Source organism: Dreissena polymorpha, chromosome 1, assembly GCF_020536995.1.
Source record: "Dreissena polymorpha isolate Duluth1 chromosome 1, UMN_Dpol_1.0, whole genome shotgun sequence".
Lineage (NCBI taxonomy): Eukaryota > Metazoa > Mollusca > Bivalvia > Myida > Dreissenidae > Dreissena > Dreissena polymorpha.
The window spans coordinates 209,406,095-209,529,580 of record NC_068355.1 but is presented as its reverse complement, the minus strand read 5'-3'; the positions used below and the strand labels follow the sequence as shown (position 1 = coordinate 209,529,580).

Here is a 123,486-nt window from a genome sequence, read left to right as displayed (position 1 = left end):
AAAGAGATCGTTTGCTTTATTGCCAGTCAGAAATGTTGGCTATTGGGTTCAATCAAGGACGATTGATCGGAGTCATAAACTCGTTTTCATAATTAAAACGTTGGCTTCGTAGAAATAAATCGATTTTAAGAAAACGCTTACGCCATTCGTATATATGCAGGTTTGACTGTAGTCATGGCCATCCACACAAACTTTTAAAATGTAATATTACATGTATTTTTAATAAGAGGACAAAGAAGGAACTAAAGCGCTGACCTGAGTTCAAGCCACAAATTGTCTTAGACTTGACGTGTTGACCTAGTTTTTTTTATTCCACTTTACCCGGATTCAAAAGTGGTATTGATACTGTCCTAATTACCAAATTGACACACATGATATAAAGTCAAACTTCGCAAAACCACTTATAAAATACGACAATATTTTCTAAAGGTTGAGTCATACATGTGCTTTAAGAATCGAAACAATCGTGTTCTGAGATTGGACATTTTAGAGATAATCTAGATTTGACCTGGTAACCTAGTTTTTGGTCGCACATGACCCAGATTAAAACTCGAACTTGATATTGGCAAGATAAGCATTCTAAATGTAATATAAAGTTTTGCATAGTTTTGTTTTAAATATGGCCTTTAAAAAGATAACAAACTAAACGTTGACAACACAGACAGAAAATACCGTACATTTTCCCGCATTACGTTATATTTTTATCAATACAAACTAATTGTATCTATATTTGGTCAATTGTTTATGATTTATCTTTCAAAATGCAAATTTAGTTAACTATCACAACTTAAGAGGACCAAACATTACAATCAACATCATAACCTTTTATCAATCAGGATAATATATAATATTGTCCACGAGCACAATTGTGAGGATTGGTCTTATTTTCAAAGCCGTTGGAAATACTATGTCCAATTATAATTATAATTATAATGAGCAAAAGGCAACACTCATCGACAACTAGCGAGAGCAACGCTAGTTTATGTGAAATACCAGTCTTCGAAACACCAATCACAAATAAACAAAACAAGCAAAACAAAAAGAGCAGTAAAAAGTCAAAAACAGAACAGGACAAAATAAACCAAAAAAGCATGACTGACTTTGTGCAAAGCGGTGCGGCTGAATCCGTGAAAGAGCACACGGAAACGTCCATTGAAAAGCGCCTCGATGAAATTAGCTCTAAGTTATCCAACGTGCTGACAAAAAATGACACTTCCTTCATTAGAACGATCATTAAAGATACTCTCGAGGAAATAAAGGAAACGTTTCTAGGAAGTGTACTGAAAAAACTCGAAATATTGGAAGGTAGACTTTTTGAAAATAAAAACGAAATAGATTCATTGAAAATAAAAATTTAGCAACAAAGATGTGAAATAGATGCCCTGAAAAAAAACGCAATATATGGTTTGTAAATGTTTCGTAAAATGTGGAATCATCTATGTTAGGACCGTAGATGTTGATTAATGTTAGTTGTGTTTTATGTATTTTGATATACATACTTGCTAGTCTGCCAATTATTATTTCGTTAAAGTTATCGACTGTGATCCCTATATTATTTTTTATCAGAAAGGCAATGCCTTGTTTATTAGAATGATGTCCACTAAGATAGATGTCTCCGTCCCATTCATCTTTTAAGGTTTGTGCTAAAGTATGTGTCAAGTGACTTTCTTGTAATAGGCATATACTTTTTTTCGTCTAACCATTTGAAGATTTTTATGCGTTTGTCATTATTGTTTAGCCCTTTTACATTTAAAGTACATAGTTTAATCATTTAAAAAGGTGGAGGGTGATATAAATGGTAATGTGTGTGTGCTTGTCCAGTTAGTTTCTATTTTAAAACATGTCCAGTTGGTTTCGGTTTCTATTATAATACATAAGATGTCCACACAAACAAACAAAAATAGAAAACAAAAATTAGGGACACAAAAAGATGAATATTCCATAGAAAGAAGAAGTAAAAAGAAATAATCACAAAAGTAAGAAGAAAAAAAAAATAAACGACTTGTCCCCAATAGAGACATAAAAAAGCGCACCAACGTACACTGGAAATACACAAATTGAAATAGTGATCTGAAAAATTATATATATATATATATATATATTTATATATATATATATATATATATATATAAAGTAAAAACACGTGTCTGGGATTTTAAATATATATTGATTTAGCCAACGCGTTTCGCATAGCTCATCAGGGCATAATACAATATACTACAACGTCAAAATGTCATGGAGATAACGTCATATCAATTATGACGTCATAAAGTCAATAAATATTAAATGAAATTTAATTTGGGTTTAATACGCCAAACAGTTCTTTATTTTTTGGATTTTGTGTTGAAATAAATGGAATTATATAATTGTTTGGCGTATTAAAAAACAACATTAACATTTTACAAACAGACCCGGTTATGAATAAAATAATTTCAAATCAGAAGATAATAAAATGTAAACGACAGCCACCTAATTTAAAACGTCTGTTTACCAAATCTTACTTTTCATCTCAAGAACCAAGAGTATCCAAATGTAATGACCCTAGATGCGCCCTGTGTGGTTATATTATTGAAGGGAATTCTTTTGATTTTAATGGCAAAATGTTCAAAATAAAAACTAATATGTCATGTGATATACAAAATGTGATTTATGTATTAGTATGCAATGGATGCAAACAATATTATATAGGCCAAACTGGCGATAAACTTAGAAATAGGCGATCTGTCCATGAACAACAAATGCGAGACCCCTCAACAAGACAGATGCCTTTAAGTAAACATTTAGATGAATGTTCACATAATGAACCAAAATTTAAAATATTTCCATTTTATAAGCTATTTTCGAACAATATTTCAGCTAGGTTAGCAAAAGAACAACATTTTATACATGTATTTAAACCCAAATTAAATTTCATTTAATATTTATTGACGTTATGACGTCAATATTGATATGACGTTATCTCCATGACATTTTGACGTTGTAATATATTGTATTATGCCCTGATGAGCTATGCGAAACGCGTTGGCTAAATTAATATATATTTAAAATCCCAGACACGTGTTTTTACTTTTATTATATAATATTCACAATCTGGATTATAACATTTTACTTATATAACTATAACTATTAACTATATATATATATACATATATATATATATATATATATATATATATATATATATATATATATATATATATATATATATATATATATATATATATATATATATATATATATATACATATAAATACATATAACACCGTAGATTGTATGGTAACTTATAATAATAATAATAATAATAATATAACAATTAGAACTACTAACTTGTGTGTGGAGGGTGGTTCGGTGCGTGTGTGTTTGTGTTTGTGCGTGCGGGTGTGTGCGCGCGTGTTGCAAGCGTGTGAAATGCGCGTGTGTTGTGCATGTTCGTGCACAGGAGCGTGCGTGCGGGTTCGTGTATGTGTGTGAATGAGCATTTGTGTTTGAATGTGTGTGCGCGCGTGTGTGCGTGTGTGTGTGTGTGTACCGTTTGTATGTGCGCGAGCACCATACAATCCTTTACAAGATAAGTATTGATGCAAAGCATCAAAGGGCGTCGGGAATTTCAGTGTAAAAGGCACTCAATGAAGTTACATGGAACGATTTTTTTCTACTGTAAATATTAATATATTGGCCGATTATTTAAACAAAATAGAAAAAGATACTGGTATAACCATTATCTATGATTTTGTGTTATAACCCCAAATAACCATTATCTATGATGTTGTGTTATAACCCCCAAATAACCATTATCTATTATTTTGTGTTGTAACCCCCAACTATTTCATAGTTCATTTTATTTACATGTGTTTACTTTTTTACTGGCATCCCTGTGCAGCTTTCATTAATGGAACAGAACTGTGTAGGTTTTAAAAAATCTGCTTCATCTTGTAAGCGCAATTTAATATTTTTCTCAACTTCAAGGGGAGATGATTCTGAACTTATTCTTACGTTGTTCATTTTTTCTTTACACTCGGATGACGGTTAGTAACGCTGACAGATGAATGTTAGACGTAAGTGGACCGTTACGCTTGCTTCATTTGGGTAAATAGGCATGTTTAGTGTATACAGGGAATGATTCACGCTGATAGCTGTAAGAAGGTATACGTAGTTGAAATGATCTTCATAAGCAAACAAAAACATCTGCTAAATGAATTAACACAGTTTTTGCAGTGTTATTGACATTATCTTTGAACAGATCAAAGAATTAAATTGAATAGGAGTTACGATTGATGAGCATCTTACATGGCAATCGCACATAAACAGTGTATGTCGTAAACTTAACTTTAAACTTGCCTTATTAAAACGAATTAACTTTTTTATTAACTATAAAACAAACAAACAATTTTACAAATCATATATATTAACGACTTTGGTTTATTGTTGCGCAATTATGGTGTTCAGCAACAACGTCACACTTACGTAAAATACATTCAATACAAAAACGAGCTGCTAAAATAATTCTGAATAAACCACATTCAACTCCTTCAGCTCCCTTATTCAAAGAACTTGGTTGGTTGACATTTAATAACAGATGTACTTTCCTATTTGATACTATTGTTCATATTAAGTGTGTAATAGGCGCAATTCCCTGTTATTTTACTAATGTTATTCATATCTCAAATAACAATGTGTAGGCTCTTAGATCCACCACCCACACTGATATATCATCGTTTAGAACAAATTATGGAAAACGAGCGTTTTCGTTTCGTGCACGAACCGTATGGAATATCACTCCAATAAGCATCCGACAAGTGTCTTCGAATCCTACATTCAACATAAATTTAAAGAATACCTACAAACAAATAATTGATATACATGTATGCTCACGTTTTTACTTTATTATTATTAAAAAATAAAAGTGGACGAGATTTTGTTGTGTTTAGTATTGACGTATGTGTGTACAGACGAACACGTATATTGCTTAATTACTAGCCCAAATTGCTACGGTAAGGTTGTGCTAATATATTTATTATATAGACAACAATGTTACTCTGTGTGTATACTTAATTTAACGGTAAGAATGCAATTCCGTGTATGGGCCATTTAATTCACTTAATGGGAGTCATTCTTGATTTCGCATCTTGTACTTGATGCTGTATCATAATTCATATTTGCGTACCTATTAACGTTGCTGTATATTTAAATTTCCTTCCGTGTCCTTAATGCGCGGGTCCATAGTATAGATCTGAGAATAAAGCCACGAAGTAATTCGTGTAGCTGTAAGTGCCTGCTTGTGTGTGGTATATTTTAAGCAACCTTCATTAAAGGGAAAACGAAATGCTGTTCAAAGTACTTATTCATAGATGTTCGTATTAATGATGAATGTAATTGAATGTATTCACTAAAGAACTATTTAATTGCATACAAGTTTGTAAATTTTAGTGCTCTTTGATGCCAACCAGCGACGTTTTATTTTATCGCTTTTCATTAATGATCGTGCATAAACACAACGATATGAGACGCGTTCTGAGAAAACTGAGTGAAATGTATGTGCGTAAAGTGTCGTCCCAAATTAGCCTGTGCAGTCCGCACAGGCTAATCAGGGACAACACTTTCCGCCTTTACTGGATTTTCGTGCAGAAGAGACTTCTTTTAAACGAAAAATACCATACCAGCGGAAAGTGTCGTTTCTGATTAGCTTGTGCGGACTGCACAGGCTAATCTGGGGCGAAACTTAACGCACGTGCATTAAGCCCAGTTTCTCAGACCACGTCTCATATGTCTGATATTCGTAGTCTGGGGTCTTACTTCGCTTTCATTGAAGAGTATATTTTTTATCTTACCTAATACAACTTGTTTGAACTTTGTCATTTTGAAACTCTGTGAACAGTCCCCTGTACAACTTTGTTTGCTTTATAATTATATCACACTGACGTCATATCCGTTTTCCATCACTTTTGTTGCAAATAGATTTCACTTTGTACCTGCGTTAGAATATTGTTTTAGCCCCAAGTATGTTTACTTTCAATCTTATTATAAATGTTATTTTTATGGCGTCGCCAATTTAAGAAAATTAAAATACCACGCGTCAGTACTAGGTTCGCTAAAACACAATATTGTAACGTTTTGTAAATTGAAAATGTATTGTTTTAAATAAAAATAATATGAAAACACACACCAAGAACTGTTTAATAAATAAAGGTTTTCTATTAATACATGTATATCGCACATAGACCCACGACAAGTTCAATACACCTCAGTTCATTTCATCCAAATTGTAATTAAATGTTTTTCCGAGCAGCGCCCCGAGTTGTTCATTGTGCGGCCAGTAGAAGTTCTGCAAGAGACGCCTGGTTTCCGGAAGCATGGGACCGATTGTGGAATCGTTCGTCCGTCTCGAGTTTGCGGGCTTCTTCGATTGTGTTAAATTGCTCAGTTTCTCTGGTGGAAACGCAGCTAAAATGCACAAATGGTTGTGTGATAAATATGCGATTTTATACGTAGATTTATTAAATGAATTATGTATAATACGTTTAGCGCTTTTTATCCCCCGCCATAGGCGGAGGGATATTGTTTTGGCGTTGTCCGTCTTTCCGTCCGTCCGTCTTTCCGTCCGTCCGGAGCCATATCTTGGAAGTGCTTTGGCGGATTTCATTGATACTTGGTATGAGTATATATATATATATATATATATATATATATATATATATATATATATATATATATGGATAAAAGGATGATGCACGCCAAATGGCATTGTACACCATCTGTTAATAACAGAGGTATAGCCCTTGTATCTTGAACAAAAATGCTTTTTTGAGCGTCAAATATAACACTTTTGTGTCCAGAAGCATATTGGCGGGGGATATCAATTCAACGAATTTGCTTGTTAATCATTTATTGTGTACGATGAAAAAACACCAGAAACATAATATGTATTTTTGTAGCCTCAAAATTTATTAAAGGCACGAAATTAATTAAATTTATATTTGATACAATTCATATATGCATATCATCTCAAGGTATAATAAATTGCAGATGTCGCCCACAGTTAAGTCATTTTATTTAAGAGGAAACGTTAAGAAAACTGATAGGAAATTTAAAGTTTCCGTACAAGTTGAATTTGTTTCTATTTGGCAAATCAGTATTACCCTATCACAGTTGATTATGAAGCTTTTCATTTATCAACTCTGCCATTTTGCGATACACACAGGTCGACGTCGTCTTAACCCATTTATGCCAAGTGGACTCTCTCATCATTCTAAATTGGATCAATTTATTTTCAAAAGTAGGGATGGGAGTATATTTATTTTTATATTTAGAATATTTCTAAGAAAAATTCGTTTAAGCAAACAGCGCAGACCCAGATGAGACGCCGCATCATGCGGCGTCTCATCTGGGTCTACGCTGTTTGCCAAGGCCTTTTTTCTAGACGCTAGGAATAAATGGATTAAACACCTGCACCGAAGAACTTACACAATTCAAGGAATTCGAATATTTTTCTGATGATCTCCGCTGGCTCCTTCGAGTAATCCTCCAGTTTGAGCACCAGTATCTGGGAGGCGGGGAACACGCGGAAGTATTCCTTCAGATACTGATGGTACACTCCGATTCGAGCCCGGATCTGCAAACATGATTGAAGAGAGGCGAATTTTGAACAATGATAGTCGGGATAAATTGAAAAATGTATCAACGGTTTTAATTGAATGTCCAACTACATCTAAGTGAATAAAAATGCACATAATAATATTTAATTGATTGAGCATGGCCAGGGCCGTATTTAAACGCTCGACCGATAATATCATGAAAACCTTTTTTTTTCCAATTTCAAGTATTTATGGTTGTAATTTAGAGCACTTGAATATTGAAATTATGAGGGAAATATGTTTCTTATTTAGTTATTAAGATGAAATTGTCTAAATACTGAACTAAAGATTGTTTTTTATTATAAAATTTATTTCCTGCTTGTGCAGTTGAAGTTTCAATCTGTGTATATTTGAACACAAAAACGTATGTCTTCATACCGAACAGATATTGTTTTGCCTTAACCACGTGCAATGCTTTGGTAATGATCAATCCTTGTGTTGTCGACAACACACAGAACAAAAGAGGTCGATTGTGCCAAACAATCAAATCAATATGTCCACCATAAGCGTTGAGATCTTATGAAATGCAAGCCGACGTACAGTATGTAAACATGTACGCTTGACCAACCCAATCAAATACCGCCATCCCAAAACCAACACACGTTGCCGAACCAAATTCAAACCCAGTTATAAAAAAACAATCCAAATAACCAAATCTAATCAATAACATCAAACCTTAACCAATTTTAACACCCTAATTCAAATTCACAATATCCAGCCAATCTAATCAATCAAATCCAATCTAACCATCCATGAGGACTTTCATCCATCCGCATGTGTCTTCCACGCACGAGATCAATATATATCATACACAATTAAAGCGAATAACATAGATTTTTTTTATCCCTACCAGTTAAATATAACAAAAACTGAACATACATGGACCTTGTGCTCGCTGACAAACTTATGTTGTCCAAACCAATTCTATCCTGTCTATTTCAATCCAATCTATCCGCCCACGAGGCCATCCATGCATCCGCATGTGTCTTACACGCACGAGATCAATGGATGGTATATACAGTAAAAGAGAATAAACACACAGTCCCTTCCAGTTAAAAATATACCAAAACTGACCAGACATGGATCTGGTGTGGGCACACTCATGTTATTCCAACCAATTCAATCCAATCCAATACTATTCAATCCATCCCCACGAGGCCATCCATGCGTCCGCGTATGTCTTAAGCGGCCTATCCACACACAATATCATTGTCAATTTTATTGTCAATAATGAAAATTGACAATTAAATTGATAGTGAATTGATGATATTGAAGACACCGTCAATGTTTTGATGCAAATCAGAGATCTCAAATATTTATTGACGCATTATCAATTTTCTTTTTTGTTTGAATGATGACCGAAGTACAAATGAACAACATATTGATAATATTTGTGTACACTTGAGGGCAAAACATGTTCTGTCAATATAATTGAGTCAATAAAATTGACAATCATATTATGTGTGGATGGGCCGCTTTACACGCGCGAGATCAATGGATGGTAGATAAAATAAAAGCGCATGCCGTTGAATAAACACTCGGGCCCTACAAGTTGACAATATAACAATATTGAACATACTAGGAACTCGGGCTCGCTGCTCGGGGGCTTATAGAGGCAATGTCTCAGTGAGTTGATTGCGAGACACGTCTTCAGACTCTCCAGCACCACGGAGACACCTTTGTGGAATAACTCTGGACCTTTGTCACCTTGATTGAAGAACAGATAATCTGAGTAGAGTCTGCAACGAAACACCAAAATACATAACATTGAAGAGGTAAATTGCCTACGTAAAGTTGGTAAGTGTGGTTACGTTTTCTGCCATCAAAGGTGTGATGCATTCTGGCATTTAAGATCTAATCTGATAACACCTATCTACATGTATATGTTGTTTTTGAAATTCGTCATAGGTGTTCAGATGTATGCATTTTATGTCATTTCATGAACTAGATGTAAGTTTATGTAAGATGTAGACCAATTGTAACCATAGGCTGTGAAAAGAGGCTATCCGTTCAGTCTCATACTCCCCCTCCCCCATCCCCCTTCCCACACCATGAAGACGCAAAAGCGTCGTAATTTCTGGTGCTGTAAACGATTGAAACTTTGTATCGCTAATATGTAAAAAAGCATGGGCAACCTTTTGATAATGTTTAGTATTTAACAACCAGTTAATAAATAGATAGTGGACACCACAATCAGAGCGTGTACCTCTCAGTCGGGTTCCGCAGCATAGCGATTATCTTTGCGTTCGGGTTCAAGTGGTGGATAACGTCAGCCGCCGTAATAGGTGGCTCGGTCAAGTTTGCATACTGCGGAAGAATGGTCCAGAAGTCGTTATCCCACAGGGTCGACGCACTATGGTCACCTGCAAGACGACGGGTAACATAGATACGGTATGTTAAAGGTCACAGTTTGCTGATAGTTTACTGATAGTTTAAAAATAAAGTTTTTATCCCCCGCCATAGTCGGAGGGATATTGTTTTGGCGTTGTCTGTCCGTCCGTCCCTCTTTCCGTCCGTCCGTCCGTCCGGCACTTTTGTGTCCGGAGCCATATCTTGGAAGTGCTTTGGCGGATTTCAATGCAACTTAGTATGAGTATATATATGAATAAGATGATGATACACGCCTAATGGCATTGTACACCATCTGTTAATAACAGAGTTATGGCCCTTTGTATCTTGGAAAAATGTTTTTTGTGTCCGGAGCCATATCTTGGAAGTGCTTTGGCGGATTTCATTGAAACTGGGTAAGAGTATATGTATGAATAAGAGGATGATACACGCCAAATGGCATTGTACACCATTGGATAATAAAGAAGTTATGGCCCTTTGTATCTTGGATAAATGCTTTTTTGAGTGTCAAATATAACACTTTTGTGTCCAGAAGCATATTGGCGGGGGATATCAATTCAACGAATTTGCTTGTTAAATTATATTTTTACAGACAAAAAATTGACGAATTGTTTGTTCTATTGCTCATGTTTTTAAAAACGTTATTAAAAAGAATGCATCTCTGCTGCTTGTTCGTCTTATGCCTTAATGGATCTTATGTAATATATAGCCAGCGTATAATTTCCATTTGCTGAAACGTTTAACTTACCAAATACTAGTGGATGATAACCATTCTTTAATTTGCTTTGAACGATCTGCAGGGTGGCAATGGAAAATATTTGAAAGTAGCTTGAAATGTTCCTATATTTCTTATCTTTAACTGAAACGAACAAAACCGGGTTATCACAATAATTAAATATAATAAACACAAATCGATAAAGAGACATGCATACACGTTTTTGTCAGTTACAAAATATGTCCTTAAAACTTGAAATGTGATAACGGGAGTTCCTACTGCCCCATTTAAGTTAATTGATTATGCAATATCAAATCGTGTAAAATTTTAGAAATTGTTTACAAGTTATCGTTGTTTATTGACTTACATAAACGTCAAGTATCAGTATATAAACAGAACAACACAAGCTTATGTCCCTCACCGCATTTAACATGTGTATACATTCTAAGTTTACTACTATTATAATCCAAGGTATCGTATATATCCCAATTGGAAACCAATTAAACATAAACAGATATTCGCGTTTGACTTTTTTTAATTTAATATATTAACTTGTTCAATGGGTGGTAACATAATTAAAAATATGTGTACCTTACAGCATAATTAAGAGATACTCTCTACGAGTTCAAGTATTTCGTATTACTCACAAAATCGTCGTCGAGTGACCCAGTGCGGTTCTTTCGGTACCGACCGTGAAACTTCCGGATGCTGGACCATCTTTATAAATAAATCTGTCGTGCCGCACTTGGGAGCTCCGATGAGGAAATAATAAGGCAAGCAGAACACCGTATGCGCAATGCGTGCAGGAGCGCGCGGTGACCCAGCGACGTCATCTCCGGTGTAGTTGAAGGCATCGCCGTACCAACATGGATTTCTGTATGTTTTCAGGAAAGGAAACGGCTTCTACAAAAATATTTAACAAATAATATCATGCGTAAAGAATTCGTGTGATTACAGCTATTGTAATTGTCGTAATACATGTCATGGTCAAATGAGCTTGTACTTTGTATTAAGTGCATGATGGTCATGTTAAAATGGCTTAATGCCTTTGTAAGACCCATATTAACAAGACAAGTACCAAACACAATTTTGTTATTTAAAAAATTGAACAATTACCAATGTCATCAAATCTTCGGTTGCTTCGCCAGAATGTTCGTTTCTTTGGTTAAGAGTGGAAATCCAGCGATAGTGGAAAACTTGTTGCCCCGATTTTGTAATTTGAGTTAAATTAAATTCTTTGGACTGATTATCGCGCACAAAGGTTCTATCCGTATCCACATTTTTTCGACGAACATTTTCTTGAATTGCGTTGCCAATCTTCCCACCATATGTGACACCTATGGGTATTCTTGAATGGTATGCCAAATTGTGTTTTAGTGCTGCATTTGCATTATTTTCACCCGGATTTCGTTTTAGTTGTCCCAGAATCGCGTTAATGTTACTGTTTTTGTGGCTAAGCATAGGAATATAGGACACCAATAATAAAAGCGCACAGATCACAAAGATTGTTAGCTTCCGCCGGTATTTGCCCATGAGATATTGATATCTGTTTTTTGATTGCATCTGAAATAAAATAATATACAACAAATAAGTATATGTTAGTATATATCGTACGTCTTTACACTTCAGACTTGAAAATGGTGACATTTTTTACACTGAAAGATTTTGCTTATGGTATGAAACTATTGTCATTTCGTGAGTAAATCACTTCGTAAAATCGTTTATTCGAAATATAAACAATCTTTTAAAAAGCAAAGGATACACCGATTCAAAGATAATAACATTGGAAAAATATGCTTCAAAATAATGAGAATTCGGTTTATAGCAGAGTGTGGATACCCAAACATCTAGACAGTTAAGTGGAATAAATACAATGTGTGCCAATTTGCCGTCATTTTAACCCGTTTATGCCTAGCGTCTAGAAAAAAGGCCTTGGCAAACAGCGTAGACCCAGATGAGACGCCGCATGATGCGGCGTCTCATCTGGGTCTACCCTGTTTGCTTAAAGGAATTTCTGTAACAAATATTCTAAATATAGTTAGCGTTCGTTCGGCGACACTTTCACCGGAAACGATGGAACTGATACGCGTGCTGGAACTTGGCATATGCGTGACCCTTCGGTACACACAAGTCTGCCAAGTTTCGTCGCTCTAGCACGCATACTCCGAGAGATAAATGCGACTTCAGGCTCCTAGTATGTGGTTACAGGGACAATACACGGGCCATTTAGCGTACATTCGGCGACACTTTCACCGAAAACGATGGCACTGAGACGCGTGCTGGAACTTGGCGGATGCGTGACCCAACGGGACACACAAGTCTGCCAAGTTTCGTCGCTCTAGCACACATACTCCGAGAGATAAGTGCAACTTCAGGCTCCTATTATGGGATTACGGGGGCCAATACACGGGCCAGTTAGCGTACATTCGGCGACACTTTCACCGGAAACGATGGCACTGAGACGCGTGCTGAAACTTGGGCCAAAAGTCAAAAAGAGTCTTTTGTTTGTACTTTTGTCACAGAGCTATATTAGTCAACTAAGTCATGCCATTATATCTGAAACTTCGCAACCTAGTTACTGGAAGCATCTCTTAACATGTTGTATTCTGTACAAGCAGGCTTCATGGAAACCTTAAGTTTACAGATTAATATATCTTAAAAATATATTGTGTCATCATAACACATTGTACATCGAAAATTGATTTGGATCTTATTTGTATAGCTAAATTGACATGCATTATAGTAAAATGTCTGCTTGTACTGTATTTAAATGTTTACTCCATTGATATATGTATGTAAATAAACTTAGCATATTGGCGAATAAAAATTATAAGTGTATGAAAAAACTAATATTAGCTTGACAATCTACTAACTTATGACACAACATAAAAACAGACCTACCATCTTTCAATAATTATCCATTAAATATTTATGATCATACTTAAAACGTAATACTATTCTGGGAATGTCATTTAATGACAACTGAAAATATTGATTCCCAATTTAAAAGGAAATACATACATGCACTGATAATCCAGTCCATACAGTGAAATTGTACCAACAAATAATAACATGGATATAAGCTGTGAAATAAATTGTGTTTTAGTCTGCCAATACTCAAATGAAACTCTCTTTTCACGTGTTATTCATGTTTTATCTGTTGATTATAACCCATGTTTGATAACAATAGGCAAAATCTAACTTTCAAAAAACTGTATTGGAAATGGTATTAAAAGCAAAGTTTTAATCTAAATCATTTGTAAAAATTACCAGGTTCAATATTTCAGGCAATATGGACGAGATTAAATTATGACACATAAATTATTGCAATAGAAGTTATCAATGGTTATGAAAATCAAAGTCTTGAACGTGTGACAAATTTATTACAGTTTGGGCAAATAATAACTACTGTCATTTTCAATTATATCAGAAAGAAAAATGAATTATATTTCATTATATTATAATAGACTGAATAAAATGGACTTATTTTCCATAATTTACAATATTTCATCATTATTTTGTAATATATAATACTCTGTTCATTTAAGTATATTATAATCTTGCTTACCCGTCTTACCGTCACGAAAGTTCAGATATACGAGGCATAATACTCAATTCGTTAAACCAAATTAAATATATATCCGTTATATGTTTTAACAAAATAATTGTGTGTAAACCAATTCGTTCTTCTGTTAAAAATTACTTAACTTAAACCTTAAACACACAGTATTGTACCACACATTATTGTACAAATCATGGGTAATGGTGATACATAAGTATTAACTCGACCGACGATGAATTTGTAAATGGCATTATCGTTTTTAAAAAAAAACATACACGCTATTCAACGTAGAAACACATATCCGATCTTAACGTAGGCAATTTACCTCTTCAATTATGCATGTTATATCCAATCTTTGCAGCGAAAAAGGTCCTTCACGCAAGCGTTATCCTTTATTCCATGTTTTTCATTCACCGCCAGTGCAGGGCTTAATGAACCCAAATCCTCAAATCGATACCGCCCGATTGTTGTTTTATATGCTTTCCGATTATAATCAATGGTTGATAACAATAGACAAAATCTAACTTCCAACTGGCTGTATTGGAAATGGTATTAAAAGCAAAGTTTTAATCTAAATCCTTTGTAAAAATTACCAGGTTCAATACTTCAGGCAATATGGACGAGATTAAATTATGACACATAAATTATTGCAATAGAAGTTATCAATGGTTATGAAAAACAAAGTCTTGAACGTGGGACAAATTTATTACAGTTTGAGCAAATAATAACTACTGTCATTTTCAATTATATCAGAAAGAAAAATGAATTATATTTCATTATATTTTAATAGACTACATAAAATGGACTTATTTTCCATAATTTACAATATTTCATCATTATTTTGTAATATATAATACTCTGTTCATTTAAGTATATTGTAATCTTGCTTACCCGTCTTACTGTCACGAAAGTTCAGATATACGAGGCATAATACTCAATTCGTTAAACCAAATTAAATATATATCCGTTATATGTTTAAACAAAATAATTGTGTGTAAACCAATTCGTTCTTCTGTTCAAATTTACTTAACTTAAACCTTAAACACACAGTATTGTACCACACATTATTGTACAAATCATGGGTAATGGTGATACATAAGTATTACCTCGACCGACGATGTATTTGTAAATGGCATTATCGTTTTTAAAAAAAAGTCTTGAACGTGTGACAAATTTATTACAGTTTGGGCAAATAATAACTACTGTCATTTTCAATTTTATCAGAAAGAAAAATGAATTATATTTCATTATGTAGCCGGGGTTTGAGTTTATAACGCAACCTGGGTTTTACGTTGCAAGCTTTTAATACTATAATGTATAAATGATGTAAATGATGGCCAGTGACATCAACTTATTGTAGATAGTGGCAATTGGAAAAAGCCTACTACCTCTTACAAGGTTTTACAAACAAGTGACCAAATGTTGAGTTATTATTTAAAATTATATAGATGACTATGAAATCATCTCATAATAAAAGCATGCACTGTTAGTAATTAAACTCACTCATACATCACAAAGTATCTCTCACACCGAACTTCTCTCAGTCTTGATTGGGTTAGTATTGTTAAAAGTATTAGTGTCAGAGTGAATACCCTGTTGCATACTCCCACTGTTGGAAAAAAATGGCTCCTGACATTTTAAATATAGAACACAAAAATTTAAATAACACCCCTACTATAGTAAACCCCTTGACTATACCAGCAATTGAAAATTACTGCAGTATACTCTCCACTGGAGTAGACAGTGTTTACAAGGTGCGTGGAAAAATTCCTGACCTATATTTAAATACATCTGTTCAATCAGCTGATGGCTGACCTACTTGTCAGTCGAATGTAAACAGATAGATAGACAGATAGACTTTAATTTTCCTCCATTCATGAAGAGCATAACATATAATACATATTATAAAAAAATACATACAATCGATTATATACACATACAAGAGATCAAAGTGAAGCAACTCAATACATTATTTACAAAGATAAGTAACATACTAGAGTATATAAATATATATATAGATATATATAATTATTTGGTCAATGACATAATAAAGTCAATGATAATGATTTTAGTTCATTAATTCAATAATACGCACGCACGCGCGCACGCACGCACCCGCACACACGTACAGGCAACATACAACACATACAACCATAACAAGAGAAAACAGATAAGGACAACATATAAACATAACAATTTAAATATACACTAATGATATAAGAATTCCTAGAATAATGTCGCATGATTAAACACCAATGCGCACGTTTATAGAGACCGAGTTTTAGTTTAAATACTATGAAACTATGTATTCGCCTAGAATATGTCTTAACGCGAAAACGAAAGTAAAGACATAATTAGCGAGCATATGTGATTAGCAAATATATGGAATTTTGACACACGACCAACTAAACGCAAATCACAAGTGTTGCCTTCCATAGAAGACTTTTATAGTGAAACGTTTACAGTCAAAGTAGTTCCTCATGGGAATATCATATGTGTCATACTCTACATATATAAACAATCAAATACGCATACAGCTATTTGCTATATTTGCAATATTGTAAAAAGATCACATTCAAAAATAAGAACAACATAAAACATCTGGACATGTTTCTGATGATTGGCAGCACCATCATTGTATTAATGTAGCAATTTGCAAATTGAGACGGCAATATCAAGGTGCAAAAAATGCTTCTGAGATGTTTCAGAGCCCAACTTTAATATGCTCACACATTGCTCAAAGACACTGATCTGGATGAAGCGTTTAAAGTCATCAATCCCACAAGTCTCAAGAATAAGTGTCCACAATTTCTCACGTTCGGCTTCAATCGCAGTACAATAACACAACTTGTGGATAATCAGGCTCCCCGTTCCGAGATTACACAGTTTGCAGATCTGCTTGAACTGATTTGATATTAATAAGCCGATGCCATTCATTAGGGTTTTGCACAAAGCTAAGAGTTTCTTATTGTCCTTTGCGATTATCCATAAAGGGGAGTAACCGTTAGTTTCAATTACATGCGCCGTTACGCCCCATGTTTTGAGTAATTTGCAATTTCAATAGATCACTTCATGAATTGTTATTCCAAAGCTCACTGCCGTAGATAGCCTTAGGTAACACTGCTGAATTGAATATCGTACTCATAGGGCTTATTCTCTGAGGTCCCATGCCTTTAGCGCATACGCTTATATACGTCCCTCTGAGCTTCAAACACACTTCTTGAATGCAGTTGCCTGTTGACAAGCATGAGTTACATTCAATGCCAAGATGAATGTAACTGTCATTTACAGGAATAGTTTCTGTTCCGAGGTAAAATTCCTTTTGATTGATAAAATTCTTATTTTTATATATCACAATAGAACATTTGTTTGCATTATATAAAAATCGCCACTTATTGGCGTAGCTGGTGCAAATTTGGAGCATATTGTCAAGTCCAGCTCGTGAGTATGACACCAGAACCATATCATCGCCAACAGTTGGTGCGGACATGTTTATTTCATATAGGCACACTCCATTCCCACTCTCTTCCATCTCTGAAATGAGACCGTTGATATACACAAGGTAGAATAGTGGCGAGCTCTTTCCGCCCTGGCGGGTTCCCTGGCGTACCGGAAGTGGTCCTGATAGCAGTCCCTGGTATAGCACGCGGCTTGTAACATTCTGGTACATATTACGAAAAGCCACTAACGAGTTAGCGTCGATGGTTTGCGTATGGGCTTCATCACCGGAAGTGAGAGAGGACAGCTTGTAAAATAAGCCATCATTCCACACCCTGTCAAACGCTTGGCGTGCATCCAGAAAACACAATGTACACAGGTGATGAGTGCTCCCTAGAGTAGTGTAGGCATTCCCGTAGAAAGAAACTTGTCATGATGCATCCAAGTCCGTCTTGGAACCCTCCTTGTAACCTCCTTATTGAGGTCATTATATTGCCTGTACACCGGTCAAGCAAGACCATCTCGTACACTTTTAGCAAGGTCGAGGATAATGTTATGGGCCGATTGTTGCTCGGTTCATCTCGCGCAATTATGGTGTTCAGCAACACAGCCACACTTACGTAAAATACATTCGATACAAAAACGAGCTGCTAAAATAATACTGAATATGGAATGAGTGATGTATTGGACGTCATCATTGATGACGTTCAATTGAACGAAAGATAATGGCGACTAAAATTCATTAAGCTCCAGCGTATAGCAGCGATTTGGGTCTCTTGGAAACTGGCCCAACACTTGTGCTGAAATTTGACATGTATACGGACCAGAACTCGATCTACACGATGGCGTATTCGTCATATCTGGGAAAAGTCCAGTTTTTGATAAAATTACGAAGAAGTGGTGTTTTTTATTGCGCAATCGCTATAAAATGAGTTCTCGCCGGAAGCGTTAATAGCGTTAATAGCAACCCAAACACAATTCGCCCCAAGGAGACAATTCACGCGATAGACACTTCAAATTTGATTTTAATTAATACATATTGCGATTTTATTCCCAAATTAATAAATAAATTCATATTGCGTTTAACATACGAAGCTGAACCCGTTTAGAAAATATTAACAAAACTAACAAAAACGAACAACAGTTAAATTTCATTGATGTAGATATGGTAACCTGATTACATATCCACTAGCGTACACATGAAAAATAGTTCGCAAGTAAACAACAAACAATCAAATTTAAACGCAAATAAGTTAACAAAATATAAACAATAAATCCGAGAAATCGATACTTAAAATTACAATTTCTGCACTAAAAACATTTTTGAGAGTCATTAAAACACATAATTTCGGAAGTATACAACCAACAATCAAAATGGCTGCCAATGAATGTTCGAAAAGAACGCGAGAAAGTTTTTACAAAATAACATCATCAAAAATGATTAAAGTGAACGCTACTTCGCCGTTTTTTAGATAAGTATACGATCTATTGAAAAACACTGGCATTTGACATAAACACTCCCGTGGATATGGAAATAGACATCACGCATTTTGCGCTGTGTACGGTTGTTCAGAAAACTTGGTAAGTGTCATTATGTTCTTGAATTTGTCCGATGAGTTGAATTTTATATACCATTACAATGCGAAAAAGTTTTCAAACACATTTATTTCTCACGAAACTTACCTTGAAAAATAAACAACACAAATATTAGTGGCACGAACTGGTATTGGCACGAAACGACAATCAACCGTTTAAGTTCAATGGCATAATTTGAAGGGAAATACATGTGTTGAATATTGGATAAATTAATTGTTTTGCCGTTAAAAGGGTAAGTGTTTTTGGTTTGCTTTGCATTTTTTTTTATCAAAACACAAGTTTTATAGTTTGATTTCTGTACACCAGTTCAGTTAACGTTATATCTTGAATTTATAAATATCGAAATAGATGTCGGAGTTTGCACATTTCGGACGTTGCTATGCAAGTTGGTTCTCGATAGAATATACTGTTTTACCTTTTCGCATACAGTTGTGCAGCTGTTTTCCATGTAATGATGCAATGTTTTACGTCTGGAATACCCTCCTCGATTATTATAAATCATTAACTTCTCAAATTATAAGCATCGTCAACTTGACAAGGTTCTGTCAAGATTTAATTTTTTATTTAATTAATAATTAGTAGAATATGTAAAGCTGAGTAACATTCATTCAGACTGATGTCTGATTAGGGCAGTGGTTCACCTGATTCTCTTATAGGTTGACCACACCACAATTTATATCAGTACAAAAACAAATAGCTTGTAATTATAATTGATAAATGTGAATGTTTAATTTATTTGTTTGCAACAATTTGGAACCTTTTGGTTTGAGCATTGTAAGCCTAGTGTATAAATGCCCCTTTGTTCAGCACACATGAATTGATATGAAATACAGCTATATCTCGTGTGGCGTATTTTCATTTAAACTCTGGATTTTAATGACTACAAGTCAGTCGTGCAGTTAAATATGTTTTAAAGCATAGAAAGAATCCAAAGTTATGTTGGATTTTGTGTTTGCCATGCATAATTTAAATTTTCATAGGAATAAAATAACTTACAGCGACAGGATTATGGCTTTGTTATGGCAAGCATTTGATACAAATGTTATTAAGAATTAGTGTGGTTGTAAATAAATTTTGAGAAATGAAACGCAAAAAAATCACAGAAAATGGAAGTGCGTGCATGTTACTGTATCTTGCAACTTTATTGTTTTAAGAATTGGATTAAAGTTTAAATTTAGGTAAGCGTGTCGCTTATACTAAATTTAGTTCTTTATGTCTCCTTTGCTCTTATACATGTATGGTATGAAATGCGTATCTCGTGTAACGTAATTTCATTCAAACTCTGGATTTTAATGACGACAAGTCAGACGTGTTATTTTATTTAACAGTAAAATATTTTTTAAAGCATCAAAAGATTGTAAAAATATTTCCGATTGTATTTTTGTCATGCGTAATTTAATCTTCCATAAGAATAAAATAACTCGCTGCATCAAGATTTCGGTTTCCTTAATCATGTTTTAGGTAAGAATGTTTAGCATTTGATACACAAATTAAAAAAAATAGAGTGGTTTTTAATACATTTTGAGAAAGAGAAGGATGACCAAAATTGGAGGTTCATATCTTTGTAACTTTATTGTTTTAAGCAAAGGATTAAAGTTAAAATTGATGTACATGTAAGCGTGTCGTTAATACTAAATTAATTTTTTTTATGACTCCTTCGCTTCTGTATATACAATGTATACACTAAGCGACCCGTGATTGTTGCCTAATTTGCGGAGTCAAGGCGGACAGTTTGCTTTTTGAGTGGAAAATCACCGCGATTTCACGTGATTCGTCACTCTGCCGTCGCGCGAGAGCGAGATAATCTTCGCCCTGATTCCCCTCAGTTTTGTGGTGATTTGTCGCGATTCGCTGTGATCGCAGTGGATATCGGTGACATCTATGATTCAGCAATTCATGCATATAAACCGAATTGAATCGATAACTGTATACATAACGCTTTTCTAATGTTCACAATTATCAAATAATCCAACATAATTACAACATCACTTACGAAAAAATAATCTTAAACATTTATATCGGTAAATATGTTTTAGAATTTCTTGAACACAACCATATGACTACGCCATTTTTCAGAAGTGTAGAGTACAGTGCATAATGTGGGACGAGCATATTTAAAAAGCTTTTATCATATTTCTCGTAAATTACCAAATTATTAGTTTTGTCTAAATCAAATACCATGTATAGAGAAACAAGGTATTTATAACCGAGCAATGACGAAACACTATGCAACTTTCAATTTAGACAGTGCTACATGTACATGTATATGGCAACAATATGGAATTTGAAAAGTGGTAGGTATTTGGGCCTGGAATATAATTAAATAATGTTTACATGTTATGTTCAATTATTATTGCATGATCATTCTGGGCTGTTATATTAATTTGGAGCCGTTAAAGCTTCCGACATTACTTCATCAAATTCATGTCGGAACGGGAGTATTTTGGCAAATACGCCCATTGTATACAATAACATCAAAAGCTTTATTATTGCAATGTATAATGTAAGTGTATACATATATGTTACATGTACATGTGGTGATGCGAGAATCGCGGCAAAAATCACGGGTCGTGTAGTGTAGTACAAAATGTATGAAATGCATATCTCGTGTAACATAATTTCATGTAAACTATGGACTTTAATGACGACAAGTTGGATGTACAGTTTCCTATATTGTGGTTAAGGTCAGAATGGTTAGCATTTTATACTTTTATTATTAAATAATAGTGTGGTTTTAAATAAATTTTGAGAAAGGGAAGGAAGAACAGAAAATGGAAGTTCATATCATTGTAACTTTATTGTTTAAAGCATTGGGTTTAAGTTAAAATTGAGGTAAGCGTGTTGTTAACAATAAATTAAGTTTTTTATGACTCCTTCGTTTTGTAAAGTATGAAATACGTATCTCGTGTATCGTAAATTCTTTTAAACTCTGGATTTTGTGATCGCCTTTTGTCTGGCGTCTGTTGTTAGTCGTCAACATTTATCTTGTTAACACTTAAGAATGTAATGTATTGCAGATTCAGAGATGTCTGTTCTGTTTTGAAGGTCATGTGAAAAATAAACTTATGGGATGTTTGCATATATTAATAACATATAAATATTGTTCAAATCTATTTGTTGATAGATTTAAAATAGCTAACTTTCCTCTTACATGCCCTTGTATTTCAAGATAGAATACTTTCCTTCACTGAGGAAAGAGGTCTGAGTTTGAATCTCAGTGGGGGCTTCAGAGGATGATTTATTTTTAGAAAAATGATTATATTTGCTCAACTTTGTAAATGACTTAAAGCCACACACCTAAAAATTAACTGCATGGCATAGTAAATTTATGAATAAATAATAAACATATTTTTAGCTTTGCCATTTAGAATATATCTGGTGATTACAAGGTAGAAATCAGTCTTTTTTGCGCTTTTAAACTTAAAAATAATTGCATTTGTCGAAATAGACGTATATGTCTACAAATCCTACTTTCGGTTTAAAACCGGTACCATTTAAACAATAATATATTACTTTCTAACTAGGCTATAGATTTAATTTTATCTATGCCAATTAGAATATACACATGTAAGGCTATAGATTTAATGACAATTTTGCACACTTTCAAATTGCATCTTTATGTATTGATTAACATGTATTTCATTTCAAAGTGTGTGGCTTTAACCAAATAACTTTGAAAATTTCTTTTAAAGAATGAGGTTTCTGAAAATTCAATTATTGAAGAAACATTTATAATTTGAGGGTACAATAAGACAGCAAACTAAGAATAGACATCCATTTGAGTTTTTTATCAATTGAATATGCAAAGAAGAAATTAAATATCAGCAATACAAAAGCCTGTAATATGTGCAGCGTGTGGTTTTTCTATCTATCTATATATGCTCAGTCAAATCCAAACTAGGCAAATATTTACTGGACAGTAGGTCCTGTAAAATGGGAAAAAAATACAGGACCACCTCTTTTTTTATAGGACCTACTGGCTACAGAATATAATAGTAAAATAACTTGGTTTTATTGCTGGGATCAAGGTGTATATGATATAAAATGATAAAATTATTGAATAGCTATTAATTTTAAGGTCACACATTTGTATCTGACGTTAAATAATAATACACGCCATACATGGTACTAGTCTTGTTTAGAAAAAAAATAATTAAATGCTGAACGCATGTTAACAGTAAATATAAACAGGAATCGCATCTTTGTAATATCTTAAGAACAATTTCCAAAACAAAAGTACTTTATACTTTTTTAACTAAGCTATGCTAAGCGCGCATGTCAGGTATGAGTCTGGTCAATACAGCCTAAACTTACAACGGCCTCGATAAATGACAACCGGCCTGTTTCACGCATGGACATTGATAGCCAAGATAATAACGGTTTGAATGACAATGATCATTATTATACATTACTATTGCTATTAAAACCACACAAACTGATATCTGCATCATTTAAATTGTAATAATCAGATTTATGATTATCTTGTTAAGCGACTAGGCCTTCATGGATTTGGACCGTCCTGACCCGCATTTGTATGATGCACATAAATAGACCAATCAGGTGCCCTCGGAAAATTCCGTCAACAGAAAGAGCGTTGGTACGGAAAAGCACATGTATAAAGACACTATTGCTATTTTTGCACCTCAGAAAACTTTCAGAGCCATAAACAAACCTATACAAACCTATGAATATGTTTTTGTTCTTTTTACCGGACAATCAGTCCTGTAAATTTGACAGACAGGCCGGACCTTACACAATTTTACAAGACGTGTCCGTCAGTCCAGCCATGTGTGGCCAAGACTGTATACTGTCTAACTCCCCTTCGGGTATTATTGACAGGTAATAGATATGACAGAATACTCTGTAAGTATAATTGTGCACTCAAATTTTTTATGACAAGTTGAATTATTAGTATTGTATATACCACTTCCATGCGATAAATTTTAGAAACCCATTTATTTCTCTTTTTTTGGTTTGAACATGACATATCTTTTTTTATTGCTTAAATCGATTCAGCTAAGAATGTCCGTCTAGAAAAGGTATGGTTATGGGGGTCTCTATGTGCAAAATGTTGTATTTATTTTCGCTCAAAGTTGTCGCTTTTACATCGAAACATATAAGAAAACTTTTTAGTATATTTTGACCTAAACATTTACTTCAGCAGCAACTTCCCTGTATCTTGCAACTATGCTTTCAGCGCAATCGGCGCTCTCGTCCTTATATGGGCCAATGGCTATAGTAAAATCTTGTTACCACTCTAGAAATCACATTTACTGTGCATCCTTCAAGAAACTTGGTCAGGTCATTTGTTCTAATGATGTCTTGGCTGAATTTGAAAAACTGTTTTGCTTTCTTTAATTTATTCGCAAATCTTAATGAAGTTGGTCAGAAGATTTGTATAAATTAAATCTCAGCCAAGTTTAACACTGGGTCATTTGAGCTAACAAAATTGGTTAATATATTAAATAAACAAAAAGCATGTTTATACCACAGAAGTCACACTGTTAGTCTAATCTTCATCAACATCGGTATGCATATTTAACTTCAAAACAAATATTGGACCAGGGATTTCAATAGAAGCAGAATCCTGCGTTTTGACGCGAGCAAATTAAAAATGACTCATTTTTGACGCAACCCTTTTTTCTGCCGTGCGTCATTTTGACGCATCGAAAATTTAACCCGTGTGTCAGTCAGTTAACATCTCCAGTTACATGGTAATAAATCCCTCTGTGTTCCTAATCAATATTAATGTTTCAGTATTTGAAACTCGGTCTATAATCGAGGGAATAGAGGTCTACCCCGGGCGTTGTTTTTTTATACTCACAAGTCATTTACTACACATAAACATTAAGAAAACACATTTTCTCAATTAGATAGAAATTATCCGAGTAGAATTAAATTGCTACGCCTTGACCTTTGACATTGTAAATGGCGGACATATTGTAAATTAACATTAAACCCGATTTCAATTAAAAAATGGCGATTCAAACAACAACAACAATTCAAATGACAAGTAATGGTGATTCAATAATGGAGATAGCATTAACTGGATTTAACAAACATTAAATAAGGTTTGTTAAACCAGATAACAACAAGGAAATTTTGGATTATTAAAGTTAAACTACTACTGGTAAGGCATTCTTAAGTGTATATATTGATTATTTCCGACATGTATAGTATTCGGATAATCAGTAATAGATATACTAGATGTTCCTTGCATTTAGATTGTGTTTTTGTACAAAAGCTATCATAGGGATGATGATAATATAACAAGGATAAATATGTGATGAAAAGGTGCTACAGGTACATATCTTAAATTACTTAAATGTGTTATGATGAAGTAGATTTTAATGAGCATTTATTGTTTTAACAAATAAACATAGTATAGTGATAGAAATAATAAAAGTTGTAAAATGAACATGTTTTGTTATTGAAAAACTTAAAGTCGATATTGTTCGCACAAATTATTGATATTTTGTCCTTATCTTTGTGTACCAATTCATTAAAATATGTTGTGTTATGTATCATGGTATTTTTATTTAATAACGCAGTATAACTTTTTTTAGATATTGTGTAACTCTTGGAGCATGTTTTTATCTAAAAAAAATGAATAATACAGACAAAAACACAATTAACGCGCTTCAAAATTGACCCTAGAATTTTTCGATTTGACTCCTCAAAATTTCAGTCCAGGGGTCATTGACTCCTGGTTTTTATGGAATGAGTGCTATATTAACGTCATCATTTGATGACGTTCAATTGAACAAATGATCATGGCGACTAAAATTCGATAAGCTCCAGGGTATAGCACCGATTTGAGAGTGTCGAAACTGGACCGACACTCGTGCTGAAATTTCTCATGTATATGGCGTTTTCGTCATATCTGGAAAAAATCCAGTTTTTGATAAAATGACGAAAAAGTGGTGTTTTTTTATTGCGCAATCGCTATAAACACGTGGATAAGCCGGAAGTACATGTAGTGTTAATAGCAACCCCAAGACAATTCACCCCCACAAGACGATTAACCCGCTAGACAATTCAATATTGATTTTAAATATAAACAAATTCGTACCCATAATATTTCGTACCCATATTTTTTTCGTACCTATTTTTTTTGTAACCATTTTTTTCGTCCTCAAATTTTTTTCGTACCCAAATTTTTTTGCACCTCAATTTTTTTTCGTACCCATTTTATTTGTACCCAAATGTTTTTTGTACCCTAATTTGTTCGTACCCAATTCTTTTTTGTCCCCCTTTTTTTCGAACCCAAATGTTCGTACCCAATTTTTTTCGTACCCAAATTTTTATTGTACCCAATTTTTTTGTACCAAATTTTTTTCGTACACATTTTTTCATACCCAAATGTTTTTCGTACCCATATTTGTTCGTACACTAATTTTTTTTCGTACCCATTTTTTTCGTACCCAAATTTTTTTCGTACCCATTTTTTCTTACCAAATGTTTTCCGTTCCCAATTTTTGTCGTACCCATTTTTTTTTGTTCGTACCTATTTTTTTCGGACCCAAATGTTTTTCGGACCCAAATTTGTTCGTACCCAATTTTTTGTTCGTATCCATCTTTTTCGTACCCAAATGTTTTTTGTACCCATTTTTTTCGTACCCAAATTTTGTTTCGTACCCATTTTTTTCGTACCCAAATTTGTTTCGTACCCAAACTTTTATTCGTACCCATTTTTTTCGTACCCAAATAGTTTTTTCGTAACCTAATTTTTTTCGTTCCCTATATTTTTCATATTCTAATTTGTTTTCGTAACCAAATTGTTTTTTTTTTCCTACCCACATTTTTTTCATACCCATTTTTTTTTCGTACACAAAGTTGTTCGTACCCACATTTTTTTCGTACACATTTGTTCGTAGTCAATTTTTTTTCGTACCCGAATTTTTTCATACCTAATTTTTTAATTGGTACCCATTTTTTTCGTACCCAAATAGTTTTACGTACCCTTATTTTGTTCGTACCCTTTTTTTTGTACTCCAATTTGTTTTCGTGCCCAAATTTGTTTTTTTTCGTACCCACATATTTTTTCGTACCAATTTTTTTTTTAATTTGATTTGATATCTCCACTCATTCCATTACGCGAAACCCTTAAGGTGTCGCAACTCTAGTAAACCACATTCAACTCCTTCAGCTCCCTTATTCAAAGAACTTGGTTGGTTGACATTTAATAACAGATGTACTTTCCTATTTGAAACTATTGTTCATATTAAGTGTGTAATAGGCGCAATCCCCTGTTATTTTACTAATGTTATTTATATCTCAAATAACAATGTGTACGCTCTTAGATCCACCACCCACACTGATATATCATCTATTCCGTTTGAAACAAATTATGGAAAACGAGCGTTTTCGTTTCGTGCACGAACCGTATGGAATTTCACTCCAATAAGCATCCGACAAGTGTCTTCGAATACTACATTCAACATAAAATTTAAAAAATACCTACAAACAAATCATTGATATACATGTATGCTCACATGATAGTTTTTACTTTATTATTATTAAAAATAAAAGTGGACGAGATTTTGTTGTGTTTAGTATTGACGTATGTGTGTACAGACGAACAAGTCCATTGCTTAATTACTAGCCCAAATTGCTACGGTAAGGTTGTGCTAATATATTTATTACATGTATATAGACAACAATGTTACTCTGTGTGTATACTTAATTTAACGGTAAGAATGCAATTCCGTGTATAGGCCATTTAATTCAATTAATGGGAGTCATTCTTGATTTCGCATCTTGTACTTGATGCTGTATCATAATTCATATTTGCGTACCTATTAACGTTGCTGTATATTTAAATTTCCTTCCGTGTCCTTAATGCGCGGGTCCATAGTATAGATCTAAGAATAAAGCCACGAAGTAATTCGTGTAGCTGTAAGTGCCTGCTTGTGTGTGGTATATTTTAAGCAACCTTCATTTAAGAGAAAACGAAATGCTGTTCAAAGTACTTTTTCATAGATGTTCGTATTAATGATGAATGTAATTGAATGTATTTACTAAAGAACTATTTAATTGCATACAAGTTTGTAAATTTTAGTGCTCTTTGATGCCAACCAGCGACGTTTTATTTTATCGCTTTTCATTAATGATCGTGCATAAACACAACGTTATGAGACGCGTTCTGAGAAAACTGGGTTTAATGCATGTGCGTAAAGTGTCGTCCCAGATTAGCCTGTGCAGTCCGCACAGGCTAATCAGGGACAACACTTTCCGCCTTTACTGGATTTTCGTGCAAAAGAGACTTCCTTTAAACAAAAAAATACCATAAAAGCGGAAAGTGTCGTCCCTGATTAGCTTGTGCGGACTACACAGGCTAATCTGGGGCGACACTTTACGCACGTGCATTAAGCCCAGTTTCTCAGAACACGTCTCATATGTCTGATATTCGTAGTCTGGGGTCTTACTTCGCTTTGATTGAAGAGTATATTTTTTATCTTACCTAATACAACTTGTTTGAACTTTGTCATTTTGAAACTCTGTGAACAGTCCCCTGTACAACTTTGTTTGCTTTATAATTATATCACACTGACGACATATCCGTTTTCCATCACTTTTGTTGCAAAAAGATTTCACTTTGTACCTGCGTTAGAATATTGTTTTAGCCCCAAGTATGTTAACTTTCAATCTTATTTTAAATGTTATTTTTATGGCGTCGCCAATTTGAGAAAATGAAAATACCACGCGTCAGTACTAGTTTCGCTAAAACACAATATTGTAACGTTTTGTAAATTGTGAATGTATTGTTTTAATTAAAAATAATATGAAAACACAAACCAAAAACTTTTAAATAAATAAAGGTTTTCTATTAATACATGTATATTGCACATAGACCCACGACAAGTTCAATACACCTCAGTTCATCTCATCCAAATTGTAATTAAATGTTTTCCCGAGCAGCGCTCCGAGTTGTTCATTGTGCGGCCAGTAGAAGTTCTGCAAGAGACGCCTGGTTTCCGGAAGCATGGGACCGATTGTGGAATCGTTCGTCCGTCTCGAGTTTGCGGGCTTCTTCGATTGTGTAAAATTGCTCAGTTTCTCTGGTGGAAACGCAGCTAAAAAGCACAAATGGTTGTGTGATAAATATGCGAGTATATATGTAGATTTATTAAATGAATTATGTATACTAGTAATACGTTTAGCGCTTTTTATCCCCCGCCATAAGCGGAGGGATATTGTTTTGGCGTTGTCCGTCTTTCCGTCCGTCCGTCTTTCCGTCCGTCCGGAGCCATATCTTGGAAGTGCTTTAACGGATTTCATTGATACTTGGTATGAGTATATATATATATGGATAAGAGGATGATGCACGCCAAATGGCATTGTACACCATCTGTTAATAACAGAGGTATGGCCCTTGTATCTTGAAAAAATGCTTTTTTGAGCGTCGAATATAACACTTTTGTGTCCAGAAGCATATTGGCGGGGGATATCAATTCAACGAATTTGCTTGTTAATCATTTATTTTGTACGATGAAAAAACATCAGAAACATAATATGTATTTTTGTAGCCTCAAAATTTATTAAAGGCACGAAATTAATTACATTTATATTTGATACAATTCATATATGCATAGCATCTCAAGGTATAATAAATTGCAGATGTCGCCAACAGTTTAGTCATTTTATTTAAGAGGAAACGTTAAGAAAACTGATAGGAAATTTAAAGTTTCCGTACAAGTTGAATTTGTTTCTATTTGGCAAATCAGTATTACTCTATCACAGTTGATTATGAAGCTTTTCATTTATCAACTCTGCCATTTTGCGAAACCCACAGGTCGACGTGGTCTTAACCCATTTATTCCAAGTGGACTCTCTCATCCTTCTAAATTGGATCAATTTATTTCCAAAAGTAGGGATGAGAGTATATTTATTTTTATATTTAGAATATTTCTAAGAAAAATTCGTTTTAGCAAACAGCGCAGACCCAGATGAGACGCCTCATCATGCGGCGTCTCATCTGGGTCTACGCTTTTGCCAAGGCCTTTTTTCTAGACGCTAGGAATAAATGGATTAAACACCTGCACCGAAGAACTTACACAATTCAAGGAATTCGAATATTTTTCTGATGATCTCCGCTGGCTCCTTCGAGTAATCCTCCAGTTTGAGCACCAGTATCTGGGAGGCGGGAAACACGCGGAAGTATTCCTTCAGATACTGATGGTACACTCCGATTCGAGCCCGGATCTGCAAACATGATTGAAGAGAGGCGAATTTTGAACAATGATAGTCGGGATAAATTGAAAAATGTATCAACGATTTTAATTGAATGTCTAACTACATCTAAGTGAATAAAAATGCACATAATAATATTTAATTTATTGAGCATGGCCTGGGCCGTATTTAAACGCTCGGCCGATAATATCATGAAAACCTTTTTTCCAATTTCAAGTATTTATGGTTATAATTTAGAGCACTTGAATATTGAAATTATGAGGAAAATAAGTTTCTTATTTAGTTATTAAGATGGAATTGTCTAAATACTGAACTAAAGATTGTTTTTTATTATAAAATTTATTTCCTGCTTGTGCACTTGAAGTTTCAATCTGTGTATATTTGAACACAAAAAAGTATGTCTTCATATAGAACAGATCTTGTTTTGCCTTAACCACGTGCAATGCTTTGGTAATGATCAATCCTTGTGTTGTCGACAACACACAGAACAAAAGAGGTCGATTGTGTCAAACAATCAAATCAATATGTCCACCATAAGCGTTGAGATCTTATGAAATGCAAACCGACGTACAGTATTTAAACATGTACGCTTGACCAACCCAATCAATTACCGCCATCCCAAAACCAACACACGTTGCCGAACCAAATTCAAACCCAGTTATAAAAAAACAAATCTAATCAATAACATCCAACCTTAACCAATTTTAAATCCCTAATTCAAATTCACCATATCCAGCCAATCTAATCAATCAAATCCAATCTAACCATCCATGAGAACTTTCATCCATCCGCATGTTTCTTCCACGCACGAGATCAATATATATCAGACACAATTAAAGCGAATAACATAGAATTTTTTTTTGATCCCTACCAGTTAAATATAACAAAAACTGAACATACATGGACCTTGTGCTCGCTGACAAACTTATGTTGTCCAAACCAATTCTATCCTGTCTAATTCAATCCAATCTATCCGCCCACGAGGCCATCCATGCATCCGCATGTGTCTTACACGCACGAGATCAATTGATGGTATATACAGTAAAAGAGAATAAACACACAGTCCCTTCCAGTTAAAAATATACCAAAACTGACCAGACATGGATCTGGTGTGGGCACACTCATGTTATTCCAACCAATTCAATCCAATCCAATACTATTCAATCCATCCCCACGAGGCCATCCATGCATCCGCGTATGTCTTAAGCGGCCTCTCCACACACAATATTATTGTCAATTTTATTGTCAATAATGAAAATTGACAATTAAATTGATAGTGAATTGATGATATTGAAGACACCGTTAATGTTTTGATGCAAATCAGAGATCTCAAATATTTATTGACGCATTATCAATTTTCTTTTTTGTTTGAATGATGACCGAAGTACAAATGAACAACATATTGATAATATTTGTGTACACTTGAGGGCAAAACATGTTCTGTCAATATAATTGAGTCAATAAAATTGACAATCATATTATGTGTGGATGGGCCGCTTCACACGCGCGAGATCAATGGATGGTAGATAAAATAAAAGCGCATGACGTTGAATAAACACTCGGGCCCTACAAGTTGACAATATAACAATATTGAACATACTAGGAACTCGGGCTCGCTGCTCGGGGGCTTATAGAGGCAATGTCTCAGTGAGTTGATTGCGAGACACGTCTTCAGACTCTCCAGCACCACGGAGACACCTTTGTGGAATAACTCTGGACTTTTGTCACCTCGGTTGAAGTACAGATAATCTGAGTAGAGTCTGCAACGAAACACCAAAATACATAACATTGAAACAATCCGATTAACATTTCGTTTCAAGAAACATGAACGGAAATCTATAAATTGGAGCAACGCGTAATTGCATTAGCTTACATTGTTAAGGCAAACTGAGGAAAAGGTTGTAAACCTGCATGCATGGTATACCTATATGTTGTATGTAATATCTAATCTGGACGACCATTTAATTTAGACTTCCTTGAAATTAACAAGTGCTATAATTTGTTCATTCTGGACTTATAATGGCTCTTATTTGGAATATGTTATTAGATGTTGGGTCAGTATCAGACAACTTAGTCCAAACGAAGATTGGATCGTTGGTCTAGTAGTAACACACTTGCCCAAGAACACAGAGGTCGCAGTCTGATTTCCCGTTCAATCCTTACCTACTAACTCGTTTTTTGTATAAGACATTAAACCTAGCATGGTGCAGAATCAACGGGGTTTTCAGGGGTTTGCACACGGGCTGGACAGAATGTAAACACACCGTTAAGAACTTTATTTTTGCAAATATATCAATTTTTTTAAAATTTATTTGCAAAAATCTTTAGGTCATAAAAAGACAATTTTCTTGAAGTTTGTGCCGATATGTTAAGGTATAAGAATAAATCCTTAAATACGTCTGAAATCGGTGACAAAATTTCACATTTTGGGAAGCATAACCGTATAAATGAATGCAGTACACATAAAAAAATTAACAAGAGCACATTATTATTTAATAAAGTAATTCTGATGTATTTCACATTGCTATAAGCAGCATTTAAATCTGTATTTTATGCACTAGTTGAAATGCTAAGAAAAATTGTTTTAAAAAAATATTCGAAAAACAATCACCACAAAGTCACGTGATCCTGCACCGTGCTAGTGTAGTGTACAAAGTACTTCCTATCGGTGACGTAAACTAAATCAGACGTCTCTTGTATCTCGCACTTTTTCACGCAACCCAACTAATAAGTCTTCAAGGAGAGAGTGCATTATAGGAAAGTCATAGTAACAACCCAAGGTACATACTTTACGTTGTCACTTCATTTGACATGATATGATTTTATTAATTCATAACACATGCGCCAAATGTAGGACGTAAGGACAACACTTTTACATACACGACATCGAAAGCTACCTACATGTACATATTTTTACTGAAAATTCATAAGCGTAACTTCTTGAGTAGACGATTTTATTTTAATGATAATACCATACTTATTAATATTCGTATAGTACGTTTCATATTGTTAACAAAATATAAATTGTTTATAGATAATTACAGACACATAAAAAAAAATTTGGGAACACAAACTTTATTACACTTTTTTAAGATGCCAGTCATTAACTGGTTATAATGTGCATATGCATTGATAGGCCTTTATACCAAATGTAAATTACGATACATTGTCTAATAAAATATTAAGGAAAGACTAAAAATGTTATGTCTTAATGAAAGGAAACGCTTTAAAACGTGTATAGTAACAATGTAAAGTATACAAAAAGATCATTTAAAAGTTATAAATTATATGGAAAGTGTATGCAGAACACAGTATACCTACACATGTTAAAATAAGTTAATATGAAGACATAAGATGACTGAAGCACGCATATAAACAATTTTGTATAAAACGAAGCCGATCATATATTCAATTTATAAAACGCAGCCGATCATATATTCATTTTATGAAACGAAGCCGATCATATTTTAAAGTTATACAACGAAGCCGATCATATATTCAAATGCCGTACGTACTTATACAATGGCCTTACGCACAATACACTTGCTGTTCCCTAAAATACGATTTATAAACTAATCCACCGGTTATTAAAACAACAATACCACAAACAGTGTAACTGTAGATTTAAAAAGAATGCAGTTTAACCGTTTTAACTTAAAAGGCGAAATATGTATAACAGAATAACTTGGTAAGTGTGGTTACGTTTTCTGCTATCAAAGGTGTGATGCATTCTGGCATTTAAGATCTAATCTGATAACACCTATCTACATGTATATGTTGTTTTTGAAATTCGTCATAGGTGTTCAGATGTATGCATTTTATGTCATTTCATGAACTAGATGTAGGTTTATGTAAGATGTAGACCAATTGTAACCATAGGCTGTGAAAAGAGGCTATCCGTTCAGTCTCATACTCCCCCTCCCCCATCCCCCTTCCCACACCATGAAGACGCAAAAGCGTCGTAATTTCTGGTGCTGTAAACGATTGAAACTTTGTATCGCTAATATGTAAAAAAGCATGGGCAACCTTTTGATAATGTTTAGTATTTAACAACCAGTTAATAAATACATGTACATAGTGGACACCACAATCAGAGCGTGTACCTCTCAGTCGGGTTCCGCAGCATAGCGATTATCTTTGCGTTCGGGTTCAAGTGGTGGATAACGTCAGCCGCCGTAATAGGTGGCTCGGTCAAGTTTGCATACTGCGGAAGAATGGTCCAGAAGTCGTTATCCCACAGGGTCGACGCACTATGGTCACCTGCAAGACGACGGGCAACATAGAAACGGTATGTTAAAGGTCACAGTTTGCTGATAGTTTACTGATAGTTTAAAAATAATGTTTTTATCCCCCGCCATTAGTCAGAGGGATATTGTTTTAACGTTGTCTGTCCGTCCGTCTTTCCGTCCGTCCGTCCGTCCGGCACTTTTGTGTCCGGAGACATATCTTGGAAGTGCTTTGGCGGATTTCAATGCAACTTAGTATGAGTATATATATGAATAAGAGGATGATACACGCCTAATGGCATTGTACACCATCTGTTAATAACAGAGTTATTGCTTTTTGTATCTTGGAAAAATGTTTTTTGTGTCCGGAGCCATATCTTGGAAGTGCTTTGGCGGATTTCATTGAAACTGGGTATGAGTATATGTATGGATAAGAGGATGATACACGCCAAATGGCATTGTACACCATTGGATAATAAAGAAGTTATGGCCCTTTGTATCTTGGATAAATGCTTTTTTGAGTGTCAAATATAACACTTTTGTGTCCAGAAGCATATTGGCGGGGGATATCAATTCAACGAATTTGCATGTTATATTATATTTTTACAGGAAAAAACTTGACGAATTGTTTGTTTTATTGCTCATGTTTTTAAAAACGTTATTAAAAAGAATGAATCTCTGCTGCTTGTTCGTCTTATGCCTTAATGGATCTTATGTAATATATAGCCAGCGTATAATTTCCATTTGCTGAAACGTTTAACTTACCAAATACTAGTGGATGATAACCATTCTTTAATTTGCTTTGAACGATCTGCAGGGTGGCAATGGAAAATATTTGAAAGTAGCTTGAAATGTTCCTATATTTCTTATATTTAACTGAAACGAACAAAACCGGGTTATCACAATAATTAAATATAATAAACACAAATCGATAAAGAGACATGCATACACGTTTTTGTCAGTTACAAAATATGTCCTTAAAACTTGAAATGTGATTACGGGAGTTCCTACTGCCCCATTTTAGTTAATTGATTATGCAATATCAAATCGTGTAAAATTTTAGAAATTGTTTACAAGTTATCGTTGTTTATTGACTTACATAAACGTCAAGTATCAGTATATAAACAGAACAACACAAGCTTATGTCCCTCACCGCATTTAACATGTGTATACATTTTAAGTTTACTACTATTATAATCCAAGGTATCGTATATATCCCAATTGGAAACCAATTAAACATAAACAGATATTCGCGTTTGACTTTTTTTATTTTAATATATTAACTTGTTCAATGGGTGGTAACATAATTAAAAATACGTGTACCTTACAGCATAATTAAGAGATACTCTCTACGAGTTCAAGTATTTCGTATTACTCACAAAATCGTCGTCGAGTGACCCAGTGCGGTTCTTTCGGTACCGACCGTGAAACTTCCGGATGCTGGACCATCTTTATAAATAAATCTGTCGTGCCGCACTTGGGAGCTCCGATGAGGAAATAATAAGGCAAGCAGAACACCGTATGCGCAATGCGTGCAGGAGCGCGCGGTGACCCAGCGACGTCATCTCCGGTGTAGTTGAATGCATCGCCGTACCAACATGGATTTCTGTATGTTTTCAGGAAAGGAAACGGCTTCTACAAAAATATTTAACAAATAATATCATGCGTTAAGTATTCGTGTGATTACAGCTATTGTAATTGTCGTAATACATGTCATGGTCAAATGAGCTTGTACTTTGTATTAAGTGCATGATGGTCATGTTAAAATGGCTTAATGCCTTTGTAAGACCCATATTAACAAGACAAGTACCAAACACAATTTTGTTATTTAAAAAATTGAACAATTACCAATGTCATCAAATCTTCGGTTTCTTCGCCAGAATGTTCGTTTCTTTGGTTAAGGGTGGAAATCCAGCGATAGTGGAAAACTTGTTGCCCCGATTTTGTAATGTGAGTTAAATTAAATTCTTTGGACTGATTATCGCGCACAAAGGTTCTATCCGTATCCACATTTTTTCGACGAACATTATCTTGAATTGCGTTGCCAATCTTCCCATTATATGTGACACCTATGGGTATTCTTGAATGGTGTGCCAAATTGTGTTTTAGTGCTGCATTTGAATTATTTTCACCCGGATTTCGTTTTAGTTGTCACAGAATCGCGTTAATGTTACTGTTTTTGTGGCTAAGCATAGGAATATAGGACACCAATAATAATAGCGCACAGATCACGAAGATTGTTAGCTTCCGCCGGTATTTGCCCATGAGATATTGATATCTGTTTTTTGATTGCATCTGAAATAAAATAATATACAACAAATAAGTATATGTTAGTATATATCGTACGTCTTTACACTTCAGACTTGAAAATGGTGACATTTTTTACACTGAAAGATTTTGCTTATGGTATGAAACTATTGTCATTTGATATTATTCCTGAGTAAATCACTTCGTAAAATCGTTTATTCGAAATATAAACAATCTTTTAGAAAGCAAAGGATACACCGATTCAAAGATAATAACACTGGAAAAATATGCTTCAAAATAATGAGCATTCGGTTTATAGCAGAGTGTGGATACCCAAACATCTAGACTGTTAAGTGGAATAAATACAATGTGTGCCAATTTGCCGTCATTTTAACCCGTTTATGCCTAGCGTCTAGAAAAAAGGCCTTGGCAAACAGCGTAGACCCAGATGAGACGCCGCATGATGCGGCGTCTCATCTGGGTCTACCCTGTTTGCTTAAAGGAATTTCTGTAACAAATATTCTAAATATAGTTAGCGTTCGTTCGGCGACACTTTCACCGGAAACGATGGAACTGATACGCGTGCTGGAACTTGGCGCATGCGTGACCCTTCGGTACACACACGTCTGCCAAGTTTCGTCGCTCTAGCACACATACTCCGAGAGATTAGTGCGACTTCAGGCTCCTAGTATGGGGTTACAGGAAAAATACACGGGCCATTTAGCGTACATTCGGCGACACTTTCATCGAAAACGATGGCACTGAGACGCGTGCTGGAACTTGGCGGATGCGTGACCCAGCGGGACACACAAGTCTACCAAGTTTCGTCGCTCTAGCACACATACTCCGAGAGATAAGTGCAACTTCAGGCCTCTATTATGGGGTTACGGGGGCCAAGACACGGGCCAGTTAGCGTACATTCGGCGACACTTTCACCGGAAACGATGGCACTGAGACGCGTGCTGGAACTTGGGCCAAAAGTCAAAAAGAGTCTTTTGTTTGTACTTTTGTCACAGAGATATATTAGCGTCTTAGTCAACTAAGTCATGCCATTATATCTGAAACTTTGCAACCTAGTTACTGGAAGCATCTCTTAACATGTTGTATTCTGTACAAGCAGGCGTCATGGAAACCTTAAGTTTACAGATTAATATATCTTAAAAATATATTTTGTCATCATAACACATTGAACATCGAAAATTGATTTGGATCTTATTTGTATAGCTAAATTGGCATGCATTATAGTAAAATGGCTGCTTGTACTGTATTCAAATGTTTACTCCATTGATATACGTATGTAAATAAACTTAGCATATTGGCGAATAAAAATTATAAAGTGTTTGAAAAAACTAATATTAGCTTGACAATCTACTTAACTTATGACACAACATACAAACAGACCTACCATCTTTTAATAATTATCCATTAAATACTTATGATCATACTTAAAACGTAATACTTTTCTGGGAATGTCATTTAATGACAACTGAAAATATTGATTCCCAAGTTAAAAGGAAATACATACATGCACTTATAATCCAGTACATACAGTGAAATTATACCAACAAATAATAACATGGTCATAAGCTGTGAAATAAATTGTGTTTTAAACACATTGAGATGACAAATGGTAGTGCAGGTGACTTGGTCAGCCTTTAAATCATAACTTAATGAAAGAAGCAACACAAAAACACACAGTTTTGGGCCAATAAATACTTTGCGTTGCTTAGCTTTTTACAGCTCTCACAACAAATGCACATGTTTTGCTTAAAATAATAAAAATATAAATAAATTGCATGCTTAGCATGATCTTGAAAGGCAAGTTGAGCATTTTTACCTTTAATCTGTTGTAAAAACACAACATTTAAGTTCCCTGTGTCGTAATCCCTTAAACATGCCCATGCAAGGGAGATAACCCAATCATAGCATAAATAACTAGGGCTGACATATTGAGGAAATACCCCTGATATGACACAAATGACTGCCTAAAAATTGACATCTGAGATAAATATTAATCCATATTTCTTGGAAACAGAAAAAGTAAAACTTGTAGTAAGCTCAGATCATTGTTAAAAGGCATACAATAATGTGAGGCACTTACAAGAGTCACTTCTTCACAATAACGTTTTATTTGCTTATAAATAACATCAGTTGAATTGTGCACAATGGCCAAAAGTAAGTTATGGCGCAGTTATACATTAAACAAAGCACAAAGACATTTTGGTATAGACCACGAAACACATTCCGACAAACATGCCAACATTTACCTAACCCCAGTGAAGATGTCGTTGTACCTTCAGTAACTGCAACAGAGTGTCTTTCTGCTGACAAGGCTGTTTACGTACTTAAGTTCTTCTTCAGGGACTATCTTGCCTTACAAGCAAACGACTAAAATGTTAAACCTGAAATAAACGACATTCCACACTGATTTCAAAATGCGAAAGCATGCACAATGCTAACATGGAAACAATATTATCAAGATTGTTACCCGACCATAGGTCCTTAACAGTACTAAATTCTTCCCAAACGGACATTTTGAATCATTGTTTTGATTGGATTCTTATATTGTTTGCTATAATTTTTGACATTATATGAAAATAAAGCCCTTCTTCACTACAGAGTAGTAAATGCTCCATCCCGGCTACAAATTGAACACATTTTCTATACAGAACTGTTTGAGAATTGCAGAAACCAGTAAACATGATTCCGAATTACCTCCCTTGATTTACGAACAGTATTGATCATACAAAGGTGTTATGGGCAAACACTCTGTTAAAAAACAAAACCTAAGGGATATATAATTAAGCAAAAGCATGTTTCATGGGTGTTTGATCATTTTGGTAATTTGTCGTTTTACCTTAAGGTGGCACACTTCAGTTTTTTGAGTCTCGGCCGATCTCGTACACAAGCAGGAGCGAACCGATGTCTGGAAACTGGTCACCTCGCAAATCTGAAAATAAACCAAGCACATTTGCAGAATGGTTGTGTGTTTCCGAGTCTTTTAAAGCCAGTTTCAACAACATACTGCCACTTTTCTGCCCTTGTCCTTTTCTTCAGAAATGTCATCGCTTCATCATCTCTATCATCATCATGAGATTGAGGCACCACTGACATCCGTTTTTGCAGTTAAGGTCTCTGCCTTTCCTCTTCTTTCGCGTTACTAAGCGCCAGTACACTGCCGTCTTTTAGATAATATTATGCGCCGTCTTTTCGACCATACGGATAACTAAAACTGGACCTCGCCCAATGATTCTTTCTGCGTTCTGACTTCGTCTTCGTCAAATCGGCCAGCAAAGAGCACTTAGTCAAGTTTTGCATCCGACTCAGTTAGCATGCGTAGGAAAACCATCGATACTTCGTCTATGCCCAATCAATGTCTAGGAAACGCAAGGATATCAAGATCAATGTCCATTAACGAAGGCCATACACAGCCTGCCAAAATGGATATTGCTTTACCTATATTGAGACGACAAAGACTTTACGATGCTGAAAAAGCCAAGCGGAAAAGGATGCAAAGGAAATTATTTCCCTTCAGTTTCGGAAAGGATGACAGGTCCTCAAAAACAAAGTCTGACACAAATTCAGGCTTTGGCGAACATTCTGACATTTCCAGTGTACAGTTGCCACCAAGATCCAGAGGAAACACACACGAATATACGTACTCCTCAATACTGCAACCAAATCTTTCCAGTAAAAGTTTTGATAATAAAATGTTTAATGAAAAGGCACATGGGCAGTTAATAGTGAGCTTAATGAACACTGACCTTAAAGATGAAGTATTTGACTCTCTCGAGAACACAAGTCCAAGTTACTCATACATATCACCACAAAAGTATGAACATATATCAGCAACAAGCGAGCGGTCAGATCAAATGAAGTCACCAAACCTAAACAAAAATATTAACTAGGGATGGCAACGGTTATTCGGTTAACCGGTTATCCGTTTCTTCAGGAGGTTAACCGGTTACAATATTAATATTCGGTTACTCTTAAAAAAACACAATTTTTGGTTGAACGCAATTCATGCTCAAATCGTTAGTTTTGTTTTACTTCATTTCACTGTATTTGCTTATCCGCTTATCTGATCGCAAATTATCTGCAATTACCAACCCGTGATTCCCCATGCGGATCAAAAGCGATTAGAGTTGTTAACTATTGGGGTGCAGCGGATTAATGAACAGGTTTTATTGTGCCATTGTGGTGACTACCATTGCTTTATAAAATCAATAAAGCTGGACACTGTGATTAAACCCGATCACTGTTGTTTTAACAACTATTGCAAACATAAACACCCTTATAAAGACAGTGAGTATAAACAGGCCTTAACAACAGAGGTTAGGAAACCACAATGCCCATTGCAAAATATATTTACGCTAATTGACCATTGTTATTTATCAGCAAACTGTAAATGAACGTAATTCTAAAAGGATAATGAGTGTTGATAAAACACAACATAATTCGAATTCTGCACTAGCTTTCATTGGTCAAGGTGTAGAACAATAATTATGTGTAAATGCCATGAAGGTAATATTACAACAGAAAAACATCACAGTTCACCAACAAGCATGTAAACAATGTCGGAAATGACTTTCAGAAATGACTAAGCATTGGATTCCAAATGTATATTCCTAATTTAAAGGACCAACACAATATGTAAAGAAACAGTATTTAATTGATAACATGGTTTCAGCAATTAGGTTACAAGACAATCAACAAGACAGAGTATATGTGCATATACATGTAATTTTTTATAAACGTATACGTTTTTCGGAAGTTTTTGTTTTTCATTTATGTGTCAATACGACAGTCGGTTAACCGGTTAACCGCTCGAATATCGAAACAGGTTAACCGGTTACGGATTTGCTTAGGTTTGCCATCCCTAATATTAACCCAACAAGCCCAGTTAGGCAGACTCCAATAGATAACAATACAATACGGCTATCTTATTCTCTGCCACAAGCAATAGCATTAGCAGAGATACCACAAAGCCCAAAACGCTCAAGAGATATTGTGCCACTGATGAACAAGCGTAATCTCAACCCAGGCCAAAACGATTCAGATCATTCTACTGACACAATATACTATGAATGCACCTGTCAACATAATTTGCCTAAAAATGGCAGACTCCAGCAATCTGTCCAAATTGTTAGCCTTCCGAGACTCAAAGAGGAAACTGGCCATGATACCAGTATCAGTACTGATGGGGAAGACTCCACCTCAACCTGTGACACACCACCGAGAAAAATGTATCAAAACAGCCGTTCAATTTACCAGCCTAGCATAGACTTTGCAAAAGAATCAACTCACAAGCCGTATGAAAATAATTTGGAAGTTTATCCCAATACAAAAATACCAAATTAAACTGTAAACTCAAAAAAGATTGGAATCCCGAAATCAACGCCTCTTAACATTCCAATAGATAGCTTTTCAGTGTCTGCAACCCAAACTGCTGAAATTGACACACATGATCCTATTTTGAGCAGAACTATTCAGAATGACAAAGAACGCGTATACAAACATGCATCATGTGAAAGCTCCGAAAGTGGCTATGCAACAAGTCTTCACCGATTGTCACACCAGGAGGATTACCGTATGAAAGTTTCACAGTATGTGTGCTAACTCCCAAGTAACCCTTACATTGCCGAAAAATACTCAGAAAATGACACTGGGGTGAAATGTTTGCTATTGGACAGCGATTCAGACGAACCAAATGCTTTGATAACAAAACCTACACAACTGGAAATTATAGACTGTGTCAGTGGCAGTGAATCAGATGATAATTTCAATACGTCGGAGAGCGATGTGTCTGTTTCACAGCTGTAAGTCATGAAGATCATAGAGAGTCCCAAACATGTGATAGAAAGAATTGCAAATATGTGTCAAAAGATTACACATAATCCAAATTATATTGGTGTTCTGCCATCACCTCAGGAGTTATATCGCAATGCACATAGCTCTTCCTATGATCAAATTATGGAAATAAATGGTGAGCCAAAATTGGATCAAAATGACTTTTCGGATGGCATCAAACAACAGCCAAAAGAAAATCTGAGGCAAGATTCTGATGTAAACTCTATTCGAAGCAATGTTTTAAGAGTCCCCAAGAAGTGACAAAAATTCTAAATCACAAAAGAAGGTCAGACAGTCCCCCAAACCGGAAGAAATGTTTGATTTATTTAACAGTTACTATGGGCGTCCATATGAATCCTCATCTGAAACGAAGACAAGCAGCTGTATAAATGTGTTGCTAAATTTACTGAATTTGATCCTGTTTTTTGCAAACATGGCAATAATCGGAATATGTCTTTGGCTGATATTGACAGACTTTAATGTTAATGATGTTACAAGTATGCTGGGAGACAACTTATTGCAGGTGATTCTGTATATTCCACTATCTGCAGCGGGAGTTGGATTTCTTGTATCATTCTGCTTGTGTTGTAGCGTCCCGCAAAAACACAAATGGTCTTGGTCTTTATGCCTGTGCACTTGTGTTGGCAACGATCGCATTCGGGACATCTTGCATTCTTACAACTATTTTTGCTGATATGCTTAGTGGTATAGAATACAGATTCAATTTCAAAGACTGTTGACCAGCTATGGACTGACAACTGATATTGAAACCAAAATACTGACAGATGCGTGGGATGCAATGCAAACTGAATATCAGTGTTGCGGCGCGGAAGGCCATGAAAATGACGATTATTCGTGGGATCTGTACAGCAAGACAGCCTGGCTGAAAAATAATCCTGATAGGGGCCTGATTTTCGTACCAGAAAGTTGTTGCCAGAAAACTGCAAACACTCAAATATGTTACGGTAGTGACAACAAACATCTGGGACCGCCACGATGGCCGTATTCCAAAGCTTTCCCTTACAGAACCCTGCGTAAAATACTGATGGTTGTTACCCATTTTTGTTAAGCTATCTACAGACTCTGTCCAAACTGGCTGCCCTGACAACTGGCTGCTTGACAGGACAGGCATATTAAATGGTGACATTTTGGGATTTTTTCTTTTGAAATCAAAGCTTTTTTCATGGGGCTCTGTATTCTATCATGACATGCTGATAATTGTCTCTGTTTCATAAGGCTGTTTATTAAAAAATGACTAATTGAGATGTCTCTCTTGAGATAAAAGCTGGCTCATGTGCCTAAAAAATTCATGATGACCGGTTGAGAATGTGTTGTCACTTGAAATGGAAAACTTTTGTTAATGTTAGTCTGTATCATTTTGTAAAACTATCTGATTTGAAGTTCAATTTAAAGTACTTTTGAAGCTTTCAAGTTCTATTGTTGTGTCCCTTCATTACAGTAATAAAAGAAGTAGCGGTAGATTAAATTGATTTACTTAATTGAACTGTGAACAATGGTTTAATTTTAATAAATTGTGTGGTATCTGATTACCTTTACATCAAAAATTATTTTAATCTTTGTAATTAAATGTATGTGTTATTTACATAACTGTACAGTTGTGTACTCTTAAAATGTTACTTTATTAATGTATTATGGATATTTCATAATATGTTGAATATATATTGTTCATGGTGATAGTGATTGCATTAATGTTATTTAGTCTATAAATATAGTCAAACAATGAATATTGACTGGCAATTGATAAACTGCAAAGGTTTATAACATAAAAAAATAGCAGCCGTTTTCTTGGTATGTTATTCAGTGCCTATTCCCAAGAAAGTACACTTTTAATTGGTGTTAGTTTGTTTTAACGCTTATGTTATGTTCATGGACAATAAATAATTATGAATGGAATTGGAAAAGTTTTCAGCTTATGTTGTTATTTGTTAGCATGGGGGAAATTTATGTTTAACGGTTTAGCCATTATCGGATATTAATACCTGGATCAATATACATATCCTGTTGAACTTATTAGTTAGGCATTGTTATATTAAGCTTAATAACTCTTAAGGTGAATAATATGTTTACTTCAGGCAAGCTGTTCATTAACATTATGGTATGTTGGTTGGGATTTAATGTGCCCCTCTTTGAAGAATTAGGTGTATATTTCTTCGCTTATGTCCGTTGTTTGGTTGGTCCATCATGGTCGGTCAGTAAACCATTTTGTTTTCGCAAATTATCAAGAGATCGATTTGGCCTTATATTTTGCAAATTTGTATGATGAATACTTGTGATGAAAGTAAATCATAAATGTTCAGATCAACACGTAAAAGCTACGTGCTTATGTAATGAAATGTATACCATTTTGTTTCTGCTCACATAATTGCTTGCTTAAACCGACTATTTTAAAATGGAAAGAAGGACGGCCATGAACAAATGTATATTTTATGTCGTTTGCAGATTTTCAACTCACAATTGAAGCAAATAAAACTTGGTGAAAGTAAACATGCTTTTAATCCATACAAAAACTGTGATGAGTTGAGCAAGAGCCAGTAGATGTTTGCCTTTTTAATATTAGTTTTTCAGTTAGTACAAAATGTATTAACAGAAGATTTAAAGAAGAATTGTGTATACACTAAAATTAACAATATAAATGCTGCATCTTACGTGACCAAGGGATACTCATTTTGGATATAAACTTTATAATTATGCCAAGCTTTTCTATAGAAGCTGAAATGAATACAAAAACCTGTTGCATGCTAGAGGGTGGAGTCTGAACTTTGCAGGTGCATGGGACATCACTCATTAATGTGTCTATACGAGAAAAGAAGCAAGGCGCCTTTTAACATGTTTTGATTACTGCCTTGGTTGGGTTATTGAACATTAGTTCGACTCCAGAAATGCGGAACTGAGATTATCTTGTAGAGTTGTAAGTTCAGTGTGTTATGAATAATATGTTTAATCTTAAATATTTGCATGCAAATGATTGAATTAAAATATTAAACAATTCTGATTATTTTAGGGATGAGAATTAATTATCCCTTGAGCAAATTTTACCGTGGCCTAATTCGGCCTCAACTACTTAGGATTATCCGGCCTCGACCTTTATGTGATTAGCTATGATTACATCTTTTTTAACAGACATAGTTGCCTCGTTTTTAACAAACGCTTACAAAGGATTGTTTGTGATCTTTCCCGTATACGCGAAATAGTCTTTAAGGATTCCATTCAAAAGCAGAGTTACAAGACAAAATACCTCTATATTCCTCTATTCAAACTTAATCATATTTTTAAAAAACTACACTCTAAAGCAGAGGTTTTGTTCAAACATACATTTTTGTTTCACCTAAGCAAAAATACCGAAATGGCAACCCGGCCGTGTACTTTTTTCAACTTGTCTGATAAATCCCATTACAAAAGGTACTAACCTAAAACATTTTCTTATTATCTGAACGTACATGCTACATGTTTTTGTATGCATTCTTGTTTTATTTGGAACGATTCATCCACTGTTACGAGTGACGTCTCATTTTCTTGCAAAATTAAAGCTCCGCCCACTCGCTGGCAAAAGAAAGTCGAAAACCTTGACATAATCATAAAGTTTACATTCACAATTATTCTATACAATAAATATTATATTACTAAATGATGTCTGAAAATTGTTTGTTTTAAAAGATTAAATTGATGTTATCAATGGCTTTAATTGATAATGAACGTGGTAATGTACATGTTTGATATCTATGTGGTAACCATAAAGATCTCTCTATAGTTGATACAACTTCGCGACCAAAATTTAAAGTAAAACAAACACTACAATCAAACTTAAAAAAGAATAAATGAAAGTTACTTAATCAAACAAGAACGAAAACAAACTATAGAAATACCGATTCTTTGTACACAACATATAATAATTAGCTGTAATATGGTAATAAACAACCCTATTTACACATTAAAATACTTTCTTGGCTTATTAAAATACTTTCTTGGCTAATTAACATATCTGCACCGATATTGATACTTTTCGTTTGAGCAGTTTTTAGTCTGGCGTTTAATTTCCTTGGCGTTCAGGAGAAACCGATTATCTCGCCATTATCCGAAATTGTCCAGACAATTACAAACTAAGAAAATGTGGTCATAAAACTCAGGTGGCAGACGAAGTGTTGAATTACCTGAAAAATTACGCTAAAATCCTGAAATCGGGAAAATCGATTCGTGAAATAATCAAATTGGTAAGCTTGGTACTTACTTTAATTGAATATTCTGTCACGTGCCTTTTTTGGTTAAGTTTTCAGCTCAAGTTTTCATTAGGGATAGACACTCTTCATCGGAGATGTGTTATTGGTCAATACACCGAGATCTTCACTGATGCACATTAAGGCTGACACTGGCTGAAGTTGAACATCATCCGCAGTTATAGATTTCTCTAAGCCATTCAAAGCCGCATGCATCTACGAGGCTGACGTCTTCAAAATTAAAAATTAATTATGTTTTGTTCCTATGTTTCTTACTTCATTTACAGAAAAGAATTCCTTTTAAGTTAAAGAAATTATATTTTTTCTGAGAAATTGATAGCAAATTAAAACGGACATGGAAGATTGATCGATCACACTGTTTAATTTAAGCTTAATTTATAGAGAAATATACTAGCGGTTGCTCGCAACTAATCAATTATATTTGAACACTTGCAGATTACGCGATTTTGAAACAAAATTGACGAATCTTTTCTGCTCATTGTGATGTTTCCTGACGTCAAACGGACATTTTGTCTTTTTATCCGATTTGCAAATTGCAGTTTACAGGTACTTTATAAAGAAGGAACAAATCGCTGTAATTAAATACGTAAAACAAATTGTAGAAAATAATGCATGTGTAAAAAATATTTTATGTCTAGATATTACCCAGTTTAATCATAATAACAACGTTTTAAATAAAATGAATATGAAATATTGTACAAAGTTACTTCAAAACATTTAAAGTCTTGACCAGGTACGTACCATCATATTAGAACTCAGTCATTGAAAGACTGTACCTTTTGGCAATGTACGATTCAACATCATTACAATAAGCAAACAAGCTTGGCATCAATGGGGATAAATACTATTTACGATAAAATATAGATCTGGGATATAAAATGTAGATAGATTTCCCTAATATTCACTTGTCAAGAGATTTCCATATGTAAGAACAGAAAGTTCAATTTGAACTATGTGCAGTTTTTGTTCAGTTGTATTAAACCATTTACCAATTTTGTTATTAAAAGTAAAAGAAAACTAATTCAATATTAACGAAAAACATAAGGTTTACATGTCGCCTTTTTAAAGGTTCTTATTTTATGGTTTACTCAACGTACATCTTACACTTTCGATCGTTCATGAAAATAACATACACTAGCAAAACCATACCGTTCATAATTATGATTACTTATCAATATGTTTTCTTATTTTTGTGATGTAACGTCTTGAAGACCTTACTGCGTATCGGCGGTTACGACATATCGATGTTATCCAAAACATGCCGAATATCCGCCCCAAAACTTCTTAGTTCCGGTGCTGAATATGTTTACAAGATTTTTCCCACTTTATTATAATCAAACATAACCGTTTTTTAATTTACCAAAAGCTGTCACTTTGTAAGTAAATGATCTTTTCTTAAAACTGGAAACATTTTAGATGATAAAAATAATCACAAAAATTATGATAAAAAATAACTTGACAACGAGAGCGCTCCTAATGCTAGATTTCATACGATTTTTATATATATCACATTTATTTAAAATGCATTGTGATCTTACTTGATTTATATATGGCAACCAATGCGCTAATTATAATGTTGAGCAACAGACTAGGCACGAAGCTGTTCTTTAAGAAAGATTCACACTGTAAGATACGTTAACATTTGTAGTGGCATACAATGTCAAAATGTATCGTTCCAGTATGGTTTACGTGTGATGATTTGACAGTCAAAATGCATTATGTATAATATAAACCATTTTTTATGCTTTAATTAGCAAGCAACTTAAGACAAAAAGAGTTAAGTTGCCACTAAGCTTAAACAATTTCATGTTGTTTTTTTTTCATTTGTTGCAGCAAGTATTCTTATTTAGACTTTAAAAACGTTTTTATTGCTAAAGAAAGGTACGACAGTCATTTTTTTGATAGGTTTTTGGTATATTACTCGCTTTTTTCAATGCATGATATACCAATGAAAGATACGTTAAAAAGCAGTACAATTCCTATAATCAAAAAATAAACCATTCTCTGCACACATGAACTGCAAATTATTTCACTGGAAATTAGACACTAATAGACTTTTGTAATGGCAGCGATAATATGGAATAATATGTTTGTCTTACAAGTACACCATTCATGACAGGAAGCCATCCTTGAGCTCGTTTATTTTATATATATTGATTTTAACTTTTATGATAAATTATTCCTTAAAAGGCAAAGTCATATTGAAAAACGTAATATGGTTATTATAATATATCATTCCTTCACTTAATGGAATAACATATTTTTGGATAGTTGTCAATTTTATAGTTTTAATTTGAAATGATAAAATATATAACGTATCTTACAGAGTATATTATATACGATTTTGTAGTGACTGTCGTGTTTTATTGATAGCACACACAATGTACCCATATCCGATTGTGTATTATTTAAAGTCAAAAGTTTTAATAGGTTGATTCAAAATTTCAATAACTACAAGTTGGTTTTTAACTACTTTTAAAAATAAAAATGTCCCTTTAATTGACAATGGGCGTTAAATGAGCTAAAGAGAAGTCGATGTATTTATAAATTGCTAAGACCAAAATGACATTAGAGTACTTGAAAGTTCAAAGTAATTGCAAAGTTGTTGTCGTTGAAATCTGTATTAATGCTTTTATTTTATTATGTTGCTATTTTTTATACATATAAAATGCACATATATTTTTCATATCATACATACAATATGCAAATTAATGAAATAAAAGGTAAAATGTTAACGTTTTTTGTTCAACAAACACTATCTCTTATCTTGTATACCAATGACAGGTCCGAACATTATGCTAGTAATCTACAAAGCGACTAAACGTTATTACACCGATACGCAGTACTCTTCATTATTAACAAAATGGCGCCGCCCGTTAGCAGAACCCAGCCGATATCGAGATAAAATGCCCCATCATATCACAATGGAACGTTTTTTCTTCATAAAAAGGATAACATGACAACGAACCGATGTGTTTTATTTGATTTATTACGATTAAAACAAATATTTGAAGACAACTGCTTAATACACCGATACGCGGTAAAACCAGGCTATCCGTCAACTTTCATACGTGTTCAATACCAAAGTAAAACAGTAACAATCAACCAGTCTGTTATGAAAAGAACTACTTTAAAGTGTTTAAACTAATTTCATGCTAAGGTTTTATGTATTTGCAGCTGAGAAAAATCTGAATTAAAGAGTATTGGAGACACTTATATGTAGAGAAAATGACGGTCCGAGTGATGTCACATCTAATGACGGACGCAGTGGCATCCGCGTTTAATTGGTTGTGAAAGGGATTATCTCGAACATACTTAAGTCGATATTTTGACTCAACTTTGAGATTTTGCTCAACTTTTGAGATGAGTGTAAACGCCTTGCTCAAGTTGGTGATCACGAAACGTTTTTGAGTACTGAGTCAGACTCATCTTTGAGTTTGAGCAAAAATAATTGAGCAAGCGTTCTACCTGTCTCAAGTTATAAAGCAGTACTCAAACATGGCCGCTTTCGTTGAACGCATTAATCGTTTGAGAAGGCGTCAGCCGATTGAACGCGTTTTTGCTGACCGAAGCAACCCGCTAGAAGTCTTATCGGCCGAAGAGGTCAGAGAAAGGTACAGATTTCGTCCGGAAACGATTCATTTCATCGTGGGATTTGTATTCAATGACTTGGACACACCGACTCGTCGGTCATTGCCGGTGCCACCTTTGCTGTCAGTGTTGACAGCTCTCCAATTCTTCGCGACGGGCTGTCATCATCTACTGTTAACAGCTATACACGGCGTGTCAAGATGTTCCGTGGGGCGAGTGATCAATCGGGTGACGGATGCTCTATGTCGACATATGCATCAGTTCATATTTTTTCCTGCTTCTGAAAACGACGAAGCTAGAGTAAAACGACAGTTTTACAGCATCGCTGGTAATTTCCTTTATTAGATTCATATGTAAAAGAGTTGATTGGTTGCCAAGTAAACATTAAAAAGGAGACAACTTTCCATCTTTGTCTAAATCTCGTACAAAAAAGTTCATTTAGTGTCTTTATTTTCTAAGAAACATAATTGAACAACTGTTACCCAAAGTCGTGGACTGGAAAATACTAAAACTTATTTATAATTTAATCCTAAGTTTTCATTTTAACTAATTTCAGTAATTAGAATTATGTGTTTTAAGCTGGTTGTGTATAATGCACTATATGCTATATGTATTTGTTATTATGGCGCATACATGGGTATTTATGTTTTAATTATTGCGTGTATGTATTTGACGATGCGCTGTATATATGCTTTACTCATAAATATTTAAACCCATGCAAATAACTTAAAATCAAAACCCAACGAAGCAACTGTGTATAGTATTCACCCCTTAACCAATAGGTCCCGGCACACAATCTGTTATAAAGAAGGGATGCTGTATCGGAAGAAGAAATACACTTGCTGTTCTGTTCAGTATCTTCCATTTAACAATACAGTATACTTCAAAGATAACACACATATTCTTCTATCACATGTTCATGTACTTTTTACAATTGCCAATTACTGTAAACGACCTGCGATGTACCATTTATTTATTTATACAAATGTTTAGAGTTCCCCAACGTTCTTGGATGCGTGGACAGTACTCATGTCAAGATACGAGCGCCAAAACGGAACGAAATGGACTTCGTAAACATGAAGGGATATCACTCGATAAACATTCAGATAGATAATAATAAGTTCCAGGCAACTGCTTATATCAAACATATGTGAACAAATATATTTATACGAACAATGTCGTTATCAATACTTTTTTTTTCAGATGATATGTGACCCGCAGTTCCTAATCACTGACGTTGTGGCGAAGTGGCCAGGCAGTGTCCACGACAGCCGAATATTTAGAGAGAGTTCTATCTGCGCCGCGTTCGAGAATGGTAATTATATGTTGTTATAAAAATACGCTGATTATTGCACACACACTTTTTTTATAAAAACATTCTTACACACACTTTAATTTATTCAGGTCAGCTTGATGGGTTACTATTGGGAGATTCCGGCTATGCCTGTCGGAAATTTCTTTTGACTCCTTATCTGCATGCACAAACGCAATCACAGGAAAGGTAATTATTCTTGTATAATTATTAAAACGTTAATGAATTATTTTTATTCTACAACGAATGTAACATTGTTTTATTTCGCTATTATTTACCAATTATGAATATCATGTTTGTAATTCAAAAATGAAAATGTAAGTGTTCTGTAGTGCATGCTCCGCATTTATTTGGTTTCTCATTTTGTGTTTTTTTTTATATATTTTACTATGCTTTGCTTCTGCTTGAGTTTTATAACTGATTTGGTACATGTAGTCTTATTTTTTTATCTGAGTTGCTTTTGTTATATATTTATGTTTTATTCGCCTAGCTTAATATTATTTATTACCAATTGATTGATGTTTTGTGTACCGGTATGTTCTTTTGTTTTATAACCATGTAGGCTATGGTCATTTTAGCCAAGGAAATATACAATTTCAGAATAATTAAAGATACTCTACCTAGTTGCTTCCCTCGACAATCGTCTTGGTATTAACAAGATGTGTTTGTGAAACACAATGTCCCCCTATATGACGTTTGACCTTGAAGCTGTTCATTGCTTTTAATGTGCTACGTTAAATAAATCTTATTGTATCTTGATTCCGTTTAGGTACAATAGAGCACTGACTAAAACAAGAGTGCTGATTGAACAGACCTTCGGCGTTCTGATGCGTAGATTTGCCTGTCTCAGTTATGGTTTGAGGGTGGACGAGGTGAAGGCATGCCGCATCGCCATGGCGTGTGCTGTGTTACACAACATAGGCATAAAAAGACAGGATGTGTTTGCAAGAGGGACGCCGCCATCTGACGACCACCCAATGAATGTTACCGAGGCTAACAACCAGAACGGGGCACACTACAGAGATTACATCTGTGCGACCTACTTTCCAGAGTAGGATTATCAAAGGTACAATTATTCTTGTTACTATTTAGTTTTTCTTGTGAGTACAAAATTAGTTTTTGTCGTTTGTCAATAAATTATATTGATCTCTTTTCACAATAAAAAGATCCAATTATTTACATAAATGGAAAAACTTATACTACAAAATCAAAAACAACAACTTTAGTGATAATATTGAGTGTATTTATTAACTAGATAGCACTTTTTTTCCGTCAAAAATACAACATTAAATGCAGCCTTGTCTTACAACTGTTAAATATCATAAAAACAACATAAATGGAATTATATAAATATAATTAATCGTTAAATTCATCACATTTATTTATCATAACGATTTAAAATATTAACATTAAAAATAAGTCTTTATTTATATGTGTTTATGTTTAAATGTCTGTGGACAACTTATAAATAGATGTACATTTGTACAACCATTGTACTTAACCCATTTATGCCTAGCGTCTAGAAAAAAGGCCTTGGCAAACAGTGTAGACCCAGATGAGACACCGCATGATGCGGCGTCTCATCAGGGTCTTCGCTGTTTGCTTGAAGAAATTTCTGTAAGAAATATTCTAAATATAGAAATAAATATACTAGACATTCCTAATTATGCCCCCCTTCGAAGAAGAGGGGGTATATTGCTTTGCACATGTGGGTCGGTCTGTCGGTCAGTCGGTCCGTCCACCAGGTGGTTTCCAGATGATAACTCAAGAACGCTTGGGCCTAGGATCATGAAACTTCATAGGTACATTGATCATGACTCGCAGATGACCCCTATTGATTTTCAGGTCACTAGGTCAAAGGTCACGGTTACCCGAAATAGTAAAATGGTTTCCAGATGATAACTCAAGAACGCTTATGGCTAGTTTACCTAATAGATTGAGATTTAAATTTGAAAAGTTAAACAAAAAACCTTACAAAAGCCAACATACAGACATCTTGTTTTGTGTACCTTCAGATGCCTACATAAGACTGGTGGCTGAAACATAGAAAAAACAAGTCTTAAAAATGTGTGTCATTTTACATTGATAAAGACAAAACAAGTCTTAACAAGAGGGCCATGATGGCCCTGTATCGCTCCACTGTTTTTTCTTTGCAAAAAAACGTGCAATGCGCATGGGTTGAAATGTACTCAAGCATGTGACTTTCTCTTTCTATCCCTCGTCCCACTGGGGGTTTAAAGTTGGAAGGGTGAGCATTTTTATATATGGAAAAAGTTACTACCGTGTAAACTAAACAGACTTAAAAGCCCGGGAATTGTTGCACAGGTCCTTTGCTTATAACGTAGGTACATTTATCTCTCCAAAAGATATTGACGTTCTTTCTATGTCACATATTTTTAGATGCTGAAGATCAAATCTACGCATTTGATTTGAAACAGATTCACAAGACCCATAGGAATCAAAATGCCTTAACCCTTTACCAAACGACACATTTTGGACTTTCCCAATTTGAAAGAGGTTGCAGACGTCAATTAAATGAAAATGGAATATGAAGGAAATGATCAGGTAAGGTAGAAATCATTGTGATAGAAGGAGAAATTGCTCATCAACCCACACATCCCTAAGACCAAAAGGCCTGAGAATATTATGATAATCTAAAGATTATTTCTTTATATTTATAAATGTATTTAATTAAGTAATACATTTGACTTCTAAGATCAATTCATAACTTATATAAAGAAAATTATAAAATGGTCAGAAATATATATGGATTGTTGAGCAATTTACAATCATATCCAATATTCATGAGTCACGATTCACAAATGGAACAATGAATCATTTGTTATTAAAAAGCAGCATATACGATAGTTAAGAACATTGCACTTCATTAATTTCAAAACCTTCTCTTGGATACAAAGTTTGAGTTTACAATGCAGAATCATATATTGACTTTTCTTGAAATAATTATGTTCATGGAAGTTGTGTTTTTAAAATCAATGATATATTATTTAACTGGTTTAAACACTACAAAAACGACATGAAATTAACATGTCATCCAAAATATTTTCATCCGGATATATGGTCACTTTTGACATATTTAAATAAAACCCGACTTTTTTCAGTTTGTAAGAAAAACATTCATAACACATGTTCTTACTTCAATGCCTTTGTAAGCAGTCACCATCTGACCTAAAATGGCACTAAATGACAGGGTTTTATCTCATGTTTTCAAGATGTTGATGTTGTTGGTCACAGCCAAACGGCCGCAGTAATCTCCACTGGTAAACGTCATATGTTCAGTTTTGTGAGCCCCGGGGCCGGGTCAAATTTGAGCCCAGGGGAATAATTTGAACAAATTTGGTAGAGGACTATTAGACATCACTACATACCAAATTTAGTAGCCATAGGCTCTATAATTAAGAACAAGAAGATTTTTAAAGTTTGCACACAATAAGCCTTATTTAAGCATATGTTAATTTTTGTGACCCCTGGGGCAAGGTCAAATTTGTTCCCATGGGCATAATTTGAACAAACTAAGTAGATAACTATTATATGTCACTACCTACCGAATTTGGTAGAAATAGTCCCAATGGTTATGGACAAGAAGATTTTTATAGTTTGCACAAAATGGGCCCAATATAAGCATATGTTCAATTTTGTGACCCCTGGGGAACGGTCAAATTTGATCCCAGGGGCTTAATTTGAACAAACTTGGTAGAGGACTATAAGATGTCATTACATACCAAATTTGGTAGCCCTATGCCATACGGTTATGGACAAGAAGATTTTTAAAGTTTGCACAAAATAGGCCTTATATAAGCAAATTTTCGATTTTTTGACCCCCCAGGGCAGGCTCAAATTTGACCCCAGGGGCATAATTTGAACAAACTTGGTAGAGGACTATTAGATGTCACTACATACCAAATTTGGTAGCCCTACGTCCAATGGTTATGGACGTAAAGATTTTTAAAGTTTTCACAAAATAGGCCTTATAAAAGCAAATTTTCAGTTTTTTGACCCCCTGAGGCAGGGCCAAATTTGACCCCAGGGGCATAATTTGAACAAACTTTGTAGAGGACTATAAGATGTCACTACATACCAAATTTGGTAGCCCTTGGCCCAATGGTTATGGACAATTAGATTTTTTAAGTTTTCACAAAATAGGCCTTATATAAGCAAATGTTCAATTTTTTGACCCCCCGCTGCAGGATCAAATTTGACCCCAGGGGCATAATTTGAACAAACTTGGTAGAGGGCTATAAGAAGTCACTACATACCAAATTTGGTAGCCCTAGGCCCAATGTTTATGGACAAGAAGATTTTTAAAGTTTGCACAAAATAGGCCTTATATAAGCAAATTTTCAATTGTTTGACCTCCCGGGGAAGGGGTCAAATTTAACCCCAGGGGCATAATTTGAACAAACTTGGTAGAGGACTATTAGATGTCACTACATACTAAATTTGGTAGCCCTAGGCCCAATGGTTATGGACAAGAAGATTTTTAAAGTTTGCACAAAATAGGCCTTATATAAGCAAATTTTCAATTTTTTAACCCCCCGGGGCAGGGTCAAATTTGACCCCAGGGGCATAATTTGAACAAACTTGGTAGGGGACTATAAGATGTCACTACATACTAAATTTTGGTAGCCCTAGGCCCAATGGTTATGGACAAGAAGATTTTTAAAGTTTGCACAAAATAGGCCTTATATAAGCAAATTTTCAAATTTTTAACCCCCAGGGGCAGGGTCAAATTTGACCCCAGGGGCATAATTTGAACAAACTTGGTAGAGGACTATAAGATGTCACTACATACTAAATTTGGTAGCCCTACGCCCAATGGTTATGGACAAGAAGATTTTTAAAGTTTGCACAAAATAGGCCTTATATAAGCAAATTTTCAATTTTTTGACCCCCCGGGGCAGGGTCAAATTTGACCCCAGGGGCATAATTTGAACAAACTTGGTAGAGGACTATTAGATGTCACTACATAGCAAATTTGGTAGCCCTAGGCCCAATGGTTATGGACAAGAAGATTTTTAAAGTTTGCACAAAATAGGCCTTATATAAGCAAATTTTCAATTTTTTGACCCCCCGGGGCAGGGTCAAATTTGACCCCAGGGGCATAATTTGAACAAACTTGGTAGGGGACTATAAGATGTCACTACATACTAAATTTGGTAGCCCTAGGCCCAATGGTTATGGACAAGAAGATTTTTAAAGTTTGCACAAAATAGGCCTTATATAAGCAAATTTTCAATTTTTTGACCCTCTGGGGCAGTGTCAAATTTGACCCCAGGGGCATAATTTGAACAAATTTGAAAGAGGTTCACCACATGAACATTCCTGAGAAATTTCATCACAATTGGACCAGTAGTTTAGGAGAAGAAGATGTTTAAAGAAAAAGTTAACGCAAGCATGCACGGACGCACGCATGGACGCACACACGACGGACACAGGACCATGACATAAGCCCCGCTGGCCTTTGGCCAGTGGAGCTAAAAATGTCTGTCCATTTACATCTGATAAAGACAAAACAAGTCTATAAAATGTGTGTACATTTACATCTGATAAAGACATAACAAGTCTTAAAAATGTGTGTTCATTTACACCTGATAAAGACAAAACAAGTCTTAAAAATGTGTGTACATTTACACCTGATAAAGACAAAACAAGTCTTTAAAATGTGTGTTCATTTAAAGTGCTGTGCCTCCGAACACAAGTGACACACGGATTTTTAAACTTTAAATGGGAGGAGAAGCTGATATTAGCCGAACCTAGCGACAATGAGTCGGGTGGCGTCCGATGATACCCCTGCCACAGAGCAGCTAATATGAGTTATATCTCGGGGGACTAGGTGCCTGAGCTACTTTCAGCGATACAGGGATATTGAATCACTAACATATTTTAAAAAAGGTACGGGAAAACAAATTAAATTATTGACCAAATAATTTCAATATGAACATAAGAGTGAATATCAATATACACATTAGAGTGAACAACCCATGTACATTGCACAGGCTAATATTGGACGACACTTGAAGCATTTGCATTTAACCCCTTTTTCTCAAAGCGCGTCTCATTTATAATTGATCACATTCTTCCATTAATGCAGGTGCATTAAACCCCCTTTTCACAGAGCGAGGTTGAAATGTAATTTTTATGCCCCCGGTAGGGTGGCATATAGCAGTTGAACTGTCCGTCAGTCTGTGCGTCTGTCCGAAAACTTTAACATTGGCCATAACTTTTGCAATATTAAAGATAGCAACTTGGTATTTGCATGCATGTGTATCTTTTTGGAAATAAATTGATCCATTTTAGAAGGATGGGAGAAGTCCACAAGGCATAAATGGGTTAAGATAATCTATTCAGCTATACATACCACTGTATAATACAAAAATCACCATCAACACCCATGAATAAAACCATAAACACGAGAACACTATTACAAACGAGTAAAGTAATCCAAATGGAATGTGAATAGATATTAGTGATGTTTTTTTTGAATAAGTTATCATTATTAACAACAACAAATTATGATCATATATCAATCACGTGTTACTTTGAATGTATTATACAACACAGCTAATTTACAAACTTTACCCTTCACCTAACAATTTAAAAATAAACAAATCAACAATTTAAATAACAAATCCATTTTTATGCCCCCCTTCGAAGAAAAGGGGGTATATTGTTTTGCACATGTCAGTCCGTCCACCACCCGCTGATGTAAAACATACACATAGAAAATTTAAACAAATGATTCAAGAAATCCAAATTGGAATCAAAATCATATATTTGAATTGACGTTTTTTTTTGTTTTATTTTAATCAGTAATTAAACAAATGAGCATTTATAAAACAAACTTTTTTTTAAGTTACAATAAACTTAACAATACAGCTAACTTTAACACTTAACTCATAAATTAACAATCTAAATAAACAATCCAATGTTGTTGTTTTTTTATGTACACGAAATTAGCAATACTTAATAATGCTTGATTGCGTATTTAAGTATTCAGCGATCAACAAATATGGTTGATTGTTTGATTGGTCATTGTCGTCTTGGGTACTACTTAAATGAAACAAGGGTACTCTGTAAGTATATTTAAATGTACCCCAGGTACTAAAAATATACTACAAAATACTTGGCCAATTAAAACTACTCGGTTTTTATTCCCACCCTTAATCAAGTGTCAAAAAAAGCGCTAAGCAATACGAAACAAAATTCTCTTTGAACAAAACCTGCCTGAACATGCTGTTTTGAGTATGAGTTTCGATAATATAGAGACAATTTCAAAAAAATATTGACATAGATATGAACATTATTAATTTGAAGAAAAAGAAGCCGATAAGGAGCAATTTAGCCTTAGAATTCCCCGATAGGTTTAATTAATTTTCCATACCTGGGGTACATTTAAATATACCCGGGGCACAATTTCGAATTAAGTATTACCCGAGCCAACAATGACCAATCGTGCCTTAATAATGTTTTAATATAAATAAATCTTTTAAAATCTTGAAGAAAATATTTTGTTGGAAATTGTTCTGCTTGAACAGATGATTGCTCATGACAATGAATTGCATCTGATGAATTATTCATAACTTAAAAATCTTAATTATGCACAATATCTATTTTATTGCGTCTTACAGAATTACTGTTGTGATGTTATATGTTTTATCTATATATTCATTAAAGTTCAAAATGAATCAAGTGATCTTTTGAAATCATATCTTTTCGCAGCTCGTGCAATTCTTTGTCATGAGCAATTTTTTGCTCTAGCAGAACAATTTCCAGCAAAAGACGTTTTTTTTCCAGACTGTAGAGGTCTTCCTCCACAGCTTCCCTTGCTCTCTTTGATACTGAAATGTAATTAATGCATTAAAAATCATTAGTAATTAAAGTGAATTCCTATGTTTTTTTGTTTAAAACATTAACCATTCAATTGAGTATACATAAAGCATAGTTTGTATTGCTAAAGAATCATAAAATTATGTTGGTGTGTATCTAGTGAGCTAGACCATTCTGAAAAAAAAGCAAGCTGAGTCATGAATATTGGACCAAACAAGAGATGTGTTTGTAAGAAACACAATGCTCCCTTCTGCGCTGATTTGATTTTTTTTTACCTTTGACCTAGTGACATAGTTTTTGAGCTCATAAGACTCAGTTTTAATTATTGCCAAGATTTCATTGGGTCAAATGTTCTGACCAAGTTTCATAAAGATTGGATAATAAATGTGAATTCTATAGTGTTTTTTTCGAACTTATCCCAGATATCATTAGCTCAAATATTCTGACAAAGTTTCATGAGCATTGGACGAAAAATGTGACTTTAAGGGTGTTAACAAGGTTTTACTATAGCCATATAAGGAAAACTGCTCGCCCCCTAAATGTGACTTATAGTGTGTAAAGAAGGTACATGTTAACGACGGACTACGCTGTACGGACAAAAGGCGATCACAATAGCTCACAATGAGCACATTGTGCTCAGTGGAGCTAAAAACTAAACAAACGCACAATATATCATTATATTACTTATGAGGTACATTAAATTTAAGAAAATTAGATAAAAAATATCTAATTTACTTTTGTTCTTTTCCTTCATTTTAGAGCACACATCAGCAGATAATGGTGCTGCCTTTGACTGCACAACAGAAGATGTCGATATCGGGGGAGCTGAATAACAATTTCGTTGTTGTGTTATTTCAAATTTTGAATGCTAAAATTAATATGTATACTTTGTAAGTACTGGTACTATTGGTTCTTCTAACCATACCCAGGAAACTTGATTATGTTCTCGTTATACTCATGTATTTCTGTGTCAAGTACTGGTTCTACCCAGGAACATGACTTTATTATGTTGTAAATATGTTGTTAAATTAATATGTATACTTTGTAAGTACTGGTTCTATTGGTTCTTCTAACCGTACCCAGGAAACTTGATTATGTTCTTGTTGTACTCATGTATTTCTGTGTAAAGTACTGGTTCTACCCAGGAACATGACTTAATTATGTTGTAAATATGTTGTTAAATTAGTATGTATACTTTGTAAGTACTGGTACTGTTGCTTTTACTAACCCTACTCAGGAAAATTACTTAATTTATTGTTATATTCAATTAATATACATTCATAATAAGTACTGGTTCTACCCAGGTTTTTTTGTCTGAAACCATTAAAATTATTACACACATCAGTGTAATAATATTACAGACACCCACTTGTTGTTATCAATTTTGCCTTTAGCTAAGCGAAAAAACATTTCAAACTTTTAAGTTTTTATTTTATTCATTGAATACCTAATACAGGCCTTACAGCATGATTCAAAATGGAACTTTTCATCTCGACTGAAATGAAAAATTATATAATTGGTGATTATGTTTTTTTGCTACTTCTGCATGGTAAATTTGGGATAAAATTTGATAAAATTTGGTAGAGGACTATTAGATGTCACTAAATACCAAATTTGATAGCCCTAGGCCGGAGGGTTATGGTCAAAAAGATTTTTAAAATTTTCACAAAAAGGCCTTATATAAGCATACGTTCAATTTTGTGACCCCCGGGGCAGGGTCAAACTTGACCCCAGGGTCATAATTTGAACAAACTTGGTAGAGGACTATAAGATGCCACTACATACCAAAGTCGGTAGCCCTAGGCCCAATGGTTATGGACCAGAGATTTTGAAAGTTTTCACAAAATAGGCCTAATATAAGAAATTTGTCAATTTTGTGACCCCCAGGGCAGGGTCAAATTTGATCCCTGGGGTATAATTTTAATAAATTTTAAAAAGGTAGTTTAGGAGAAGAAGATGTTTAAAGGAAAAGTTAACGCACGCACGGAAGCACGCACGACAGACACAGGACAATGACATAAGCCCCGCTGGCCTTTGGCCAGTGGACCTAAAAATTGCAAAATCTAATCAATTTGTTTTCATTTGTACCTTCATATTCACCCACTGGAGTGCCATGAGAACTTTGAGTGTCTTCATGCAATGAAGCCACTGCTTTTGGCACCAATGATGATGAATCTGCTTCAATATAAATAAAATTAAATAAACAAATATTCAATCCCATCAACAAATGTATATAATGTAAGTAGGAATACATATATTATTGTTTATAGCAATTGCCATCTTAATGTGTGTATGTATTTATCTCCTCATTATTCAATCATCAACCAAAACTCACATTATTTCATATAATGTTTTACAGATGTTTTCAGCAATTTGTATGTGTTTAATTTTGAATGAAATCCATAGACATGGGGAAATTATATTACAAGAATAACCTGTATTGATTCCTAATAAATTATAATAAATATTATCTTCAAAACACCCAATCATTAATAAGGGTGCACTAACATCTGGTCCTCCAGAAAGAACAAACCGAACATAACAATGATATGTGGTTATACCTGAGGTTTCAATTCCTCCAATTATTCCATCCAATTGTGGTCTGTCAATTCCTCAGACGGTTTGAATGGTTTTGCTGGCCCACCACCAGTTTTCTGACTGTTTTTAAATTTGTCCCATACTGAAACCGGATTGAACAATGATTGATGGCTCTATATTACAAGACAAAAGCATTTCATGTTCATTATTAAAAAAAGGATTAAAAAAAGTTCTAACCAATTTCATTTACCGGTAACAATCTTTAGAGACAAAACAATTTTGTGAAATTAAATTTATAAACAAAGGGCGTCTGTGGATAAATAATCAGTTTAATAATAATTATTTATTTAGAAAATAAATCACATTTAGCTCATAATAATAAATAATGCATTTACAGTTTTTTTTCAATAATCATTTGGCAGGTTTATAAATTATCTCCCTTTGAAAGCTTAGTACTTCCCTTGGATTGTATTTTTTGACTTTTGACCTTGAAGGATAACATTGACCTTTCACTTCTCAAAATATGCAGCTTTATGAGATACACATGCACGCCAAATATCAAGTTGCTATCTTCAATATTGCAAAAGTTATGTGCAACGTTAAAGTTTTCGGACAGACTGATTGACTGACTGACGGACAGTTCAACTGCTATATGCCACCCATACCGGGGGCATAAAAATGTGCCTGGTCAGCAATGATATTATTTAATTATATACTTTTTTTCGTATAATAAAGTAACAGATACACATTACACAACATGTACATGGTTTTAGGCTCGTTACTCTTAAGCAGAGCCACCAAGATACATATATACATATATTAATGTAAATATATGGTTATGCTATCAAAGAACAAAAAAACATCAAAGTTCTGAATAGTAAATAGCGTTTAATGTGCTTTATGCATTTACCAATAAATGTGCTTGTTGAAAATGCTTATGGATAGTTATTTTGCAAGCCAACTAGCCTAAAACAGACTAGAGCTTTGGAAATAATTTTGTTGAAACCTGGTAAATTGTGTAAAAAAACTATTCACTATACAATTGTGTACCTCTTGTTTTTGTGTTTGCGAACATCTTCATAACTTCTTCGACCGTCCGGTCCCCTTGAAGCTTACCTGTGCTAAAAATTGAAGCAAGTGAATTATGTTAGTTACCAATTAAATTTGGTAGAACAAGAGCTGTCACCATTATAGGATGACATATGCCCCCTATAAATGCTTTGAAGTTATGAGCATTTTTCGAAAAGTAAATGCAGATTTCGAAACCTAAACGTGGACCCTTAATTAAACGTCAAGGTCACCGGGGTAAACAATTTTGTGGGTATGGAAAGGCCTTGTCCATATACACATGCACACCAAATATGAATGTTACTGATCTCTAATGTTTCAAAAATAAAAACAATGTTATTATTTAATGCTTTTTCAACTGTTAATTTCAAATAAGTTTTGATTGGAGGCAAAAAGGATGTCATGCCGGGCAGGTATAAAACCCGGAAATATCCGGAAATCTTTATGGTAAAACCCGGAACCGATATAAATGGTTATAACTTCATTATTATTCGTCCGATATTAATTATAATGGTACCGTTGTAAAGAAGATCCTCTACAGATTCTAACCATATCAAAATATTTTATGGCAGGGTCGTAGTCGGCCTGTAAATTGCGGACAAAGTCGGCCTGTTTTAACGTTTTTTTTACACACGCAAATGCCGAGAAGAAAACCCGGAACCGATATAAATGGTTATAACTTCATTATTATTCGCCCGATATTAATTATAATGGTACCGTTGTAAAGAAGATCCTCTACAGATTCTAACCATATCAAAATATTTTATGGCAGGGTCGTAGTCGGCCTGTAAATTGCGGACAAAGTCGGCCTGTTTTAACGTTTTTTTACACACGCAAATGCCGAGAAGAAAACCCGGAACCGATATAAATGGTTATAACTTCATTATTATTCGCCCGATATTAATTATAATGGTACCGTTGTAAAGAAGATCCTCTACAGATTCTAACCATATCAAAATATTTTATGGCAGGGTCGTAGTCGGCCTGTAAATCGCGGACACAGTCGGCCTGTTTTAACGGTTTTTTTTACACACGCAAATGCCGAGAAGAAAACCCGGAACCGATATAAATGGTTATAACTTCATTATTATTCGTCCGATATTAATTATAATGGTACCGTTGTAAAGAAGATCCTCTACAGATTCTTACCATATCAAAATATTTTATGGCAGGGTCGTAGTCGGCCTGTAATCGCGGACAAAGTCGGCCTGTTTTAACGGGTTTTTTTACACACGCAAATGCCGTAAAGAAAACCCGGAACCGATATAAATGGTTATAACTTCATTATTATCCGTCCGATATTAATTATAATGGTACCGTTGTAAAGAAGATCCTCTACAAATTCTAACCATATCAAAATATTTTATGGCAGGGTCGTAGTCGGCCTGTAAATCGCGGACAAAGTCGGTCTGTTTTAACGGGTTTTTTTACACACGCAAATGCCGTAAAGAAAACCCGGAACCGATATAAATGGTTATAAATGCATTATTATTCGTCCGATATTAATTATAATGGTACCGTTGTAAAGAAGATCCTCTACATTTTCTAACCATATGAAAATATTTTATGGCAGGATCGTAGTCGGCCTGTAAATCGCGGACAAAGTCGGCCTGTTTTAACGGTTTTTTTTACACACGCAAATGCCGTAAAGAAAACCAGGAACCGATATAAATGGTTATAAATGCATTATTATTCGTCCGATATTAATTGTAATGGTACCGTTGTAAAGAAGTTCCTCTACAGTTTCTAATAATATATAAAATAGTTTATGGCAGGGTCAGAGTCGGCCTGTAAATCGCGGACAAAGTCGGCCTGTTTTAACGGGGTTTTTTTACACACGCAAATGCCGTAAAGAAAACCCTGAAAAGGAAAAAGGGAATTATAAAAACATTATTATTAATTCGATATTTATTATAATGGTATCGTTGCAAAGAAGAACCTCCACAGTTTCTAACCATGTTAAAATATTTTATGGCAGGGTCAGTGCCAACCTGTAAATCGCGGTCAAAATTGACCGAAAAATACCGTTTTGTTTTTGTACACAAAACAATGTCTTGAGGAAAACACGTAAAAGCTAAAAGGGGCTAAAAAAGCATCCTTTTTCTAACCGACCATACATTTTTGGTACCGTTGTTATGGTTTTCTTCCACTGTTTCTAAATATGTAAAAAAAATTGTGAGAAAGCATAATATGAAATAAGGCGATGCATCAAAGCGAGCTCAATTAATCTGTAATAGAAGAAACCACGGACTCTAGATGACAATATACAATATACGCACCGTGAAGAAACTAACTCACAACTTATATACAGATAATATTTGAATTAAATCATTAAAGGCACTTCTAGCAGAAGAACCTGGAGTTCGTAAAGACTTTTATTAAAAAGTAAGGAAATGAACTTTCAATTATTACTTTAATCAGCAATTCAACAACAAACGGGCCATATTAAAGGGTTTCATGTGACCTAATGAACTGAACTGTTAGCCCAAAAACCCCGCCCAAAACAGATTGTCATACTATTCGTTGCCATCCTTGCAACCACAATTTACCTACGAAGGTCAGATCGGGATTCGAACCCGAAACCACCCATTAGCCATCTAAATAAGATATGATTCCGGCCTGGGTTGCTCTACCAATTAAGCTATTCTGACCTTTTGAAAAATATATGGGTAAACTGCAATTCTGTTGAATAGCATGATTAACTTGCTTAGAAAAACGTTTCCAAAGAATTACATGTACATTTCATTGAAATTGTTTTATGATTTAGAACGATATATTGGCAGTTTAAAAGGTCACACGAGGCAATGTTTGAAAAGCCCACAAAAGCTTCCGTTTGTAAAATGGTGATAATTTGCCGACCGTGTAGTTCATATAAACCCTTATTTTGCACAAATCGGGAAGAAACATTTATGGATCGAAAACCAACTGCAGATAAGAGCAACATAACAGTCCTTGTAACTAAGTAACTTTTTTGTTTTAAAATCGCACAAAAGCTGCTGTTTGTAAAATAGATAAAATCACCTTATGTCGGCACACATCTGAAGTATATATGGTTCGAATACCAACTGCGGATAAGAGCAACTAAACAGTCCGGGGCAATTGCACTTTACCGGTACGCACTATAACCCAAGCCCTTATAATTAGTGTTAAGTTGCGCAAATTTCGGAATCCATGATGGCAGCGTACCGGTAAAGTGCAATATAGCCAACATAAATAAGGAGTTAAAGCGGGACTGCACGATTTGTGTCAAATATGTTAATCAGCAATTAAACAACAAACAGGCCATATTAAACGGTTTCATGTGACTAGACGAACTGATGAACTGAACGGTTAGCCCAAAACCCCGCCGAAAACAAATTGTCACACTATCCGTTTCCAGCCTTGCAACCACAAGTTTACCTACGAAGTTCAAATCGGGATTCGAACCCGAACCCACCCATGAGCCATCTAATGATAACGGCCTGGGTTGCTCTACCAATTAAGCTATCTGACCTTTTGAAAAATATGTAGGTAAACTGCAATTCTGTATAATAGCATGAATGACTTGCTCAGCAAAAGTTTACAGTTATTCGCACATCCCTGCTCATAGCAAAACACAATTGACTAACATAAAATCTTTTTCCGTAAATGTATAAATCTTTAATCGAAACATCTTCATTCATTTTCATAAGAAAATGTTTTATTAATTTTGCATTGCCTTGTGGCTTTACATTTAAATTAGGAGATTTGTGACGTATATCGTGTGTGGTCATTTCAGTGACGAAAAAAACTAGTTTAACCTCAAAATATTTAACATACAGTCCACACAGGCTAAACAGGGTCGACACTCTTCGCTGTTATGACATTTTTCGTTTAAATGAAGTCTCTTCTTAGCAAAAATACTATTAAGGCGGAAAGTGTCGTCCCTCATAAGCCTGTGCGAACTGCACAGGCTAATCTGGGACGACACTGTACGCACATGCATTATGCCCAGTTTCCTCAGAATACGACACATAGTTTAAACGCATTTTCGATAGAATTAGCGACGACATATGAACGTGGTTTGTTTTTAACAGTTAATTATTTATTCAAAGCATCATCAAATGCAAAACGTATTTAGGATTGTTTGTTTGTCATGCATTATTGTAAACTTCGATAAGATTAAAAAAAGAGCATACATGTGTATGTGGTTAAAAACAATTAAGATAAATTGAAAGAGAGCATAATGTGGATGTGCATTTCGTTTGACTCTCTGGATTTTAATGACAAGTCGGACGTGGCATTTTAGTTAACAGTAAAATATTTGTTAAAAATTCGAACGAGCCCAAAACGCATTTTGGATCTTGTGTTTGTCATGCATACTAGAAAACTTCCATAGGCATAAAATAACTCGCTTCTACGTGATCGCGGGTTTGTAAAAAAATGGTCAGAACGGTTAGCGTTCGAAACAAACGTTATCAATAATGGTGTGGTTTAAATTAAATTTCGAAAAAGTGACGGCAGTACAAAAATGGTTGTGCATATCATTGTAAATATACCTTTAGACTTTTTTTCATTGTATATTCGGAGTCCAATGCAATCAATGACGATTTGTCCAGTATACTTATTGAATTATCTGTCTATTTGTAAATCCAGTATGAAATATATCAAACCCATTTTGATACTTAAAATACTTTCAAATATATATGCATTTAAATACAAGCAAAGTTCGGATTTCAATACACATATCTATACTTAGATTCTCAAAACCATACCCATATCAGTAATTTTAGTCGAAAAACTCACCCCGTATTTTCGGCACATCCCTATATACCCGTATATAGGAAGTTATCCCCCCCCCCTTTTTCCGGGGCTGGATGTCGAAGGCATAAATTTAGTTGAAAATCCTAACAAGTATTATTAAAGTACGGAATCCGGATAGTGCTATTAATAATCTCGTCCTACTTTATATACGATTGTGATAAAACAAGTAATATCAAGAAACATGATAATTATAATGACGATTCTATAGTGTGCGGTCATTTATTTTTCAATTACAAATGTTTCACTATGAGTTGTGTATTAGGCGGCAGCGAATTTACTGTGTATCTCATTTCTGGAGAAAATCCTATAATGAATTCACTGATAAGGATCTTGTTTATTCATTTTGGATACTATGTATTCATGGCTCAATTCTCACTATTACAGGTATGGCACACCGTACTGTGTACGAATAAACAATGCATATTAAAAACTTCAAAAACAGAAACACAGTTGAAAGCGAGTTGATACGGATTTAACTGTATTATTCAGTATAATACTTACAAATATACACAATCAATTTTTGCAAAAGATGTTATTGAAATTCCGTAGTATGGTTCTGATATTCTAGATGTGGTCAGAAGATATGACCAAACATTTACAAGGGTGTTTTAATGATATAATAGAATAACACTAACACATACAAGCGTGTTTTTATTTACATTGCCTCGATCAAAATGCTCAACCTTATTCAACATATGAATATTTTTTTTTCTTAACCAAGGAAATATACATGCTTTATAAAATGAACACTTTTTCATATACGGAATACTGTATAAATACTGTGTTTGACGGTAATAGCCGTTTTACTGAGACAGTGAATTGTTATCATGAATAACAATTTACACATAAGTATTAACCTTTGTATGGGGGAATTAGGTATTCAGATTCAGGAACAATTGGGGTTAATAGAATCAGATATTCCAATGGCCATAACTTTCTAAATAATAGACAGTATATAACTTTCCGCAATTACGCACAACTGCATGTCGCCCTGAATAATGTCCATGAGTTGAAAGAAAATCAATTGAAATTGCAAGGAGATGCGTTCACACAAAATTATTCTTATACTAAGTATATTGAAGATATAATCATATGGTCATTATTTCAGTTTAATGGCATGCGATGTTTAAATTTCCGAATAAATGAAGTGTAAAAAAAATGAAATTATTGAATACTAACTATTTACTACATTTAATCTTTAAAAAATCACAATTTGGAAAACTCACGTTTTTTCGCAAATATTGCAAGTTCGCGACTCATTTTCACAATTCTGAAGAATTCGCGACTTCAGAAATTTCACAAATTAGGCATGTTTCTTCAATGGCCATTATATACTTTCTTTAGCGCGTTACATGACTTAACGAGTGTTGGTTTCTATTCAAATCTGCTAAATAATGCGCTCTTAATTAGAATCGCATAAACGGTTTTGGTGGCATTGTTGATGACGTAAATTACTTAGATTATAAGACTTATACTACTATATGCTGATTGAGCAAATACGACGTAAACAGATCATAATTTCAACAAAGTCATAATCTTGATGCAATTTATATTTTTATGAACGTGTTTACTCGAGCATTAATTTGTACCCGCGCTTTCGGTAAATCTAGTAACCGTTTATAGATATATAAATATATTTACGTAAAACAATGACACTGCGATAAGATGCACTAACGCGCATAATATAAAATGGTTTAAGAAATCAAGTATATTATGACCAGGTCGGAAATTAACTCATTAGCAATGGTTACCCACGCTTGATTTATAACTAACAGACCCTAAAAACAACGACAATATTTACATAGCTTACAATTAAAGACTATATCAGTTATAAATTATGTCAACCCTCCTTAACATCAACATACAACGGACAGTGAACGAGTACATGTATTTCATCCTCGATCTTATCTGTACAATGAAAACAAGTTCTGTTACATAGCTCATTATTTTCATTCCGGCCGGTCTCTAGCCTGACTACTGAACATACTAATATTCGCGAATAAACCTGAGTTCACAGAAATGAATGCTATTTGCATTATTATTTCATGTTTCAAAATCAGTGTGCACTTAATCAACTAGATCTAATAATTAGCACTTACTCATTCGTACAATAACAAAAAATCTGTATAAATTAAGACTCGTTTCATGAAGACTGAAATCAAAATCATGATGAGAGCTCAAATATACGAATTTGAGTTTTTTAGTGAATTTTACTTTAAACGAGAACATTGCACTATGAATGCATACTAATTCGTTGATTTTGGACCAATTCGTACAAGTTTTTACCCGCAGCCTTGGAGCGTTCAAGTCTCTCTCTCTCTCTCTCTCTGGTGTTAAATGCAATATACGTTTACAATCTCATATTTTTGTGCAGTTATTTCAGCTTGTGGTCTTGTTTACAGTAGACGTTTAAAACGATTTTACTACTAGCGAAAGGCAAGTCAGTCTTTCGTTGATTTTTTTGTTCTAAAAAGTGCTTTCTGCAATGCGTGCTTATACTTTTGTAAGATACGCTAAAAAGAAGTACAATTCCTTTTACCAAAATATGAATCATTTTCTGCACACGTGAAATGCAAATTATTTCATTGCGAATGAGATGCTAATAGACTGATGTAATGACAGCGATGAATTTAAAGAATCTGTTTGTCTTACATGTACACTAAACATGAAAGGAAGGTATCATTTATCTCGTTTATTTTATATATATTATTATGAAAAATTATTTCGTTAAAGGCATAGTCAAACGGAAAAACTTTTCATGGTTATTATAATATATCATTCCTTCACTAAAATGAATGATATATCTTTGGATAGTTGTCAATTTTGTGGTTTAAATTTGAAATGTCATAATATGTAACGTCTCTTACAGAGTATATTATATATACGATTTTGTAGTGACTGTCATGTTTTATACATAGCACACACAATGCACCCATATCCGATTTTTCGTCATTTAAAGTCAAAAGTTTCAATTGGTTGCATCAAAATATCACTCACTACAAGTTGGTTTTTAACTACTTCAAAAAATGAAAATGCCCCTTTAATTGACTATAGAGGATTTGACACCATTGAGTTAATGCTGTTAGTACAGATGACATAATAGTTTCAGATTTTAATTCGCACCGTTCGCTTAACTCAACGTTCAATGGCACGCGAACTTATTATTGTAACTAATGCAAGCTAAAAATAATATGTGAATATTTTCTAAAAAAACCACTATCCTGCGAAAATGGATCTTATTTAATTGTGGTTCCCTCTTATGTTGTCCGTCGACTTTAATAATAATGTGTCAGTAATAAAAGTATTGTACATATTCACATGCTTTGTAATAAATGAAAGATGCAAATGTGTCCAATTCATCTTTTTCAGTGCGCTTAATGAAGCTTCTTTAATATCCAACTTAATTAGCGCCGTCTTTATAAAGGCTATGTCTATTTTAAGAACAGATTACGGGGCGCCTAGATTACAGTGAAGTTTATACTAATGTGCAACAATGATGTGGGTCCACTCTCGTTGTTTATTTTAAATGTACATAACAATTTGGCAATAAATGACATCAGTTATTTTCAGTAAATCCAATTTGTTCATAACAGTAGCCAGGTGCCTGAGATAGAGCTGATAAATAGGGATAACCACAGCGGGTGGCTAATACACAGTGTAGACTTCCCCTGTTTTATTATTGGAATTGTTTTTTTATCTGATTGGCATTTATGAAGTGTATTAATTCGGGTCTGTTGGCGATCATTTTATGTGCAAAACTGTGTTTCTTACATACTTTCAATCGTTATGCTTTTAAACACAATTTCATGAAACCATTTAATTAAATACATTGGCGCGTTGGAACATGAATTATAAATCAAGCTGAGTGGTATCAGTTTTTAAATCGCATAACTCGCTTAAATCAACGTTCAATATCACGCACGCTTAACAAAATTATAAAAACATCACGTGATTCATTATATTAGTTTAAAAAAGTATGTACACATATGATATGTATTGTTATATTTTGTTTTTGTTTTTAATCAACATGAAAAAATAAAACATTGTCATATATATAGCGCTTTACCTTTGCAAAATTCTACATTACATAAAGAAGTATCGTATTTGTTAAAGTGAACATGCTTGACATATTTATAATGCATTATTACAAGTAATATAGTGCACACGGAATTTGACCTTTAACTTTATGCAATCTACATTTTTAAGCGTCGTATTGTAACAGTAGCAGACAACAGGCATCAGGTTAATAAGAATAACTGATGTATTTATAGAACGTGAATAAAATCACCAAGTAACATGTTTTGAAATTACAAATAATAGTATAACATTATTCATCTATCAATGGTCATTAAAAGCTATGTTTAAAAGCAAATAATATCAAAATGTTTGCCGAAATAAACAATTGTGCTGTGTTTGTGTCACGCTCTATTGGTATTTAAGTCGGTCCATACAATCACCGAAAAGCACCGAAAGGCACTCAATTTCTCTATCTATATATGCAATATATCGTTTCTAGCGTGTGTTAACGGGTTTAATTAGTTATTAATGGTTATATGAATGTATGTCTATACTACATTTTGCCCAAAATTGGATTAATATCGGCAATATACCGACCGAATAGCAATTCATGTGAAGACCGAAAAGCAATCAATTTCTTGTATATAAATGAAAAATTGCGTTTTTATTGTGTGTAACGGATTAAATGAGTTATAAATGGTTATATTTTATGCATACTTATACTACCTTTTGTTTATTATGATGTATTAATGCCCAAAATTGGATAAATATCGGCAATATACCGCCCGAAAAGCACTTCATGTGACGACCGAAAAGCACTCAATTTCTCGCTATATATATGAAAACTTGCGTTTCTATTGTGTGTAAACGGACTAAATTAGTTATAAATGGTTATATTTCATGCATATTTATACTACCTTGTGTTTATTATGATGTATTAATGCCCAAAATTGGATAAATGTCGGCAATATACCGACCGAAAAGCACTTCATGTGAAGACCGAAAAGCACTCGATTTCTCGCAATATATATGCAAAAATGCGTTTTTATTGTGTGTAAATGGACTAAATTAGATAAAAATGGTTATATTTCATGCATATTTATACTACCTTGTGTTTATTATGATGTATTAATGCCCCAAATTGGATAAATATCGGCAATATACCGACCGAAAAGCACTTCATGTGAAGACCGAAAAGCACTCCCGCGACAGCACAGAATCACCGAAAAGCACTCAATTTCTTCATATTTACATGAAAGTAAGCCATAAGTGCCGTTTATAATGGATTGAAAACATGTACGTATTAATTAAGTCATTAATCACTTCGTTAAATATTGATTTAAGTGTAAAGATCACGCACAATAGTATTTTTATTTGCAACCGAAAAGCACTATCGCGCCAGCATAGAATCACCGAAAAGCACTCAATTATTCTATATATACATGAAAGTAAACTATAAGGGCCGATTTTAATGGAGTGAAAAAATGTACATATTTATTTAGTCAAGAATGACTTAGTTAAATGTTGATTTAAGTATAAAAATAAAAAAGGCAGTTCTTCTGTTCATTTGCATCAAATTAAAGGTTAAAGACCGAATGTTTAAAAAAAACTGCTATTTTATGAATATATATCAAGCACGTACACTTAACCAAAAAATACGATATTTCTTTATTTAATGTAGAATTTTGAAAAAGTAAAGCGCTTTATACATAACAATGCTTCTTTCTGGTACTTCTTGAGTAAATAAACAACAATGTACAGCATATTATATTTGTACATACTTTATAAAAAGAACTATGCGCGTCCCATTGAACGTTGAGTTAAGCGAGAGTTGAGAATTAAATTACACATTCATTGTTTCATCATTTCTTTTTTAAATTGAAATGATAAAAAAATTAAGTCAGAAGACCAGCTTTTCTGCATTAAATGACCTTTAACAAAACGCCATCAGACCCGAATGAATACACGTCATTTATTCCAAGCAGGTAAATAACAAATACTATAATAAAACAGGGGAAGTCTACACTGTGTATAAGCAACCTGCTGTGGTTATCGTATCAGCTCAATACACAGGAACATGGTCATAATGGCTACTGTACTGGAAAAATTGGATTTACAGTCAAAATAACCTTTTTTTTTTAAGTCTACACTGTGTATTAGCAACTTGCTGTGGTGATCTTATCAGCTCAATACACAGGAACATGGCTACTGTACGGAAAAAAAATGGATTTACAGCCAAAATAACTGATTTCATTTATTGCTGAAGTGGTGTGTATTTAAATTAACAACGAGCATTGATCCACCTCACCGTTGCACATTATATTAAATTAATTAATTTAATGAACTAATTAAAGGCGGCGCTAATAAAGTGTGAAGGTGGAAATTAAGAAAAAAGATATATTTTCGCATGATACTGAATACACACGATACATGGATAAAATATAAATAAGACACATTTGAATCTTTCATTTCTCCAACAAAATAGCACGTAGTCACATATATAAGATAGCTTAAAGACCAGAAAACAATATAAGTTAGACACATTTGCATCTCACATATCTTAAAACAAACAAACATGTGAATCTAAAGCAATACATTTATTACTGACACTACCTATTCTATATGTCGGCGGACAGCATAAGTTCAAAGAAGGAACCACAATTAAATAAGATCCATTTTCGAATGATAATGATTGTATAGCAAGAAGTCATATATTAATTCTAGCTAAACTTGCATTAGTTAAAATAATTGTGTTCATTAAGTTCACATCAATCTGTTCTGTAAAAAGAGATAGAACAGATTAAAGACGGCGCTAATAAAGTGTGAAAGTGCGCGTGCCTTTGAACGTTGAGTTAAGCGAGAGGTGCGAATAAAATTACACATAATTAAAAACTGATACTATTGTGTCACCTTGCATTGTGCTAACATCAATAACTCAAAAGTGTCTCGATGCTCGCGCAATAAATGGTTTTAATGGAACCATTAAAATCGCTATTATTAATACAAAGCACATTAACTAAAATTCATGCTGCAATTTCTATTTAAGAGTTTCACGTCAATTAGAAAAAACTTAAAACATTTACATCAATTTACGTATAAGATGATAAACAGCATGAAGTGCTTTTCGGTTGGTACATTGCCGATATATTTATAACTTGCTACCAGTTGATTATAACTATATATTTTATTTGATATTTTACATGACTGTCTCAGTCCTCTAAGCCGAAATGATCCGTAAACTAAAAAAGTTTCTTTGTGTCGTATTACTTTAACTAAATTTTGATTCACATCGTGCATCGAATCATTTCTGTCGGTCATGTCGGTTGATATTCATTTTTTTTCTGGGATTGTTTTAGTATGATGCTGCTGCATTTGCAAATATAACAGAACAAAACAGAATAGTTTATTTTTGACTTAAGCATGTGAAGCTCATCGTTATTAACATACATATAAATAACAGCATGCGTTGAAGTACACACAAAAAACATATTTCGTGAGAATGGTACATGGATGGGTTTAATACACAGTGGTCACACAATGTTATGCATATAGGTTTACAAAAATATAGATACAGTTACATATTTCTGACCTTATTTTTTTGTGAAAAATGTACTTCTATTTAACACTACATATATATGACATTTTCTCTTATTTTAAAGCATGTTAAACAATACATGGCTAGCTTTCTTAATACAGTTTTGTTTGTGCTATTAAGTAGTTTAATAAACATGAACATATTCGGTCGGATTCTATAATATTTCGGAATTAATGCATTCCTAACATCATTATAATAAGGACATTTAAGAACAAAGTGAAATTCATCCTCGATGTCATTTAGGTTACATATTATACATTTGCGTTGATCTCTGTCAATAAGTGTATATTCAGTTATTATCCTTTATAAAAGTGCGGCTCGTGTGAATTTGTGAATAGCAGAAGCATTTGTCTGCTTAATTAAGATCCGTGTTAGTGTTCGTGTGTCGTATGAATAGATATCGTTGCAGGAAATTACAATGATCCGTAAATTTAAGATCTGTACAGTATTTACGAAATCAGAATGAAGTATCTGGCTTATTTGGTATTTTTGCACACATGTTTTTCTTAACTTTTATTTAATTTAAATCCGTTTATAGGAACTATATATATATATATATATATATACATATATATGTACTGTGCACGGTACTTACCGAAAAGAAAGGCGCAACTTCAAAAACGTCCCTCTCGTACATAAACTGGAGCGTTTTATATCCAGAATACGAGAACACTGTGTACGATCCCTTACACAAATAATCAGACAAGTACTTAGTCTGGCTATGTCCCACAACTAAAGGCATTGTTAGTAAATAAAATCAAACACAACAATTCGAGCACAAGGTCAATTAACACACTTTATATCAACACCGATTCATAAAATGTTTATATGATTTATATCGTGATCAAAGCTAGACTTGTATTGCAGTTATGATTTTTTTCGGTACCATTACAATTAATATCGGACGAATAATAATGCATTTATAACCATTATTATCGGTTCCGGGTTTTCTTTACGGCATTTGCGTGTGTAAAAAAACCCGTTAAAACAGGCCGACTTTGTCCGCGATTTACAAGCCGACTACGACCCTGCCATAAAATGTTTTGATATGGTTAGAATCTGTAGAGGATCTTCTTTACAACGGTACCATTATAATTAATTTCGGACGAATAATAATGAAGTTATAACCATTTATATCGGTTCCGGGTTTTCTTTTCGGCATTTGCGTGTGTAAAAAAAAACGTTAAAACAGGCCGACTTTGTCCGCGATTTACAGGCCGACTACGACCCTGCCATAAAATATTTTTATATGGTTAGAATCTGTAGAGGATCTTCTTTACAACGGTACCATTATAATTAATATCGGACGAATAATAATGAAGTTATAACCATTTATATCGGTTCCGGGTTTTCTTCTCGGCATTTGCGTGTGTAAAAAAAAACGTTAAAACAGGCCGACTTTGTCCGCGATTTACAGGCCGACTACGACCCTGCCATAAAATATTTTGATATGGTTAGAATCTGTAGAGGATCTTCTTTACAACGGTACCATTATAATTAATATCGGACGAATAATAATGAAGTTATAACCATTTATATCGGTTCCGGGTTTTCTTCTCGGCATTTGCATGTGTAAAAAAAAACGTTAAAACAGGCCGACTTTGTCCGCAATTTACAGGCCGACTACGACCCTGCCATAAAATATTTTGATATGGTTAGAATTTGTAGAGGATCTTTTTTACAACGGTACCATTATAATTAATATCGGACGAATAATAATGAAGTTATAACCATTTATATCGGTTCCGGGTTTTCTTTTCGGCATTTGCGTGTGTAAAATAAAACGTTAAAACAGGCCGACTTTGTCCGCGATTTACAGGCCGACTACGACCCTGCCATAAAATATTTTGATATGGTTAGAATTTGTAGAGGATCTTCTTTACAACGGTACCATTATAATTAATATCGGACGAATAATAATGAAGTTATAACCATTTATATCGGTTCCGGGTTTTCTTCTCGGCATTTGCATGTGTAAAAAAAAACGTTAAAACAGGCCGACTTTGTCCGCAATTTACAGGCCGACTACGACCCTGCCATAAAATATTTTGATATGGTTAGAATCTGTAGAGGATCTTCTTTACAACGGTACCATTATAATTAATATCGGACGAATAATAATGAAGTTATAACCATTTATATCGGTTCCGGGTTTTCTTTTCGGCATTTGCGTGTGTAAAAAACAACGTTAAAACAGGCCGACTTTGTCCGCGATTTACAGGCCGACTACGACCCTGCCATAAAATATTTTGATATGGTTAGAATCTGTAGAGGATCTTCTTTACAACGGTACCATTATAATTAATATCGGACGAATAATAATGAAGTTATAACCATTTATATCGGTTCCGGGTTTTACCTAAAAGATTTCCGGGTTTTCCGGATATTTCCGGGTTTTATACCTCGCCTGTCATGCCTTCAAAAACAATAGGCAATGCACAGGTTCAAACTGAAATCTGTATTGCTTATTTTTATTGTTATTCTTTGCAATGAGTTATTCATTCAATATACTATATTTACCTACAAGTATTAACTTAAATAATAATAGTAATAAACCACAGAAGGTTACAATACACTAAATGATCGCTTCCTAAATGATCGCTTCATGTAGGGCTGTACTCTCTAAGAAAATATCATAGTTGACAGGAAGGCATGTTTTACACTTTTTACCATTATTCTGGTGTTATCTTGCGGAGATAATGGTAGGGCATGAATAGGTGTTCACTACTGAATCCCTGAAATATGATACACTTGAAGACTATAGTAAACCATTGCACTAGAAAAGGTTACATTCCACTAAGAAACGGCCGAAAAAAAAAGTTGCAAAAACAGTCGATTTTGATTTGTGTCAAGTTCTTTCTTGCATTGTACATGACATATCTTTTTTATTGCATAAATCGATTCTGCTTAGAATGGCCTTTAAGAAAAGGTATGGTTATGGGGGTCTCTATGTGCAAAATGTTGCATTTATTTTTGCTCAAAGTTGTCGCTTTTACATTGAATTATATAGGAAAACTATTTAGTGTATTATGACCTAAACGCAAAACCAGGCCTAGTCACAAAGGAGCTGTATTTACAGAAAATCATCATTTTTTTAGTGGGATATGACGCGTTTTGGCAAATTTCACGGAATAAATGCGTTTGTTTCACGAATTTACGGAGCATCGTGAGTTTTTAAGAAAAAATACGTTTTCAGAGGAAAATAAGAAAAAAAAAACGTACAAAAACTCGTCTTGAGCATATCAAATCGCAACAATTTGTGCTGAAAGAGCTCATGAACACGTTTTAATAGTTGTTTACTTCTTTTTCTACATAGCTTGTAACAATATTCCAGTATTTTTACCGATTGTAATTATTTAGGGTAATTGTTTTACGCCTGAACGCCCGTTATAAATCAAAGCTCCGAACGCGAAAGCCACATGGCTTATCAGGCGTTATAATAAAATGCATTTTCAAGCATTTCTACGTGAAAGGTCGGTCTGAAAATTGGCATGTACATAGAAAATAGGTTTATAAGTATCGAGAAGTGCTTATTTTCCGTGATGTTAACAGTAAACGTTGTCTTATAGGTTACAATACACTAAATGATCGCTCAGGGTTTTTTTCCCACTTTTTGGGAAGATAGCCCATGGCTTTGGAATTGGGAATTTTATCGGCATTTTCATGAAATTGGGAAAATAAATTCATTAGCCTTTTTTTTCCACCAAAAAAGTCCACTGATTAGGGAAATAGTAAATTTTACATAACTCTTTATAATCATTCAAATTAAAAGAACAAAATCATATAATACTTTGTTAGATGTAATTGAATTAAAATTGAGATAAAATACGCATAAGACACTTCTTTCTAAAAAAAAAAAAAAAAAAAATTTTTTTTTTTTTTTTAAATTGGGAATTTTTGGCCACATTTTGGGAAAAAAGTATACTTTTTGGCATTGGGAACATAGCCGAATTTCGGCTATAAAATCGGGCCAAAAAAAACCCCTGTCGCTTCATGTAGGGCTGTACTCTCTAAGAAAATATCATAGTTGACAGAAAGGCATGTTTTACACTTTTTACCATTATTCTGGTGTTATCTTGCGGAGATAATGGTAGGGCATGAATAGGTGTTCACTACTGAATCCCTGAAATATGATACACTTGAAGATTATAGTAAACCATTGCAATAGAAAAGGATACATTCCACTAAGAAACGGCCGAAAAAAAAGTTGCAAAAACAGTCGATTTTGATTTGTGTCAAGTTCTTTCTTGCATTGTACATGACATATCTTTTTTATTGCATAAATCGATTCCGCTTAGAATGGCCTTTAAGAAAAGGTATGGTTATGGGGGTCTCTACGTGCAAAATGTTGCATTTATTTTCACTCAAAGTTGTCGCTTTTACATTAAATTATATAGGAAAACTATTTAGTGTATTATGACCAGAAATGTATTGAATAAATTCATAGGAATATGCACACGGATTGGTTAATTACCTTCGCAAGTCTGCCAATATTGACTTCCATATTTCGCCTCGCATTTCTTTTCCATTTGAGGCTTTAAGTTGCCCGTATAGATCATCGTAATTGTTGATAATTTGCTCAAAGAGACAGAGCCTCTCGAACTCCGTAAAATTATCAGATCTGGGCATCGTCGCAGACGAATAGAAAACTGACAGTTTCCCGTAAAAATGTTATAAATAAATCTCTTTTTGAAGAACGTCGCTTACATCTTTAACACATAAATATTTGAGTCGGGACGGCAAGTTGAGTCGAACTCAACTGAGATGAGTTTTGAGGTCGTTCGTGAGCTCCACGTCAATCTCAATTCTCAGCTGAGTGGAAACTCAAATCTCATCTGCTGAGTTAAGTTTAAAACCTGAGAACGTTCGTGATACTAGGCCAAGCGCCTCGTCGACTTGTCTTCTGCTCATATCTTTGGGAACTTGTATTACTGTATATATAATGTCTTCAAATCGTATATTTGTTTTATAAGCAGATCAATATTAGTGGCAATGTCAAAGTGATATCTCCTTTTTTTATTAAGAGGCCAAATAATCGAAGATAAATCAGCAAGTCAACTTGTGAATGTGAATACATTGCGAGTGTGACTGACGCATTTTCGGAACGTTTATTATGGTAAGATGTAGCCTTAAAATACACAAACGAATAGAGTGATTGCCCTTTGATTGTTTACATGTTACCAGGCATGCATGATATAATCGATAATCAAATAGATTAATTGGAAATTACAGGCATCTATGCGTCACATCAAGGTGCGTTATAAAGCAACGGTATGGATGAACATGTATTAATATATTTCGAAACTTTTTGGTATTGTTGCTTATTGAACCTAAAACAAAGTAAATCTTTCTTTGTATTAGTTAAGCTCAATCAGTCAATGGATATTTCGGAATGTATCATGTTCAAATTTAGTTTGTAGTGATCATGGGAAGTAAGAAGTTTTCGTTGCCATAATGAAATCATAGAACATAATAAATTATATATTTAAAGGATATTAATCATTTTGTTGATAATGCCTTTTTGATTTCCTATGGGGGACTGCAAAGGCGACCTGCAGAGTGGTAGTTAGACACCTTTACCACGTATCAAAAGAACTAGCCAAACAGCAAGGCTGTTGGGAGAGACCTTATTTTACTACACTCCTCCCCCGCTTAATGTTCAAAGGCCTAGACTATCCGCTACACAAGAGCCATCCGCTACACAAGCGGGATCCTCATGGCTCTTCTTGAAACCATTACTCAGTTTGTTATTGACTTGTTGCCATTATTGTGAACAATCCTGAGCTTCAACAGGGGATTGAACTCAGACCTCCAGAGTGGTAAACAGACACTGTAACCGCAAAGAGCTAGCCCAACAGCAAGCTGTTAAAAGTCAGACTCACCTTATTTTGCTACAGATCTCCCCCTCTTACTGTTTGAAGGCCCAGACCATCCGCTAAACAAGCAGGATCCTCATGATTCTCTTGAAACCATAATAACTCAGTTTGTTACCGCCTTGTTGCCTTATTTTACTAAACAAACTTTAAATTAACGTTTCTTAAAGAGGGCCTATAAACGTGTTGACAAAATTAAACTAGAAATGGCGTGGCAGAGGCTGACGCGTATCCCCACGCCACATGTTTGACCCATGGGTTCCCCAGGGTTGGTAATGATTCCATGCATAGTTGAGATTGACCGTAGTGTCATAAGAGATGTTCAGTATCAATTTGAAGTAAATCGGTGTAAAAATGAAGAAGTTAATGTAAAATAACCTAAAAAAAAAGAGTGAAAATCTCTGACCAGGCCCCACCCCAACCCCCATAACTTTTGACCCAGGGGTCAGATCAAAATTCCAAATAGTGCACGGTCGCGCATATGCTCATAGCTACCATGTGTGTAAGTTTCAAGGTTCTAGTGCTTATAGTGTAGAAGGGGATGGTGGCCAGGACAGACGGACGGACAGACAGACCGTGGAGATAACCACATAATCCCCACTTTTTCTCCGAAAAGCGTGGGGATAAAAATATTGTTTCAGATTCTCAAATTTTCGTTATAGTTATGATATTTGTGAGGAAATAGTTATACTGAAAATTAACCATGCTCTAAAATATCCATTAAAATATGAATCTTTTGACGATTCAAAAACGTAAAAATTATATAGCAAAATGATTGCATAATTTGGAGGGTTCTGTTGTTGTTGTTATATTTTGTGATACTATGAGGATTGCTTATATTAAGTATAATATACATCCGTCATTGTTTGAGCACAGAGCGTTCGACTTTTACTCTAGGGGGTCAGTGGTTCGAGCCCAGTTGAGGGTAACTTTTTTAATAATATCCTATAACTGTCTATTTCAGCATTTTTTTCAACTTTGGGGATAAAGTGTTCAATGTACCCTTCAGATAGGTACTTACATATTATAGTTTTGTTGCTAAGCATGATGATAAATTAATTATACCATGCTTATATTCTACTTTGTTATTAAATATTTATCAAATATTTTGCTATAAATACTTAATTATATTATGCCCGTACTTTGTTTGAAGAAAATAAATCAGAACACATACAAATATTCCTCTGGCTTTTTCATTGATGTAAAATAAATCTGCTCCAAATAAGCCCTTATCAATCACTAAATTAATTGTATTGGTATGGTAGCAAATAAAGATTGTGTTTTGTTTATTCTAAATAATTATTGTATTTATCATTATTTTTATTTTGTTTTTAAAGTTTTTTCTGTCTGTTTATTCTAGAAAAAAAAAAATGATTAAGATGCATATTATTACATTATGGTGAAATAAAAATAAATGTATATGAATTAAGATTGTGTTTTGTTTATCCTAAATATTTATTTTATTTATCATTATTTTATTTCTTTAAGTTTTTTCTGTCTGTATATTCTTGAAAAAAAGTATTTATGATTTAGATGCGTATTATTACAGTCATTCTGGTGTTTTAGATGATGGCTGCTCAATTAAATAATTTGAGCAACCATTAATCTCATCAGTGTCATCTTACATGACAAATCCAATTAGTGGTTCATAAGTTGATTACACCTTTCTATTCTAATCAATATCTTGGGAGGTGTAACGTCCAGGCTTAGAGGGTGTAAAGACCAGGGGTGTAACGTCCAGGGGGTGTAACGACTGGACACCGGTAGCAGTACTTGTTTTATTTGTGTATTTGTTTGACAAAAGGTAGTAATGTATGAATGGTGAATTATATTGTGTAGGTCATTAAATTATTCATTTGTTATTCAAATCAAAATAATAAATTATTCAATTGATAAACACTGACATCATTTTATAACACAATTACTACTGGCCTTAAGGCAAAACAAACCTTGTCATTGGTAACATGCAAATCATAAATTGGAAAGGCACTTTTTAAGCATGATAAGGTTCATTTACATTCGTACATGGTGTCACAAGGATACAGTTGGACCTATTTTGTGTGGGTAAAAGAAGATGGGATAGGTTTAACTGTTTATTAGTTCGCAAGCTTTAAATTCTCAGAAACATAACTGGCATTCATTATGCATGCTAGGATTTTACTCATAAATAGATCATAATTTTGCTATAGGTAATTATTTTTGTTTAACTTATGGCTTTCTTACAGAAGTGAAATTATTGTTAACAGATGAAAAACAAGTAATTAAATGTGAGAATAATAGTGTGAAATTAAATTTGAACATTTTGACTCATATAGAACTTGTTAATTTGTGTGTACATTTTTTAATTAATTCTATTTATAATTTTGGTCTGTGGTGAGGTCAATTCTGTTGAAGAAGTAAAATCACAAAGGCCAGGAACAACCTTTGTGAAAAAGGATTAAATGTTTTTGGTTGTGTTTAAGAAAGGATTTGTAAATCTCAGGTATTTCTTTTATTATTTAAAAGGTTCAGGTTTGGTTTTCATTTTGAACTTAAGAATGGAACACACAACTGCATTTATATAATAATTTTATTATGCCCCCCTTCGAAGAAGAGGGGGTATATTGCTTTGCACATGTCGGTCTGTTGGTCGGTTGGTCTGTCGGTCGGTCCACCAGGTGGTTTCCGGATGATAACTCAAGAATGCTTGGGCCTAGGATCATGAAACTTCATAGGTACATTGATCATGACTCGCAAATGATCCCTATTGATTTTGAGGTCACTAGGTCAAAGGTCAAGGTAACGGTGACCCGAAATAGTAAAATGGTTTTTGGATGATAACTTAAGAACGCATACGCGGCCAACAGGGCGAACTCTGAACAATATAACTGAAGCAACTGGTCTGTAATCCTAAATTTATTATTATCAGTCCAATGAAACATCCTCATTTGAGTAAAATAAAGTGGATCAGTAAAAAAAAAAATATCAGAATATGAGATTTTTTTTGTATATTTTGTATATTAAATATTGTGTTAATGTTTAATTTTGTTGATTAATATAAATATAAGCAGGACAGGGAAGGTAATACACTATTATATCTTTCTTATATACAGGGGAAACAAATGCAATAAGCTTAAATTTCATGTTAATAAATAGCGGATATTTGTTCATGTCAGTGTGGGATCATTTGTTATTTTTTTCAATTGTCCCTTGACATATTGCTTTAATATTTGCATACTTGTCTACCAACATCACCCCAACCTATGTTTCCCCTCCCCCAACTCACCCCCCCCCTTTTTTTTTAAAACATCATCTAATAAATTACCACACCCACATTATACCCCCCCTCTCACCCCCACCCCCCACCCCCGTCAATTTTTTTTTAAACATCTAATAAATTACCACACCCCACATTATACCCAACCCCTCTCACTCCCCCCTACCCCCCCTACTCCCCCACCCCCCTAAAAAAAAAAATATTTTTTTTTTAAACATCTAATAAATTACCACACCACACATTATAACCCCGCTCTCAACCCCCCCCCTACCCCCCCAAAAAAAATTATATAATTTTTTAAACATCTAATTAATTACCACACACCCCACATTATACCCCCCTCTCACCCCCCCCCCCCAATTATTTTTTTTTAAACATGTAATAAATTACCACACCCCACTTTATACCCCCCTCTCACCCACCCCACCCCCCCTACTGCCCCCCCGACTGCCCCCCCCAAAAAAAAAAAAACAATTTTTTGTTAAACATCTAATAAATTACCACACCACACATTATACCCCCCTGCAGGGGTGGCGAAATCAAATGTCCGAGTTGCCCGAGTCGTACATTTGCTTGTCCGGGCAACGATTTTTTTCAATTAAGTTGTCCGTGAACAACCAGTCCGGGTTGAGAAATACAAAAAAATAGATTTGTATTAAAGCCGTTATTAAGTTTTACAAAACCGGATGTTGACACCCGATAACATTGTCAGTGCTATTTGCGGAGCAATCAAGCTAAAATATGGGCACTCTCCTGCACAGTGGTCTCGCTTATTCTTTAAGCATGATAAGAGACCAGGAGGCTAGCATGCCGCATTTTCAACATTCGGCCCGTCTGTTTAATAGGCATTGTACAGACTGGTTTGCTCGTTCATTCCGTACCTAAACGTTGAACGTTCGTCTTAAATTGTAAAATCAATTATTAATACCAAAGGGGAGGTATAAAACCCGGCAATGTCACGAAAACCCAGAGTGTGGTCACATCGCTCCTACCTAACTAAATTTCTAGACTCACAAACGTCGGGACGTTGGGACGTGAAAAGCCGAAAGCCGAAAAAGCTTGGATTGCTGCTTGAAATATTAGTTTTGATCAATTTGTTTTAATACAATGAAAAACTCTATCATTTGGGTTTTGTTCCAAAGTGCTGAGCAGTTGTGTAGTTAATGCTACTTTATGTAAAATATTGTTTAACGAAATTTTGAACACATTAACACATAAGCACGAATTCATTGTGTAAGCCTTTAACAATAAGTGGATGTTTTGAAAAATACGTGGTCAAATAAAAAAGCTTACCAATATTAAAAAGTTAATATTTCAACATCCTTATAGAGTTTCAAAAATTCTTACCCGCCAACTGAGTATAATAACAGTATAATGAGTTATATTAATGTCTCATTTTCCGAAGAAAAACTAAAGCAAAAAACTATACCCTACTGTCTTGCAAAAATACTATGTTACACTGTCTTGTCAATTTTTTGACCCCCCGCTGCAGGATCAAATTTGACCCCAGGGGCATAATTTGAACAAACTTGGTAGAGGGCTATAAGAAGTCACTACATACCAAATTTGGTAGCCCTAGGCCCAATGTTTATGGACAAGAAGATTTTTAAAGTTTGCACAAAATAGGCCTTATATAAGCAAATTTTCAATTGTTTGACCTCCCGGGGAAGGGGTCAAATTTAACCCCAGGGGCATAATTTGAACAAACTTGGTAGAGGACTATTAGATGTCACTACATACTAAATTTGGTAGCCCTAGGCCCAATGGTTATGGACAAGAAGATTTTTAAAGTTTGCACAAAATAGGCCTTATATAAGCAAATTTTCAATTTTTTAACCCCCCGGGGCAGGGTCAAATTTGACCCCAGGGGCATAATTTGAACAAACTTGGTAGGGGACTATAAGATGTCACTACATACTAAATTTTGGTAGCCCTAGGCCCAATGGTTATGGACAAGAAGATTTTTAAAGTTTGCACAAAATAGGCCTTATATAAGCAAATTTTCAAATTTTTAACCCCCAGGGGCAGGGTCAAATTTGACCCCAGGGGCATAATTTGAACAAACTTGGTAGAGGACTATAAGATGTCACTACATACTAAATTTGGTAGCCCTACGCCCAATGGTTATGGACAAGAAGATTTTTAAAGTTTGCACAAAATAGGCCTTATATAAGCAAATTTTCAATTTTTTGACCCCCCGGGGCAGGGTCAAATTTGACCCCAGGGGCATAATTTGAACAAACTTGGTAGAGGACTATTAGATGTCACTACATAGCAAATTTGGTAGCCCTAGGCCCAATGGTTATGGACAAGAAGATTTTTAAAGTTTGCACAAAATAGGCCTTATATAAGCAAATTTTCAATTTTTTGACCCCCCGGGGCAGGGTCAAATTTGACCCCAGGGGCATAATTTGAACAAACTTGGTAGGGGACTATAAGATGTCACTACATACTAAATTTGGTAGCCCTAGGCCCAATGGTTATGGACAAGAAGATTTTTAAAGTTTGCACAAAATAGGCCTTATATAAGCAAATTTTCAATTTTTTGACCCTCTGGGGCAGTGTCAAATTTGACCCCAGGGGCATAATTTGAACAAATTTGAAAGAGGTTCACCACATGAACATTCCTGAGAAATTTCATCACAATTGGACCAGTAGTTTAGGAGAAGAAGATGTTTAAAGAAAAAGTTAACGCAAGCATGCACGGACGCACGCATGGACGCACACACGACGGACACAGGACCATGACATAAGCCCCGCTGGCCTTTGGCCAGTGGAGCTAAAAATGTCTGTCCATTTACATCTGATAAAGACAAAACAAGTCTATAAAATGTGTGTACATTTACATCTGATAAAGACATAACAAGTCTTAAAAATGTGTGTTCATTTACACCTGATAAAGACAAAACAAGTCTTAAAAATGTGTGTACATTTACACCTGATAAAGACAAAACAAGTCTTTAAAATGTGTGTTCATTTAAAGTGCTGTGCCTCCGAACACAAGTGACACACGGATTTTTAAACTTTAAATGGGAGGAGAAGCTGATATTAGCCGAACCTAGCGACAATGAGTCGGGTGGCGTCCGATGATACCCCTGCCACAGAGCAGCTAATATGAGTTATATCTCGGGGGACTAGGTGCCTGAGCTACTTTCAGCGATACAGGGATATTGAATCACTAACATATTTTAAAAAAGGTACGGGAAAACAAATTAAATTATTGACCAAATAATTTCAATATGAACATAAGAGTGAATATCAATATACACATTAGAGTGAACAACCCATGTACATTGCACAGGCTAATATTGGACGACACTTGAAGCATTTGCATTTAACCCCTTTTTCTCAAAGCGCGTCTCATTTATAATTGATCACATTCTTCCATTAATGCAGGTGCATTAAACCCCCTTTTCACAGAGCGAGGTTGAAATGTAATTTTTATGCCCCCGGTAGGGTGGCATATAGCAGTTGAACTGTCCGTCAGTCTGTGCGTCTGTCCGAAAACTTTAACATTGGCCATAACTTTTGCAATATTAAAGATAGCAACTTGGTATTTGCATGCATGTGTATCTTTTTGGAAATAAATTGATCCATTTTAGAAGGATGGGAGAAGTCCACAAGGCATAAATGGGTTAAGATAATCTATTCAGCTATACATACCACTGTATAATACAAAAATCACCATCAACACCCATGAATAAAACCATAAACACGAGAACACTATTACAAACGAGTAAAGTAATCCAAATGGAATGTGAATAGATATTAGTGATGTTTTTTTTGAATAAGTTATCATTATTAACAACAACAAATTATGATCATATATCAATCACGTGTTACTTTGAATGTATTATACAACACAGCTAATTTACAAACTTTACCCTTCACCTAACAATTTAAAAATAAACAAATCAACAATTTAAATAACAAATCCATTTTTATGCCCCCCTTCGAAGAAAAGGGGGTATATTGTTTTGCACATGTCAGTCCGTCTGTCCGTCCACCACCCGCTGATGTAAAACATACACATAGAAAATTTAAACAAATGATTCAAGAAATCCAAATTGGAATCAAAATCATATATTTGAATTGACGTTTTTTTTTGTTTTATTTTAATCAGTAATTAAACAAATGAGCATTTATAAAACAAACTTTTTTTTAAGTTACAATAAACTTAACAATACAGCTAACTTTAACACTTAACTCATAAATTAACAATCTAAATAAACAATCCAATGTTGTTGTTTTTTTATGTACACGAAATTAGCAATACTTAATAATGCTTGATTGCGTATTTAAGTATTCAGCGATCAACAAATATGGTTGATTGTTTGATTGGTCATTGTCGTCTTGGGTACTACTTAAATGAAACAAGGGTACTCTGTAAGTATATTTAAATGTACCCCAGGTACTAAAAATATACTACAAAATACTTGGCCAATTAAAACTACTCGGTTTTTATTCCCACCCTTAATCAAGTGTCAAAAAAAGCGCTAAGCAATACGAAACAAAATTCTCTTTGAACAAAACCTGCCTGAACATGCTGTTTTGAGTATGAGTTTCGATAATATAGAGACAATTTCAAAAAAATATTGACATAGATATGAACATTATTAATTTGAAGAAAAAGAAGCCGATAAGGAGCAATTTAGCCTTAGAATTCCCCGATAGGTTTAATTAATTTTCCATACCTGGGGTACATTTAAATATACCCGGGGCACAATTTCGAATTAAGTATTACCCGAGCCAACAATGACCAATCGTGCCTTAATAATGTTTTAATATAAATAAATCTTTTAAAATCTTGAAGAAAATATTTTGTTGGAAATTGTTCTGCTTGAACAGATGATTGCTCATGACAATGAATTGCATCTGATGAATTATTCATAACTTAAAAATCTTAATTATGCACAATATCTATTTTATTGCGTCTTACAGAATTACTGTTGTGATGTTATATGTTTTATCTATATATTCATTAAAGTTCAAAATGAATCAAGTGATCTTTTGAAATCATATCTTTTCGCAGCTCGTGCAATTCTTTGTCATGAGCAATTTTTTGCTCTAGCAGAACAATTTCCAGCAAAAGACGTTTTTTTTCCAGACTGTAGAGGTCTTCCTCCACAGCTTCCCTTGCTCTCTTTGATACTGAAATGTAATTAATGCATTAAAAATCATTAGTAATTAAAGTGAATTCCTATGTTTTTTTGTTTAAAACATTAACCATTCAATTGAGCATACATAAAGCATAGTTTGTATTGCTAAAGAATCATAAAATTATGTTGGTGTGTATCTAGTGAGCTAGACCATTCTGAAAAAAAAGCAAGCTGAGTCATGAATATTGGACCAAACAAGAGATGTGTTTGTAAGAAACACAATGCTCCCTTCTGCGCTGATTTGATTTTTTTTACCTTTGACCTAGTGACATAGTTTTTGAGCTCATAAGACTCAGTTTTAATTATTGCCAAGATTTCATTGGGTCAAATGTTCTGACCAAGTTTCATAAAGATTGGATAATAAATGTGAATTCTATAGTGTTTTTTTCGAACTTATCCCAGATATCATTAGCTCAAATATTCTGACAAAGTTTCATGAGCATTGGACGAAAAATGTGACTTTAAGGGTGTTAACAAGGTTTTACTATAGCCATATAAGGAAAACTGCTCGCCCCCTAATGTGACTTATAGTGTGTAAAGAAGGTACATGTTAACGACGGACTACGCTGTACGGACAAAAGGCGATCACAATAGCTCACAATGAGCACATTGTGCTCAGTGGAGCTAAAAACTAAACAAACGCACAATATATCATTATATTACTTATGAGGTACATTAAATTTAAGAAAATTAGATAAAAAATATCTAATTTACTTTTGTTCTTTTCCTTCATTTTAGAGCACACATCAGCAGATAATGGTGCTGCCTTTGACTGCACAACAGAAGATGTCGATATCGGGGGAGCTGAATAACAATTTCGTTGTTGTGTTATTTCAAATTTTGAATGCTAAAATTAATATGTATACTTTGTAAGTACTGGTACTATTGGTTCTTCTAACCATACCCAGGAAACTTGATTATGTTCTCGTTATACTCATGTATTTCTGTGTCAAGTACTGGTTCTACCCAGGAACATGACTTTATTATGTTGTAAATATGTTGTTAAATTAATATGTATACTTTGTAAGTACTGGTTCTATTGGTTCTTCTAACCGTACCCAGGAAACTTGATTATGTTCTTGTTGTACTCATGTATTTCTGTGTAAAGTACTGGTTCTACCCAGGAACATGACTTAATTATGTTGTAAATATGTTGTTAAATTAGTATGTATACTTTGTAAGTACTGGTACTGTTGCTTTTACTAACCCTACTCAGGAAAATTACTTAATTTATTGTTATATTCAATTAATATACATTCATAATAAGTACTGGTTCTACCCAGGTTTTTTTGTCTGAAACCATTAAAATTATTACACACATCAGTGTAATAATATTACAGACACCCACTTGTTGTTATCAATTTTGCCTTTAGCTAAGCGAAAAAACATTTCAAACTTTTAAGTTTTTATTTTATTCATTGAATACCTAATACAGGCCTTACAGCATGATTCAAAATGGAACTTTTCATCTCGACTGAAATGAAAAATTATATAATTGGTGATTATGTTTTTTTGCTACTTCTGCATGGTAAATTTGGGATAAAATTTGATAAAATTTGGTAGAGGACTATTAGATGTCACTAAATACCAAATTTGATAGCCCTAGGCCGGAGGGTTATGGTCAAAAAGATTTTTAAAATTTTCACAAAAAGGCCTTATATAAGCATACGTTCAATTTTGTGACCCCCGGGGCAGGGTCAAACTTGACCCCAGGGTCATAATTTGAACAAACTTGGTAGAGGACTATAAGATGCCACTACATACCAAAGTCGGTAGCCCTAGGCCCAATGGTTATGGACCAGAGATTTTGAAAGTTTTCACAAAATAGGCCTAATATAAGAAATTTGTCAATTTTGTGACCCCCAGGGCAGGGTCAAATTTGATCCCTGGGGTATAATTTTAATAAATTTTAAAAAGGTAGTTTAGGAGAAGAAGATGTTTAAAGGAAAAGTTAACGCACGCACGGAAGCACGCACGACAGACACAGGACAATGACATAAGCCCCGCTGGCCTTTGGCCAGTGGACCTAAAAATTGCAAAATCTAATCAATTTGTTTTCATTTGTACCTTCATATTCACCCACTGGAGTGCCATGAGAACTTTGAGTGTCTTCATGCAATGAAGCCACTGCTTTTGGCACCAATGATGATGAATCTGCTTCAATATAAATAAAATTAAATAAACAAATATTCAATCCCATCAACAAATGTATATAATGTAAGTAGGAATACATATATTATTGTTTATAGCAATTGCCATCTTAATGTGTGTATGTATTTATCTCCTCATTATTCAATCATCAACCAAAACTCACATTATTTCATATAATGTTTTACAGATGTTTTCAGCAATTTGTATGTGTTTAATTTTGAATGAAATCCATAGACATGGGGAAATTATATTACAAGAATAACCTGTATTGATTCCTAATAAATTATAATAAATATTATCTTCAAAACACCCAATCATTAATAAGGGTGCACTAACATCTGGTCCTCCAGAAAGAACAAACCGAACATAACAATGATATGTGGTTATACCTGAGGTTTCAATTCCTCCAATTATTCCATCCAATTGTGGTCTGTCAATTCCTCAGACGGTTTGAATGGTTTTGCTGGCCCACCACCAGTTTTCTGACTGTTTTTAAATTTGTCCCATACTGAAACCGGATTGAACAATGATTGATGGCTCTATATTACAAGACAAAAGCATTTCATGTTCATTATTAAAAAAAGGATTAAAAAAAGTTCTAACCAATTTCATTTACCGGTAACAATCTTTAGAGACAAAACAATTTTGTGAAATTAAATTTATAAACAAAGGGCGTCTGTGGATAAATAATCAGTTTAATAATAATTATTTATTTAGAAAATAAATCACATTTAGCTCATAATAATAAATAATGCATTTACAGTTTTTTTTCAATAATCATTTGGCAGGTTTATAAATTATCTCCCTTTGAAAGCTTAGTACTTCCCTTGGATTGTATTTTTTGACTTTTGACCTTGAAGGATAACATTGACCTTTCACTTCTCAAAATATGCAGCTTTATGAGATACACATGCACGCCAAATATCAAGTTGCTATCTTCAATATTGCAAAAGTTATGTGCAACGTTAAAGTTTTCGGACAGACTGATTGACTGACTGACGGACAGTTCAACTGCTATATGCCACCCATACCGGGGGCATAAAAATGTGCCTGGTCAGCAATGATATTATTTAATTATATACTTTTTTTCGTATAATAAAGTAACAGATACACATTACACAACATGTACATGGTTTTAGGCTCGTTACTCTTAAGCAGAGCCACCAAGATACATATATACATATATTAATGTAAATATATGGTTATGCTATCAAAGAACAAAAAAACATCAAAGTTCTGAATAGTAAATAGCGTTTAATGTGCTTTATGCATTTACCAATAAATGTGCTTGTTGAAAATGCTTATGGATAGTTATTTTGCAAGCCAACTAGCCTAAAACAGACTAGAGCTTTGGAAATAATTTTGTTGAAACCTGGTAAATTGTGTAAAAAAACTATTCACTATACAATTGTGTACCTCTTGTTTTTGTGTTTGCGAACATCTTCATAACTTCTTCGACCGTCCGGTCCCCTTGAAGCTTACCTGTGCTAAAAATTGAAGCAAGTGAATTATGTTAGTTACCAATTAAATTTGGTAGAACAAGAGCTGTCACCATTATAGGATGACATATGCCCCCTATAAATGCTTTGAAGTTATGAGCATTTTTCGAAAAGTAAATGCAGATTTCGAAACCTAAACGTGGACCCTTAATTAAACGTCAAGGTCACCGGGGTAAACAATTTTGTGGGTATGGAAAGGCCTTGTCCATATACACATGCACACCAAATATGAATGTTACTGATCTCTAATGTTTCAAAAATGAAAACAATGTTATTATTTAATGCTTTTTCAACTGTTAATTTCAAATAAGTTTTGATTGGAGGCAAAAAGGATGTCATGCCTTCAAAAACAATAGGCAATGCACAGGTTCAAACTGAAATCTGTATTGCTTATTTTTATTGTTATTCTTTGCAATGAGTTATTCATTCAATATACTATATTTACCTACAAGTATTAACTTAAATAATAATAGTAATAAACCACAGAAGGTTACAATACACTAAATGATCGCTTCCTAAATGATCGCTTCATGTAGGGCTGTACTCTCTAAGAAAATATCATAGTTGACAGGAAGGCATGTTTTACACTTTTTACCATTATTCTGGTGTTATCTTGCGGAGATAATGGTAGGGCATGAATAGGTGTTCACTACTGAATCCCTGAAATATGATACACTTGAAGACTATAGTAAACCATTGCACTAGAAAAGGTTACATTCCACTAAGAAACGGCCGAAAAAAAAAGTTGCAAAAACAGTCGATTTTGATTTGTGTCAAGTTCTTTCTTGCATTGTACATGACATATCTTTTTTATTGCATAAATCGATTCTGCTTAGAATGGCCTTTAAGAAAAGGTATGGTTATGGGGGTCTCTATGTGCAAAATGTTGCATTTATTTTTGCTCAAAGTTGTCGCTTTTACATTGAATTATATAGGAAAACTATTTAGTGTATTATGACCTAAACGCAAAACCAGGCCTAGTCACAAAGGAGCTGTATTTACAGAAAATCATCATTTTTTTAGTGGGATATGACGCGTTTTGGCAAATTTCACGGAATAAATGCGTTTGTTTCACGAATTTACGGAGCATCGTGAGTTTTTAAGAAAAAATACGTTTTCAGAGGAAAATAAGAAAAAAAAACGTACAAAAACTCGTCTTGAGCATATCAAATCGCAACAATTTGTGCTGAAAGAGCTCATGAACACGTTTTAATAGTTGTTTACTTCTTTTTCTACATAGCTTGTAACAATATTCCAGTATTTTTACCGATTGTAATTATTTAGGGTTTTACGCCTGAACGCCCGTTATAAATCAAAGCTCCGAACGCGAAAGCCACATGGCTTATCAGGCGTTATAATAAAATGCATTTTCAAGCATTTCTACGTGAAAGGTCGGTCTGAAAATTGGCATGTACATAGAAAATAGGTTTATAAGTATCGAGAAGTGCTTATTTTCCGTGATGTTAACAGTAAACGTTGTCTTATAGGTTACAATACACTAAATGATCGCTCAGGGTTTTTTTCCCACTTTTTGGGAAGATAGCCCATGGCTTTGGAATTGGGAATTTTATCGGCATTTTCATGAAATTGGGAAAATAAATTCATTAGCCTTTTTTTTCCACCAAAAAAGTCCACTGATTAGGGAAATAGTAAATTTTACATAACTCTTTATAATCATTCAAATTAAAAGAACAAAATCATATAATACTTTGTTAGATGTAATTGAATTAAAATTGAGATAAAATACGCATAAGACACTTCTTTCTAAAAAAAAAAAAAAAAAAAAATTTTTTTTTTTTTTTAAATTGGGAATTTTTGGCCACATTTTGGGAAAAAAGTATACTTTTTGGCATTGGGAACATAGCCGAATTTCGGCTATAAAATCGGGCCAAAAAAAACCCCTGTCGCTTCATGTAGGGCTGTACTCTCTAAGAAAATATCATAGTTGACAGAAAGGCATGTTTTACACTTTTTACCATTATTCTGGTGTTATCTTGCGGAGATAATGGTAGGGCATGAATAGGTGTTCACTACTGAATCCCTGAAATATGATACACTTGAAGATTATAGTAAACCATTGCAATAGAAAAGGATACATTCCACTAAGAAACGGCCGAAAAAAAAGTTGCAAAAACAGTCGATTTTGATTTGTGTCAAGTTCTTTCTTGCATTGTACATGACATATCTTTTTTATTGCATAAATCGATTCCGCTTAGAATGGCCTTTAAGAAAAGGTATGGTTATGGGGGTCTCTACGTGCAAAATGTTGCATTTATTTTCACTCAAAGTTGTCGCTTTTACATTAAATTATATAGGAAAACTATTTAGTGTATTATGACCAGAAATGTATTGAATAAATTCATAGGAATATGCACACGGATTGGTTAATTACCTTCGCAAGTCTGCCAATATTGACTTCCATATTTCGCCTCGCATTTCTTTTCCATTTGAGGCTTTAAGTTGCCCGTATAGATCATCGTAATTGTTGATAATTTGCTCAAAGAGACAGAGCCTCTCGAACTCCGTAAAATTATCAGATCTGGGCATCGTCGCAGACGAATAGAAAACTGACAGTTTCCCGTAAAAATGTTATAAATAAATCTCTTTTTGAAGAACGTCGCTTACATCTTTAACACATAAATATTTGAGTCGGGACGGCAAGTTGAGTCGAACTCAACTGAGATGAGTTTTGAGGTCGTTCGTGAGCTCCACGTCAATCTCAATTCTCAGCTGAGTGGAAACTCAAATCTCATCTGCTGAGTTAAGTTTAAAACCTGAGAACGTTCGTGATACTAGGCCAAGCGCCTCGTCGACTTGTCTTCTGCTCATATCTTTGGGAACTTGTATTACTGTATATATAATGTCTTCAAATCGTATATTTGTTTTATAAGCAGATCAATATTAGTGGCAATGTCAAAGTGATATCTCCTTTTTTTATTAAGAGGCCAAATAATCGAAGATAAATCAGCAAGTCAACTTGTGAATGTGAATACATTGCGAGTGTGACTGACGCATTTTCGGAACGTTTATTATGGTAAGATGTAGCCTTAAAATACACAAACGAATAGAGTGATTGCCCTTTGATTGTTTACATGTTACCAGGCATGCATGATATAATCGATAATCAAATAGATTAATTGGAAATTACAGGCATCTATGCGTCACATCAAGGTGCGTTATAAAGCAACGGTATGGATGAACATGTATTAATATATTTCGAAACTTTTTGGTATTGTTGCTTATTGAACCTAAAACAAAGTAAATCTTTCTTTGTATTAGTTAAGCTCAATCAGTCAATGGATATTTCGGAATGTATCATGTTCAAATTTAGTTTGTAGTGATCATGGGAAGTAAGAAGTTTTCGTTGCCATAATGAAATCATAGAACATAATAAATTATATATTTAAAGGATATTAATCATTTTGTTGATAATGCCTTTTTGATTTCCTATGGGGGACTGCAAAGGCGACCTGCAGAGTGGTAGTTAGACACCTTTACCACGTATCAAAAGAACTAGCCAAACAGCAAGGCTGTTGGGAGAGACCTTATTTTACTACACTCCTCCCCCGCTTAATGTTCAAAGGCCTAGACTATCCGCTACACAAGAGCCATCCGCTACACAAGCGGGATCCTCATGGCTCTTCTTGAAACCATTACTCAGTTTGTTATTGACTTGTTGCCATTATTGTGAACAATCCTGAGCTTCAACAGGGGATTGAACTCAGACCTCCAGAGTGGTAAACAGACACTGTAACCGCAAAGAGCTAGCCCAACAGCAAGCTGTTAAAAGTCAGACTCACCTTATTTTGCTACAGATCTCCCCCTCTTACTGTTTGAAGGCCCAGACCATCCGCTAAACAAGCAGGATCCTCATGATTCTCTTGAAACCATAATAACTCAGTTTGTTACCGCCTTGTTGCCTTATTTTACTAAACAAACTTTAAATTAACGTTTCTTAAAGAGGGCCTATAAACGTGTTGACAAAATTAAACTAGAAATGGCGTGGCAGAGGCTGACGCGTATCCCCACGCCACATGTTTGACCCATGGGTTCCCCAGGGTTGGTAATGATTCCATGCATAGTTGAGATTGACCGTAGTGTCATAAGAGATGTTCAGTATCAATTTGAAGTAAATCGGTGTAAAAATGAAGAAGTTAATGTAAAATAACCTAAAAAAAAAGAGTGAAAATCTCTGACCAGGCCCCACCCCAACCCCCATAACTTTTGACCCAGGGGTCAGATCAAAATTCCAAATAGTGCACGGTCGCGCATATGCTCATAGCTACCATGTGTGTAAGTTTCAAGGTTCTAGTGCTTATAGTGTAGAAGGGGATGGTGGCCAGGACAGACGGACGGACAGACAGACCGTGGAGATAACCACATAATCCCCACTTTTTCTCCGAAAAGCGTGGGGATAAAAATATTGTTTCAGATTCTCAAATTTTCGTTATAGTTATGATATTTGTGAGGAAATAGTTATACTGAAAATTAACCATGCTCTAAAATATCCATTAAAATATGAATCTTTTGACGATTCAAAAACGTAAAAATTATATAGCAAAATGATTGCATAATTTGGAGGGTTCTGTTGTTGTTGTTATATTTTGTGATACTATGAGGATTGCTTATATTAAGTATAATATACATCCGTCATTGTTTGAGCACAGAGCGTTCGACTTTTACTCTAGGGGGTCAGTGGTTCGAGCCCAGTTGAGGGTAACTTTTTTAATAATATCCTATAACTGTCTATTTCAGCATTTTTTTCAACTTTGGGGATAAAGTGTTCAATGTACCCTTCAGATAGGTACTTACATATTATAGTTTTGTTGCTAAGCATGATGATAAATTAATTATACCATGCTTATATTCTACTTTGTTATTAAATATTTATCAAATATTTTGCTATAAATACTTAATTATATTATGCCCGTACTTTGTTTGAAGAAAATAAATCAGAACACATACAAATATTCCTCTGGCTTTTTCATTGATGTAAAATAAATCTGCTCCAAATAAGCCCTTATCAATCACTAAATTAATTGTATTGGTATGGTAGCAAATAAAGATTGTGTTTTGTTTATTCTAAATAATTATTGTATTTATCATTATTTTTATTTTGTTTTTAAAGTTTTTTCTGTCTGTTTATTCTAGAAAAAAAAAATGATTAAGATGCATATTATTACATTATGGTGAAATAAAAATAAATGTATATGAATTAAGATTGTGTTTTGTTTATCCTAAATATTTATTTTATTTATCATTATTTTATTTCTTTAAGTTTTTTCTGTCTGTATATTCTTGAAAAAAAGTATTTATGATTTAGATGCGTATTATTACAGTCATTCTGGTGTTTTAGATGATGGCTGCTCAATTAAATAATTTGAGCAACCATTAATCTCATCAGTGTCATCTTACATGACAAATCCAATTAGTGGTTCATAAGTTGATTACACCTTTCTATTCTAATCAATATCTTGGGAGGTGTAACGTCCAGGCTTAGAGGGTGTAAAGACCAGGGGTGTAACGTCCAGGGGGTGTAACGACTGGACACCGGTAGCAGTACTTGTTTTATTTGTGTATTTGTTTGACAAAAGGTAGTAATGTATGAATGGTGAATTATATTGTGTAGGTCATTAAATTATTCATTTGTTATTCAAATCAAAATAATAAATTATTCAATTGATAAACACTGACATCATTTTATAACACAATTACTACTGGCCTTAAGGCAAAACAAACCTTGTCATTGGTAACATGCAAATCATAAATTGGAAAGGCACTTTTTAAGCATGATAAGGTTCATTTACATTCGTACATGGTGTCACAAGGATACAGTTGGACCTATTTTGTGTGGGTAAAAGAAGATGGGATAGGTTTAACTGTTTATTAGTTCGCAAGCTTTAAATTCTCAGAAACATAACTGGCATTCATTATGCATGCTAGGATTTTACTCATAAATAGATCATAATTTTGCTATAGGTAATTATTTTTGTTTAACTTATGGCTTTCTTACAGAAGTGAAATTATTGTTAACAGATGAAAAACAAGTAATTAAATGTGAGAATAATAGTGTGAAATTAAATTTGAACATTTTGACTCATATAGAACTTGTTAATTTGTGTGTACATTTTTTAATTAATTCTATTTATAATTTTGGTCTGTGGTGAGGTCAATTCTGTTGAAGAAGTAAAATCACAAAGGCCAGGAACAACCTTTGTGAAAAAGGATTAAATGTTTTTGGTTGTGTTTAAGAAAGGATTTGTAAATCTCAGGTATTTCTTTTATTATTTAAAAGGTTCAGGTTTGGTTTTCATTTTGAACTTAAGAATGGAACACACAACTGCATTTATATAATAATTTTATTATGCCCCCCTTCGAAGAAGAGGGGGTATATTGCTTTGCACATGTCGGTCTGTTGGTCGGTTGGTCTGTCGGTCGGTCCACCAGGTGGTTTCCGGATGATAACTCAAGAATGCTTGGGCCTAGGATCATGAAACTTCATAGGTACATTGATCATGACTCGCAAATGATCCCTATTGATTTTGAGGTCACTAGGTCAAAGGTCAAGGTAACGGTGACCCGAAATAGTAAAATGGTTTTTGGATGATAACTTAAGAACGCATACGCGGCCAACAGGGCGAACTCTGAACAATATAACTGAAGCAACTGGTCTGTAATCCTAAATTTATTATTATCAGTCCAATGAAACATCCTCATTTGAGTAAAATAAAGTGGATCAGTAAAAAAAAAATATCAGAATATGAGATTTTTTTTTGTATATTTTGTATATTAAATATTGTGTTAATGTTTAATTTTGTTGATTAATATAAATATAAGCAGGACAGGGAAGGTAATACACTATTATATCTTTCTTATATACAGGGGAAACAAATGCAATAAGCTTAAATTTCATGTTTAATAAATAGCGGATATTTGTTCATGTCAGTGTGGGATCATTTGTTATTTTTTTCATTGTCCCTTGACATATTGCTTTAATATTTTGCATACTTGTCTACCAACATCACCCCAACCTATGTTTCCCCTCCCCCAACTCACCCCCCCCCTTTTTTTTTAAAACATCATCTAATAAATTACCACACCCCACATTATACCCCCCTCTCACCCCCCACCCCACCCCGTCAATTTTTTTTTTAAACATCTAATAAATTACCACACCCCACATTATACCCCCCTCTCACTCCCCCCTACCCCCCCCTACTCCCCCACCCCCCTAAAAAAAAAAAATATTTTTTTTTAAACATCTAATAAATTACCACACCACACATTATACCCCGCTCTCACCCCCCCCCCTACCCCCCCAAAAAAAAATTATATAATTTTTTTAAACATCTAATTAATTACCACACCCCACATTATACCCCCCTCTCACCCCCCCCCCCAATTATTTTTTTTTAAACATGTAATAAATTACCACACCCCACTTTATACCCCCCTCTCACCCCCACCCCCCCTACTGCCCCCCCCCCCAAAAAAAAAAACAATTTTTTTTAAACATCTAATAAATTACCACACCACACATTATACCCCCCTGCAGGGGTGGCGAAATCAAATGTCCGAGTTGCCCGAGTCGTACATTTGCTTGTCCGGGCAACTGATTTTTTTCAATTAAGTTGTCCGTGAACAACCAGTCGGGTTGAGAAATACAAAAAAATAGATTGTATTAAAGCCGTTATTAAGTTTTACAAAACCGGATGTTGACACCCGATAACATTGTCAGTGCTATTTGCGGAGCAATCAAGCTAAAATATGGGCACTCTCCTGCACAGTGGTCTCGCTTATTCTTTAAGCATGATAAGAGACCAGGAGGCTAGCATGCCGCATTTTCAACATTCGGCCCGTCTGTTTAATAGGCATTGTACAGACTGGTTTGCTCGTTCATTCCGTACCTAAACGTTGAACGTTCGTCTTAAATTGTAAAATCAATTATTAATACCAAAGGGGAGGTATAAAACCCGGCAATGTCACGAAAACCCAGAGTGTGTCACATCGCTCCTACCTAACTAAATTTCTAGACTCACAAACGTCGGGACGTTGGGACGTGAAAAGCCGAAAGCCGAGTTGGATTACGTACAGTTTCGTTGATTGGGTGAAGTGTTCCGTTTGAATCAATTACACTTTATATTAAAGTTGAACAAAGACGGTAAAATAGTCATTATGTATAAAAAACATTTATATAATGTATAATTTGAACATTACATTTCCTGGCTTATTTCATCTGCAAAAATGAAAATTACATATTGAAATACTGTTTTAAAACACCGCTGTGGTTTTAACCGAGTTGAATGGTTCAACTCACTACATACAATTACGACTGACTTATAACATCATGACGTATTTTCAGGTGAGCTTATGAAGCAATTTTTTACATTTAAAGCAAAATCACACTACTTCCGGAAGTACAACTTACTCGCGTGTGCTTGATTGGTTTTCCAATTTTATAATTCAAACCCGAAACTAAAAAAGACAGGAAGAAAATTCATTCAAATTCAACTGACATTGATGTAAAGACCGTATTATTATATTGAGATTAAACACCAAATAACACGTAAACAGGAAAAATAGTTTTCCCTGACAAAGAAGAAAACTTGAACAATTGATCATATGATACGACATAATTGGACAGGAAGAAAATTCATTCAAATACAACTGACATGGATGTAAAGACCGGAAGATTTTGTTGAGATCAAACACCAAATAACACGTAAACAGGAAAAAAATAGTTTTCCCACACAAAGAAGATAACTCGAACAATTGATCATATGATACGACACAATTGGACGCGTTTGGCCAATCCGAAAGCAATGGCGTAAATATTGAGCGGAGATATTTGGTAAACAAAATAATTATGTCAGCAATATATTTCGGCGTTTTACTCACAATATCCCGCTTATAAATCCGGTTGTGTACGCAAATATTAACACGTGTAATGTTTCAAAACACTTCATTTTTATACTTTGATAATCAGTGCTTGCTAGTCTTCCTAATGCTTCATTTCTTATCAATGGCGTTGATACCATTTTAAAAATACTGTAGTACGTGTTAACCATGTAACCAACAACCCAATACGTTATAACATAATACTACTGTTCTGAATGGTTTGATATAGTGCAACCTTTGTGTCATAAACCAGGATGACTGACCAAAAAGGTCACATCACAAAATGCATTTGCAAAATGTGAACTCCGTTAGCCTGATGACAAGTTATCAACAACTATGCTGGTTTTGCAAGTCTATTATTTTAATTAAATACTTTTAAATACTGTTGCTCAAAAAGATACAGGGCAGCGTATACATACAAGTAGTATTTAAAAACGAATGTGCTGTTCTACTTGGTTTGAATAAATATAAGATAATAAAAATGTCAAAACAAAAGCTAAATGGAAGAAGTTCAAGATTTATTTCGTTATTTCATTTAAAAACTTGTACTTTCGTAGTAATGGCAGTCAACACAGTTTTGAAATTAACCTGGAGATATGGTATGTGTTTGTCTTGTGTTAAACTAATTTTATTTACAACTTATTTTATTTGTTGTTTTTAAACGTGTATTCAAAAACAAACCATGCAAAATACGAAATTTGATATTGATCAAGTGTTACATTAATAGTTGTAATTGTATAAGTTAATAACATTTAAATGATGTGTCAATATTATATTCATGTTATTATCAAAATATGCTATGACGTAACGTAAAAAAGTCCGTCCATCCAGAAAATTGCGCATGTGATGTACATGTTTTCTTAATAAAATTTTAATTTTTTAACATAGCGTCATGATAATTATATCAAACGAATCAGCTGAAAAATGCGCATTTCACATTATATAATACAAAAAACAGAGATACCGACATTTAAGGAAAACCTATGTTTAAGTGATCATAAAAGCTATATTATTTTTTCCATATTAATTATAATGGTATCCTAGTAGAGAGGCCCTCTAAGGTTTGTAAAACATGCAACAATAATGTTTTACAATATCAAATTAGCACTCTTGTTAGCGTCCAAAGTTGGTAAAGTTTTATGATTTCTAATGCCTAATTATGTTTTGCGTAAAATTCGGAAAAGATAAAAGTAATTATAAAAGCAATATTTTCTACCGACTTGAATTAAAATAATATCGTTGTGAAGGAAAATTTATGACGTTCCTAAAATATGCAAAAGTAGTTTTTCAATATCAGATGTGCGCTGTAGGTTGGTATAAGTTGTTTGATTTACCTACCAAATTATGACATTTTCTGTTTTAAAGGTACAGTTTTAAAGCGTAAAATTGTTTCCGGTAACCCGACCCTAAGTTGTTTTTTTCTTGCCGACCCTAAAATTCAGTTTGGAGTATTTAAAGTCGATTTTCGTGCAACACGCTTTTCTTTCGACATTATCACTTTACATGCATATAATAGGGATATAAGGCATCCGGATAAAAACCCTCCCGTCAATTTTATAGGGGCGGACATAAGCTCTCCCGTCTTTTATTCGAAAATTTAAATATCGCTTACCGTTAAACTGAAGTAATGACCCTTGGATTATTTTTTCAATATACTAAGTATAAGAATAATTTCTTGTGAACGCATATCCTCTTATTATTTCAATGGATTTTCATTTATACTCATGGACATTCTTCAGGGCGACATGCAATTGTACGTTAATGCCGGAAGTTATATATTGCCTATTATTTAGGAAGTTCTGGCCCTTGTAATATTTGCCTCTATTAACCTCAATTGTACAGGAATCTGTCGGACTCTACCTAATTCCCCCATACAGAGGCTATATACTTATGTGTAAAGCTAATTCATGCTAACAATTCACTGTCGCAGTAAAACGACTATTACCGTCAAAAACAGAATGTATATTAAAAATAAAGTTTTCATTTAGGAATGCATGTATGTTTCCTAATTAATAAAGAACACAATAATTTATATGTTGAATAAGGTTGCGAATGTAATTTTGATCGACAGATCGAGGCAATTTAAAAACCTGCTTGTAAGTGATAATGTTATTCTATTATATCATAAAAATATCCCTGTAAATGTTTGGCAAATATGATGATCTTCTAAACACATCTACAATATCAGAACAATACTACGGAATTAAAAAAAAACATGTTTTTTTTTTTTAAAGATCGATTGTGTGTATTTGTAAATATTTGTATTGAATTATATACAGTTTAATCCGTATCAACTCGCCATTTCACTTAAGTTTCTGTTTCTGGATTTATTACATTTGTATTGTTTAGTCGTACAAAGTACGGTGTGTCATACCAGCAATAATGAGATTTGAGCCATGAATACACTGTATCAAAAATGAATACACAAGATCCTTATAAGTTAATTCATTGTGAATTGGTCAACACTGGCCTAGCTGCTGATAGGATCTTCTCCAGAAATGAGATACACGGTAGATTCGCTGCAGCCAATACACAACTCATAGTGACACATATTTGTTATTGAAAAAAAAAACACCATAGAAACGTCATTATAACCATCATGTTTCTTGATATTACTTGTTCTATCGCCCGTAATGAAAGGAGGACGAGATTATTAATGGCACTATCCGGATTCCGTACTTTGATAATACTTGTTAAGATTTTCAAATACATTTTTTGAGTCCCCCAAACCGAAATTTCCACAAAGCACCACACTCGTGTCACTTATATTCAACGTTATGAATGCCCAAATAACGATCGTTTGGTCACGCTTTGGTCAAGATTTGTGCCCGCCTCCGCCCCTCCCCTGTGATAACCCCACCAATTTCATGTAAAACTAAAGCGGTGGTATGCATGCGCGATAAGGATCTTCATCCTGCTTTGTCCCCACGACATCAAATGTCACATTTTCGCGAGACTGAAACTTATTTTTCTCAATTTCTCTTGTATATACGGAAAAGGGATATATTATCTTTTATTCACATCAAATCCTGTTCATTGTACATTAAACCATCATTACAGGTTGTTGTGTTCGTTATCGGTTCAAACGACATCGGCACAAAGACCCCGGTAATTGGGCAATGTTTTACACGTGTTGTGCATGACGTAAATTACATAAGCTGCGGTTTCTTTAATCTTAATTGCTGTTTTCCACATGTTACATTTAAGGGACTTGTGATATCGTCGAAGACATATAAACTTACTTATCTTCATTTTTACTATCGGTTACAAGTACCATCTTGGAAGTATAGTTGACTCAATAAATAATACAACTCCAAACAGAGGTGGCGCTAGAGATAACCGAACGTGATATGAAGCTCCGTGTTTTCATCAATAATAACGAAAAGAGGGCAATACAAGTAATTTACGCAAATATAATTAGTTAACGCGTCTGTCAGGATTGTACAAAATATCGTCATACTATCATAATGTACGATTATTTTGGAAACACACACAATAGGGTTTTGAAAATTCTAATAAGATACATCGCTTCATATTACGTTTAGCGAATTATGCTGATGAATGTACGCTGTTTAATATTGTGTATTTTGGATGAATTAACAGATTCGAGTCCAATATCAATTATAAATAACGTTAATATCAAGTTGCATCTGCAGTAAATTATTGTATCGTCAAAACAAGGCCGGTCATTTTAGGCATGTGGCCAATTGCAATTTAATTAGACACAAGACAAAAAACACGACACACACTGGGGTCACCGCATTAACATGGCCAATGCAAAGCAACGCATAGCCTGAGGTTTAGACCCGGTTTAAGGGCGCCGAAACATTACACTTTGCCAAAAGAAAAAGAAAACCTTCAAAAGCAAAACACTAATTAACCTAATTGCACGACAATTTCAATCAAACTACAATAAAAGAGAATACGCTTAATTTGATTAAACTATTCAACTACTCAATGGTTGTATGTTCACCAGAGCAACATAACTGTAACTTTCTAAGGCACAATGAAATTAAACAAAAACATCGTCGCATGTTTTTAATTAAAATAATAAGTTAACTCCAGAAATAAGATCATGAGGGAAAATAGTCAAACCACCCGCTGTCTTTTCCTTATTGCTCTCACGATAACAAAAGAATATGACGTTCCTAACATATGCAAAGTCTTTTTTCAATATCAGATGTGCGCTGTAGGTTGGATCTAAGTTGTTTGATTTACCATACACAATTATGACATTTTCTGTTTTAAAGGTACAGGTTTTAAAGCGGCTTAAAATTGTTTTCCGGTCAAGCCCGACCCTAAGTTGTTTTTTTCTTGGCCGAACCCTATAAAATTCAGTTGGAGTATTTAAAGTCGATTTTCGTGCAACACGCTTTTCTTTCGACATTATCACTTTACATGCATATAATAGGGATATAAGGCATCCGGATAAAAACCCTCCCGTCAATTTTATAGGGGCGGACATAAGCTCTCCCGTCTTTTATTCGAAAATTTAAATATCGCTTACCGTTAAACTGAAGTAATGACCCTTGGATTATTTTTTCAATATACTAAGTATAAGAATAATTTCTTGTGAACGCATATCCTCTTATTATTTCAATGGATTTTCATTTATACTCATGGACATTCTTCAGGGCGACATGCAATTGTACGTTAATGCCGGAAGTTATATATTGCCTATTATTTAGGAAGTTCTGGCCCTTGTAATATTTGCCTCTATTAACCTCAATTGTACAGGAATCTGTCGGACTCTACCTAATTCCCCCATACAGAGGCTATATACTTATGTGTAAAGCTAATTCATGCTAACAATTCACTGTCGCAGTAAAACGACTATTACCGTCAAAAACAGAATGTATATTAAAAATAAAGTTTTCATTTAGGAATGCATGTATGTTTCCTAATTAATAAAGAACACAATAATTTATATGTTGAATAAGGTTGCGAATGTAATTTTGATCGACAGATCGAGGCAATTTAAAAACCTGCTTGTAAGTGATAATGTTATTCTATTATATCATAAAAATATCCCTGTAAATGTTTGGCAAATATGATGATCTTCTAAACACATCTACAATATCAGAACAATACTACGGAATTAAAAAAAAACATGTTTTTTTTTTTTAAAGATCGATTGTGTGTATTTGTAAATATTTGTATTGAATTATATACAGTTTAATCCGTATCAACTCGCCATTTCACTTAAGTTTCTGTTTCTGGATTTATTACATTTGTATTGTTTAGTCGTACAAAGTACGGTGTGTCATACCAGCAATAATGAGATTTGAGCCATGAATACACTGTATCAAAAATGAATACACAAGATCCTTATAAGTTAATTCATTGTGAATTGGTCAACACTGGCCTAGCTGCTGATAGGATCTTCTCCAGAAATGAGATACACGGTAGATTCGCTGCAGCCAATACACAACTCATAGTGACACATATTTGTTATTGAAAAAAAAACACCATAGAAACGTCATTATAACCATCATGTTTCTTGATATTACTTGTTCTATCGCCCGTAATGAAAGGAGGACGAGATTATTAATGGCACTATCCGGATTCCGTACTTTGATAATACTTGTTAAGATTTTCAAATACATTTTTTGAGTCCCCCAAACCGAAATTTCCACAAAGCACCACACTCGTGTCACTTATATTCAACGTTATGAATGCCCAAATAACGATCGTTTGGTCACGCTTTGGTCAAGATTTGTGCCCGCCTCCGCCCCTCCCCTGTGATAACCCCACCAATTTCATGTAAAACTAAAGCGGTGGTATGCATGCGCGATAAGGATCTTCATCCTGCTTTGTCCCCACGACATCAAATGTCACATTTTCGCGAGACTGAAACTTATTTTTCTCAATTTCTCTTGTATATACGGAAAAGGGATATATTATCTTTTATTCACATCAAATCCTGTTCATTGTACATTAAACCATCATTACAGGTTGTTGTGTTCGTTATCGGTTCAAACGACATCGGCACAAAGACCCCGGTAATTGGGCAATGTTTTACACGTGTTGTGCATGACGTAAATTACATAAGCTGCGGTTTCTTTAATCTTAATTGCTGTTTTCCACATGTTACATTTAAGGGACTTGTGATATCGTCGAAGACATATAAACTTACTTATCTTCATTTTTACTATCGGTTACAAGTACCATCTTGGAAGTATAGTTGACTCAATAAATAATACAACTCCAAACAGAGGTGGCGCTAGAGATAACCGAACGTGATATGAAGCTCCGTGTTTTCATCAATAATAACGAAAAGAGGGCAATACAAGTAATTTACGCAAATATAATTAGTTAACGCGTCTGTCAGGATTGTACAAAATATCGTCATACTATCATAATGTACGATTATTTTGGAAACACACACAATAGGGTTTTGAAAATTCTAATAAGATACATCGCTTCATATTACGTTTAGCGAATTATGCTGATGAATGTACGCTGTTTAATAATTGTGTATTTTGGATGAATTAACAGATTCGAGTCCAATATCAATTATAAATAACGTTAATATCAAGTTGCATCTGCAGTAAATTATTGTATCGTCAAAACAAGGCCGGTCATTTTAGGCATGTGGCCAATTGCAATTTAATTAGACACAAGACAAAAAACACGACACACACTGGGGTCACCGCATTAACATGGCCAATGCAAAGCAACGCATAGCCTGAGGTTTAGACCCGGTTTAAGGGCGCCGAAACATTACACTTTGCCAAAAGAAAAAGAAAACCTTCAAAAGCAAAACACTAATTAACCTAATTGCACGACAATTTCAATCAAACTACAATAAAAGAGAATACGCTTAATTTGATTAAACTATTCAACTACTCAATGGTTGTATGTTCACCAGAGCAACATAACTGTAACTTTCTAAGGCACAATGAAATTAAACAAAAACATCGTCGCATGTTTTTAATTAAAATAATAAGTTAACTCCAGAAATAAGATCATGAGGGAAAATAGTCAAACCACCCGCTGTCTTTTCCTTATTGCTCTCACGATAACAAAAGTCATCATATATACTATTTACCCTCAATATAAGATATAGATCAAAATCATTCGTAGGCACTTACTGTATCAGGATCCTCTTTTCAAAGGTACCATTATAATTAATATCGAATTAATAAAACTGTTTCCTATAAACCACTTTTACCTTTTCCGGGTTTTCCATTAGGCCTTTTTGTGTGCGAAAAAAAACCTAAAAGTAGACGGACTTTGACCGCAATTTACAGACCGACCCCGACCCTGCAATACAATATGTTTACATCGTTAGAAGCTTTGGAGGCTCTTCTTTATAATTCATATCGGACGAATAATAATGCATTTATAACCATTTTTACCTTTTCCGTGTTTTACCTAAAAGAATTCCGGGTTTTCCGGACATTCCGGGTTTTATATCTTTCCATACCACATGTTGGCTAAATTCTAGCATCAATTTTTTCTCATGTTATTTCATACAAATTCGAGCATTGCCGGATAGTTACGTTGCATAAGGAAATGGCTGTCATTAAAATTCAGAAGTGTTTGTCGGATTACACATTTACTTATGCTCATTTGAGAATAAAACAAAACGTGTACAGTTGTGTGTAATTAATTCAACGAGTCTTTGTTAAAACGCTTAACGTGATGAAAAAATGTTTTGACAATATTACGCATGAAATGCACAATTTCCACGAGGATTACACCGTTGCCATCATCAGTTTTCTAAGAAACTGGCTACTTTTTTTATCTGATTAGAATGGTACATGTGTAGGTTTAACAATAAATGCGTTTATAATTTATATAAACATTAAGTTTAACGGACAAGTGTAGTTCAGCAACGGACAAGTTAAATTTCCTAAATTGTTGTCCGTGGACAAGTATAGTTTTTTGAGATTTCGCCACCCCTGCCCCTCTCACTCCCCCCGACCCCTACCCCCCACCCCCCACCCCCCCAAAAAAAAACATTTTTTTAATTTAAACATCTAATAAATTACCACACCACACATTATACCCCCTCTCACCCCCACCCTCCCTACCGCCCCCCATCCCCCCCCCCAATTTTTTTTTAAACATCTAATTAATTACCACACCCCACATAATACCCCCCTCTCACCCCCACCCCCCAATTTTTTTTAACATCTAATGAATTACCACACCCCACATTATACCCCCCTCTCACCCCCACCCCCCTACCCACCAACCCCCCCCCCCCCAATTTGTTTTTCAAACATCTAATAAATTACCACACCCCCACATTATACCCCCCTCTTACCCCCCAACCACCCCCCAATTTTTTTTTAACATCTCATTAATTACCACACCCCACATTATACCCCCTCTCATTCCCCCCTACCCCCCCACCCCCAATTTTTTTTAAACATCTAATAAATTACCACCACCCCCACATTATACCCCCCTCTCACCCCCACCCCCCCCCCTATCCCCCCCCAATTTTGTTTTCCTTTTTTTATTTTTGAAAGATCGTCTAATAAATTATTGAATATGAACAATTTCGCCATGATGGCTTACGTTGTACTGTCAAGCACTCGAATACTCAAGCGCGCTGTCCTCTGACAGCTCTTGTTAGGTCACAAGGTCAAAGGTAAAGGTCACAGTGACTCGAAATAGTAAAATGGTTTCCGGATGAACACTCAAGAATGCTTACGCCTAGGATCATGAAACTTCATAGGTACATTGATCATGACTGGCAGATGACCCCTATTGATTTTCAGGTCACTAGGTCAAAGGTCAAGGTCACAGTGACTCGAAAGAGTACAATGATTTCCGGATGATATCTTATATTAGGTCAATGGTCAAGGTCACAGTGACTAAAAACGTATTCACACAATGACTGCCACTACAACTGACAGCCCATATGGGGGGCATGCATGTTTTACAAACAGCCCTTGTTTCTTACCATATTTAATGCTTCTTTATATTTAAATGCATACTTTATTCATTGTATATAAAGTTTATACTAAATTATTAAAGGTTCAAGTTAAATTATTATGCCCCCCTTCGTAGAAGAGGGGGTATATTGCTTTGCACATGTCGGTCGGTCTGTCGGTCCGTCTACCAGGTGGTTTCCGGATGATAACTCAAGAACGCTTGGGCCTAGGATCATGAAACTTCATAGGTACATTGATCATGACTCGCAGATGACCCCTAATGATTTTGAGGTCACTAGGTCAAATGTCAAGGTAACGGTGACTCAAAATAGTAAAATGGTTTCCGGATGATAACTCAAGAACGCTTATGCCTAGGATCATGAAACTTGATAGGTTGATTGATCATGATTTGCAGTTGACCCCTATCGATTTTCAGGTCACTATATCAAAGGTTAAGGTCACGGTGACCTGAAATAGTAAAATGGTTTCCGGATGATAACTCAAGAACGCTAATGGCTGCGATCATGAAACTTCATAGGTACATTGATCATGACTCTCAGATGACCCCTATTGTTTTTGAGGTCACTAGGTCAAAGGTCAAGGTCATGGTGACCCGAAATATTAAAATGGTTTCCGGATGATAACTCAAGAACGCTTATGCCTAGGATCATGAAACTTCATAGGTACATTGATCATGACTCGCAGATAACCCCTATCGATTTTTAGGTCACTAGGTCAAAGGTCAAGTTCACGGTGACCCGAAATAGTAAAATGGTTTCCGGATGATAACTCAAGAACGCTTATTCCTAGGATCATGAAACTTGATAGGTAGATTGATCATGACTCGCAGATGACCCCTTTTGATTTTCAGGTCACTAGATCAAAGGTCAAGGTCACGGTTACCCGAAATAGTGAAATGGTTTCCGGATGATAACTTAAGAACGCTTATGGCTAGGATCATAAAAACTTCATAGGTACATTGATCATGACTTGCAGATGACCCCTATTGTTTTCAGGTCACTAGGTCAAAGGTCAAAGTCACAGTGACAAAAAACATATTCACACAATGGCTGTCACTACAACGGAGAGACTATATGGGGGGCATGCATGTTTTACAAACAGCCCTTGTTGAATTTGATTTAAAGGTTAAGAAGCTCAATACACTCATCTTGCACAATACTTAAACATAAATAAACATACACAGTAAGTAAGACAACACATAAAGTGTGTCACTGAGTGATAATTTTTTTTTAAATGTGTAAAATATATTTTTTCATACCAAGTGAGAAGTATTAATTTATTAAATTGACTTCTAAATCAAACATAGGGAAAATTGTTATAATGAAACCCGATAAAGAATTCATGCATAAAACATAACTACATAAAATAACGTGTTTGAAAGAAAAAGTATGTCCACTTCATTTATACTTCTAATTTTATGTGCAAAAATACTGACATATCCAAAGCATTTCAATAATTTACACATTAACATTATCAGTAACTTAAAGCAAGAATCTCCTTATAAAATATGTTTCATTTGAAAATCATCTTTATGACTGCTTATGCTAATTCTTGTGTGTTTTCCCACTGGAAAGGTTTTGACAGTTAAAACTGATGGGGTCTGCACCGTTATGTGGAGCAAAACCAGCTTCTGTCATTGACTCCATTTCAAATAAAGACATTTTAAACTCAAAGCAGCGTGGATCAAAATTCCGTGGTAATCAATCTGCTCAAATTTCATGCACAGATCAAACAGAAGAAGTTTTGAGTCCGGAAACTGCTCCATTTAAACAGAATCAAACGTCTGATGAAAGAATTTGTAACTCATCCGTTGCAACAAATAAAAACAAATCCGAAGAGATTTTAGACAATTCTGAACAAACATTTGTTTACACAGATAAAGCGATTGGTAGTTCAGAACATTTTTTGAAACCAGTTGTAAGTTTACCAGACGAACCCGAAGATCATTCAATTAATAATTCAAGTACGAAATTGAATTCTGAAAAAGGAGTTGGTAGTTGTTCAGGCTCAAAGATGATGTCCATAAACACCCGTAAAGTGAAACCTGAAGCTATTGAAGACGTGAATGATGTAACAGAAGCTAAGGACACGACACACCACGAATCAAACGTTGTTTCGCAGAGAAAAGTCATTGAACAACCCATATTACGTAATAGTGCATACCGAGAGCATCATGTACCTAAGGAGATAATTATTGATACGAAACATGGGCATGCACCAGACGACAAAAACGTTTTTGAGGAGGAAGAAGACGAAGACGTTAATGATGACGATGATGAAAAGAAGGATAATAAGCCATTGACAGAAGAAGAATTAAACGAATTGAAGACAAAAACATACAGTAAATTGAAAACAACTGCATCAGAAGTACTTGTTGTAGAAGACAAAATAAACGAAGAAGGAGTTTATAATATGAACATCAGGAACGCAATTTTACAATTTTACAATTCTTACTTTACCCTCAAACGCGGATCTTTGCAGCAGAGAATCCAGTTTCGGTTGGGCATTGCCAATATTCTGCTTGAGACGAAGTTCATGGGCCTGGTGTGTGATTGTTTGATCCGGATGTACAGGCGTGGTTGGATGGGAGATGATGGAAAGACGAACAAGAAAGCCTACAACCCAATGATAAATGCTGTCTTGACGGCCGTGAATTTCTCTGATTCATCAGATGCTATTTCGATAGAGCTGGCAAATCATAAGGAATATTTGGAAACTATCAAAGATATTCTACTCAAATATGCCCCAAGACATCTTCTGAGTCAGGAACCAAAGTTGTCGGTAAGACTTTATTTCATTGGTTATAGTGATCTTTATATACTATTACTTGTTATTAATTATCACTCAACTATTTTTGCGTTTGAAACCTTAAAGCTTCTATGCTTATGATAGATTGTGCTGTTATCAATGGTCGAACAATCTAAAATGTGTATGATAAACATTCGTAAACAAATGAGTTAAGTATTTTGAAAGTAACATTCGTCCATGTGTCTGCCGGCTTTGGTTTGAATTTCACGTATTTTGATGATGCTACTTATTGTAGTCTCGTGGCATGTAATTGTTTAGAAAGAAGAAGCCAAGCTGATGAAGTTTTGTCTGTCAGTCGCCCACAACGTTTCAATGAGACCTAATAACAACCAACGTCTCCGGACTCTCGACTTTACGAGCGTCATGCAGCCCTACCTGACCTCTACTGACGAGATGTTTAGTTTGACCGCTCTGGCAACATTAGCGAGTATGTCTTTCTTACCAAAAAAGGAAATAATAGGGTTACAAAAAATCCTGATATGTTCACTCAGGTTCAGATTTTAATATTGTTTATAATAAAATTAAGAAAAAATGCAAATAGGCATTAAATATTCATATTGTACATGTGAATAATCATTGCCTCTGCGATAATGTCTTCATGAATGACATCGCTCTAATGTGAATGTTACAAGTATACTAGATTTACTGGGTATTCATCGATGTCTGTCATGTTTAGAAATTGTCAAGGCGCTGACACCATGACAAAATATTCATTGAATAATTTACAGGTATAGTAAACGAGGCAGAGAGTGAAATAATCAATGCAGCGCATGATCGGGTTAAGTTTCTCCTAAAAGTTCTTCAGAAAGGTCTGGCAACCAAACTACGCCGCTGTAATGGATGGTCATGCAAAGAGTGTGGTTACAGTATGTACATTGATCTCCTTCGTTATTATTTTTCGTTTGTTTTTGATCTCCTTCGTTATTTTTTTGTTTGTTTCACTTATGTGTTGAAGATGAGTCTAGTATCATTATCAGACTATAAGTTCAATCCTTGGCCATTGCCTTTACCTTTAAAAAAGGTAAGTCACCTAAACTTTTCCTTGCGTTAATGTGTTATTACATAAGTTATACAGAAATTGTCCAATTGTCTCGAAAAGCAAAGTTCTTTCTTTATAAGTTATTGTTAATTTAGTGAATTTTAAGGATTGTAACACTGAATCGGAAACTAAATCTGAATGGCCGAACAAATGTGCGAAGCTGCGCAAAAATTAAGGTCTGTCAGGTTATTGGAAACAAACAACTTGTTTACGCCTTATAACTGTTGCTGTAAAGTGTTTTTATACTTTAAAAAAATAATTTTTACAAAGTTTATATTATGAATATATTGAAATAACCACCGGACAAGTTGTTTTTCGGTCCAAAAATATTGTATCTGTAACCAGGCGTTTCGATTTTTTTTGTTTATAGCCAAGTCAGAATTTCGATCGGCTTGCCTTATTGTCAGCTTTATGTCGAAAACTATAAGAGTACTTGTGTTTTTCGTTGTAATTTTATAGCTTTTCGTTTGCTAATGCAGATAACGAATGTAATGTTAAAAACAATTGATTTATTGCTACCGCTTTCAACTTATTCAGCAATCCGAATGATTGCTCAAAATGATGCCAACAAGAAATTGCTGGTTGAGCTTGGTGCCCTGGAGTTGCTCGTGAAATTGGGTCGAACCGGCAATGAAGAAGAGCAATTGGGTAAAAATGTATTTTTCGATAACCATTGATGTTCTTATAAATTTTAACTACAGTGTACAGCATATTTTAGTGTCGATTTACATAGTTCCGGTTATTACACATTAGGCAAAAATTATATTGCACCACGTGCTAAAAAGTGCGAAAAGACATGTTAAATAAAATTACATAGATCAGATTTGGCCTTTTGTAAACACAGTATTCTCTAATATTTTCCACAATTGTTGACATCAACACATGTATGTTTAACTCAGAAAGTCAAAGTTGCTATTTCAAGCTGCACGTTGTATGAATATAGAAAGTTAAGTATAGTCATATGGTGCATTAATAACTTCAACTGCATGTAAAGAACATTCGCCATTTCAGATTGTTACGAGGATGTACAGAAAATCATAAATGTTTATGTTAAAGATACATTTTCTGTGGCATTATTTTTTACTTGATTTCTACCAAGAAGATCCACATACTTTTTTAAATGCAACTGTGAATCTTTGCATTCTCTTGCAAATACTTAGTGGCCAACCGATGCAAATCTTATAATTTGTTCTATGTTATCAATGAAACACACTGCTTTGTACACCAACTAATCTTTATTTTCAAGTCGGTGATTGGAGTATAAGAGCATAAAAAACACTTTATATGTGTTGATGCTTTAAGCTTTAATTTACCATTATTGATTGGTTCTATTTTTTTTAGAAAGTGTGCATGCAATATGGGCTCTGAGCTTTGACAAAGATAATCAGCAGAAGGTGGTCAGTACTGAGGACCTAGGCGTACTGGAACTGTTGTTCGAACTAAAGAAATCGGAAAATGTCAACATCAAGAAAGCTTGCAATGGTGCATTGTGGAATCATCGAGACATGCTAAAGACATGTGAGCTCCAAAAATACAGAGATTTTGGTATGATTATATTATTCATTAATAAATTTTGTTTTATATATGATTATACTTTAGCATATACACAGTAAACAAATGTTTACATGTTAGATTGAATATTTATTTTCAATTTATTATGGTTTATGTAAATATTTACATAAGGTATAAAAACACAGTTAAATTGTATTATCTTTACATTTGACCAGTCTACCCCTAAGTATATATATCAAATTGTATTGGTGTTAACAGTGTACCGTTTCATGCTATTTTTAGCTTTGAAACTGGAAGAAGATACAGCAGTCAGAGCAAAGTCAGAAGGAGTTAATAAACGTTCCAGGGAAACACATAGTGCTAAAGGTATTTTAATTGAAAGAACATTTTAGTTTTGATTTTCAGCTATATTTTTATTGTAAATATTGCTTTGATCGAATTAATTTTTCCGAAAGAAAAGCAGGTAGTCTGTCAGTTTTCAATTATGAGAACAAATGCTAGGATGTGTTCGATTATAAAGTTACAGACACTATATAGTCATAAAGTAATAAAGTAGGGTATTCCATTCATGTAAATGCATACATTTTAATCATCATAATTGCAATAATTGTACAATTATAAGACATTACCAAGACAAAAACACACGCTTATTTTGCTAACAAATATCATATAATAAGAAAGTTATATTTGGTGTTACCTGTATGTTTCTCCATACGTTATTAATAAACTGTCTCTTATTTTGACAAAGTTCTTTAAACAGCCTGAAGCACCAGGGCTTAGATTGCCATATATTCTTTCCAGAAAATAACCGTTTCGATATTATTGCTTACATCTGTAGAACTTGAAAACATGTTAACAACTTTGCCAGACGAAGGTGTATGCATAAATATGCTTTTAATGCCGTGTAGGTAATCTAGTGTATAGTTCCTTAAATAATAATCTTAACTATGTTTTTCAGGCGAGGAAAAGGTCGACCGAGGTCACGTGATGATCTCCTATCAGTGGTCCGATCAAGAGATTATGAAACGGATAAGAGATCAACTCAAACTTAACGGCTTTAGAGTACGCACTTATTGTCTTTACCAATTAATTAAAAAGATGCTTTATTTAATTTCTTTTTTTTATATTTAAGTTTTACATTTGCATAAATTAAGTTAATACAATATCTAATGCGCTTTAATTTAACATAGTAAAGCATACCACAGTGCCCTATTGATGAATGTATAATGTCCATTTAATTGTAAATGACAACTTGTGTTATTTTCTTGAAATCTTTAAGTCTTTGAGTTAATTGCAATTGTAAATAAATACTCAAATACTTGCGCAGAATTTGTTTAAAATATGTTGATAAACTGATACATTAAACTTCATTTTGTGTTCCACATTGATATACATTTCGATTAAAACATCGACCGTCTTTTAATTGCCAGGTGTGGATGGATATTGATGAAATGGGTGGATCTACTCTACAAGCCATGGCCAGCGCGGTGGAAAATGCAGAACTAGTTCTGATGTGCATGTCACAGAAGTACAAGAACAGCCCAAACTGCAGAGCCGGTTTGTCTCTTGTAACATTATATACTGAGCGTACAAGTTTAGCTTAAATTCGAAAAAGCTTGGATTGCTGCTTGAAATATTAGTTTTGATCAATTTGTTTTAATACAATGAAAAACTCTATCATTTGGGTTTTGTTCCAAAGTGCTGAGCAGTTGTGTAGTTAATGTTACTTTATGTAAAATATTGTTTAACGAAATTTTGAACACATTAACACATAAGCACGAATTCATTGTGTAAGCCTTTAACAATAAGTGGATGTTTTGAAAAATACGTGGTCAAATAAAAAAGCTTACCAATATTAAAAAGTTAATATTTCAACATCCTTATAGAGTTTCAAAAATTCTTACCCGCCAGCTGAGTATAATAACAGTATAATGAGTTATATTAATGTCTCATTTTCCGAAGAAAAACTAAAGCAAAAAACTATACCCTACTGTCTTGCAAAAATACTATGTTACACTGTCTTGCAAAAATACCATGCTTTACTGTCTTGCCAAAATACTATGCCCCACTGACTTGCAACTATTTCCCACTGTCTTAATCAAATACTTTCCCGACTGTATTGCAAAGATAGTATGCCATACTATTTTATACCTAATCATTTACCATGTACTTCAGAGGCCGAGTATGCGTTCCAGAAGAGTAAGAAGATCATTCCGTTGAAAATGGAACGCGGCTACGTGCCAGACGGTTGGCTGGGATTCATCTGTGGCGCTAAATTGTTCTACGAGTTTAGCGGGAAGTATCCCTTTGAGGATAAAATGGCTGGCCTGTTGAAGGAGATGGGGAAACAATGGAACCTAGGCCAGGAGCAAAAGGAGCCTGTCATTAAACCTGAAATTGCAAAACCGGTACGTGTATCACCGGGATTGGCTATTTTTGGAACGTCGTGTTGCATTTGTGGTACCGTTCTTTGTTTATGTGTAACGTTATGCATGTAATAATTCTGAAAAATGTGTAATACCTGTGCTAGAAATATCAGTTACTCTAAGTGTATTCTAAGCGTATATGTAATATGATTTAGAAGTGTTGTGTATAGAAAACATAAAACAGTTTTATTTAATATAGTTGATATACTAATAACGTACGCATTTCGTTTATCGTATTTTATAAAATACAATTGTAATTACCTTGCTAATCTAATAATTGGCTTGGGCACATAAATAATGTAATGCTCGTTTTACTGGGTCTAAATAACTATCAAAATTGATATGTTGGTATGTGCATTTCGTTACATGCAGGTCAACTCAGAACCTGTCCGAACAGTTGACCATGTGGACTCAGGTAGAACAGTGTCTAGGGTATCGGGTTCCAACAGAACCGTCGAAACTGTGCGAAAATGGACAGATTCTGATCTTAAAAGATGGAAAGACAAAAACGATCTGAACAGGTAATACAAATTTAAAGTTAGAAATAGAAATACTTTTTTTTCTTTTGTTAGTGTTGAGGTCACCTGTTTACAGTGTGTACAAGATGAGCATTTGGTATCGCCTTTTTTCTGTGTTCTTCGTCCTATATCGCATGGAAAATTTTCACGACATTTCACATGAATGATCCTTGGGTGATCGACTTTCAAAGTTATTCGAATCATTGTCTGTCCATATAAAGTCAACGGAGCTAAACATAGATTTAAACATGAAAACTTAATGAATAGTCTCCATTTAAATTGTATTTGACATTGTGCAGGCGTCCACTAAAATGTTTTTAATATTGCCCATTCGGTCAAATCTGAAACATACAGAGATCCACAAGACCTTAATATATATAAACTGAAATAATTGAAAAATCTCTGAAACAACAAGGTTCTCACAATTGATTGAGCTGACAGCCAGAATATTTGGTATTTAGAATCATGAAGTGGGCATGTACAAAGTTTGCTTACATTATGTCCCGTGGGTACACATTCATAAAGCTCCAGGATTCACATAGTTTATGTAGATGCAAAAACGACTAAAGACACAGCTCTTATATGTAGTTTGAAACATCATAGGCTTATTGTGGCAAGCATCATGCCATTGGGATAAAAAATGGCCCCATCTTTTGACTATAGCGCTATGGGCTTAGATGTTTGGTTTTCAATAGTTTGATCAAATCATGTCCCTGAGGTAAAAACTTTGACCACTCAGTGGGCCACTTGGTAAATACATACCTGATTAGCAAATTACCGCATTTGCTTCTCTGTTGGTAAAAAAAACAGGGGTGTAATATTCGGTATGTAACATTGTATCGTAATTTTCTACAGAGTTTTTAAAAATCATGCCATCGGGACAAAACTGGCCACGGCAAGTGTATTGATTGCTTTATATGGACTTATATTACACAATATCTTTAAAACTCTTCTTTGTCCTTGAGGATTAATATCATTTCCCCGGGGTCGAAATTTGTCTCGCCCAGGGGTCAAAACATGCGTCGCCCCAGGGTTATTATTGTTACTTTAGACTTTAAAAACGTAAAAGCTTAAACAACAAATAAAAAATGTGTTCTATTTGGTACGTAATATCGTACAGTGGTATTTTACTTAGTTTTTGTTCAAATTATGTCACTGAGATTAATATGGCTATGAACCGGGGATCCAACGGTTAATCGACTTTATAAGCATAAAAACATCTCTGCTCTCAAGAACAGCTCACAGATGAGTGCTCATGATCCATTACTGCCCTCTTGTTTATTTGTGATGGTCAATACACTTTAAGAGCTGAAAACTATTCTTTTTGCCTGTTCACGCGATGCAAGATATAAATTGTTATTGTACTTTATGTCTCTGAACTGAAAGTACAACAAAAGTAAAATTTGTTTGTTGCCAAAATCGCGTGAGCGTATTTAAGCCACGTCTTGATATGTCCACTTATACAATTAAGAATGTGTCGTTTTGTGAATATACAAATAACGGACATTATCAGACATTGCTTCATTGCTGCTTGAACATGTTAGTGCTATACTCTAAGAAATGCATAGATGTAAATATAAAATATCGTTCCTTTGTCTTGACCTTAGTGTTTTGCCGGGACGAATCACTGCCGGTGAAGTTGCACTACTTCTTCAGATGAAGATTGACTCTCCAGATTTCTTCTACAAATGTCTACATGAGATGATGAAGCTTTCGGATCTTTTGTCGATGTCAAAACTTGTTTGGGCATTGCAAGATATCGAGAAACATTAACCAGTGTATGAACACATAATTTGTGAGCAACATGTGATAATGTATTGTGTAAAAATTTTAAGATGAATTATATTTTGACAAAAAGATGCATGTGTGGTTAGTAAAATTTTGAATGTAATACATGATTGGTCAAGTGGAATATCGAATTGTTTGTGGTGAGCAATTTTCTCAGGATGTTTGTTATTAATTTATTTTGTGAAAACATTAATATACGTATATTTTGAGATTTTAACATTTTTCTATCTTAAAACCGTTGAAATTATTTTTAGCTCGGCTGTTTCGGAGAAAATCCGAGGTATTGACTTAGCAAGCTCGTCGTCTGCTGACCGGCATCTGCCGTCCGGCGTCTTACAACTTGTATGTAGCTGCACCTTGATGATGTCTACACGCCACACCCATTGTTTGGTCACTAGGTCAAAGGTCAAGGTCACTGTGACCCCTATTTTTTTTATAAACTTACCTTTCTTCCTTCTTCTTCTGACATGCTTTCATTTATTCAAAACAACACCCACAGCCGGGCGTTGGCAACCGCTATGCAGTGCTCTTGTTTACATTTAATTTTGTCACTTATTTTATTATTTATAAATTTCCTATGCTTATACCATTTGATATTATAGAATAAATTGTTGGTTTATTTATAGAATCTGGCGTATTCATTATCTCTTCGTGCGTTTTATAACTAAATACGCATTTGTAACATTGACTCCAAATCATTATTTCAACTGTTTGAGATAATGTAAGCACACAAATCCACGCACACACACACACACGCCATCTATATTACGTCGCCGTGTGATCATGCTAACGACATTGTATTTGTCGATTTACAAAATGAGTTAATTCGGTTGAATACCCTTAAAGCCATTTTGCAAATCGAAATAAACATTGCATTCAGAATTTATTCTGATGATGTCTCGTGTGACTTCAAAAAGAGTTCCGGAGCGTGAAACACGTGGCTGTCATGGCAGTTCTTTTTAATGATATTGATAATGTGAAAATCTTCAGCACACTAATTAAATTGTCCGATCAACATGAAACGTTATAAGAAAACGAGTTCTTATATTTCTAATTTTGTTTTGAATATATTGGGAAATAATTATTATGTATTGAAAAAACGGCTGCCGCCAAGTCGATGTTAGATCACAAAACCACACATTTTAACACGGGCGTAGTCTTTTGCGTCGTCAAACGATATCAGTTTAATTAAACAGTATATAAACCGTATAATTATTAATTATATTGTGTTCCATTAACATTGTTTTCCACTTTGGGGACAATGATCTTATGGTATGATTCTGGTGTAGGGAAGGAGTGTTGCTTGGTTCAAATGCCGCTTAACACTCACACCACTAGATTTTCGTTAGTTATCCCAAGCTTGCTCCTCCATACCCAGGTGTTTAAATACATGCAGGTGCCAATGTATTTCTATGAACCGATATTTAACTCTTTTTTTTTAAAACATAACGTGTGTACATTTTTTGATTTAATACTTAATAGAATTTCAATATGGTACACGTTTGTGAAAGCCTAGTTAGATTTTATGATCGACATTTGAACTCAATGTTTTAAAGTGCATAGATGAAATTTTATTTACGTTTAAATGCTTTATCATTATATTGTGTTTTTATATTTGGAACATGAACGAGACGCTGCAGTTAAGAGTCGTGTCGGAAAAAATGAATACAGCGATCAATGAATACAAACAAAGCGCCAAAGGTGTTTTGTTGATTAAAAATTTAATGTTTGTTATCAGCTATACATCTATTGTAAAAAAAATGTTTTAATCAAATAAATGTTGGTCGAATCTATTAGAAAATGTACATATTTGGATCTTAAAATATGGGAAGACAG

General features: G+C 34.3%; 2 protein-coding genes and 1 long non-coding RNA gene across 12 annotated transcripts; 2 read left to right on the top strand and 1 right to left on the bottom strand.

The window, feature by feature from the left end:
- Positions 1 to 51,697: 51,697 nt before the first annotated feature.
- LOC127864824 (putative nuclease HARBI1) lies at positions 51,698 to 53,023 on the top strand. The gene is made up of 4 exons (XM_052404718.1): positions 51,698 to 51,752; positions 51,850 to 51,966; positions 52,056 to 52,152; positions 52,733 to 53,023. The coding sequence occupies exons 1-4, from the start codon at positions 51,713 to 51,715 to the stop codon at positions 53,016 to 53,018; spliced, it is 540 nt and encodes a 179-aa protein (XP_052260678.1). The 5' UTR covers positions 51,698 to 51,712; the 3' UTR covers positions 53,019 to 53,023.
- A 5,672-nt stretch (positions 53,024 to 58,695) lies between these two features.
- On the bottom strand, positions 58,696 to 96,732 carry LOC127864825 (uncharacterized). 10 transcript variants are annotated; one of them, XR_008042303.1, is made up of 7 exons: positions 96,142 to 96,732; positions 93,667 to 93,737; positions 92,640 to 92,758; positions 92,167 to 92,256; positions 91,526 to 91,573; positions 90,814 to 90,903; positions 87,832 to 90,091 (listed from the first exon to the last, which is right to left on the bottom strand). It is a non-coding gene; the product is annotated as an uncharacterized LOC127864825 (long non-coding RNA). The 10 variants fall into 10 exon arrangements; XR_008042302.1 differs by lacking the exons at positions 87,832 to 90,091; positions 91,526 to 91,573 and adding an exon at positions 58,696 to 59,822; XR_008042299.1 differs by lacking the exons at positions 87,832 to 90,091; positions 90,814 to 90,903; positions 91,526 to 91,573 and adding exons at positions 58,696 to 59,822; positions 60,547 to 60,636 and having other exon boundaries at positions 92,167 to 92,253.
- Positions 96,733 to 113,137: 16,405 nt separating this feature from the next.
- Positions 113,138 to 122,323, top strand: LOC127864812 (uncharacterized). The gene is made up of 11 exons (XM_052404699.1): positions 113,138 to 114,340; positions 114,626 to 114,794; positions 115,096 to 115,233; positions 115,944 to 116,054; positions 116,748 to 116,951; positions 117,201 to 117,284; positions 117,877 to 117,980; positions 118,349 to 118,475; positions 119,094 to 119,326; positions 119,717 to 119,865; positions 121,470 to 122,323. The coding sequence occupies exons 1-11, from the start codon at positions 113,153 to 113,155 to the stop codon at positions 121,633 to 121,635; spliced, it is 2,673 nt and encodes an 890-aa protein (XP_052260659.1). The 5' UTR covers positions 113,138 to 113,152; the 3' UTR covers positions 121,636 to 122,323.
- Positions 122,324 to 123,486: the final 1,163 nt, after the last annotated feature.

What these genes read in the sequence shown, in the direction of transcription:
- LOC127864824 (XM_052404718.1), top strand. Translation starts at nt 51,713, where the DNA reads ATGGACTTCGTAAACATGAAGGGATATCACTCGATAAACA. An exon ending in CTGCGCCGCGTTCGAGAATG is followed by an intron (nt 51,967 to 52,055) that starts GTAATTATATGT and finishes TAATTTATTCAG; the next exon opens with GTCAGCTTGATGGGTTACTA. An exon ending in CAAACGCAATCACAGGAAAG is followed by an intron (nt 52,153 to 52,732) that starts GTAATTATTCTT and finishes GATTCCGTTTAG; the next exon opens with GTACAATAGAGCACTGACTA.
- LOC127864812 (XM_052404699.1), top strand. Translation starts at nt 113,153, where the DNA reads ATGGGGTCTGCACCGTTATGTGGAGCAAAACCAGCTTCTGTCATTGAC. An exon ending in CAATGAAGAAGAGCAATTGG is followed by an intron (nt 116,055 to 116,747) that starts GTAAAAATGTAT and finishes TATTTTTTTTAG; the next exon opens with AAAGTGTGCATGCAATATGG. An exon ending in CAGCCCAAACTGCAGAGCCG is followed by an intron (nt 118,476 to 119,093) that starts GTTTGTCTCTTG and finishes CATGTACTTCAG; the next exon opens with AGGCCGAGTATGCGTTCCAG.